The sequence below is a fragment of the Struthio camelus genome, chromosome 2, assembly GCF_040807025.1.
Source record: "Struthio camelus isolate bStrCam1 chromosome 2, bStrCam1.hap1, whole genome shotgun sequence".
Taxonomy (NCBI): domain Eukaryota; kingdom Metazoa; phylum Chordata; class Aves; order Struthioniformes; family Struthionidae; genus Struthio; species Struthio camelus.
In genome coordinates this window covers 29904028-30023516 of record NC_090943.1, presented here as the reverse complement: position 1 = coordinate 30023516, position 119489 = coordinate 29904028, and the positions used below count along the sequence as shown (strand labels likewise).

General features: G+C 37.5%; 3 protein-coding genes across 8 annotated transcripts in view; 1 reads left to right on the top strand and 2 right to left on the bottom strand.

Annotated features, from left to right (window-relative positions):
• Positions 1 to 18645: 18645 nt before the first annotated feature.
• UMAD1 (UBAP1-MVB12-associated (UMA) domain containing 1) lies at positions 18646 to 102303 on the bottom strand. 2 transcript variants are annotated; one of them, XM_068934938.1, is made up of 4 exons: positions 102140 to 102303; positions 94910 to 95018; positions 38253 to 38338; positions 18646 to 20288 (listed from the first exon to the last, which is right to left on the bottom strand). In XM_068934938.1, exons 2-4 carry the CDS (start codon positions 94989 to 94991, stop codon positions 20031 to 20033), a joined length of 426 nt encoding a protein of 141 aa, XP_068791039.1. In that variant the 5' UTR covers positions 94992 to 95018; positions 102140 to 102303; the 3' UTR covers positions 18646 to 20030. The 2 variants fall into 2 exon arrangements, with proteins under 2 accessions (XP_068791039.1, XP_068791040.1); XM_068934939.1 differs by lacking the exons at positions 94910 to 95018; positions 102140 to 102303 and adding an exon at positions 43826 to 43945.
• On the top strand, positions 102227 to 106544 carry RPA3 (replication protein A3). Its single transcript, XM_068934940.1, has 4 exons — positions 102227 to 102544; positions 102857 to 102931; positions 104893 to 105001; positions 105505 to 106544. The coding sequence occupies exons 1-4, from the start codon at positions 102446 to 102448 to the stop codon at positions 105585 to 105587; spliced, it is 366 nt and encodes a 121-aa protein (XP_068791041.1). The 5' UTR covers positions 102227 to 102445; the 3' UTR covers positions 105588 to 106544.
• Positions 106545 to 108628: 2084 nt separating this feature from the next.
• Positions 108629 to 119489, bottom strand: part of MIOS (meiosis regulator for oocyte development) — a 14811-nt gene continuing 3950 nt past the window's right edge. For all 5 annotated transcript variants that reach the window (XM_068934929.1, XM_068934932.1, XM_068934930.1 and 2 more), the window contains 8 exons: positions 119288 to 119489; positions 117817 to 117986; positions 116109 to 116174; positions 115012 to 115170; positions 114252 to 114404; positions 112389 to 112593; positions 111143 to 111272; positions 108629 to 110900 (listed from right to left, as the gene is read on the bottom strand). The exon at positions 119288 to 119489 is cut by the window's right edge and continues 56 nt beyond it. In XM_068934929.1, the coding sequence (XP_068791030.1) occupies positions 110804 to 110900; positions 111143 to 111272; positions 112389 to 112593; positions 114252 to 114404; positions 115012 to 115170; positions 116109 to 116174; positions 117817 to 117986; positions 119288 to 119489 (1182 nt within the window). In that variant the 3' untranslated portion in view covers positions 108629 to 110803. The remainder of the gene's footprint in view (positions 110901 to 111142; positions 111273 to 112388; positions 112594 to 114251; positions 114405 to 115011; positions 115171 to 116108; positions 116175 to 117816; positions 117987 to 119287) is intronic.

Here is a 119489-nt window from a genome sequence, read left to right as displayed (position 1 = left end):
CCTATATTTCAAGCAGTTTCCACCTGTCCGTAATTATAGCTTGTAGTGCATCATTTCCCTGAGCAATTTCACACACGAGATACAAAAGTACTCAGCTGAGACTACATATAAAATTTAACATGTTCAGAAAAGAAGCATAGATTAAAAGTACAGGATAAGTTGTTATAAGACATTTATATTTGTCTTGAAACCACCATTTCCTTTCAGGAATTGCAGTGCACTCCTGTACATTACAATGGTAACCCAGCATCCTCCAACATGACAGCTTTTCTAAGCATGCTTTAATTAAAGGGATTCAGCAGTACAAGGAAATCTGAATCTTCAGAAGTAAAATATTTATTATAAAAATACACTGTTATGAATCCATATATATTCAGAGAGAGAAAAGGGAACGCTTATAGTAATGCTGGTAGTCAACATGAATTTACAAAGGGCAAATCATACTTAACCAACCTGCCAGACTTCTATGATGAGATAACTGGCTTGGTCAATGAGGAGAGAGCAGTAGATGTTTATCTCAACTTTAGGAGGTCTTTCGACACTGTCTCTTGTAACATCCTCATAGATAAGCTGATGAAGTGCAGGCTAGATAAGGTGAGGTGGGTTGAGAACCAGCTGAACTGCTGGGCTCAGAGGGTTGTGATCAGTGGCATGAAGCCCAGCTGGAGGCTAGTAACTAGTGGTGTACCCTCGGGATCAATACTGGGGCCAAGGCTGTTTAACATCTTTATTGATGACCTGCATGATGGAACTAAATGCACCCTTAGCAAGTTTGCTGATGATACAAAACTGGAAAGAGTAGCTGATACACCAGAGAGTTGTGCTGCCATTCAGAGGGACCTTGACAGGCTGGAGAGGATCACTGGTCTTTTTAAGATCGCAAAAGGTCCATCTTCCTGGCTCATTCCTGTGCCACATTTCCTGGAATGCTGTCTCAGTCTAGGCGTACAACACTTAACAAGTACTTTTAGTGATGTTAATGTTTATCTTTTGAAAGGGTAAATTGATGCACAAAAAAAATAGCAAAAGGCTAACATGATTTTGGGCAGCCTCTTCTGTTTTCACTAAAACATACCCACTGTTTTTAAAGTAGATTCCATGCCGAAAATTGTTTTATCAGCCCAGTGAATATATAATGCCATAGAATTTTAGTCTCTTAACTATTCCAGTTGACATGGAAGGTAAATGACATCATTACGCATTTATTTATTTACTTAAAACATACAAGGCATACGTGGGTTGACACATGTGGATGCACAGTTGCGAGCTGTGAACAACACTCACTCCATAGAAACTATCAAGGTTGTGTTCAAAGAACTATTTTAAGAGGCAAAAGCTTGCTTTCCTAATTTAGGAAAGTAAAAACAGAACTCATCTTGTCTAGTTTGTTAAGATCAAGATGGCAATTCTCTAATCACTATCTTATGAAGTCGTATCTCCCTTTTTTCCCTCATATAGATTGGATAGATTGTAAATATAGAATATATAAATTGTAGAATATAAACATAATCTATGAAATTACCTGCTGCCAGTGAAAAGAAGGGAATTCATTCTGATTTGGACTACGTCAGAGCAATTTAATTAGTTTTTGTGAAATAACACAGTGGAACTAAAAGACTAACCTGATCCATGTTTTTAGGAAATATGTCAGTGGCATTAGACATGCTGTGTACTTTTTGCACAGCACATGCACACGTACTGAGCCATGGTACTGTTCACTACACAACTGTGCAGAGGACTAAAAGGGAGAGCAAGTGCTTGGGCCTGAGATCTTCTCAGTGTGGGAAGTGGTTCCTCCCTCACCAGACAAGGAACTGTCTGGGACAACATACTGCAACTGAAAGGCAATGTGGCAAAGTACGCGTTTGCAGAAAGAGTAGGGAGCCAGAAAGGATTTGTCACAGTGGCACAGTTCATCCAGCACTTCTTTCTGAAGTAATGCAGACCTGCCACCTTTTGCAATGGGAGTGAACCCCCCCAAATTCTTTTCTACCCATCTGATAGTAGCTTGTATGTCGATAAGAACAGCTGCATGTCACCTGTTATCAAGAGCGTGGTTGCTGGCCAAGGGACCTGTATTACTCCCTTCTGTTTTTAAGTTTTAATTTTCACCTGCTGTGGAAAGATAAAATGAATTCCAGTTTAGCCTGAAGTTCCTGCCTGCACAGGTGTGCTGAGAGAATGCCATTGTGGTGTTCAATTTAAAGCTGGGTGAATGTTTTAGGTGACTACAGTAATTATCAAAACTATTGGTTTCAGTCCCCACCCCACCCCCCCACACACACACTTTAATTTGGATCAGATTTGCCAGATAGTTTCAGCTGACTTGTTTCCCAGATAAATAAAGCTAGAGGAGGAAAAGGAAATGATCTTGCCTTTTTTGATGCAATACCTGGCACTCGAACTAGGCAGAACATGGGAGATGTATATTTAAGACATGTCCTCTTCATGAGCTTATTTGAATTCAAAATTTTAATTTCCTACCTAAATGAAACCTCTAATTACCATGTTATTAGTTTTTCCTGGGTGGGGTCCTCAGTCCCTCCTCTTGATACTGTTCTACTTTGTATATGTAATTAAATACTGCCCAGAGCAGGGAATCCGGCTGTCCCCCTCCCTAGATGCACACTCCAAACAGCAGGGTGGAGCAGCACCTCTGGAAGTCAGGCAGGGAAAGGCTAGGAGAACCTCAAAGTCATCCTAAACGCACCCAGCTGCAGGCTCTTCTGCCCTCCTCGGCTGGAGAAAGGAGGCAGGAGCCAGTGCCCCTTCTTCTCTGCCTCCGTTCTTTCCATCCCTTTGTTCCTTCTACAGAGAAAAAAATTGTGAGGGCCAGAAGTAGTAAGTTTGTGATGTATGGGGGCGGGAGGGCATTGTTTCCTACTGACCTAATATCTATTGTGCACCTTATGTAAAAGTGGGATGGAACAGTTACAACAGGAGAGACTGAGGGAGATTCACCTCCAAACATGCTGTCTCCTGAGGTTAAAGGATTCCTCCAAATTCCCCTGCTTTCTCCTTGGGCTGGGTGGCAAACTTAATGCAGGTTCCTGCATCTTACTGAATGGAACAGCCTGACCCCGCAGGTGTTAGAGGGAGAGCCCTCTACTCCAAAGTTTTGTGAATTCAGCCCTTTGATTCCTTTTCTTTTATTACAAGTACGCCTAAATAAAACATCTAGTTTCCTGTCAAATGGAATGACTTACTCAAACTGAGAATTTCTCAGTTTTTCTTTTCATCAAGAAAAAAAAATATTTTGGGTCAGTCTAAACGACTTTTATTTGTTCCTAATTTTGTCAGTTTGTCAACGGATCAAAAAAGTTACTTGCACAGCTCTAGTTCCACTGTTGTCACTCAGTGATTTCTATAAATATAGCAAGTAATTTGCATGATACATAAGTACACCTGGATTCTTTCTCTGTGTGTTAGTACTAGCTGTGGTAGTCAAATTAGGCCATCAGTAACATCTTTGTAATCTACAATTTTCAAATTCCCGTCCCAGTTACACCTATGCCACTCCTTTGTTTTCAACGGCATTGTACAGCATTAACTGAAGAAGGAACTGTGTCTTCAAAGTTAATTAAAATGTTGTCGATGAAAATCAGGAAGGAATACTTAGAAGTTACAGGTGAAGAGATTTCGATACTCAATATGGGGCAGTAGTGCTTAGGCGTCCAGGCTCCTTATCTAAGAAAGAAAAATGCTTCTGGGTTCTTGCAGTTGTGAAACTACAGGCTAAAGTCAACATGAGGTATAGCTACTTAGGCTTCCCTCAGAGGCTCCTATTTTCTCCTGTCTCTGAAGGCCCTATCTCCTCAGTCTGATGCTGTTACATCTTTAATAAGATCAATAATCTTCCTCTGGCTTAGCAGCTTCATGAATTCTGATTAAGCCTTATGACAATGGCTGCATATTAAGAATAATAGGCAAGAAGAAGACGTTAGTATCTCAATCTATGAGGCATTATAGTTTTTTCTTTAGGCAAACTGCTATTGATTTGATTTTTTTTTCCGAGTGTGGCCTCTGTAAATGAAGTGGTAGTACACAGTACACTTAACTGTAGCACTCCTCATACCTACAGACCAATCGTTCCTGGTGAAGACCTACTTTAATTGTTCTATGACTATTAATGTGTTTAATTAAAGGCTCATATGCTAAGCCTTTGGTGAGAAAACTTCATGTGCCTATAAGAATTAATATAATAAGAAATCGCAATGGTATCATTAGAAGTGAAAAAGCAGAATGAGCTCTAGCCCTGCATTTCAACAAACCATCAGCATGGAAGGTTCTGCACAACATTAAAATTCAATTAAATATTTTGGAGAAAAAGACTAGCACTGAAAGAATAAGTGTCTGACTACAGGAAGTTATGTTGACAAAAATTCATGAAGTGGAGATTGGAAACCCATACTCTAAAGCTCTGTTCTATTAACAGTTTGATGCCCGAATATGTAATGTGCAATTTATGAGAATTCTCTAAAGTGATCCAGCCTTCGATACTGTTCTACTTGCCTAAGAATTTGTTATTCTTATTTAGAAAGCAGTGATTTGAAGACCAAACTTACTCACCTGATTTCTTAAGCCTTTTTAAAATCAATTTTAATATATATTGCTCATGGTAACTTTCTATGGGCTCCACTTTGCAGATCCCTATTTTCAGTTCTCTCTAATGGGCTCATTTCTTTGCCACTGTTTTTTTTTTTTTTGGAGACAGGGAAGAATTTAGGAGAACTAGACGTTTGTGTGGGGGGATGACGTTAGCAATGCCATTGTGCAGAAGCATAGATAGACTTATAATTATTGCTTCACTCTTTTCTATGAAGTGTCATGTACATGCAGTTCTAGAATAACTTCTATTTTCATCTTTTGGGATTTGATTTTCCAAATACATACATAAATCCTCCTTTCATATGTTGAATGTTTTGTTTTCTACAGTCTTGTATATACTTTTGTTTTAGTAAGTTTCTATGTTGCTTATGGTCCTCTTGTGACCACAACAGCAGCTAAGCATCTTTGTTTAACAGCTTTTTTTTTTTTTCCTATATTGAAACCCTTTTATTTCTGGCATTTTTTCTGAAATGAGTTGTGTGGAAAAACATTCCATAAAACTTCTTCGTATAGCTCACTTTTATTTTTTAATGTCTCCTATTTGTTACAAGTATCTATTCCTTGGAAGCCCTCAAGAGATACTATAGAAGCCAAAAGTAGCATATTTGGAAGTCAGCCTACAGTGAAACAGGAAAAAATTATCAACGTGCTTTCTTTTATGAAGGAATCTATGGCACAGGAAGGACTTGAATAAATAGAAAGGGAGAAGAGAGGCAGCAGAGTATGAAAATATTGACAAGGCTAATGAGCAGATTACATTTTGAAAATATGCGGAAATCCAGGGAGGAGGAGCAGTAGGTGAGCTCTTTGGTAGCTGCCATGGTAAAGGTGACCCTGCCCTTCAGAGCAGTTACCTCTGCAGTGAGATTGGTAAGCAGATATCCAGAACCTCGGGGAATATCTTGCAGCAGGATAAATATTCCACAAAGATGAAGCTCGGGGAAATTGAATCCAGAAACAGGGAAACTAAAATTAAATGGTCTGAAAGTAAATGAATAATCATAGAGACTAAGAGAGAGATCGTTTCTAAAGTTATTTCAAGATGCAAATGTTTTTGAGGGACCTTCCTCCACTATTACTGATTTGCATTTTAAAGCAGTTAGATATCTTGGACTCAAGATCTAGGCACGGGCTAACCAGCTTCAGGTTAGTTCAAAGGTGACATAGAAGAGTATTCAAAATATGTTTTGTAAAAAAGTAAACTTCCCTGTAGTTTACTTTAAGCTTTTTCTTTAGCATAATGTTGTTCCAAGAACTATTTGAGACTACTATAACTGAAAGAAGAGGGGGGGAAGGAGAACCCTGTTTTTTGGGGGCTTAATATTATATGCGTAGGTATTCTTTTTTACTTGTTTTTAATAAAAACACTCCGAATTGATTGTCTGGGTCTTTTATACAGCAACAAGGAAGAAAAAAATGTTTACAAAATTAACTGTACAGGCCTGAGTACCTACCACTACTTTAAAATCAATTTAGAATGCAGTGAATTTCAAGCTGACAGTATTCTTAAAGATCCCGAAATGACAACAGGCAACTATTGCCAAAAATATCTGTAACAGTACTATGGACTAAAATCAGGACTTAAATCTGATTACCATACCAGTACCTTCAGTGTCCTGTTACTGGGAAATTGTTAGGATCTGGGGTTAAAGCATCACATTGCTTTTTCTTCACCAGTTCTATACATACAGAGAAAACAGCTTTGCCAATTATGCAATGCTGTAAAATAAAGACAATTTCCTTCTTTGTTTGGAATGATTTATATATTCCCAGCCTAATCTAACTTGCACTGCATTATATGTGCCACAAGGTTTAATTACATAGGAGCCAAGATGAAACTAGAGGAGCCCAGTAACCATGGAGATTAGTGATCAATAATATAATACTACTTGTTTATAAATTATCCATAGCCCATATATCCTTCTGTAAAAGGCAAATAGGCAAGTGAGATCCAGGCAGCATGTTCAATTTATTATTATTATTATTGACTATATTCCCATTAATAATGTTATTTTCAAATTGTTCAATACCATGTAGATTAGTCAAGATGATTGTGTTTTGCGTAGCAATATAAAGCTCTTCAATATAAAAGCAATATAAAGAACAGTAAAGCTGCATCTGAATGAGGTACGGTGAAAAATGCTTCTTTTTTTGATCAAAACTCATCCCAGGTACTGCTGTGATGTGCTATGTCCCACAGTGTGATTAGGAGAACATGAAAAAGCATGTGCACCATACACAAAACACAATTCACATTCCTAATTCCTTTTCCAGTAAAAAAGTCTTCATCACGAAGCTCACTAAAAGTGACAACCATAATTCGAATGCTATCTCAGATAATGACTATAAAGAATCTCGAGGAGGTTTTAAATCTTATAGTTGCTTTTCCTTTTGGATATATTAAGAAATTTTCTGACTAAACATTGTTTATCTTCCTCCATACTTTTAAAGAAACTACTAATCAGTTCTGCTGAGAATATTTTCCAGTGGAAAACTGAGTCATCGAAATGTAAACTGTTCACATGCTTTTACTATTTTGGCAACTATTTGGAAGGGAAAAATAATCTTTTCACAAATATTAATTTCAACATTTTTATGGTATTTCAACATTTTAAAGATTCCTAGTTGGTTTTCAAAATTACATTGCTAAAAATGAATATTATAATGTCAGAAAACTTTTCCATATTTTTTACAATTGTAAGTAATGCAAACCCACTAACAACTTATATTTCACTCCATGATGGATTTGTTTCCTCTTATTTGGGGATAGTAGTAATCATATAATAATTTAAAAAAATCTTCTACAGGATATGAAATCTGCTTCCCTACCATTATGCGTATAAAAGACAAAGCATATGGACTTAAAAGCCTTTTCAGAATAATTTATAGGAGTATTTTAGCATATCCAGAGAGCAAATGGAAGTAGGGAACTGGATTTTATATGTATATATATGTATAAATACAGTTATCTATTTATCTTTTTTGAGAGGATTAGAGTTAACTGATTATGACAAATCCCACTTTTGTAATAATTACATAGTAATTATGTAATTGTCCTAAAAAATCCCTCTTTCATGATTTCAAAAACATTCAGCATCTCCTGGGCTTGACTCCACGCAAGAGAAAATTTCTTGCAATGAAGTCCTGTGTGAATACAACAGCTGCCTTATAGTCAGGATAACTTTCTGCTTTGGATCAGAAGCATGTTTCTGAAGTCAATCTCCTGATCATTCTTCCACTTTCTGTGCAAACTGGATTGCTGTTGAATGAAGCTAAACCAGAACACATGTTCCAGAGTCCAGTGGACGTTCAGCCCATAGGACAAGACTAGTGGTAATCTTAAATACCCTGTACTGACCCACTCACCTAGAAATGCCGGTAAGAGTGGATGTTTTGGCCCTCAGCCTCAAATTGTTTGCTCTACAAATCCACTCCTATTAGGCTGCTGCGCTTACTACTGTAGTGCTGTGGTTATGGACAAAGGCCCATGTTAATGTTTGGGGTAGATCAGTCTAACAGAGTGAATGGGGCTCAGGATTTTCTCAGAACCTCCTACCTGTGACCACCTGTACCATTTTCAAACAGTGCTCCTCCATTATTTGTTACTTGCGCAAAATCCTGTAGAAGACTTGCTCAGCAGGTTAAGAAACTGTGATTACATCATATCTACTCTGAAATATCTTACTAGTTGCCCTAGTAAGTGGCAGATTGATTTTAAGTTGGCTCTGCCGACTTCAAAAGTGCCTAATGGAGTCCGTCCTAGCTATTTGTGGAGTTTCCTTCTCAAGCCTCCTGCTGAGGAGCAATACTTTAACACCATTCAGAGACTTCACTGTCCCGCCCGGAGGTACTAAGGGAGTTGCAGTGTGGCTATGGTGAACCCAAGCATGTAGAACTTGTTTGCCCATGACATCAGGCTTAGTTCATCTTTCACTCTAAGCAACACCTGGAAACATTTGTGTTTCGATGGTATTTTTATTTTGACTATGAACAGACTGCACTTCAACGATCTCCCTCTGATTGTTTTTCTTAAAACCTTCTGTTGGCTATACTTAGCCTCTAAAATTCAAACACACACCCTTTTACCTGAAATGGAGGAAAAAGGCATGGATTTAATTCTGAGAGTCAAGAACACTGACCCCTTATGAAAGCAGTGGGACTGCTGCTGATCATGGATATAAACTGTCTGATCATGGATATAAACTGTCTGTGTCCACTTGGGATGCAGGATGCTGAGTCCTCCAGTCCCGGATTTCTGATGGTGCAGATGGGGATCTACCGAAATGCACCACAACTCCTCCTCTGCCCACACACATTTTTTTCCAAATGAAGGTAACACAGGGAAAAAAATACCAGATGCTGAGGCCTCATCTTGACGTGCACCCAGGACACAGCTTGGGTGTGTATCTGAACCAGAAAGTTAGTGTTTCTGACCTCTGAAATAGACATATAATTACTAGAAACTGAGAGGTAGAATCACTGTCAATGAGAAGCAGAGTTTGTGTCCAGCTGGGAACCAGGAGCAACTACCAGTCACAGAAGCTAAATTTTGCCTTCGGAAGAAACAAAAACTCCTGGCTCCCAATTGATCTTCTTGCTTCTACTGAGATCAATGATCATCCTCTCTCCAGGAGCAGCAGGAGAACCAGTGAGGGGCTGGCTCAAGTCTGTATCAGTTAGACAGGAAATTAGCTGAATGCTGGTATCCTACAAAGCACAACTCCTATGTCAGCTGCCTTTTAGGAAACCTCCAGTACCAGGTACTTTGCTGAGTTTCTGGAAGTATTCCAGATCCAAACTATTTCCCTCAAAGTGCTGACATTCTCGTGCTTAGCTCTGCGACCTTAAAGTTCTTTTAGATTATAAATTACATGTCTTTAATTGTCTCAATTAAAAAAAAAACAAAACAAAACACACACACTACACACAACCCCTAGACAAAGCGAACCCATCTCCTGCCCTGATTTCCCTTACATTGGCTCAGACTGCCACCCCACCAGACTATATCAACAGCTTTGGAATTCAACTTCCCCACCAGACCGGTAGTTCAAAGCATCATTAAAAAGGCACAAAGACCTTTGCCAGTGTATTTCTTAGGTATTTGCTAAGAGCACAGAAAAGGTGAGAAACAGGTGCCTAAAAACAGACAGGAGATGCTAAGTTCTCTTCTGTAGGGTAAGTTCTGTTGAGTGGAACACACAAGACACACACAGAATCCTTGGCAGGCATTAAATACATAAATAGCACATTTCTAAAAAGCATGGAAGTCAGCCACATTTTAATACTTTCTCCCTGCCCATTTTTAATCCCACTTCAAAAAAGAGGTCACCAGAATTACTTTTCCCCAAGCCTCATTCTCAGAAATATCTAAGTCACTTGGACTGAAAAAAAAAAAACAACGTAGAGCTGAGTTGGAAGTATCCCCTACCAGGAGGGATCACTGTTCTTGACCAGATTCTGCCACCTATTTCATTCTGATTATTTTGTCCTCACTTAGCACTCAAAATCAATCACTAGGGCAGGGAAGAAGAATCACTAAGGGAGTGAAGGGAAAATGACATCAAAGTAATAAACAACTTGGTTCTGGATAGAGAATGTGTGCTTCTATAAATGATAAGATAAAAGATAATCATGTATTTTTTGTGTTTGTGAAATGAAGTATTTTCACATAAAGTCAGTATTAATATTTTTAAAAAGCTTTAAAAGCATACTACCAGGTTTTGTAATTAAAATGAGAAAACATTTTACATTGAAAATGTGAATTTAATCCCCTCAGTTAAATATAAACAAATGTAAATACTTAGAATAACTTGATTGCTTCCAACTGCAATTTTCTATACTAAGAAATTAGGAGAATAGAGTGTAATTCTCAAGGCAAATATTTCACGGGAAACCAACAAAGATTCAGATGTAGAAATGGCAACTTCATCTATGTATAGAACCATTTCACTTAAGTAACAACTGGGAAAGTTCTGAACTACGGTTTTTTTAATAGGCATTTAAAAAAACCCAAAACTTTTTATTCCTTCACACAGAATAGCAGGTAACTGTGTTATTAACAGCAGATATGGCAAAACAACACAGAATTCCAGCCAGTAGAGTCAGGTGAAGCATCTGGCATCTGAATTAAACAAAAATGTAAGAAAATTCTTCTGGGAAAACTAAAGATGAATCTTATACAGCACCTCTTTCTGTGAATAATCATTTTTATATATATACACACTCTCTCTATATATATCTGAAGTCATGACACACTTATGCTATCCAAATTCTTTTGCACTAATTTTCCTGTAAGCTTTAGAACAAATCCTGTTCTCAGTTATGACGATGTAAATTATAACAACTTTACTGAAACTCAAGTTTGTGCAAAAATAGCTTTTCCCTTTCAGAATTGCTTTTTTGTGTGTGCACAAAATATCTTTCTATGCTGCAGACAAGATGTAGGCACCCACTGGCAAGTGAGCTTCATGAACGTTATATAAACTCACAAGGCCATTTTCTCACACATTGGAAGAAAGAAGCAGGCCAAAACCCCCCGATTGATTTCTTTTGCTGACTTACAATTAAGCAGTATATTATGAATTCCAAATAAATTCATTTCAGGAAGTGGTCATTATGAATAAACTTCCTCCCCTCCTCCCCATCTCTCTATGCTGAAATGTCGCTCATAACTAAAGTGGCACATACAGAATAAAGTTTTATTTTTAGCTGACTTTTCCTTAAATGCTGCATATTCTAATTTCCCCCTCTTCCCTCCATGGCTGGCAACAGACCAGATCTTTCATTACATTTGGAGCAAAGACACAGCCTACTGAACCTTTCCCAGACCACATTTTCAGGGCTTAAACACTCTGAACAAATCAAAATACTTGTTTAAAAGTAAACGAACTCCCATTTGTAATACAGCTATCCACTATTAATGACAAGTCTGATCTCTGAAGAAATAACTCATCTGGGGAGAAGTAGGACAAAAAGGCTGTGAGAAATTCAGCCTAGCTTCAAGCACTTAGCTGGAACCATCTCAGTCAGTAACTGTCATATTTGGCTCCCTTCGCAGTCGGACAAAGGAAGAGAGGACAAGCCAGAGGGTGATTCTGATTTTAAAGTTGGCTGAAGAGCTTCTTTTTCCCTCCTCTCCTGAGAGTAGAAGGAAACTAGGACAACTGGGATTCTAATTAAGGGCAGAAGCATGAAGTAAACAGAGAAGAGATTCTTATCTGAGAATTTCCCCTCTTGGACCCTCTGGCCTGGATTGAGCCAGCATACCATGAGGCACTTAAGCAAGGCACCTAAAAGTTCAGGTTGGATGTATCTGGGACAAAAGGTTCAAGAGAGGAAATTCTCAGATAAGAATCTTCCCTCTTCTCTGTTTACTCCATATTTCATCATCTTAATAATGTAATAAACACTGTAGAAGAGGCTTTCTCTAGGTCAGAGGAGTTTAAGATCAATAGATATATACAGGGGGAAAAAGTTAACTGAGTAATTGTTGCCGAGTTACTATATGCTCAAGAACATCCCTGTTCAGATATTACAAAGTAGATATCTTTAAAAGTATGAGCAGCGCCAAGCTACCACCTCATTTTTTTTTTCCATGAAAAGTATAGGATATTCTCTTTTCTGGTATTACCAGTGCCTTATGTTAAATCCCATTGTGTCGGATACCTTCTCTAGCCTTCCAATGCTCTGGCAGTTCGTACTTTAATCCAGTTTGCTGATAGTTTTACAAGGTTTTCTGTTCTGATACCAGTTTTGGAATAATCTTAAGAGGTGGTGGACTACTCTGTTGGAGACTGACAAATTACTGGATCATGATTCCCAGAGTATAGTGATATATCAGAAGTGAATGGTATTTCAAAGGCCAACTCTTTCAGCTTTATCCTCCTAGTTTTTCTTTGGGGAAGCACACTGTTTTTGTGCACAAGTCATAGTAACATAATCTTTGTACGGCTGTACGGCTTGCTGCTGTAGCAGACACCCTACAACACCTTTTCTACAACATGCTGCAAAGAAAAGGATTTATAACTCCACCTGACACCATAAAGTAATTTTTTAGTTGCTATGTGCATATTGTTATGAATAGGCAGACTATTCCACTGCTACAAGAGATCCTCGCAGGGCAAAAGTCTTATCTGACTTTCTTTTTGGTGTCTAAGCTAAACAGATCAGTCTCGGGATGACCTCTTCTAGCACCTTGGACTAAATCTCTCATTTGGGCCAAAGCAGGGTGAAATGGCTCAGGCAGTCAGCTAAGATTGGAGGACCACCAAAAGATGATGTTGCTTAGTTTGAAGTTTTTAAAGGTATGCTGTTTTCCAAGAAGACAGAGCAGGACTTCAACACCACTTTGCTCATTTATAACAATTGTTTCAAGTATCTGTCATTACCTGGCTAGTTCTATAGGAGACAGGAATGTAAGTCAGTCAAGACGTTCTGCTTTGCTTTTACCCCCCAGGATATTGATGTGAAACGTCCTTTTCCTTAAGGACTGTCACCCTTGAGATGCCTATCTACCAGGATGTGCCCCATCGCAGAAGGAAAGTATCTGTCAGGACCCAACTGCATAGAGTAGAGTATCTCCCCAAGAGACCTTGGACTGACATTTCTCAAATAGGGCACAGCTTTCTTCTGAAGGAGGTACAGTCACCGGATGTGGTAGGGAAGAGAGTTACTTTGAGAAGGGTAAAGACTGTAACCAGACTTACAGGTCTTTAATGTGAATGCGAACAGTTCTGAATAAAAACTATCATCTGGGAAAAGGATTTTATTCCTAAAGAATCTCTCAGATTTGCACAAACCAGCAGCTAAAACAGTTTGCCATATTATGGAAATAAGTGCAATGTGAATAGAGATAATTTCACCAGAAAGTCTTTAAAAAACAAAAACACATCAGCCACCTTTGTTTATTTATTCTAGTAATTTTTACAGCTGTCCTAAAATTTTAATCTTGTCTTTAATTTAAAATATTAAGATTCAAGATACGCTTTTAACACTGATTTCTACTGTAAAACAGTTTCAAGTTCTAAAATAAAACACTGTATTTCCATTTTGCATATACAACAGCATCTTATTTGATGTAATTTAAAAATCTGATAGCAACTTTTAGCTTTGAAACAGTTATTTTGTTAACTTTATTGTTGAGTGGATGAATCCACTGCACAGTACATGTAATAAACACATAAAAAAAGGAACTATTAAATCCCTCTATCAATACAGTATTCTTTGCCAATATGCCTCCTTCCCGCCTTTTGCCTGCGCCCAAACATCAGTTAAGCTCATCAAAATGTAGAGAATTTTAACATCATATGTCAAATTTTAGCTCTAACTAAACTACTAAGTCTGATATATAATATCTGCAAATACTGTAATGCTACCTGAATTAAAATTTGGCAATCCTTTCTGAAGTAAATCTAATGCATATGATCAATTTGATCCTATCAAGCAGAGGGAGAGGTGTAAATGTTATTTATTTGGGAGACATCTGAAGGAGAATTAACCAAACGACAAAAGACATAAAAGTCAAACAAGTAGCAACAAAAAGATCCTTTGAATCAGTTATTAAGTGAAATATTAAATCTTTGACAAAATTCCTATCTACACATGTAATAGACAAAATCACATTTACAGAATCTAAAAATGCCTTGAAGAGCAGAATAAGCCAGGCAGATGCACCAGCAGTTTCTAAAAAGAGCTGAAAAAGGAAATTACAGCACAGTCCCCAAAACATCACACATTGTTTGATTTTCTTAAGGAAAACAGACAAACTGCAGATCTCTTCATAAAAAGAGTGATAGGTTGCTCAGACTAAAGTCTTTCTCAGTTCTAACAAGTATCAGTTGCTTTAAATAAGAAAGCCATCTTCTCACCATGACAGTCCTTTTTACCTGAGTCCTTGTTTTATGAGCCCATCTGCTTCACAATTCATTTCCAGTGTGATTTAGATGGATGCCCAAAGCTGACCTTTCGGAACGGCTACATGAACATTTGGATACAAGTGGCTACTCCAGCCATAATGGTGATAGCCACAAACAGTTGCATGAGGGATGTTTATAATTGAGGCTCATCTTTTTTTTGTTTGCTTGTGAGCAGTTTCTTTTATGTTCTGTTATTGAAGTGCATGTGTTGACTGACTTAAGAGGACAGCCTTGTAAATGAGATCTTTGATCTCGAGAGTTTATTTTATCTTTGCAACAAGGAAAACTGAGTTGAATTGGCTGGCAGAACTAAGCCCTCTCTCTTCTCTGTTCTACAGCTGCTACATCCTTCTGAGGTCATCACAGCTCCACTTCCACTGCTAGATACTCTGTTTTGCCACAGAATTAAAAAAGGCTTCTCCAGTGTCTCTGCATAACCTGCATTACAATGCTGAAAGCTTCACAACTTTAACCATTCAGTGTGCTCAGCTTGTTTTGTTTCTGTAGAAGGAGGAACGGCCGAGCTGTGATAGAGCAAAATCTAGATCTCTTCGAACTACCCTAGTACCTCATCAGAAAGTAAACTTTAATAGAATATTCACTGTCTTTTTTGGTAAAACAGTCTAGAAAGGCTACAGTATGGAGGGCGGCTGATGACTGAAAAGAAAAATCTGCTCTGAGATCTTGAAAGAAGTATGTGATTGATCATTACTCTCCCACTATTTACATTAATGTGCAGAGGCATTAGCATTAGAACCTTTAGGCATAATAATGACCAATTAGGCATTAACACCTTTGTGCTATCTACTCACTGAACACAAAAAGGACACTGTAAGGGACAGTACCAACTTACATCCTGATCTGGATCACCAAAACAATACTGTCATCATATCCCAACCAACTGCACTTCATTTAGCTTCTGTATTTTCATTGCAGCCAATGTTAGCTACTACAGAAATGAAAACAGTCTTACTTATTAGTATCACACAGTTCAAAGAAAAACATTATGCATCTGTATGTAGAACCTAAGATCTGCGCTCCAGAACTAGACGAACAGAGACATACTATGCCTCAAAGATCAAATTTACTTCTTACGCTATTGGCATCTGAAAATGATGAAATTCTGAACTGTAAAAAATCTAAGCCTCATTTTATGGGCAGTAATAACTGGTGGGCAACATAAAGGGAACAAGATAGTGACTGTTCTTCCCTTCCAATAAATATGATTGCTTACTTTTCTTTTAGGTGGTTTTGATTCCGACAGAAGGAAGGCTAACAAGTCTCTGTGTAAACAGATCTCTCTTGCAGAATGAAGCCAAGGTCTCTGCTGAGAACAGTCTTGTCACTGTGAAAGATGTAGAAAGGAAAAAGATACTTCTCTAGGAGAGTCAAACTAAAGATGCATATATCCAATTTGTAATCCCCAGTCCTCCCCCTTAAAAAATATAGTCTCAGTGGAAGATATAGGAAGATTGATAATTTTCCTTAGTTTAAGGAATTCAACATATTGATGGGAAAAAAATCAAACCTAATGTACCTATTTCTAGCTTTGCAAGCTCATTACAGAGTGTCAAGCTTAATGCTCATGAACAGATGCAGCACACCAGAAGGGCGGAACATACCCAACTTGGCTCATTACAGCACTAAAAGGGAATCTACCTTAGGATTTTAAGGAGTTACTCTCAGAGTTCTGCCTCTTTGTTGCTGTAACAGACGTTCTCTGGCTTTGAAATTAAATCTGGAATTGCCTTGTCATCAGTAGAACAGTTGCAGTTACCTAAGAAGGGAAGGACTTATCCCCTATTAGTTGCAGTTCTGGTTGCTCTCCATACTCACTAGACTGAGAAGAGAAAACCAAAAGCAAGATGAATTATCATGTCATAACAAAAGGGTGGCGGTGAGGAAGAAAGCAATTTCTCACATGTAAGTTTTATGCTATTGTTCCAAACAACCCACTCATCTTGCATAAAAGGCTAGTTTACTTCTGCTGTGAACATAACAGTTTCTCTGGCTAACAATGGTGTATTATTTTAAGATACTGTAATTACTGTGGTGAATATGCTGTTTGCCTTTTTCCTTTATTTGCTCTAGGGTCAAAACCTCTCATCTGTGACTGCACGAGGGTACATTTGCCAGCTGCAGTACTGCAGTATCAAGGACTGGATCATACTTTACAGAAAACATCAGCAACTGGATCTGTAATTGTCTCCTTGACTGACCTCCAATACAGTATTGTCTGGTTCCATTTTTGAATTTGTCTCTAGGGAATTGTCTGTAGGGACTAGTTCACGATCAGCCTTCTGTTGGGCTGTTCTGGATGCAATTATTCTTTGATTTACCTTTGAACATGTGGGCTTAGCTCTCCTTTTTCTACTTTTAAAATTAGACTTTTCCAGAGACCTGCATTTACAACTTTTTCAGAGGAAATAAGAAGTGTCTTGTTATGCTTGATTTATTAGGAAGTTCCATAAGGAAGCTATCACACAAAGCAGAGCACATCTCCTGCAAGTGAAATTTAGAGAATTGCAAATGAAACTCAAAATCTCCTAAAAACTAATGTAACCTTATCTAAATAAACTATTTAATAAAAGAGTGAAGGCCTAGTATTATGTCCAGTAATGGCAGTAACAAAGCTCCTATTTACAGCATTTCACTGGCACAGGTTTATGCCTCAGTTTTCCATTATTAATTCCAGAGTTGACAACCTCTCTTAATTTTGATGTTACTGATATCAGCTATGAAATATCTTTCAGTTCTCTCTAAACAACCCACACATGTATACATAACACACATAGCTAACAGTTCTATTCAAGGTCTCATTTTTATATACGGAATTTGCAGAAAGGACAGCCATGGTGTTTTGATTATATTTTAATAGCTTCTAATAGCTTCTTTTTTGAGTTATATTCCTTCATCAGTGGTCAGATGTTTGAATGACAATATATAGAACCATTCAATATTTCTTGACAGATATGCATATATTCCAGTATTCATACATCTACGCAATAATCACTTAGCATATGATGTTAAACATACATTAGACAAGTGATATGCATTTCTGTATGAATTAAGACTGTATGAAATCTTTTAATTTTCTCAAGATTTTTTGTCATCTTAATGTTAGCAGTGGGTAAATGCTAATATCCATAAATGTTATTTGTTTGTAGCAGTTTAAGTGTATTTTTTCTTATCCCAGGGGAAGAAATTCACCTCTGCTGTTTGGATAACATTAGATTTCAATCCACTTTTTATGGATGATGTCAAGCAAGGGAGGGGTTTGAGCCCCAAGGCTTGCGAAAGAGAGGGCAATGAGGAGACATATTACTGATACTCTTGCTACATGTAAATCTTACCATTTATGGAACACATTTAAGGATGCTGGCTAAATGTTTAACCTACTGTTGATATTTCTTATCATGGGTGAATACAACTCCCACACCCCTATATCTCTTCTTTCCTTGTGAAAGGACAGCATATTGGTTTGTGAATATAACTGTAGGATTCTGACAAGATGTAATTATTTAGATAAAATATCTAACATTAATCAAAAATGAATGCCAAAGATTTATATGCCAAGTCAGTTAGCAAGGAAAAAAAGTATTATGAGTTTGCTGGCTCTCCAACAGTGTTTTGCAGTTTGGTTTCTAGACCAGCTGAGCTGGAGAAACACTCCAGATTTGAAATGAGCAACAATTTGAATGGAAGTGTGCTACTTTCAAAATGGTTAAAGGTTACATATAAAACAATCATGAAGATTAAATTTAGTGCTTCAGAGAAGTGTTAACTAGAAAACTCAGCACACAAAATCAGGTTTAAATAACTTGGTAAAGTTAATTCTTCCTTCTAAGAAGTCTGAGTACTTCCTAGTTCACTACAGTATTATCCTCACAACAGTGTCATGAATACCAGCTAAACCATTGCAAGACAAACATTTTCATCTGATGTGCGCTGTGTACTATGTGATATATTTGATTAACAGGACCCCGATTTTTAAATGACACTGAAAAAATTTCCAGATAAAAATGAGTTCAAGCTCCCATGAAATCTGAATGGTCACAGCTATAATAAACAGTATCGGTGAAGCTGAGTAATAACTCGCACATAAAAAAAAATAACTCAATACTATTTTACCACTCTTTTTTTTTTTATTTGAATGCAGCACAGATACTTTCCCTGAAACAATTCATTGCAAACATTTATGAACATAATTGACAAAAATACACTAACAAATTTACTTAAATACATACATTAAAAAAAAAATCTAAAACCTGAATATTTAACAACCAAGCTAAGACGTATTCACAATGTAACTTCTCCATCATTTACAGTATTTATCTCAGATACCTTAAGAGGACACATGTCTGAAAATATATATTTTTTAAGCTATCACAGATCACAGAAAATAGAGGAAAAAATCCACTAACATTTGGCACAATATAAATATTATACCTCAAGAGAAAACAAGTGGAATCTTTTGTGTGACAGAGATCATTATTCAAACAAATCATGATGTTACATGAGTGAGCTGCTGCTCATGCAACAACAACTCAGGTTTTAGTGGAAAAAACATTACGTACTCAAAGCTTGTGAGCAGGCAACACAGTGGTCTGTGAGAATGTATGTTTAGGTACTTAGCCATTTAATTTAGCTGGATAAGAAACAATGTAATGTTTTCCTGTTGTTAAACATTGCCATCTGTATCTCTGGCACACAAATTAAAAAAAGTAGGGTGTGACCATTAAAAGTACGTGTCCTGAGATTTCCTTCTTTAGGGGGCAAAGAGGTTAAAATGGAAAAGCTGATCTGTGTATAAATCAGGAACACATGTGGTAATGAGAACAAACAGCAACCAACAGGCAGCCAGAAGGAACTTCTTAAGACAACAGGAGAGGCACAAAATGAGACAGACAAAAACACCTACTGGAAAAGGAGTGAGACAACTAATTTTCACTTTGAAATTGGTAAGTATAATCAATTATATTGAATATTCATAACCACATAAGTGTGCATAATTAAGCCTGAGTTTTAAAACTTGGTTTGACTGGAAAGTTATCTGTCCAGTAGTACAAAGCTGCTTACTTTTGCACGAATACTGTAGCTTCTATCTGTAGAAAATCAAAGATAATCTTAAATGTGCATAACCAGATCTGTGTCTTTAGTATAGAGCAAAATAACTAACAATGCAGAAATGCACAGACTTCATCCTCAAGTTATGAAATGTTTGAGTCTACAGCCTACCTACTAGAAGTGGTACCAACAGCAAATCTGGTACTCAGGCTGAAACACAGCTTTGCTTGATTTCTTTGGAGATAAACAAAATACTTAACATAGTTAGTTACATTTCACTTAAAGCTAAGAAATACAACACAGTACTGAACAACAACCCTATTGATTTAATGCATCTGATATACCAGCGGCAGGCCCTCCAAATGTTAAGATGTTAAAAATATGTCTTTATCTTCACATTAAGACTTGCCTTGACCACAGACAGAAAAATTAAAGAAAACATTACGGATCACAAAGTACTGAATTTTCAAGTGTAAAGTCGTACCAAAATCTTGATAAATTATCATTGATGTCGTAGGTGAGCAATCGGTCAGGAACGTCATTATGGGCGCCCTGTACTGCTAACACATGTGGTGATAGGGCAAAGGGTATGTCACTCAGAAGATCTGACATGAAAGGGCTGCTTTCCAAATTTTGACTCCTTTCATTTCCCTCCTCTGTACTTGATACGGTCAACTGCGATCGGTGCCCTGTATTTATCTAAAGAGAAGAGAAGAACAATAATTTAGACACTACAAATCAGGCAGCCTAGACTTTCTGCTTGAAACCATCATGACCTATTAATATATTAAAAACAAAAAATAAAATTAAAAAAAAATTCAATTTCAGCCTTTCGTTTGGGTAGATTTAAAATGGCAGTTTTTAAACACATGCCGATATAATTATTCGGGTCAGGCTGAAGTTAGTCAAGACTGAAAAGAACCATTTATTTTTTGAATGATGAGTGGAATTTCTCAACCTAATGTTACCATGCATTTCGAAGCAGAGGGCTGGTGGGACTTTGTGACACTAATTCCATCTTGTTTATGGGAAACTACTCTGCGTAATTCCTTTCAAAAACTGTTGAAGTTCCATCTTAGAGTCGTTCCCATTACTCCCTTTCTGAAGTTGTTCTATGAGTGCATGGCTCTTATAATTAAAAAAAAAAAAATCCTATCCTAGTTACTTCAAAGGATTACTAAGGTTGACTTCCAATTTGAAACAGATTGCTTAACTGGCTGGTGAGATCTGTTCTATGGTGATATATGCATTACCAAATATGCACTTTTATAGATTATCAGAAAAGCTCAGTTACCAACAACACTGCCCTCCTGCCCAAACACACCCCTGCCCCCTAAAAGAAAACAATAAAATGAAAAGAACTGCCTTGCAGAGGAAGTCAATATAAACCATGGAAAATGTCAGTAGATAGGATGCTGGACCCAACAGACTTGCGAGTTTTGAGACTGACCTACCAGTAATATCATCTTCAGAGTTTATCTAAAACTTCTACGATTTTAAAAACAAAGAAAAGACTGTTCACTCTTCCTCTAGAAAGCAAACCTAAGTTATTATACTGCATACAGCTTAAAAAAAATGCTATACAAACCAATACTTCTTACGTCATGTCTAGAAGTAACGTGATTGTTATATGAATTTCTATTTTATATAAGCACATACACAGAAACGTTCAGCCATTTGATCAAAAGCACTTAACAAATCATGGTGGAGCAAAGAACATACTACAGGAACTTTTGATGTGCAGTCTAGCCTTATTCCTTTCAACCCTACCTACTCCACATGCATCCAGATAAACCCAAAGCTTATTCTGTTATCAGGAAAGAGAAAGCACCGAAAGCTTTAAATGCTTATTTGACGTTCAGCTGATCATAAGAGTTAAATGGGTTTTGTTTCAAGGAGGTCCCTTTTATTCTATGAGTTTGAGGGGAGTTAGGTTGCTCAGATGTAGCCTTCCAGATCTGAAGTTTTTGGCTGTTTGACAAAAGGATAAGGGGTGGGGCTGGTCATGTTTGTTTTCTGCCCTGCGGGATATGGAACACAGCTAAGCATTTAGCAAGGTAAAAAAGGGCTCCCATTTCCTCCTCATGGGAAAGGTTGGATTTGATTTGAATGCAACCTGAAAACTAGAGTCATTCCTTACACCTAAATCCACCATTTCATCTCGTAAAAAAGGATAGACAAACATTAAACCTTCTATTGAGGTGTCAACAATTCAACAGGTAATCCTGCCAATTAAAGTCTGTTCAGAGTCAGCGCTTTTCGTGGCCGAATTGAGGAAGATATTGGGAGAGAGGGGGTTAGTGGTGCTGCACCACCTGACACAGACCCTCGTTTGGAAGGTTTTGTTTGTCATCATGATGACTGGAAATCTAAAGCTTATTGTAAGCTTCCCCAAATCTATGACCATGATGTAATGAGATAATAATGGCAAATTTCCTAAGGTTAAGAAGTTTTAATAAAAGGAATGGCTGCTAGATGTAACTAGTGAACTTACTAGTTATGATCCAACACAAAAGATGAGCAAACTGAGCTCCAAAGGAGGCAAACAATCAAAGCAGCTTCCTACTGAGCTGCTGGGATTCACTTCCTAGTGAAAATACTACTTGTTTTTTCCCCTCTTTCAGATCACCCTCTGGTAAATAGCTGCAAAACATTATTTTCTAAGTATCAAAAAGGAAAGAGTAGTCTCAGCTTTGCCTATTCTTCTAGGCCACCTCAGAACCTTCTGGAGACAGAAAGGGTACGTGGCTGCGTTTCTCCTGTTCAGTGGTGTTCTGTCCCCAATCTCTCAGCTACTGCAATACTGACATGTCCATACTGTCTAATTCCTCTAGCTGCAGTTTAGGTATTTCCTCTCGCTCTTCATTTCCTCTGGCTTTCCTTTTTTCAGTTCCCTATTCTTACGAGTAGCTAGAGCTCCTCACAAAGCTGTATCCAACAGCAAAGGCAAGAGCTGATAAAGAAGATTTCTTCTAGCTTTCCTCACTGATTCTAGTAACTTTAGAGGGTGGGGAACCTGGGAAAGCTAGCAGAAAAGTTACCAAGACAGCCTGCGCAGTTCTCCTACTGCGGCTTTTCAAGCTCTAAAGCAAAAAAACCCACAGGCGATTCCACTGTAAGGCCTAAGTTCGGGGGCAGGGGGGGAAACCACGCTTGTGTTTGTCAGTCCTCTGTTCAAATTGGCACAGTTATCTTCAAGTCAAAGATCAGCAACTCTTACTTTAAAAGTGATCTTAGATCCCATAGCAGCTAACTGATAACGCTTTACAAGGAAAACTTCCTTCTTCCCCTTCCTTCCTCTCAAGGGCAAACAGGCTCAAGGTGTGCATTTTAACAAACTTCAAAACCATACTTCTACTATAGACAAATTCCCTTGCTAAGAACACTGCTAAACACAAAGAAAGCCACTGAATACTTCAAATATGTACTTAAATTTGTAGCTCTCATGAATTTAAAAACTTCCCTTTAAATTCTACTCTGCACAAACTTGTTACATGCCCTCTCAAAAGAAATACCTGTGGAGCACTTTCTGAGGTGCTGGTGTTTGCTTATACTGCATCAGTCCCGTATTCTAAAGAGGATAACTGAGCCAGAAAGCCCCAAATGAAACACAGGGAAAGTTTACATCTAGGAATCCGTTAAACAAGATCTTCAAAGAACCTTCTTCCTCCCCCTACTCCCACATTCCAGGGAAAAATGATCCCTCGCTTGCTGTCCTATTCCCGTAGCTCAGATGATAATCAGAAACCCCTAGAATCTAATGTTTATTTTGTTTGGCAAATTATACTTCTAAGAACACCTGTTTATATCCTAATTGTCCCACAAGCTGAACTCCATTTACAATGCAAATTAGACTATCATATGGCAAAATTAACTTCAAACAGGAAAAAACTCTGACAGAACACATGGCATCTCGGATCTTCTTTTCTCCTCCAAAAGCCTTACATTTGTTAAAAGGGTGCCAGATGGGCAGCACTAGAAATTAAACTATTTCTGCACAATGTAGACGCTGTATGTTAGCAATAACAGAGCAAGAACCAGCTCCCCTTACTCTAGTCCCACTCCATCTTTCAAAGCAAGACTGCAGTAAGGAAGGGTGAATTAAATTAGAAATCTTTTTAAACTTCATTTTACCATCCTCAGTCTTCAGTTTCCACTCCCTACATACTCTTTGCGAGGTTCTTCGATATTCTGTAGATGCCGATACCATTTAAATAATCAAAACAATATCATAAACTCCGAAATAGCTGGGAGCAATATGGTATAAATAACTCGGGGAAAAAGAAAAAATTTCAGGTCAACATAAAAAATGCCATAATCTAATCTCTGAGCCAATAGTCAGTGGGTCTCAGTTTACCCATCTCCTCATGAGGAGGAGACCTTGGTTCCAGTATCACAAGATGAGTTTATGGCAGAAATGAGAAAAGGAAATCAAGGTTTTCTATTTCAATTATGCACATAAACCACTACTGCCTCTCCCATGAAAATGGGTCTTTTCCCCTGTCTTAAAATTATCGCATTCACTTTGTTATTTTTAGCAAGTCACACCTTATGTTACTTTATTGGAGTGACTTCCTAACAAATTATACAATATGAAAATACATAACTTGGGGAGGAACATTCTTCAATGCACTATGCTAAACCCAAGCGTGGCAGAAAGAAGACTAGCCACAATCAGCCTGGTTGTACCTCCTTGATTCGATGCTGCTCGTATAAGCACTGCTTAAAAATGCAAGGGGCAGTGTTAAGGTATGCTGCAGAGAAGAAACAGGCAAAGCTGACTCTTCTGACATTTACTCGCCTTTTAAAACCAAGCAGAACAACTCCAGTGTGCAGTAGATGGTGGTAGCAACGGACAGCGTATGCAACATCTAGTGAGGATGGGTCACTGGAAAATTCTGTCACAGCCTGAATATTGTGGAGCTCATCCTTGATTTCCAAGCACTCTTATAAAGATGTTTAGAATAACGGCCTTATGTGCAAGACCTTATCAAGCTAGATATATTTTTGTGCTTCAATAAAGGCATCCTTTAAACAGGTTTAGACATATTTCATTCATATGCTGGTGAATCCACACCAGTGGAAGGAATCTGATGAAGCCACCCTGACCAGCAGGCTTTTTTTAAAAAAAAAAAAAAAAAAAAACCTGTGTGTAGCAATGTAACTAAGAACTGGACACTCTACTAGAGATCATCAATAGCCCATCAATGCTAAAATCACCCAAACTGGTTACACTGCAAATACCAGTGGAAAGCTACGTTATGCAAAGTCAAGGTTATGAAATGGCTTATGTTTTCATTCATGCATTCTTCAAGCATATATAGAACTGCAAGTACTAGACAATTTGATATGCCACATTAGTCACACTGGTTTCTATTTAAATGTCTAACTTATTTATCCAGAATACAATCTATCTGGAGCATATTCTCTGGACATTAGCTAAATAAAGCAGTGCCAAATGCTATGACACACAATCCTGCTATAAGAAATATTAATTAAATGCATTTAGAATATCATCAAACAATTTACATTTCATCAAACACCAGGGAATCCAAAATCTGTTAGAATTACAAAAGGTAAGGTACTCAGAATGAATTCAGATAAGAAAGGCGTTTGCTTCATTGTTGGTTTGGAATCCCAATGAACAGGGATAAACGAAACAGTGCCTAAATATATATGATAGCTGGCCACCAGATAATAATTGTGCTCTGATGGCAAGGGTGAATTATGTGTTATTTCAAAATTAACAAAACACAAGTTATCCTTTAAAGTAAATTCATTCTTTTGCTCTTATACCTTTATTTTTTATGTTCCTCAGCTGCCTTTAAAAAACATCCATTCACTGCATCTATGTGTGCTTACCTCAAAGTCTGCCAAGTCTTGTAAGAAAGAAAAAATGCATAGTTTACAGCGTACTAAGACAGAAGCTGTATTTACAGTGATCTGAAGAAGAATCAAAGACCAATGCTAGCATTGTTATTATCATCGTCTGAATTATTGAACAAAGTTTTCTAACAAAAAGTATTTCATTTTATGAAATAGGTACTCTTTGTAAAGAGGATTTTTTTTCCCTGAAGCAGACCCATCTTCCTTGAAAAGTCAGCCTTAAGAAACAAACAGCATGTACAATATTGCAGAATATTCAGTAGATACCCAGCAGCATCATAATTATGACAGAGAGCTACAACACTACTGGTGATACAGAAATATTATCTTGAATTTAGGCAATTTTGTGGTATTACAGCAAATAGTGTATCATAATCTATCTTAGAATTTATGTAGCATTATGCAGATATTTCTGAAGTACCTAGAGATAAAAACTATCTTAGGGGATTATTCTTCCACTTGTGGTTGAATTGACGCTTTTAAGGTATTCACCAGCTTGTTTTAGCAAACCTGTAGGAATTCCAAAGCGTGCATCACCATTGGTGATAATGAATCGCTTTTCAAACAAGAAGAGTAATGGCAAAGAGGAGCAGAGGGGAAAAGAAAAATTACTTGCAAGACTCTCTAAATGTTTAGCACTTTATATTCAGAAGTTTAAGCTAGGAGAAAATGATCAGTAAAGCTTTGCTGTATATGATATGATACTTCCTAAACGTCATCAAAAAACCTCACCCAAACCAACCCCCGCACCCCCCCCGAAAAAACCACTCACACCCAAAAAGCCAATAAGTATGTAACCTATAATTTTACAGAATTGTAAGAAGGGAAGAAACCCACACGGACAAGCGAAAGACAGATGCCCTTGAGATGGTTCAAAAACAAATTCACATGAGTCATTAAGAGCTGCTACTCTTTCGAGGCTCACTTAAAAGTTTAGTCGGCAACCCCTCCAGGGATTCAAGAAAATAAAAGTTGTTTCTACTGGAGAACAGAGCTAGGCGGAAGAAAAAGTGCAGGAGACCTTGCAGGAGCTAGCTGTAGTACAAGAATGGCTTCTGGTCAGTTTCTTTCTTTCTTAATGCAGTGAATGTAATTGCAATACTAGCCTAAGATCCGATCGGTTTTGTCAGTGGTTGCAAGGGGAAAGACTTCCACCCTGAAAGCTTCAGACTAAGATTGAGTCCTTGGAGAGGCTTTTACAAGCAACAATGACTTTCCATGGAAATCAGCTTTCCCATTTCTTCCAGGCTCTTGTTTCTCAACTTTTTATGACTCATGTTTTATAATACAGCAGTAGTTTGTCCTTCCTAAAGAACTACTGGTACATGTACAAATTTCATATGATTAGTATACAGTATGCTTTTTCTCCATTTATCAATATTGTTATTCAGAGTATAATGGAACCAGTTTTTAAAATAAGCATTTATTATATTTTTACTGATCTGTGACACACATTTTTTGTATTCTTCATTTTCCTATGAAAGCTCCTTAAAATACCCTTTTCAGCTGTTTTTTCGGCTCCACCAGAATCAAGGTCAGGTTAATGTTGCTGAAATCTTAAAGAATAAAATTCTAAAGAAACAGTTAAAAGTACACGTGACATGCTACAGTTTTTCTTTATTATTACAAAGCTCCCCATTGAGTATCCTGACATGCAAAGAACACACTAGGGTAATCTTTGCTAAACAGACTTTCAGTAAAATGATACACATTTGAACACCTTTATTGGTATTAAAGTAATTAGAAAAATATAGTTTTTCAGAACATTTTCTCTAATGTAGGAAAAATTTTGTATTTTAAATGCAAAATGAACTTTCTGGATTCAATACATGCTCCTTGCCCTCTCAAACTGCTAAAACTGTTAATCTATGCGGAGGAGAATTGCAAGGTTGCCATTTGAACTCTGGATAGTCTCAGTGTTCCACGGTTAAAGTGTGTTAGTTTAATTATCCTAGTAAATAGTAAAGATGCCTGTTAGTTTTATTTACTAAACACCTCTAAAACGCAGTTCTACTCTGAAAAGTATTTTTAAGTAACAAAAAAAAGACTGCATATCCGGTGCCTAAACAGACTAATTTGTTCATCCCAGCTAAAAAAAAAAAAATTTTTTTCTTCCAACAACTTTTCAAACAAACTGGACTGAACTGCAAATCCTTCGGTTTTTACTCAATCCCTTATAATACAGATTGGGCACAGTAAAAATTTGGAGGGGGTTTGGTAATAAATTTAAAAGTACATATTGCTGATATAACTGAAAATATGTTTCAGGTAATATAACTGAAATTCTATACTGATATTTTTATTCATAACATTGGATAATTGTTCAAAGAGAGAGAACCATAACACCTCAAACTTGAGTATCTATAATAAGAAATTACCTAGCTGTGAACAAACAGGGATGAGATGCAACACAAAGGACTGTAGTACTATGAGAAAGTAGCAATAAGAAAGCTGAAAAAGGATTCTAAAACTATATCCTATTATAATATACTATATATATACACTATATATCCTATTATAATAAAAATAACATTTCTGTTACTGGATTTAAACTACATAAACTTCTAAGTTGAATATATGCAGATTTTCAGTACAATGGAAAAAACACCAAATTGTACAAACCCATAATGCAGAAGCTCAAAGATGTAAAAACAGTAATTTAGTAAAAAAATTTTTGCTCTTAGCGCTGTCATAGATTTGGAGCTCTATCACTCAAAGTAGATAAATACTAAACAAAAAAGATGACTGACTGTTGTGTTGATCATGATGAAGAATTTGAAACAACAATATACAAACATAAAATCCCAGTCTCGACATTAAGCCCTATGCAAGTGAAGGGCCCTAACTTCTTCCTAATAGAAAAGATTTGCCTGTTCCCCTTCCCTAGAGCCAGCAATATTCCAGTACACAAATGGTTTTGCCACCAATTTAAAACACCCTTTCAGGAGAATTGCAACTCACTTCTGTCTGGGAGCTGCACAATATTGTATCATGGGACCCTTCTGTAGTAAGACACTTTCAGGAGAAAATAATTTTTTGAAGAATTACATTTGCTCTGGAACTCAAATTTGCTTCTCTTATCTTTCCTTCTATGCCAACCCAATCTAGCACTTTTGAATCTGATAATTTTGGATCTGTATCAGCATTCATGCACCCTCAGTAGCAGGGTTCCTGCATTTTCTCCATCCTTGTGCCTCTCTGGAAGCCCCTGGGCTTAGGGCACTAAGCTAACGGGTGAATTCTGGACAACTCTCTCCCTCTATGACATGAACACTATGGTAAGAAATCTCTTAGAAAAAAAGAGATGCGAGTTCAGCAAAGAACACTTTATCTAGTTTCCCTGTTCCTTTGAACAGGGAGGTACTATGCAACCTATTCATAGCAAAAAAAATTTATACTGCAACATGAATAGTATTCAATAAGCTGCGCCTGTGGCAATGCCAGCGAGTGTTACTAACCAGGTCAGACCATTCCCTTATTTTTATTTTGCTGTAGCAGCTATGTTGAAAGAGTAAAAAGTTAAGACAATTACTATGCTAATTACTATGCCAGAAGAACACTAAATGAAAATATATGCAACTTTAGTCATCCAGCAGTGCATTCAAAAGCCCAAAATCACAAGCAAAGGACAAGTCAATATATTACAAAACGAATACAGAAGCCTGATGAATGCTGCTAATAGATTTGTTCTGCAACTTCAGTGTCAACCAAGAGCACAAAATACTCATTTTTGTTGTGCTACTATCTTCATACCTGATGTAAATACAAAGCTTCAGATGTTAACAATTAAAATTCAGTTATCTATTGAAGCATGAGTGAATGAGTTATCCGTATGCAGTTCAGATAACGGTAATGCAAATGTTACATATTCTTCTATAAAATATTCTTTTACAGGGCTAGAATCAGGGAAGAAAGGTTATACTTAACTTTTCAGGATAGCCAGAGAACATACTAAGAAATGAATTTTCTATAAAAAGCTGATTGTGTATTTAAATAAACAGCATTTAAATTATACACTGAGCAGCCACATTTGGTCAATGCAGTCACTGTCCGATACGATTTGAGTTTCTCCAAGTGTACTGCTCCAGGCAAAGAAATATCCTGAAGACTTTTAGGGAAGGCTGAAGTCCTCCTCCTCCTCAAGGGGAAGAGTTTAGACAGACTGAATGTCTGGCTCCAAGTCTCTACTTTTTGCTCCTAACCCCTGCAATGGTAGAGGCTGCTATGGCAAGAAAAAGAGGACAGCTTCTCTGAGATGCATTTTCTACTGCATATTCTACTAAGTGTTTGAAAATCCTAGAACCTGAATGGGAAAGGAAGCTGTTTTTCCCAAGGAAGTCAATAAATTTTTCAGCATTTGGACCACGAGGGAAAAGCAGCCAAAATCAAGTTAAAATGATTTTATTGTTTCAAGAAGAAAACAAATCTCGCCTTGAGTAATCCACGTAGTCAGCAACATCCATGAAATCTCTCCCTAGAATGTGAATATCAAACAGTCAGAGGAAAAAGACATATGGATAGTTGTTTCCATCTAGAGCAAAGGGGGGGGGGAAAAAGGAATTATCTTGGATTTGATCCTCTGAAAATGCTCATAAAATAGAGCGATTATAAAAAAGAATTACTACTCTAAACAAAGTGAAGCTTCCTCCAACGATATCTGCGAACAGCGCTCTCTGTTTGTAAGCTACCACTAAAATAAGTCTCCAAGGAGAGAGTTGCCATGCTGGCTCGCAAAGAAGGGAGGAGAGAAGCAGCGGCTCGGCTCTCTGCCCTAGGCCGGGTGTCCTCCCTGGGCTGCCGCCGTGGCTCTGTCGGGCGAACCCTTTGCTAGCACGAGTCCGTAGGGCGGACGCAGGCACCGTGTCAAAACCGCGCCTCTGCAGGTCCCTCTCGTTTCGCTCGTGGGAGTGTTTTTCAAAGTAAAGCGCACCACCGCCTCTAAAGTGGCATCCTCGTGAGAGGCTAACGCCAACCACAGCGCGCTCGACAACTGCCCGCCAAAGAGCGCGCTGACAGTTAGGGCAACATTAGCTGATCGCTGCCTTCAGGAGGTTTGTGAGGCGACCAAACCAACCTCCCGGATCTTCCTAACAGTATTTCTCATCAGCCTTAAAGACTAGAAACGGATTCTCAGGCAGATAAGTGAGGAAAGTTGCCAGGCTAAGTGCTTTATTCTGAGCTTTTTACTCTGCTGTTTAAAACCCTAGCACGTGGTAAGAGTAGCGGTATATCCTATTTAGAAGTTTAAAATATTGTAGGGCTGACAAAGTGAATTAAGAGAGTATCTCCCAAGGCAGCCTTGTACCTGCTCGCCCCATACAGATTCAACTCAATAAGATGAAAAATATTTACAATAAGATGGAAATTTAAGTTCCTCCATACACATTGTGCGACCCGAGCACTTACCAACAGCACAGCAAACAGCCACCAGAAGCCAGAGTAAATAAATAAATAACAAGAAACAAATATTGGTTGTCTCTTTCAATTATGGTTGTTTCTCATGGCCTACTGGTCCTCTATGGAAGGCAGATAAGTGGACCACAGTAAAAAGGAACAGCAGCAAGTTAAAGTATTTATGTTTATTTTTATCAGTCAGGTCTACTAATACCATTAACAATGCTGAAAAGGGTGTTCTTAAAATTTGAAATAATGTGGAGATAAAAGAAATCTGAAAACACAAAGAACTTCCATTTTATCGTGATGTATTTAAAAAAAGTGCTTTAGAACAAAATATGACAATGTGCTATCCAACACACAGACTTTGAGTCTGATAAAGTTGAGTAGTGGTGAAGGTGGGGGTTTTACGGCAGAAATTACAGCAGCACATTATGGTGAAAGGATCAAACCACACTGAAGGAAAGCACAGAAAAAAAACATATTTTTCAGTTTATCAATACTAGCATTTTGGACTGAAAAGAGGCAATTTTCACATACTTTTTCCTTTCTGTTAAAATGGACTGATCTTTGCTGGGGTTTCCCCCCCCCCCCCCCCTTCCCTTTACTGTGGCTGTAAAACTAACTTAAAGACATGGTTACTTTCCTTAGTTGGTGTTTAGAGTAATTATTAATAAGCTGCACTGTACTACAGTCTTTTAGCCACCATTTTACACTAATGCATCACACTGTAAAAATATACCATCAGGCTATATTAGCAAACAGTTTGATCAGGTGATGTATGATCTACATTGTGTTTTAGATCAATTTTAATATTTTGAAAGCCCAGAAAGGTTATTCCCAGAGGCAGGATGACCAATCAATTTGTTGACAGCAGGAACGTGAACTGACATTACTGGCTTTTAGTCTAACTGCATGTGTTTGGGCAAGAGACGCAGGATAATCAGTAGTTTTTCTGGGGATTAAGTTAATCAGAAGATTCCAAAATTAGAGAAAGGCTAAAAAATGCGAGTGGGAAGATCTGGGCACCTAATCTGAATGTCTCTTACTACAAATATCCATGCAATGTAACTGAATGAGCACACAAGTAAGCTGTGCATATAGTAAGCGTCTGCCTAAAATAAGTAGCGAGTTATGCAAATCGTCCTTCTGGATACAAGTGCCTTGGTCGTTATTTGCAGTATATTTGTTCCTTCACTAAAGCCTAGCCTTCAAAATGAAGAGGCTACCCATCAGGTCAATTTTACTATTTTATGAACTTTTTACATGCACATATATACATATAGTAAACAATGAAAATTTATCATGTTTGTGCGCTATTTTTCTCTAAAAAGTGGTTGTGCTGTCTTCTGTTGCTCAAACCTGGCCATTCGTGCGAACACATCGCAGAACCGACTCAGAACTCCACAAGCATAGCTACTGGAGGGAGGGACACTCACGTGCCTTCACTTGTGCGTTGCTCCTGCTTACAAATATTTTCTCACCAGACAGAACGTTCGTGTCCCTTCCTAAAAGGCTGTTAAGCTTCCTCAGTTCTTGTCACAATGAAATCACAAGAGAAGTTAAATAACGGAACTAAGTTACAACCAGCAGTAGTTCACATTTGCAAACAGCTATGGGAAAATGATTTATAAAATGGCTGCATTATAAAAAGGGCTGCATTACTTTTTTGACAATGAGCTGTTTTCCAAGTTCAGGGAGGAAGCTGGTGATAACCATATAAATCAAGATTTCTCAATTTCCACTGTATCTATTGATATCTATGCTATTTACATAGCATTCTTGACATTACCTAGCATTCTTGATTGCTAAGTATCTGAAGCAAGCCCAACTGCATATCATGTTACACAGATAAGGACTCTACTTGTATTAGAATGAAATAACCCTACAAGGTGGTACTCTTACAAGACATCGCCAGGTCTTACTGGTTGACCCTAGGTCAACAGCTTGCACAAATCGGAGTTTATAAAATCTTGTTTTGGAGGCTATAGTAACTTATCCTTTGTGACTTGCAGAATCGTACTTTCTTATGGATGATCACGTTGTTTAAATTTTATATATATGCATGTGTCTGTGTATATACATACACGTATACATTGTATATAAAATATTTATATATAATGTGTAGACACACACCAGGTTGTGCAGCTGTTGAGGGCAGACAGAAGTCCATTGGTCCATAGGTTTTGGAGGTCTTACTAGTATAAAGATACCTCTTAAATAATTTGACCAATTATTAACATTGCAATGTAATTAAGCTTTATAAAGTAAATATGCTATTGCAATGGGATGGTTGATTCTTTAGCTGACTGATCTATTTACTTTCTTTCTCAGTAAGGTCACAGCCATATACTGTGATCTCCTTATCATATGGCAGTCCTGCTTTGTAGGCACTCTTGATCTAGAGCTGCACAGTAAATGCAGCAGTTTCCCCCAATGAACTGCCACCTATTTACTGCACATGCAGAGGATGGAGGGAGCTCAGAAAGATATTGCCTATTGCAGCTGCTAACACTGAAAACTGTTCATCTTCCTTTAAGGGTAACGTTAAAACTTCACTTCCTATAGCACAATAGTTCAGTAAAACATTAGATTTTTCTTCTGATGGTACCAGCAGTCACAGAATAGCACATGCCTGATGACCTGCTGCAGACAGTCTTATTCCAGTCTCTTCTAAGAGTGGATAATTTCATTAAGTGATTATTGCTTACATGCCCAAGTAAGCAGAAAGAAAATGTGGATCCATTCTTTATGGGCTTTATAGGTGAAAAAAAGTACTCAGAGTTAATATGACATATGACAAGCAATTAATCTAACCAGGCTATAACTAGAATTCTAGTTTGCGATAGCTTAGTTTTAACCCATCTAAGCACCAATGTACTCTGTAAACACTAGAATTTGTCAAAATGAAATGAATCAATCACAAACATTCTCCAATAATTTTGAAATATCAGTCACCTTCTCTAAAGCAGATGTATGGAATTTGCAATGATGCTGTACCTCTAGCTCAGAACATCCTTCTCATGTTATTAAATACAGAATCTTCTGAATGATAAACTAAGAGTTGGGTGACCGAACAGTAATATCTCCTTTTCCAGAAGCTTGTAAAAATATCTTAGACCGTCAACTGCAGCCAGAACTGGGCAATAATAGGTCTGGAAGTTAATAATAATAATTTTTTTAAAAAAGGAAAAAAACAGAAAAGAAAGATAACTTTAGCATTGTTCATGCTCTGTAATTATATCAGGTGATTACAAGATGATCTGCTCAAAAGGGTATCTTAGGAGTCTATCTACTTCAGCAATATGTGTTAATTCCTCTGAAAGAGTAAAAAGTACATTATTAAAATCATTTTTTTCACTTTTCAGCTTTACAAATACAGCTTGCATTACCTTCTCCTTAATGTTTTCTCTCTCAGGATATTTCTCTCTTCCCAGTTGACTGATATGGTCCCAAACCTGATGCCTAAGAAACTCTTATTTACCTTTATTCAGAATCATGAAATAGCAGAGCTTTAAAAAGGATCGATTTAATGAGGATATTATATACATATATTTTTATATCAAAATATATTTTCCTAATTTAATTGGATACTGGACCAAAATGGTGCACAATACTATCCATGCGCAGAAAATTATAGATAGTTTTACATTTACTTCATGAAGCACAGGCTTTCTACTTGCTATAGTCTCATCCTGCAGTATCAACTTAGCCAAGGAAAGTTCACAAGAACTATAGCAAACCTTTGCAATTCAAGAAGAAAACTATGTCCTATGATGATAAGTATCACAGTAAGGTATATACAATTAAGATTGACTGTAACAACAACATATAAATTAGGTAATTATGGATTAAGCGATTCCTTTGGGGATTCCATCTTGCCCTAGAAAACATATAACAAGCTCCAGGGATAAAAGGCAGTAGCGATTAAGTATTTGAGGGAGAAAGAGGACTATGAAGGAAAAAAAACAGAACGAACAGTAAGAGAGAAATATTAATTTATAGTCTCAATATAGGTCTCTCTTTTTGTAGCTTTTTTTTTAAATACACTTACTGGTATTGTAGTTTCTGCCCAAATCTGTTGACATCTGTTGGCTAAAGAGTGCATGTCAGATTATCAAGAAGGGCAATATCAAAAGAAACACAAGCTGCTTCATAAGGCGACAGTGGGGAGATACTAAACCTTGCAGTTATCACAAATGCAATTTTTTTGTTTCCTGAATCAATTTAATAATTCCAAGTGTCCTGAACACCAGACATACAATAATCTTTATAAATCCTAATTCACAGCCCTACCATCTGTCAAAAAAATTTTGTTATGTCTCCTAGTATATGTTCTTCATAATTCCTCTCACAGTAGGACAACAATGTATGGTTGCACTAATTTGCTTTACCGATGGGATAATTCATTATCAAGAAAAAAAATCCCCAGCAGCAAAAAACCCCACCAACCTACCACCACCATATTACTGGTTTTCTAGCACTTTTTATATGTCAAACTAACCTTCCCGTTCTGTTACTTTCTATAGCCTTAGATTCCCAGTGAAATTAGATACAGATTGAATTATCTGGAAATGGTACTATAACAATGGAAAACCCAAAAGGATGAAAAAAATAGAACTATAATATCTCTTTCTATGAGAATGGTGTTAGAGTTAAAATTAGAAGCTTTGTATTTCACAGTCACAAAAAGACTAATTTAAGTTCTCAGACCTGCAGAGCACTAAGCATTTTGGCCCCAATCCAGAGAAGCACTTAAACATATGTACAACTTCTAGTTCATCAGCCTGAAGCGACTTCAGTGGGATTGTACATGCTTGATTAGGTCCACAGCAGGGTAATGACTGACCAGACAACATGGCATCTTCCTCGAACTAACTTATCACAGGGAGACGATCCTCCCAAGGCGATGTCTATACTCATTGGAAACAGAGCAATTAATCCACATGGGATTATTCAAAGGAGCTTCTTTTCCACTCTGCAGAAGAAGCCCAAACATTTAGACTAAAGATGGCCTTTCAGAACAGCCTTCTTCCAGCAAATTCTCAATATCTGAGTTTTCTTTAACAGCATCACACAGAATATCAGAACTTCTTAAAGTAATGAAGGCTGTAGGTATTGTAATTGTTATGAGAGAAGCTGTTAAATGTTGCTAGTTACAGCAAGATGATTTTGTTTAAACTTTTATTTGTGCATTAGCTTGTATAAATTACGCAAGACTACACAGAAATATGCACATGAGAGTTTAATGATTACACTCAAACCAAATCCAATAGTACCTAAGTAAATGGGAAACTCCAAAGAGGACTGAAGTTACTAAAAATACTTCAGAAGATACTTTATTAAAAAACAAACAAACAAAAAACCCTCAACCACATTTCCTTTCTGAAGAAGGAAAAGACTTATGAACAAAGTATTAACAACTTTATTGCTCTTTATACCACATTCCAAAAAATCACTTTCCACATCTTCCAAAGTCTCCATCTATTAAGTTGTAAAACAGATCATATTTAAAAATTAAAGCAGGTTTTTGGCAAGTGACAAGATGTAGTTAAATAACTAGCCACTCTTCTGTTCAACTATGCACGACAAACAGCTGATACTACTTGTAGTCTAGCAAAAATCTTTTGACATACTCTAATATTTTTATGAAGTATTCTCAGATTAATGGTAACAAATCTATTATTTCAAATAGTGTTCTCTGTCCGAATGATATATTCGATATGTAACACAATGCTTTTCCAGTTTTACAAAATTGGGTTTTCTCCCATAAACTTACAAAAACAAATATACTCACTACTGAAATCTATTTCATTTCTATCATCCTCACTCTATTTACTTTGAGAAATTGAGAACCCTTTCTGAGCAAATGTCAAGTCCAAACAGCCAAAACCAGACATTGCAATTTATAACTTAGATACTACCAAATGCTGTATCTGCTGCATCTTAATTTAGTTGATATTGCCACAAACAGCTTCATATAAGTACTTCTGTGATATCTAAGTCTCTCAATATAAAGATTAAAGATTTACTTTCTCTGTCACGTCTACTGTTTTATTTGAAAAAATTTGTTTAATTCCTCTAACTTATAAAGCACTTTAAATCTGTAAGATTACACAAGTTCCTGTTTTACTGAAACTTCACAGAACTGAATGTACCACTGACACTACAGTAACTAACAGTTCACAATACCTAGAGAGAACAGTGCATTAAGGGGAACTTTATGTCTCTGCAGGAGGTCACGACAACACCAATGCCTTACGTACAGTCTCAGAATTGCAGGACTTCAGTTGCAAAGAACCCTGCTCAGATTTGTATGGATCCAAAAGTCAGAATACGGTTTTGCTATTAACTGCAACCAATTCATAGTTCCACATTATCATAAGGTAAACCATTCATTAGCTATGATGAATTATGAATTTCTGTACCAGATAAAATTTTTAATTTAAAATTAAAAAAAAAAAAAAAGACTATAGAGCACCTCCCCACATGTTGACCATGCTTAAATGAGCAACATTATCATAAACACGTCTGATATACCAAGGGACTTTGCAGTAACAAATACGAAAGTGGCACAAAAAAGGAAGAGAGAGAGAGGGAGTTCCAAGGACAGATACGAGACGGAGTGGGAAGAAAAAAAAGGCTAAGTAAGAAAAACCCCAAACACTCCTCCTCTCCCTAGCCCCCCTGCCCAAGAACACAAAAATCCAAGCAAAATGTTTCACAGTTATCTTGCAAATATCTAAAACTAAGTGGCAATGGAAAGCAGGCTCATACACATTGCAAAAATTTTCACAGGAGGCAGAGAAGATAGTACGTGTACACCATATGCATAAATATTCTAGAAAGCCCCTTTTGGTATGCATGGATTAAATATTAAATAAACTAGATGAAGAAAAAGGAATCCAGATACTGAAACAGAAACAAAAGTAAACACACAATAAAGATATTCTATTACACTCACACATTTACAATGTTATTTATAATGATAGCTGTGGAAATAAATTACTTATGTAAAGGTTTGACGTTTTCCGTCACTACTCATCACACTAATGCTGGTATGCAATTCATTAACATTCTGGCTACAGTTTCGTGCCTCCACATCTCAAGTATAAAAATAAGATACTCAGCAATACTACACAGCCCAGCCTTCTTATAATTTCTTTTTCAAATCTAATACTGGTGGCCTTCGTAGTATTCAGTATTGCCATATAATTACTAGTAATGTTTCTTTTATGATGGATTTTAAGGAAGGATGAGAAGGCACCTAGTCTATGCAAGGTGTGAATTTGCCAAAACCTCCTCCTGCAGAACTTTCATGCTTCTCAAACCAGCTGCTATGAATTTTCATCTTGCACGCATAAGGAAATAATCTCCTCCTACCTGTGGAGGTTGACTGTACCTTGGTCTGGTCTCTGGAAACAATGTTTTATCCTTTGACTCTCTACTTTGATCCTCAGCTGTGTCACCTAGCAAAAAAGGGGAAAAAAAAGCTTTTAAAACACTGAAATATTTGATAAGAAATAGGAAAAAACTTGAGTCTTCCTAAAATCAAATTATACAGTTCTCCACGAAAGGGAGAATTCTGTTCTGAATCCATTTATGTTTTACAGCTCTGAACACAAGGAAATAGACAAGAAAAGCGGTCTGCAAAACCAGAACGTAAATCTGACTCCAATAGTTAAAGGAAAAGCAAAGCAAGACCCCTATTTTTGTAGCTTTAGGACCATCAAATTCTAATAATGGCAAAGTGTCAGAACATGAAGGAGAAATAGCAGCATGAGTGTCTGGTGTGAAGGTTATACCTGGTGCACACATCAGTCATGTCCCAACCCCATGTCAAGCTAAGAGCAAACGCGCACCATTACTCTATCCTCACTTGCAACCTAGTTTCCATACAGAGGATATCTGTGCAGGAGGTCTGAAAGAGAAGGGGAGGACACTCAAGAAATTCCCTGGTTTTGACCATTCAGGCACAATGCCTACTATGTAGTAAACTCACCCCATTGCACAGACTTAGGTACCTCTACCCAGGATCTTACTGATGAGACATGATTCAGTTCATCCCAAAAGTTGCAACTCGTACCTGTCTGAGAAGTGCAGACCGCAGTAATAAACCAGAGACAGAGTATTTCATCTGATTTTAGAGACAGAAAGTACCTTAACAGTTTTAACAAAGATAAAAGGTAAAACAAAAGGTAGTATTCGTTTCTCAGATATTTTAAAACAAATATCCACCTAGCCTATCCTCTCCAAGCTCTGTGGAAGGGTGTACAAGGGACTGTAAAGATTTGGCAGATTATGTCATGCTTCAGTGCTACTCAACAAGTAGTCTGTACGAGAAGACATCTTAGAAAGAGGAAAAAGATTTAGTCACATAATTGTGGTTTCATTTTGATTTGAACTGATATTCTTCTCTGAAATGGATTTTTTTTTTTTTTAAGACTTATAAAAGTCCTACAGCAACAATTCTAAATGAAAGGTTCCAGTTAGTACAGTTTAATTCCTTTGCTAAGCCTATGTTTTTGACTTTCTTGTTCCATTTTCTCCAGAACGTTTAGTGAGAATCAGTGTACCTGGCAGACTCGTTCAGAAACTGCCCATACCTAGTTAGGAAGCCCGTAACACTCTGTTCCAAGGAAAGCATCTTTCCAGAAGGACTAGTGTGTCAGGCCCTCTTGATACAATGCAGTATTTGGTAAAGTTTCTTATGAAAATAAGCAGTAATATTTAGTCATCAGTTATGCTTTTTATATACTCTGGTAGTCCTAACACAATATTTGGAACATCATCGGTAAATTAGCTTTGTTATAGGTCATTAATGCCTATTAATGCCATTAATGCCTAAGCCTGTCAAGATCTTTTTTTGATGTTGAAAAATGCTTCTCAGTAAACTATTAATTGTCTACATAAATTACTCCAAAGTACTTGTATTCATATCTCCTCTTAAAAAAAAAAAAAAAAAGTGTGGGGGAGGAAGAGAACAAAGGAGACAGAGAGTCAGTTTGCCTTCAATTCCTCCCCACAAAACCGTGCAAAACAAAATTTGTAAGCACCTAGAAGATAATGATATAGAAGATAAGATTGATTAGTATCAGCCATGAAAATAAATTATGTGAAACCATGAATTTATCTTTGTAATGATGTAAGGAGATCTGCAAAGAAAAATGACTGGAAGTCTTGAAAACAACCTACAATGAAAGATTGCAAACATTTTGAAAGGCATGAAAACGTTTAGCAGCTATATGAAGAAGACAGTATTAAAATCTCTTTTTTGGGTACATATTTACTGTGAATGAGATGGAGTGCATGAGTTTTAATTGTAGCAAATTTAAGCTAGGCTAGGATCAGTTTATCCAGAAGTAAGCCTGATTCAAGTTAAGCACTTGAAGCAACTACATAAGGAAGAAGTGGAATCTCCACCTCTAAATGATTTTAGAGGTGGGTTGAGTCATGAATGGTTTAGTTAATCCTGTCAAGACAAGGAGGATGAATGATCTCTTGTGTTCCCTCCTAGTCCTATTTTCTTTGAAAGATGCAGGAGGGAAAAACTCCATAGGATAGCCCTCCCCAATATTAGTATTTGACAAAGTATCTTACGCTAGCTTCAAGGAGACTTGCGAAGATGCAAGCAGCCTGCAGCTATCTGGACAAAGACTAAGCAAGTGTCTAAGGGAAGAGGCAGGTAGCCAGCAAACAGATAGCTAATTGAAATCAGTGAGATGACTCATATTGAGTAGAACTGGGTGTATGCATAAACATACTGAAAGAGTTACACTGGAGATTTAAGAAATGTTAACACATATGAACCAACTTTTTTCTCAACTTCTTTACATACCCCTTCTGAGCAAACACTTGGAAATTTGTGTATGCATCAGACTAAAGACCTAATTCATATGTGTTACTGCCATCCAGAATATACTTTTTTCCTATGATTAGTTTTTCTTAAGATGAAAAGAAGTCTTTGTTTGAAATTAGGACAAAAAAAAAAGGTCAAAAATGTAAAAGCATTCACAGGAAAAGAATAATAAGAACAGCTCATTTGGAGAGAAATGAAACATTTTTTGACTTAGAACTTTGACATCCAACTCCCAAACGTCCTAAGTTCTTAAGGAAACCAAAATGTGGTTATATCTATAGCGTTTCACAATTCTAATGGATTTTGCAAGCTTAGTTTTTAACGTGGATCTCTTCTTTCCTCAAAAAAAAAGGGGGAAAATCCCTATTACCCCCCCAGCCCCCCGCGCAAATTTCAGTTCTATGGTACTACAATGATAAGCCACAAATCTTTTTAGAAACTTACTATATAAGTTAGTGAAGTTACAGCAGCTACAGCCAGATCCACATTTCTCTGAAACATCCACTAGGATAGAATAGCTTAAGAGAAATCAGCATTTTCCGCGTACTTCTTTAGTTCCTATCTCAAATATCCAAACAAATTAATCTGCCTTATTTCTAGAAATCCAAGTAATCAATCTTTCATATCATCTCCCCAGTCCCAGCCTCTCCCATCTCCACCAGCTGCCAGCCTTACCAAACTTGCCATAACCAGCCTATCTTGTTCCACCGCCCCCAATTTTTTTGCCCAGCTGGCCTTGCTTTCCCATTAATCTCAGTTCTAATCTCTTCCTTCCACAGCAGGTCATAGTTTCTCTTCCCAATTCAGTCGCAGCCCCTCAGGCTCTTCTCTCTGATCTGGCATTTCCCCTTCTCCACTGGAACCCTGCAACCTCCCCTTCCCATCTCCCTCACTGGTAGGAAGGCAGATGAAGTGAAACAGCGCATAGACAGGTCCCATCAGAGCACAGAGCTCTGGGAGCAGGAATGGCATGGGGTCTTTGGAGCACCCTATATGTTCTGACTTGTAGATCAGTTATTCCCTCAGAATTTTTCAATTTAAGTCCCTATTGATTTACCTTTTAAAAAAATGGCAACCTTTTCTTTGAATATAGGCAAAAATATTTCTGCCTTGATCAGAAAAAACTGATCTCTTTTGATTGGAAAAAAAAAAAAAAAAACCCTATACAATCCTGATACAGATAGGTATATAATGATAATTTTGCCAAACAAAACAACTGAAATCTGGCTCTGAAAAACCATGAACTCATGACCTTAGTAGGCAGTACCCTCCTCTTCCTCCCCCCTCACCCCACCAAAAAGCCTTTCATAAGAACTCAACTGCAAGTAAGTTCACAGATAAGGCCAGAAGGGACCACTGTAATAATCTACTGTAACTTCCTGTATAAATATAGGCCATAACATTTCCTGAATTAATTTGTTTGAACTAAAGCAAGTTTAAAGCTGTATTTTAATTAAGAGATAACAGGCAAAATGATCCATTTTACAAGACAATTAGATTCTGGCTCATATATCCGTTGGTTTAAGAGCATTATGCAAAGTTTTAGTCATGAAGCTCCTATTAAAAATATGGAAGGATTAGAAAGGAAGGGATACATGAGACAAATTCTATGCAATATGACTTAAACATTAGCAGCATAACCTGTGATATGCAGGATATCACCAAGATAATTTTTCAGGAAAAAAAAAAAAGTCACGCTTATTCCTGTAAAATATTCCCTTACTTATCAACAGAATTATATTTTCATGTTTGAAAAGAGAGCAGTAGACATATTTGTCCTATTTTCCAGCAGCACCTGCATTTCAAATCCTCAATTTGGGAAGGCTGATTTTAAGTTATATTCAGCCTCTTCCAGGTCCAAATGAGTGATGTCAAATTCAAAGGTCAAACATACATTTTTCCTTTCACTGAGCTGCTGCTGGATTTGCAGCAACATTCTCGGAGTTCCACTGATATCTTCTTTTTCCAAGAACTCCAGATAGTTGTTGCTCAGGAAAAAAATATCCTTTACAGTCTTCAACATGTACTTCTCTCCTTGGATCTCAGAAAGGCGGTTTTTGTTTTCTCCAAGAATCAGTATGTAGCTGCCTATCTAGATCTCAGCAAACTCTTGTACAGAAAAATTCAACCACAAGTTTGGCTTCTACTCAACAAGGAAGTGGGGTTTCTATTTATACTCTTTCCTCTTCCAGCATTTTGTTATCCTCAAGCTTATAGTCTCTTGTTAAATAGGCAGCATTTCAGTACCTACATTACTCATAAAAGTCCATCCAACCCTCAGATGAAAAATACTGTAAATATATTTTAGAGTATTTTTTAACTTAAGAACTATAATTTGTCCTAGTCTGTGCAAGCATCCTGTGAGAAAGTAAAGCCTGTACAACACACCTAGCAGTAACTAGCTACCAAATACATAAATTTCCAAATGTCACCTAAAATGTCCAAAGAGGGACAGTTATTTTGCATTATGCTTTAGGTAGCTGCCTAACTTTGTTGCCCGTAATACCTATGACAACCTACCGTTGCTGTAATACTACCTTTAATACTATGTCCTACATAGAGATGGTACTAACAAATTTTACTCTGGCTTCTACCTGGAAGCAAAAAGACAAGCACTTTTCAGAGAGGGTTAGTAGGATCTGAAAACAAGAGAAGTTGGCTCTGTGGAAGCATAATTTTCTTACCCCTCTTCTCTCTTACTTATAAATCTTCCCTTGTCTCCCTGTGATGAGGAAGGAAGATAGGCCAGACACACCAATATTAGGTCATCCTGCTCCAAAAAGAAACTAACAGAACTTCAAACTTCAGTTCATTAATAGTAGCAACGCTTTCAATCTAGAGAAATATTTTAAAAATACTATAATTCCCTCTCCCCTCTGAATATCGAATGTGTAAGATTCCCTACAATCTCACTTTTCTGAGTCCTGCTCTCCTCTCAGCCTCATTTAATAGCTTTCAGCTCCTTCAGCAGGGAGGAAATGTGTTTCTGCTCAGGCTCCCCCAGCCCTGCTGGTTTCTCCAGCACCAATTGCCAGGGCCTCATAGCTTCCATTTGCTTCCAGTCCCACTAGAAACCTTTTATTAAGAAGTTCTTTACCTTTCTTCCTTTTCTTCATTCTTCTTCCTTAGCACATCACTCACTGATCCACCTAAATCAATTAAGTCACTGGCCAGGCACTGTCCTCTTCAATGGGAGAGACAGGACCTTGACAGATGGTTCCCCTCTCTTCTTAAAGTGGGACTACCATTTTTGTAGTATTAGTACTGTGCTAGCTACACATTAATCCTCATTAGCTTCTATGTGCACGTGGCCAAGATATAATAGTCTTATAAGAATATATACAGTTGGCAAAACAATGAAGTCATCCTAGTTTCAGGTCACCCCATCCTGGTTTCATATTAAAGCTTTTCATATCAACAGCAGTTTCATTTCAACAAGCTAATAATACCTCCTAAAAATCCAATATATCAGCAAAAAGGATCCCCACAGCTGCAACTTTCAGCAAAACAAGAGTTTAAGAGTTTATGCTGCATAAGGGTGAATGAGAAGGAAGTCTTTGTCAGCCCAGGCTAAGGCATAGGTCTGTGTTAGTCTAAGCAGGCCTATGGCAAGGGTTTGGCAGCATTACATTAAGTTTCAATAGTGTTTTTATAGCTGGGTATAAAGAGGTCCTACAAACATACTCTTGATCAGGAGTAAAATTTAACAGGCATCTTCTCTCATTATCCTGATGAGCCATGAGAAAATCTGTATGAACCTTGTAGTTGCAAATGAAAACCCTGAATGACTGACTTCCAACTTGTTAAAAGGGAGGGGGAAAACTGCAACAAGGTAAACATTATCCTGAATGTTGTTGCATTTACAGACATGAAGCAACCTGTACACTGCCCGATCCTTTCATTTTTTTGTCAAGCATGACTGTTTAAGAGGAATAGCAAGTCCAAGCACTGCACACACCGCTGAAGATTATCAGAGTGGTACTTCAAATTGCCAATCAGTATCATACTGGTAACAAATACATCCTTCCCTAGTTGACCTTAATATAGAGTCTCCAGCTTCCTAAATAACTCTGTTGGATGACATGTATGCCTGTCAGGATAGGCTATCAAGATCATAGCAAGACTCTATATTCATTAAATTCCCCTACGCTTTTTTTTTTCACGCTAAAACTCTTGGGAAGATAGCCATAGAAAAATTACAAAAGTAGAAAAAAAAAAATTACAAGAGACTTCTGTAGAGTTTTAGCACCTCAGACTAGATACTTTTAATTTTGCAAAAAGCTTTTTATTTCTGTCAATCTGGAAGCTGAGGTTTTTAATTCTATGTTTTTTGTATTTCTAGGATTTGACTTATTTTAAAGCTTTCCTGTCTCCTCAAATAATAAGATGCTTAGAATTCAAATTCAGCCTCATCTTCAACCACTTTACTGAGGCTAAATCATCCCCACTCCGCCCACTTACATGGCTTTCTCTTAAGATTTGGCCGACTCTTTCAGAAAACTGTTACAGATTAAAAGCCAAAAGATTCATAACAAAATTTTGTTTGGAAGGAATCCTTAGAGGTCACCTAGTCCAACCTCTGGTTCAGTACCGGGCTAACTTCAAAGTTAAATTATGTTGCTCAGGTCCTTGTCCAGCTGAATTTTAAAAGTCTCCAAATATGGAGATTCCACATCCTCTCTCAGCTCTCAACTAAATCTGTCCCTCTGTTCAAATGTAATAGAGTTTCTTCTAGGCCTACACTCTCAGCCAAAGCTCAAGAATTCATTCAGTTGCCAGTATGTCAGTTTCCCCTAAGACAAAGTTCTGTTTTGCTTTGTTTTTACATCATGACGCTTCCATGTAAAGCAAAATGAAATGCTGAGGATCAGTCCCGTTCTGTTTTACGGATGTGATGCTTCCATGCAAGCACATTTCACTCCACGATATACTCATATCAGCCTTTCTAGGTAGCTCACAAAAACGTTGCATCTCCTCATCATTGCATATCTTTCAGCAAATTTCAGTTTTCCATTTTGCTGTTTGGAATCCCATTCCACAGTTCATTATCCTAGATGCTGCCACACCTTTTTTATCCTGCTTTAGTACTAGAATAAGCAGGTGATATGATTTATTGAGCTACTCAATACATCTTCAGCGCTAAAGCAACCAACATACTATAGATCCAAGCACGGGCTTATGACACGTTCAATCATTTTATAAGACAGAAGCCAGAAACATCAGCCACACAACAGAAGTATGTATTCTCTGACACAACAGTCATGTGTTTTTCTGGGCATGTGTGCCAATGCCTCAGGGAGAACCTCAAAATTATTCACTACTCTTCCTTTGTTAAACTTATATTGTTCTACAGATAAGCTCCCAGCATATCTATTATTTGTTAACATTTTTCACTTAGGTTGTCCCCCAAAAAATCTGCAAAACTTCCTGAAAGGCACATATTAGATGCCATAGGCCAGTCTCTACACGCATTCCTAGAGAACCTTTAATTCTTAGGCAACCTAATCTTCCTTTTAAAGTGAAACTTTTTATAAATTAATTACTTCTTTGTTTATTGTTTACATAGTCACTGAGTGCTAGCTTATTGTCATGGTCATCTAAACCAGCTCAATCATAGAATAACTACACTAGTTTGATGTTAAGACTGAAACAAAAAGTCCTTTAAATTTTTAGATGATTGGAGAAGTTTAGTATTAAATTACATCATCTCCTCCCTTTCCACCTCACCCTCAGATCTGCTTCCTGGGTACTGAAAGACATCTACACTTAGCATAAACCAACTTTGTTATAAGGATGGTCTGGTATGCAGCAAGTGCAAAAGCAGCAGGTTTTGTACAAAAGCAAGGTTTTCCTCCATGGTCACAGCCTGTATGGGGTCCTTATTGCTTTTCCAAGGGAGGAGAAGGTGGCAACAACAATATTATTTGCCTTCATTGGTTATACTGCTGTTGCTTAACTCCACCTTCTTTACCTTTGATGGGGATATGACCATCTTGAAATTCATAATCCCTCCTGCATTTTCTTTCTTTCTTTGTAAGGATGATAAGAAGTTCAATCTCAAAATAATAAAAGTCTTTACCTCTTTAGTTCCTGATGAGTGACAAAAGGTTATGAGGCAGTATTAGTAAAAACAACAAACTAAAAAAAATTTAGTTGAAAATAATACCATACACCATATACAGCACTGCTGGTGAACAACCTGCTGTTAACCATCTACATTTTAGTAATTTCTTCTCACTAGTTCAACTAACCTACAAAATCTGCCTAAGATTACAGGCTGAAGTGTTGTTCAAAAGGTAAATATTTATTGTAACACTCAACTTTGCACTATGAGGTTAAGATTCCTGAGGGACAGGGAGAAGAAATCTTTCATCCCTGTCCCTCTTGTTTTTCCATGGTGTGGTTTCTAAAGGCAATCCTAGCCAGAAGGAAACAGCACATCACATGCTCTGATGAGGACAGAAGAGCATTTTTCTAGCATTTAAAAATGTGCGGTCTGTTCGGATTGCTATTAGTCTTCTGGTTACACCATTTTACCTGCATGTCAGTAGGTCTAGCATGCATTAGAATGATTTGCCTGTCCAAAATGGAGGTGTTGATAGCTTGAAGTTTGCATAGGAAAGTTGCTACATAAATGCAAATTATGTTAGACAACGAATAAAGCAAACTTAAGCTGGTTTCCTTAAGGAATTAGATTTGCATGACCAATCTTCTATCCCTGATAACACAGGAAAACACTCTCAAATATGGGTGAAACTGGCACAAAGATAGAGCAGGTGATTTTTATAGAAACTGTGGCTAGATAGTGAAAAGAGACCAAAAGTCATGCCCTTACTGAAAGAAAAACCCATTGCTCCTTGTTCTTTTTGGCCTGCAGGCAAGAAAATCAGCAAATGTTGCTGTGGTCGGCCACTGGGAATGATGGTGAAGAAGGGATGAGAAGCAAAAGTTGCTAGAAAAACACAGGGAAATCTAGTTTTACCATAGAGAGGTAGAAGGAATAGAATATACCTCCTTAAGAAATTGAGCTTCATCATTTTTTCCATTACAGAGAATGCTATGTTTTACTCTATCTTGATAGCATTTCAGATATGTTTAAACAAAAAGTAATTTTTACATAATGAAGAAGAGGGGAGAAACCCACAGAAGAATTAGTAGATCAATTAGTCAGTCTACCCATATTAGGACCACTTACATTTTTGTCCCACCAACTGCTGTGGGAGCTTTGCACTGTGGTAAGCAGGTGATCATAAACAGCCTCATTCCATTAGCTAGCCTTCATGTATGAGCAGCTACATACAACGTTCATGTAAGTTCATTCATAGGATTTTTTTTTGTCGTATCTTCTAAAAACTTTGAAAGCACCAGAAAATCAAATTAATACTTTGTGGGAGAAGGAAAAATACATAGAACAGAACACTCATTTAAAATAACTTTTTATGCTACATAATTGCAACAAATCTTCTTCAGCGTAATCACCACCTGCTGCTTAAAAGAGCTAGCATTCTCTCAGAGGCATAGCAGTCCCCATTCACTTTTACAACGGATCTAGGTGGAATTAATTTAAAGCACAAATACATACACACAAAGTTATATACATATACCAATCGATATACAGTTTTTGTGTGTCTATGTGACATACAGGGATCGATACACCCGGTGCAGAAACTTAAGTCAGAATACCTAAGCTTCCATCAGACACACTTTGGCAAGGTTTACAATATTCTGGCTCCAAAAATTCATCTCCCCTCATTTTTCTAAAGGATTCTCCAGAAGGCAGCCTGACTGCTGCAATCCTATATCACTGTGGCAATTTATATAATGTCAGTTCTGAGTGGAAGCCTTATGTTATATCCACTGCAGCTTTTGCATTTCAGACACACGCTTGTAGAATATTTTTAAACACTGCATATTTTGTTTTCCTTAAAAAAAGCAAACTTCCATTTTGTTTGTGTGTACAAACTTGCACAAACAAGTAGAAGCTGGTAAATGAACCTAAAATTGTTACACAAAAGCTCTGAAGATAAAAAAAAAAAAAAGAGGAGAATGGAAAACATCTACATCCAAAATCAATTTCAACAAATCATTCAAGAAAACAAACAACGAATCTCTGCCTCCAAGACCCCTTTGAATATCAGTTTTGGTTTACACTGTTAACTTCATTCTATTACTACCACTTTCTGATATGCCTCAAACCGGGGAAGAGGAAGTAAAAACAAACAAACAAAAACCAAAATGTTTTAAGAAACAGCCAGTCTCCTCACAGAATAAAACATAAATCCATTTAACCTGTCCTCAGAAATGGCAAAAAACAGCACAGTAGCTAATCTTAGGATCAGAGTTCTCTCATGAATAACCAGCTCTACACAGATGATTAAAGGACTACATAATTATATTTATTTATTTATTTTTTAGAGCACATAGGTCAATAATGTGGATTAACTAGGATTAAAGTGTTATTTTCTGATTACTTTTGTGCTTTAAGCTGGTTTAGTATTTCTAGGAACTTTATTTTAAAGCCAGCTTTGTAAAAGAAACTACATCATGGAACTTCTTATTTACTTTTGACTTGTATATAAACAATACGGAAATGTTCATTTTAAAGTATTCTCAGTAGATTGCCTGATTTTAAAGACAATGAGATACTAGAATAAAATAGTAACAGGTTTTTAGTATTTCTGATTTCAATATATTAAAACCTTTCTAACCACTGTTTGGATCTTCAGTTCCGTTTTCTCATTACACAGACACAGTAGTATAGTTTTCTTAGGAAAAAATTTAAAGTATCAGCACTAAAAGTATTAGCAGATCTTTAAAACCATACAAAGAAGAAGGCAGAAATTATTGGGGGGTGGGGGGAAGAGAAGGGACAAATAAGGGCAAATACGAATTCATGAACAGAGAGAGAAGTTTAATTTATAAAGGATAAAAAAAAGTATTAAAAATATCCATTTACAAGAATACAAGGATAATGGATCAAAAATTCTCATTTTTATAATGAACATGGTTATGTTTTTAGTTGCATCTTCCAATGAAATGTCAAAACATTTGCATGCACACAAAAAGGCCATATTGACCCTGTCTACAAAGCAAAGAGAAATGTTCAAGAATGAAGGACCACCGGAGATTCTCTGTCTCAGGCTTTGGAGCTTCCAAGATTGAGCATGCCAGAAGTACAAAGGCTTCCAAATTCCCCCAAATCCAGCGGACAGATTGTCAGAGAGTGCAGGGTATACAATTTTCCAGGTTCTGTGGCTTCTCACCTACTTGCTCAATGTCAAGTTTCCAGGCATGTGTAATTCTTCTGCAGAATGATTTCATGCAGTAACATGATTAGAGTAGAGTAGGTATCTATTTCAAAACACAACACACTGAAAACAGTCAAGGCCACCCTATAAAAACAAGCTACATACATCTGATAATTTCCTTCTGGCTATTACTTGAAGAACTGTCATTCAGTCTGCAGTGTGAACACTATTACCTAAGGGTGAGTTTTCACAACAGGGCTGAGTCAATCTAAAAGTTTGGTGCTGCCAAAAGGAGCAGTCCTGCTTCTCCCCACAAAGCCCTGCAGCCCCAGTGTTCCTGTTGTTAAAACAAAACAAAACAAAAAAACCCACACAAACAAACAAAAAACAGCATTCACTTTTTGCTGTGTTAGTTTTCTGCTGGTTTAGAGAGCTAAGTCAGAGATGTCAAATAAGAACTGGAGCTGGCCGAAGGGGGAAAGTAGTCATGCTTTCAGAAGGAAGGAGAAGCAGGATCACCTTTGTTGAAGGCAAAGGGGCTCAGTTGTCTTGTGAAACTATATCCTGTCACAGCAGTCTTACTTTCCATTGTGAAAAATCAGAAAATAATATTTCAGAACTAAAAATAGGCTCCACTCTCCAATGGACATTATACAAACCAATATGGAAAATGTCAAAGCTATGTTAACACTCACTTCAAAATAACACAATAAAATTCTTAAACACACCAAAAAACCTAAACACTTTATCATAATGTTAGGAAACACTCCTTTTTGCAGAACAAACTGCTGCTATCAGTGGGCTGTAGAAAACTTGAAATTAATACATATTTTTAGTATTCCTCCTTTTCATCAGTAAGTGGTCAACAGAACAGCTAGTTTTCTGTCCTTTGCTTTCTCTTAGCTTTTACTTTGGCAGCTCCAGGGAATCAGACAAGCGAACACCCACCACACAAAGCTGAATTGCTGTGCTCAGAGCCATCTATGAAAGCAACCATTACTCTGGATGACAGCTCTCTCAGGACTTCCACAGATTGGCTTCACAAATCACGATGGGCAAAGTGTTTTTACAAAAAATCTGAAGTTTTCCTTGATCAATGCAAAGAATCCATCCAAGTATTTAATTTCTTGCAAATATGAATATCAGTATCACTAATGTGAATATCAGTTAATACCAGAAAAAAGGTAGGTAAGATTACACAATTTCCTAAGTTCTATTTAGGATACACTCAAATAGACCCTGAAGATCACATATTTTGCTAAGATGAGACCCAAAACGGTCATATTCACATTCTCTCCCATTTCTTGCCATATTCCTCACCATCTCCATTTTGAACTCATTACCCAGTTGGACAAAGAAAAGTCAAAACACAGACCAATAATATCACTCCACTGTCTTCCTAGAAAACAAACCAACCATGCACAAAGGTCTGTGTTACCAGGTATCTATTTAACTGCTTGAATATTGGCAGCTGAAATTCTAGGTCACAAACACCCAAACTCTTGTGTCTGATAGGGAGCCATTACGATAGATTAATAGAATAAAGACAGAAATTCAGTTTCTATGATGCAGTTTCTACTTTTTGTGTGCTCAACTCAGGAACATGTCCTATACTTGCAACCTGAAATTTTCATGTTGTAACCTGCCCCCAATCCATTGTGCAACCTGACGTGCAGTGAACACTAGACGGAAGAAAATGCAGGGCCATGACACTCCTTTCTTCTCCAAGGGACACAGCCTCTATCCAGAAGGCTACTGATTTCCTATTCCCTTCTAAGAAGAATGCAGACTTGGTGCCTGGAGGTCTACAAACACAAGCACAGCAGAAGGACAGATATCATTCATGACTGCGGTTCGATCAGCTCCATGCTGGCAAAATGGATGGTCCTGTCTTCCCTCCCCACTTTGCGCTCTTTGCTTGTGCCACTTCCCTTGTCCAGTTCCTTGTCTGAGGCTAGTCCAATTCCTCAGGACATCAGTTCTGCTCTCTAACCCAGAAGAAAAACTTATTTTGCTGGCTGAATTTTCTGCCAGCTTAGTAAGTAGACCTGGCTCACTATCAGGTACCTTAACAGTACTGTCTGATGAGACATTAAAAGGCAACATAGCATCTCACTGATGCCTGAATGTGTCTCCATTCACTCCTCCCATTTCCTCAGCTCTCTGTCTTCACTTTCACCTTACCTGGCTCCATCACTCAACTTCCTTGTGCCAATTCACCTTACTGGAACAGCACAAGACTAATCCATAAGAAAAAGATAGTTCACAAAATTGCAGAAAATTAAACAGCAAGACTAGAGTCTGCAGCTGGATAAGGAAACCGGACCTCCCACAGGGGGCCAAAAGATCAGCTCAGCTACATATGGAGCTAACCTAAAGAGGGGTGATTTTCTAAACAGAGCAACTATTTCTATGTGCAATATGATCAGTCGTCTTTATTTTTTGCCTGGACTAAAGGTGACATTCCGTGAGACCAAGTGAGCTGATCTAATCACTCACTGCCACTAAGAAGGGGAATTCTTGTTCTCCCTCCCTCTTATGACCCTGCCATCGCAGGGACTCTGATGAACATCAGACTTTCTGCTTATTAACCCAGTAGAAAATTGCTTGCTTTTTTTCTGGGAGTTGAACTGATTCACTAAGAAGTCCAACAAACACTGGAGCTGAGGCAAAGTAAGATCACTGAAGTGGAAGGCAGTAGCACCTTTGCCTTTGGGTGGTAGCAAGCTGATAAAAATCAGATTATCCTCTCCCAAAACCACCAATGGCTGAACAAATCTCAGATGAATGAAATCAGACATGGGAGAAGACAACATATAGCATTTTATCTTTCAGATATCCCACACCAGTTAACTTTAAAGCTTCTGTGGTTAAAAAAATTCCTTTGCTAAGACTATGTGCTTTGCTGTCTTGCCCCAAAGGGATTAATTAGGAACGAAGGCCTCAAAACCAGCTGATCTCAAACTTTCTAAGCAATTGGGAAGTTAGAAGACTGTGTCTGTTTTGAGTTTGTTAAAATGTAGTAAATTATCCCCCAAGTAATACGGGGGAGTATGAGAGCACAGAAAACTTGGGGGATAGTTTACTGGGAAACAGGTACAACACAGAAATCTAAGTTAGGAGACTAGGTTCCCCACCTAGCTGGCATTAACAGGCTTCTCCAAAAGGGAGATCTGGAAGCACCTAAGTTAAACACCGGCAAGAGAGAAGCGTCTTTCCCTCCAGTGTCGAAACGGAAGCACTGCTCTGAGACGAAGGCAACTGTAGTCAAACACTCCTACAAGCGATCTAGTTTATGGTCTCTGTACGATTCTGCAACATAAAGCATAGACCTCACCTAACCAGCCATTCTAAAAGGCTGCAACGAGAAGAAAGGTTCTGCCATAGTGAGAACAGTGTCAGCTGAGGGAAGTGAATGTGTGAACTTACTTCTAGAGAGTCACAGCTACAAACAGCTCCCAGCCACTAAAGAGATCTGGGAGGAAGGAAATGCTTCAGAGTCCAAAAGACTCCCACCTCCTCCCAGGTACCTGAGATCCACCCCAAAATGCAGCCACCCTGCCTGTGTCGCCTAACTTTTAGGCATCACTGCAGGCAAAACAACCCTGACAGTAAAGGAATGAGCTAGAAGCAGGGATCTCTGTCTTAATCCAGGACAGAAGCAACAGGGGACAGGAGTATAAGCCTTAGCTGGACTTAAGTGCGTATCTTGAAAAAAGGTGCAAGAGAGGGACTGTGAGTTTGCCTTGCTTGAATTTGCTTCTAAATTAAAAAAAAAAAAGGCTGGTAAAAAGTAACAGCCCTGCAAAAGCGTCCTGAACCATCATTTCCTTCTCCCCATCTGCTGGTTTAATCAGCTTATAGTTGTAGTTGCAATCAAAAGTAACGAAAATACAATGCGTCTTAAAATTAGCGCCTCTTTATTACTGTCCCAGAATCATAAATTAAAAGGTCAGGACAGACCAAAGAAACATTACCCTCATATTAATACCTGATCAATTTTTTTCAGAACTTTGTCACAGGAGATCTAGGATCTAAGAAAGGTGCTCTCAGTTGCACAGACCCTGGAAATATTTGCACAGATACGCAAATAATGACTTTCTTTTACCATCTCACTTCTAATGCATGGGTGTCAAACAAGTATATCCAACGCCAGAATCCCCAGCAGCACGTCGGAGAACGGAGTTCAGAAAACAACCTGTCCACCTTTCAATCTACCACGTGTGAGCTGAAAATATCTCAGCGCTACCAACACTCTCAGTGTTCCCAGGGGTCCAGCAGGAAAACAAGATTATTTTCTTATCTCAGCCCACATGGCATGGATATATTTACCTGCATTAACCTGAGACCAAGCTGTTCTCCTCTGAAGTCTGTATTACCTACCATCCTCCCAGCTTGCTCCCCACAAAACTAAGTGTCATTCGTAATAATTGACAATCAGTGCTAAGTGAACCAGAAATGAGAGAATGGCAGGGATCCAGCTGACTCATTAATACCAGTGTAACGGATTAACCCTTTTACATTGTCTCCCCCCCAATTAGTCAGCATCAAAGAGGTTTAGGACTGCACACATCGGAAACGTAAAATGGGACAACGTGTTTGAAAACAAAGGAAAACATCTAGGAGCAACATAATATTCTGCCACAAGGACTGTTATCTTCAGGGGCCCCTTTATATGGTTGGGAACAGCGTTTTAAGAAGTTAGGCAAAATGTTGTGTACAAGACAGCAAGAGAATAGAACGGCTGGTCGGGCAAGAGCGAAACATTCTGATCTGCATAATGAACCGGGGCTGCCCAGCAGACCTGTCAGACCTACGAAGAACGTACAGTTCAGCACGAAACACACAACTAGCAGCTCCAAGTTCAAAATAGTTATTAACTGTGACTGCAAAATTGCTACAAAATGTTAAAGCTCGGCCTTTTGTTTCTTTAAACACAGGGGCAGCACTTTCTGATTTGTGATGCGAAACAAGATATTTTTGGTTTAGTCAAACACCGCTATTTAGAAAAATCCCTTCTAAAACAAACTGTCAGTCTGAGGTTTTACATTATACAAGATGGAACACTTATTTCCCCATATTTACTAACTTTAAAAAGTTATTATAAATGTGTAACTGTCATAACTGCCACTAAAGATTAACGATTGCGCTCTGAGCCTCTGGGAGCGTTTTTGATAAAATATGACGATCTTTATTTGTTAAAACAAGCATTTGTATAAAAGCGTGACGTATACCCTGCCATTCAGACAAACAACATATCCCAGACAATTTAAGAAAGGAAAGAGACCTCAACTGTATTTGTAATAATATTTCTGGAAGATTGGAGCATTTCTCATTATGAAGTTACGTACACACACGTTTCCACCTAAACCTGGATTACTGCCTGGTGTATAACTTGTATGCTAATATTGAAGACTTAAACCCTGTTTCAGGCAATACATGCAAAACACCTCTATAAACAGAATGTTTCATCACGTACATGGCAGTAGTACATTCTTGTTCATATATTACTTCATAAAGACTTCTCATCTTTTTAAAAATTCAGCTACAGTTTAGTGAATATTCTGCTTTTGAAGATGTCCATTCGGCATTTATATTTGCTTCACATAGTCTGTCTCAATTATACTACAGCTGTCTCACAGGGCATAGCTGGCCATCTCCATCATGAACAACCACCGCAGAGAATCGCAAATTCTTGATTAAAAAGCAAATGGTTTTGTGAGCCAAGCTAAAACTCCCGCAGCTGCTCCATTTCACAAACCAAGCACCATTCAGCCGGGAAGAATGGCACCGACTCTGAATTGTTCTTCCTGAAAGTTTTCACAATAAAAACAAACCACACTACTTCCAAATTTTCAAAGACTTAAAAAAAAAAAAAAAAGTCTCCACTATTCTGGAAACAAGTGTTTTCTTTTTACTCCGAGCTTCAGATTTTTACGTCAGTGTTCCTCTTTGAATAAAAAAACAAAACCCAAAACAACTCCTCTCCCAAGTGTACACACACCACGCAGGTTCCTGTAGATACTTTTAGAGAGTATTTACAGCAAGTGTGAAGATGAATTAAACAGGAACTACAATGCCTAACGTTCAAAATCAAGTTACTGGTCATCAGCTGATCACTACTGAAGCTGTCAAGTATCATATTCAGTCACAGGATAACTCATGGAAGATGCCACAATGATTGTTACTGACAGGCAGTCACACAATAACACAAAAAACCTGTGATCTCCTTCATCAAGACCAACGCCTGCTCTCCAAGCAAATAATTGCCTACTCTAAAATATATGAAATAAAACAATCTCACTATAGTCCAAGTGCAGCAAATCAAGTCTTAACATGTAATTTGGATGAAAACCACGCCTGTTACCACTTGCAATGCAACACTTTTTTTTTTTTTTAGTGCCCCACTTTTTTTTAGGTAAATGGCAACAAAATACAAGTGTTTGTAATACTAAAAAGCATGAGACACCCCAAAAACACTCACAAAAATGCTGAAATAGATTTTTTTCTCTTCTGTTGAAACGGTGTTCACTAATATATCAGAACTAATACTGTTATGTAGGTTTGCTACAAAATCCTAACATCACTTTCTTGATGGTCAGGCTAGAATGTGTCCAGGAAACACTTTACACCTAAGTTTACTTTTATACTCCAGAAATATTGAATGGTTAGTCAGATTTTTCTTTTTTAGTTATTTGGCTGCACACGATATATTTGTGGTGTTAGCCAGCAATACGTTGTACACACCTGAAAATACTCTCCATTTTATTCAAATGAAAAAATTCAGGAACTCTCCTTAAGCTAATGTTGACTGATGCAAAAATGAGAACCAATTCCTTCAAGGTGTTTCACTCAGTTCTCAGTCATGAGGAAGAAAGCTGACTTCTGTTAGGGAACTTTCTTTAAAATATTGTCTGTATCTTCCCTGGCACCATTTCATTTATTTTACCTTCATCTCTATTCTACTTGAGCTCGATTAGAAACACCAGGTTACGTATACAATAAAGATTATACAATGCTTCAGAATATTACCTTCCTAGCATATAAAAAGAGGAAAAAATGCCACCAAACTTAGCCTATCTTACTTTTCATTTTGCCTTTAGAGTTGGAAAAGGTGTGATTTTGCGTTCCCAATCAGTGAAGAATGTTCTTAGGCTATATACACCGCTGCTGTGTTTTAAAATCATTGCAAGCAAATTTTACATTCTTGTTGCTAGTTCAGGATAACACACTAACAACCATTTGATATTTTCTGTGTAGTTCTAAAAAATCTCTGTATTGTAAGAACACAATGGTAGATGGATTTGGCTTCGCATGTTAATACAGTCCGTATGAAAAGGTTAACTGACTTTTTACATTGTTTTTAAATTTTTTTTAAATCTCTGTTGTATACAGAAAAGACACTGTGAAAGATATAAAGTGAAGTTCATCTGCAAACAACTTGTAATTTTAGATTTCAATGGAAAGATAGCTTTCATTCTGAAAACTTTTTTGACAAGTTCTGAGCCCAGAAGAAGTAAGTCTTTGCAACGGTCTTATCACAGCTCCTGTCACAAAGTTATTGTGCTACTTACAGTTAAAAAAAAAAAAAAAAGAAAAAGAAAGAAAAAAGTCCCTTGAGGCACTTCAATTCAGGACAAATTTTGAACTTCTTGAAGGAAAACTACTAGTTTTGTTTTAGAAAGTTATGCTTTACTAACTACCAAACAGTATTTTCACTTTAATAAGATGATATACAAAATGCAGTACATAGCTTAGAGTATGCTGTTCATACTTCTAACAGCAAAGGTTAATAGTTTGAATATACTCTTGATTTTTACTCTAGTATACATATTTATCCAAATATGGAAAGCGCAGGCTCAACGGAGGCCATGAGAACAGGCAAGGAAAGGACTTTGAATTCTGAATTCACCGTCAGAATCCAGGCCTATGGCATCGATGTGGTGTTTCCCAGCCTTCACTGATCCAAAGGTAACTGGATTAGCAAAAAACACATTGCAGCCACATCATATTTTCCTTTTGCTTGCTGTTCCGGAGTATCAGGGCCAAAGGCCTTATTTCTACCTTTTGGATATCTTGGCACATTTAACTGAATGCTGGGGACTGCTGCAATGCTTTTAATTTTCAGTGTAACTCTTTCCAGGCAATAGAGTACAAATCCATTTCCAACAAAAGCTATCCCTCCAAGAATTTTTATTTTGCTTTGAGTTGAAAAACCCTATTGGAAAACTAAAATATGAATAATCAGATGGGACGGATATTTATCCATAATATTTTCTCAATACAGGACCCCCCACCTGATTTCAGAGTTTCCCTCATATGTAGCAAATAGGCAGGATTATAAATAATTTCTCTGTACTACCAGCATTCAAGTTGTCAGCACTTGCTGTTACACTGGCTTCAAAGACAAGCACTGTGCCTGGTATTACACTGACATGGACTATTTCCATCCATTAGTGTCATGAGGGTAAATGGAAAGGCACAAGTGACAAAAAAAGGAAAAGAAAAAAAGAAAAAAGACTATAAATTTAATCACAAGCTAGTCTGCTCCTGGACAACATAAAGGCATGATGTCAGTAAAATTTGGGACTTTTCATCACAGCGCAATTTAGCCTTACACTTGTTGCTAGACATTTATGTAAATAATAGCCCCTTACTGTATTTAAATACAATACTATCACTCTCTAACTGGCTTAGTCTGGTTAGCAAGACAGGAACATTTTAAAAAATGACAGCACTAGATGATAAATGATAATAAATTATTACCATTTTTCTACAGGGAAATCAGAGATGAAGAAAAGTGTAATTCCTCAGAAACTACTCCATAAAGACACTCTATTTAGGAAGAAGAACTAGAAGGTCCTTTCAACTATTCACATTTTTCAGTCAGAATTCATTAAAACTCCATACTATGATTTCTAAGGACCTTCATGTAAATCACAGACTTCTTCCACCAAAACCTTTGAATTTAATGTTGTATGAACTTCTCACCTAAAATGGAAGGCCTGGGTTTTCTGTTTTTATAAGAAAAAGAGTGTTTATTTTAAATTGGTAGTGCTGTATCACTTATTTTTACTACTTTTTCTTTACAAGAAGTATATATCCATTGTTCTTCCTCTAAATTTTCTATCACCGATTTGGTTTTGTACTCGCATCAAACCACTCTTGCTAGCCACTTTCCTTCAGACAACCTGCCTCGCCATAGCCCTTCCTCATTGCCTTTCTCTTCGATTTATACGCAGCTGCAGCCCTACACACTCATCTTGTTTCACTGTTTTGACGCTTCCTGTAATGAACATTCTTGTTTGTTAGACAGCACTGCAAGAAGATAGGAAGAAAAAAGAGAACGTATCATCTTCCTGATGTGCTGTTCTAGGAGTCTCTTGCAGAATCCTGGCAATGGCAAGTTCTCCTGCGCTTTCTCTGCATCTCCTCATTCTTAGGACAAAAAGATTGAGAATTCCCTCGTTTAAGTTTCTACACCCCCTAATATGAAAGCGGTTTTGAAATTCTAGTATTTAGAGAATTATATGCATTTTTCTTTACATCATCATCTGTCAAGCGATAACAGTGTTTAAAATTTTCCCCAAGATTAAAATTAAGAAAACCAACCCAACCCTTGTTCACCACAATGCAGACAACCCTCCTCCTTTCAGCCCTGTCTTCTAAGACAAACAAGCAACTCATTTCAACTGCATTGAACCTGTATTTTTCGGTTCTTCAGAAAATCATCACTCATTCTTCTAGATCTCCGAATGGCTACTTGAAAAAACTTTTCTACATTTTTCAAAGAACCCTCACCTCCTCCCACCCCTTCCAGTGTTTTTACAGAGACCAAGTTCCTTCTTTGCTAGCTGTTCCCCTGTTTCAGAGCTTGCCTTTCAATCACTGATGGGCCTAAGCCTTGTATAAGCAGGAAAATGTCTCACTTTGAACACTATTGTAAGTTTTTAATTAAGAACCCTTTTGGTATCTATCGTATGTCACCATTTTTACACACTAGGAATTATTCTTACGGCAACTGAATACTTCTAAATAGGGAGAATGAAAAACATAAGAGAAGAGTCTAATCTTTAATAACCTAAAAAACATTTTATCAAGAACATTATCCACTCTGGAGATTCTGAATTAAAATAAACGTAGAATCATCAGTAGGATGCAAATTAAAGAAACTTGTTTCAACCATAACAGAGTATTATGAAACCACTTTTGTAGTTTTACTTTTGATAATACTTTCCAATTCACTCAGATATAAGACCTGCTACTACAGCAATGTGAGTCACAGAAATCAGGTGACATTCCTTAAAGGCTCAAAAGAAAGCTAGTAAGGAGCATTTAAACTAAGGTCAAAAATCAAAGTAAGCCTCAAAAAAAGTCTCGAGGTCAACATTCATGAACATATATTCTTCACAAAAAGCTGCTTCAAAGGGAAGCTAAACTTGCTCAGACATTTAGAAAAGTAAAATAAAAACTAAGCAGGATCAACACACTTTCAAGAACACCAAAACGCACTATGCAAATACAGCAGTCATTGTGCTAGTCATTTGGCAGATCTGAAAGTTTGTACTGGGTATCACAAGGCTATAAAGTACCTCTTCTGAAATCTCAGCTATTTAAGTTTGACAAGGATTTGGTGACAAAGTACAAGGCACAATCTGCAAAGACCAGATGTTAAATCAGAAATAAGCAGGCCTAACAGTATTACAAGTGGCAAGGGGGAGTGTTTGGATTCAATCCCCACTTTGATAAAATACCCTGGCAGTAACGGAATAAAGTGGATACTATTATGACCTTTGTTAGGAAGTTAATCTTAATAAATGTTTTAGAGAAGCTAGATACATCTCCATTTACCAAGAAAAGCAGAAAATTTTCAAGCACCTTCCTCCCATGTACTATTATTATATTTTAATGTTGAGTTTTGAATGAAATAATCCAGGATTAAGACCATTCAGATCACATGAACCCTTTGTTCTCAGTCACCTGCACTTCCGTTCATTTAAAAATTACGGTACTGAAATTTGGAAGAGTATAATAACATCAGATTCAAAAGCCAAAACATTTTCCATTACAAACAAACCTTATAAGCGTCTTTTCTATGTGGATACCCGAAAGAAAGGAGTAATTTCAAGGGACAATAAATTAGCTTCAGTACTACTACATTTTAGTACAGACTAAAGTTATCAATAAATGGGTATATACAGCAAAACAACAGCAGTTGCTTTTTACTGCAATGAAACATTTTCCATCTTGCATAATTCATATCCTCTCACTCCCTTACTATTTTTTACCTACTACCAGTGACAGCAACATTCAAGACAGGGGAGAGCCATCCAGAGCAACAGCTGGGTAAAGAGTCAGAGAAGGATGCGTTTTATAGCTTGCTTTTTTAATTATTAATGATAAGGTGAATACAGTTTTTGTTTTTCACACATCATTTGCTGACTTACTGGCAAAAGTTTGTTCTGAGAAGGTAGGCAAGTTTAGAAAGAGGCAGTGTGAGTAGCAAGCTAAAGAGTTGGAAGACAAGACTGAGAGGCACAACTCTGACGTAGAGAAGCAGAACAAAACAAACACACAGCCCCTGCCCAATATAACTTGCCAGTGAAGACATCAGTCTGTGTTATGAGAGGCACCGCCTTGCACAAGTTTCTACTTTCAAAATTGACAAAGATACTTATCACCTAGTTTGTACAGTGATCTGCTTTCTCCTGTGTTAGACTGGAGGCCAAGTGGCTTCTGCATACTCTCATTCATTCTTCTCACTAAATTTGCACTTTTTCAAAGAACTGGCAAGGGCTGATTTTACCATTCAAACATTTCAGAGAGAACAGAAGTGAAATAACTAGCATGCAGAAGCAGGAAATTACTGGCTGTAAGCTTCCATTTAACTAATAAAACCTTTGTGATCAGTCCATGTTTTAAATATCCTAAGTCTAACGAAGCATTGGAAAGATGAAACTACTGGTTATGAGAGGGTTAAATTTTTTAAAAAATTATTTATTTGTGATACAGCAGAATAATTTACCATATATGTTGCTGCTGGTGCCCATTTAGAAGTTAAAAAAAAAAAAAATGGGAATCAACATTTGGGAAGGTCACATTCCTTGGGACTATCAGACGTTCCCCATCACATCAATTGGCTTCTCTTCAAGGCAATATTTGTCTTTGAGGGATATTGTTAGTAGAACAAAAACATTATTCCTTTGTCCAATATTTTCTGTCTCATTTTGCTCTCTAATGAAGTGAATATCTATGCTTTTTTATCTCCCAGTTATACCACTTCCTTTCCACAGTCTCATTACTACTCTCCATATCTGTTCAAGTATTTGTTCAACAGCAGCAGAGCATCTTTGCATTTTGCATCTGCAACTCTAAATATATGACCTCTGAGTGGTATTTCAAGCTGATTTTACAAAATATTTACCTGAAATAACATGGTTTTGCTTCTTATAAACTATGTAGCATGCAGTCATTCGCAGTTTGTAACTTGAAGAGAACCAATCTAAGTGCTCACTGCCACTTAAAAGACTTGGTCCTTCACACTGTCTTTGCTGTTCATCTGACACCTTGGTGAGATGGTTCAGTTTATCAAGCAGGCAGGAGAACCCAAAGCATGTGGGTTTTTCACCAGCTTAGTGAACTGAATCAAATCACTGAGAAATCAGGCAAGTGCCTGGACTGACTCAAGGAGCAGGGGAGAACAGGCCAGGCCCTTTTGGTGACAGCGATCTGTTAAATTAACTCATCAGTCCTGTCTGTCTGCACCTTAAGTGGAAGCCTCTTGGACAAAACCCCACAAAATTGCTCTCCATTATTCACAAATTATCCTTCCTCTTTTTTTATATAGGACAGTTTAAGGATGGTGCTTGAAGCTAGTAGGCTGTGCCTCAGAAAATGGGGTATAAGCGAATACTCATGGATAGCTATTGCACATCAACTGAAAAACAGCAATTCATTAAGCTCCAAAATTTCATCACTAATCACATACATAATGCAACACTGTTTATGACACAAGGTTTTAATATGCAAATATACGAATCAAAAAGCACCCTGTCTTTGGTACTAGAAGTCAGCTATTTTATATTAAATATTTGTGATAAGATTTTCAGAGGCATATATGAAGAGTTCTTTTGGAAGTCTTTCTCTCGATTTGAAATTATCCAAAAGTAGAACGTTTCTTGAAACTTCCGTACAACAGAAGCAGCTGGCATTTTAAAGTTGCTAAGGCACAGTAGTATCCTTATAGAGAAATAATTATTAGAGCTCTGCTGAAAATGAGCTAGGGGAATCAAAAAAAAAAAACAAAACACTTTATGCATGTCCAATAGAATCTAAATAACTGTTTAAATTGAAATCTGAGATTTAATACAAGATGTCATATTGTGCATACCCTACATTTCGTTTGCATTACAGTCCATAGTTCCTCAAGATAACAGAACATGCTCAACCTCTTACTGCCAAGTGTTTGGGAACGTTCACAATTTCCGCAATGCTCCCACTGCTCACAAGCACTCAGAGCGCTTCTAAAGTGTACAAATATCCTCAACACTGCAGACGAAAAAAGCAGTTTTAAGTACGCAAGGCATATGCAAGAGAAGAAAGTTACATTAACTGTTAGACAAAGGTTTGTATGTACATATCTGACTGTAGCACCACTAGACCAAGAATATCACACTCTACGCATGATTAATTCGTTAGTCACCAGAACCTAGCCCAACAATCATTTGCACGGCTGCGTTGGCCCAGAAGCAGATACAAGCAGTATTAAAAAAAAAAAACTGCAATTCAAAGACATACTTATTTTACTTTTTTGTGTCCAGAGAAGGATCATTTCACTTAATTTCCAACAAGAGCATATTCTTGTTGGTGACACTGCTTTGTGGGTAAAAGACGCAGACTCAAGTCCTTCACCCCTCCCTATCCCCTTCCCTCCCTATCCACTGTTTCTGGAAACAATTTGGATTAGCCTTCGTCTCTCTATTTGAAATGTGGCTCAGTATTTTTTTCTGGTGGGTGGAGGCAGAGAACAGGGAAGGATTTGTTTTTATTATTTTGAAATAATCTGAGGAGTAATACCAAGTTACATATGCTGTATAACAGGATTTCTGAAGCAGTAACTGAATAGAGTAAAAAGCATCACCATCAAAACCCATGGTATCGTTAACAAACTTAGCACATCTATTAAAACTTTGCTGAACGTCTATACAGCATCAATCTTCCTCAAAATGACCCCAATACAAAGAATCCCCAAGAAGATCCCTACATGCTCCAGGGAACTAAATCTAAAGTAGTATCTTTCCCAATAGCCTTTACATGTGATCTTGTGAAAAGCTGCAGAGAAGTACACCAGAAATTCTAGATAACAGAATGTTTCCAGATAAGGTTATTTCTTCCCTTAATTGCGTTACCCTTAAAATGGCTCTTCGATCCTTCTCATGCGATTTGATCCTGGACCCATGAAGAATACTTAATTTTAATGATGCAAGATCATACCAGCCATAGGAATAGCAAGGTTCTATTACCGATGCACCCAAAAGAAGCTCGACACAAATACACATCCACGTGATCCAATACAACAAATTCAATGAAGGTACCTGTAATAGAAGCCTACACTCTTTCCATGGTCACTGGAGCTTTCTGGGGGCAAGTCAAAGTATTTCAGTAAAAACGCTAAATGCATTACACTAAGATTAGACATTATTACAAGCGCCTGGGCTCTTGATTTGTTTACGCCTGCCTTCTCTCTGCATCTAACACAATGCTTCTTTGCCTCCCTGTTTATACAGCTTAGATCACTGCCATTATTCTGGTACTGAGGAAAAGGAAGGGAAGAAACATTAATCATATCCTTACTAGTTAACTTTGAACGGATAATCTGAATTTTTTGCAGTTAGTTTGAATAATAACAGCTCTACTTAGATGATCAGATCGATAATTATATCATCCGTGTTATTTACCACAACATAAACACATAGTTGTGTTTTACGTGCAAAAGATTGCTTGATACAAAACCAGCATCATTCATATTCTTTTTAAACAAAAATAAAGATCTGTGAATTATTAGAACATATGAAGACAGGTTCCTTTGCAAAGAAACGTGAGCTCAGTCACTTCTGCTTATTTTTTTATACTTCACGACTTGTATCTATTAATTTTCTCAGTTTTGTGATTTTTTTCTATAGTCTTTACGCTGTGGAGACAGATGATGTTTCTTTGTTAAATGCTTTGCTGTTTCCCGTTGTGAGAAGTTAATTGACTGTTACTATGCAAGTCCTAACAAACAGCATTTCTACTGTCCTTTGCTAATTATGCTGTGCCTGCGTTTTACATAACATTTCACACTACATTTGTTTTTCTACTTTATATTTTAGGGTAGCTTATTTGTAAGAATGTGCATTTATGTTCATATTATCTTGACCTAACAGACCAGATCTGATTGCTTTTTAAACGTATGCAAATAATTGGCTTGGAAACAACATACACATACAAGTGCTGCATATTAGCATGAAGCAAGAAAAGTTAAACTGGCTGGCACTTTAAATAAGCACAACTTGCCATTTTAAGTGCCTGTTTTGCTTTGGGCCCAGTAATAACACAATTGATCTGTTTGGGGATAAGAACTGAAAAGTCTGCTTATCTCACTGAAAAACAAGCCTAACCTGCAGAAGAGTGCAAATACTAGATTGTCAAATGTAAAATAGCTGGTCACGAAAAAGTAAAGGGGGAAAATATCAATGATGATCTCTCAGTATTACCATATACACTCTAACAACTAACTTTACTTTGCTAAAAAAGGATCTTTCTACTTCTTTTGCTACCATTAAAGCAAATTAATTTAAAAGAAAGGTGTTAGTATACATAACTGCTACAAGGTTAAGAAATAAAACTAGAATTATTTTATTTTTTAATCAAAAAATGTTATTTAAGATTAATTTCTTAACAAAATGCTAGAACAAAGAGAGAAAGATTAAAAAGTATAGATGGGCCATATAGGGGAGGAAAGAAAACACACACATCCTTTCCTTTTCTTAAGGATAGACTAAGAACCAACAACGATTTTGACTAGACGAAAAAATTGCTTGAATGATGTAACAAGGGTCTAGAATTGCATATAGCCTGCTCACAGTTAAGATATATTTTTGATTGTTACTGTGTACCTTTCATTCTGGGATATTTGATTACGTTTTACCTGATTGGCATGGGGAAAAAAGCTGGACATGAAGACCAAGAATCTCAGCATCCCAAGCAAAGTTTACAAAAGAATTTGGTAGATACCAGAATAAAATAAATCTCTGCCATTTAGAAGATCAGATAAATAACAAGGGACTTTCCAAAATAATCACAGAGGTGGTTTGTTGTAGTTATGAAGGTCTAAGAACTCAGGCAGGACAAAGTTTCTGGGCAAAGGCATCTTTTATTAGACCAACTAGGCTAGACAGAAAAATTAGGCTTTGGCTTACAGAACATTTCAAGCCTAAAACCAGAGGCAATAGCTTTGAAAATGAGAAATGAATGCAAAATTACTGTTCAGATTTGACTACAGCTTTTTATGTAGACGTCATACATTTTATTTTAAATGATGGATATCAAAAACTATGGCCTCAGAAAAGATCGTGGTTTTACAGCAATTCTAAACCCTCTACTAACCTCTCTTTCCCCTAAGAAAGTGAGGTTCTATCACCTATCCTGTGACCCCCACTAACACTTTCTTTGCTTTCCAAAGCAACAGCCATCTTCTCCTCTGAGGATGCTTTACTTTACCTAAATCTTGAGCGGCTGCCTTGAATTCAGTCTAGCTCAGATGCAGCAGCAACTTTCACTTTCAGACCTGAAGAAGGGCTTCTGTCTCCAAAAGCCAGTCTATTTTTTCTAGCTATATTACATGGTTAATAAGAGATACTGCTTCTGCCTATGAAACTTATCCTTGCTAAAGGCATTTTACCAATCAAACATACAAAATACATACAACAAAGCCAAAATGAATCAAAAACTAATTTTGAAGGACAAACTCTATGCTAGTTAGAGAGATCAGGTTACCTCAGTTTTGACTGTTCAACACTTCCTTTGAAAAGGAGAGGAGAAATACAGAAGCTTTCAATATAACACACAAGTATGCTTTCATATACTGTGGTTTAGTGAGAGAAAATTTGAACTAAAAATTCAAAGATTAATCTGCTTTTGAAACAGAAGGCAAATTCAATTAAATTTCTGCAATTTTAAGTTCAAAGACATTAGAGCAAATAATCCATAACATAAGGGCAAGACCATTTTTAAGCACAGAGAGTGAAGTACAGTCACATCTTTTATATGTTAAAACAAGCTGTTGGTATTAATTAGAGCCATTAATATGATGTATATGGACAAACAGTTAACATAGTGCAATCATGCCTTAACTTCTGCATTGCCTGAGTTTGGTTCTCAGCTCCGTAAGTGACACCATGTGGCCAAACCTCAAGTACACTCTCGTATATTACCACAATAAGGATATCTGACAACAGTTGGAGTAGTTGAAGCAGTTCCTATCACCAGCTGTTGGTCACCAACCCCACATAAAAGCCAGCAGGAGAGACTATACTGATGCTCTTTATCTCTTTTCAAAGCAAAAATCTTAGGCCTAGTTGCCCTAGAACATCCTGTGATGTCCTTAAATTCTGACTTTGAGAAAATTAGTTACAATTAATGTAATTAGTAGAGTTTTCTGTACTCTAAAAAGGTAAGAATAGACTTGATGTAATGACTGATTAGAAAAAACCTTAACAGGTAACAATTCAATCCTAAAAGCCAGTGCACTAATTTCAAGCACCTGCTAGTCTGAAGCATGAGAATCCAAAGCCAGTGCACAAGTCTCTCAAACTGCACAACTTCTGCTGAGAAGACAGTTTGGTTGACAAATCATTTTAATTCTGATGACTGTCAACTCACTGCATCAGCTAATACAGTAACTCTATAATAAAAGTCTCTACGTAAAGCACAAAAAAGGGGGGCGGGGGGGACGGGGAGAAAAATGTAGTCACGACTAGACTCGACCCATTGTCTATATTCATGGTCCAGGCATCATTTTACTTATGATCATGAAGATTTGCTCCAGAAAACTCAATTAACCATCTTATTTGGCCTGTATGTGGGTGAGTTACATGACCTCAAAATGCTGACGCGAAAACCATTCTGAGCTTCTGTTCTGACTACATCACACTAACACCCTTTTTACATAAGCTCCTCAGTGTGAATAAGCCTTCACTGTTTAGCCTCATACTGTTGCTAATTTTCATTTCCAATTTACTCATGAAGATAACATCAACTGGTTTCTCTGATGAACTCCCTGAACAGCCAAGTGTGGGAAAAATTACAAGAAAAAAAATTCATAAGAATTTTCATGAGAGTTTTCCGATCCCTGGAACATGTACAGCAGATTGCCACTTAGTAACAACAACCCTGGCTTTATGTCTAAAAAGAAGAAAAAAAAGTCACAGCCTCTCATATCTTTCCTGATTTGTGCAACTGTTTTATCTTTCAGATATTAACTCTTGGTACTGGGACTTTTTTTCATATGCATACACACCTTCCACAACACTGAATCATAAAGTACTAGACACAACTTAGAAAATTATTACCAAACAGGAATTACTACTATGCAACAATTTTGTTTGAATCAGAGGTGAAATACAGCATTTATTACAAAGAGTTGAAGGAAGGGATGGAAAAGAAAATAAGTAACTGCAGCCATAACTTTCTGAAACCCATGTACAACCTTTTTTATTCCATCCCTAAAGTGAAAAATGTCTGTCTTTGGGCTTTAACATATCGATTTCTAATGAAGAAATTAAGACAGTTTATTACCTTGTATTTCTCTCAACTGGAACGTTTCCTTTTTTCAAACTATAGACGCTGTATTAATACAGGAAAATTCAAAAAAAAAAAAAATTTGCAATCCAGCATAGATTCCTCTAATGACCAGCCAGCAGGAGTGTTCAGGCACAGCATAATCACTCCTCCAATAAACCCATCACTATTGCATTAAACTGTAATTTAGTTGGTCTACTTCTAGGAGTCATTTATTACATTCTGAGTTCTATGGAAAGTGATAGTGCCATAAACGAGGCTATAAAAACCAAACTCTTATCAACTGGACATATATTTTTATTACATAAAAGTTTGGTAAATATGAAGATTTACTACTTGAGCAATGCTCTACGAGGACATTGTTTATACAGTAAAGTGGAGGTGATTTTTCTTTTTCAGTCTGTAGTTTCTTTCACTTGCTTCTTGCACAGGGTTTAGAAGCTGAACTGCTTACAGATTTTTAATACAGATGCACTTCTCAAAGTGAGATTTCATTCTTGACAAACTAAGATATTGAGTCTTTTGAAAATATGTCTGGTCAAGATTGAAACATATTGCAGTGTTCGTATATGCAGTGATAACACACGAGGAAGGTCTATGAACTGCCACACACCTAATCCCCTTGCAGAAGCTTGTGAACAGAACTTTGAGAATGCTGCAATTTGAATATAAGAAGCCCAAAGCTTTATACTGGTCAATTAAAGCTGTATATTCTGTAGGTGTGAAAGAGAGGTCATAAAAATCTGCTTTTCAGTTTTAAGAAACAAGCTATCTGTGCTCTGTACTTAACAGAACTTTCTGGCAAAAACAGATTTCTTAATGATCTGTCACTTAATGAGAAGTTGCATTCAACTAACTTGACTACTGAGATAAACTTTTTCTTATTAAATACTCCCTGACGCAAAATGCTGATTTTATCTTCTTCAAAACATCCCTAGTATCACTGTAAATAGAGCTATAAGAAGAAAATTAAATGCCTAAGGAAAGCATGTACATCAAACTGTTAAGTGTAGCCCCCTTAGTGTAGTATTACACACTATAACGTAAACCAGACCAGAAGAAAAAGCTTTGAAGACTAAGGATGCGCTAATCTTTACGCAGGTTGACGGTACTCCATTGCACCTTTAAAAAGAAAAAAAAACAATTAAAAAGGCAGCATGAAAAACATTGTTACTTAGTCATATACAAATTGAAAAATTGTTACTGTAAATGAATGACTCAAGACTTTTCAGTCTATATGATTGTGATGGCAGAAAAGAATTCTCATTTCATGCCAAGAATCTACCAGTTGCTTGAAATGTATTCCTTACTAAGAAACCAAGATTCATATTTGCCTTAAACTGTGCCAGGAGAGAATTTTGCAGCTACAGAAAACCCTGTGTCCTTAAAACCCTCAGATGAACATACAGCCCCATCAGAGATCTGCATACAGATGCATCATGAGCTCTACCTTCTCTCTTGACCTGCTCCGTCTACCTGTGTAATATGAAAACAGTGAAATTCAGTAAGTCCAGCAAGCTAAATCATTAAGAGAACTGACTCGACCGAACTCCTACGTCAGTGAAATCAATTCAGTCTTGATACAATAAATCAAACCAATTTTCCACTTATGTTAAATGTATTCTCCACTTAAATGTAAGATAACTTTTATGTCTAATTACTCCTATTTCAAGTCTTAGCAGTTTTCAAAGTGACTGGTTTTCAGAAAAAGAACTGCTTTTGAAAACCAGACGCCTCCCTCACACTGCCTACACGTTTCTTCTGATCCTACCATCTTAGAATTCACACTGCTGAAAAACACTAACATTTACTACGAAAATTCAGTCAATTGTAACAATCTTTTTATAAGCACTACATTTTCCTCATTGGGTTTTTCTTTACGACAATTTCATAAGTATGCGTATGGGCTGCAGGTTTACTTTGAAGACTAATTTCATAACCAATTTCAAATAAGAAGTACAAGCTGCAGCTGACCTAGGTTGTGCTGTCATCCCCTCTCCCCCCACCCTGCGTCGCCATCCGGGCCAGCCTTCATCACCTTCCTCAGGCCAGACTAGCCACCCGTAGCTGATTTTGATCAGCTCTCTGACTCAAGTCGTGTGCAGCCACACCAGCAAGGCTGGCACCAGGAAGGTACGCAGCTGCCGCTTCTCAGCGGCCACGCGTACAGCTTTGCATAAAGCCATCGTGAAACCACCGTTTAACACAACTAACTGCCAGCCTATCCCAGAACAGCACGCAAGGCGGCATAGGTCATGGATAAGAGCAAATGCTTGTATAAACCTAAACAAATAGTCTTATATGCTATTAAGCAAATTATACCTTAATTTTCTTTGTACATGTTCTGTATCAGCCTTTTACAGAAAACTTAACGTTGCATGTACAAAAATCTACTTAAAAACACAGGTTAATGGCAGAGGGTTTTTTTTTAATTATTATTTCCTGTGGCAACAGTGAATCATGGAATTCTTTCAACCGCGATTAATAGAGCAGGTTACTCCCTGCTCCTAGGATGTTGTTTGCTTCATTTGAAATGAGTTACATTAAGTGGATTCTAGATACCCTCTTCTCGGAAAGCACCTACATGTGCTTAACTGACACACTTCATGAAGATTCCTGTATAATACTACAGCGCAGAGATGTTCTCATTTTGTATTGGATCAATAAAACTACCCACGTTATTCCACACATAAGCCTTGAGCCCTTAGAGCACAAAAGGAACGCTGCAGAATAGCTGAGTTCTGATATATTCAGAAAACAGACAGCCACCAAGTTTAATATTATACAGAGATCAGACTTCAATAAACTGGTAAAACAGAAATTAGGATTTTCAACGTTCAACTGTTTTCAAGAGTACATCACATGGCTGTATGATTAAAAACCAAATTAGATCTTGATCATATAGCAGTACACTACAATGACTCATTGAATACAAATATCAGTATGAGATTTCAGTGAAGTTAGTTTATTTTTAATACATTATTTAGGAGCAGCTGAATGCAAAAGTGAAAGAAAAAGATCAAGAAAGAGGTTCTTCGCTAACTAAACATGCTTATCACAGGATGTAGTGGCAAACTGACGTTGTTCACCATACAAATTTGCAATAAAAAAAACAAAACATGAAACCCTGCACCCTCACTAATCAGCAAAACAATCTAAGAGGGAAACAATTAGTAGTAAAAGTCTGGATTTCCCTTCACCTTCCATGTTGGTAAATGTGGTCCTTAATAACAAACAAACAGTAAAGAATCAAACAAGTTATTTAGTAAACACAGTTGGATTGAGCTATTACAGATAAACTGTACAACCTTTCACTACAACAGATTTATGCCATCTGTCAAAGAACATATTTCTTGAGTAAACAAATAAAAAAAAAAATCAAAACCAAAACAGTCTTTCAAAATATTCCACATCCGCAATTTTAGTGGCTCTCCTAAATTCAGCAGCTGGCCAGAAATAACATGGCAAAAATCAAATGTAAATATATTTGACAACTACTTACAACATGTTGTATACAACTTCTAACTATTTTACCTTTTAAGTTGACATCTACAGGATTCTCCAGTTAATGGAAAAATTCTTATAAGACTTCTACATCAAGCCCTACCAACTCAGCTAATTTTGCTATCTTAAACACCATGGAAGAGAGGAAAAAAAAAAATACAGCCCTTACTCCAAAACTCACCTTATCTTTTTTTTTTTTTGGTCAACCACCAATATGAAACATTTTTATACCATGATAAAATGGAAATGACTAAAGTGTTAACGCTAACAGCATTAAAAACAAATCTTTACAGAACACAACATAATACAGCTAAATAAATATTCCTAGACATCCACATTCAGCTCTGTTTGTCCATATTTTGAACAATCCTTTGAACAATTTTGAACACTGATCTGTTGAAACTTAACACTGTTGGAGCCTGGTGGCAGAACCAGACAGCAGAAGCAGCCAAGTCTTCTACACTTCTTTCAATCAGGAAAGTTTCCGTATCCAGTATACTCAGATATAAAACCTGTAACTTTTTTTTAAGGAACTCTTAAGTATACCCTTTAGGAGAAGTCAACAATTTATTTCACTAGCTAACCCCCAAATCCTAAGATGTTCATTTCCATTCTGTTCCGGACAACTTACTTATCTGAAAAGGAGGCCAGAACTTTAGATATGTTTCCTATAAAATCAGAAGATTTCAGATAAGCACAATACAAAGAATGGGAAAATACATCCAGATACACTACTGTGAAAGATATCACAATTTGCCTGGATAATGTGCAGGATCTTCCTTCAAAAATGGACATCTAAAATAAGGTAGAATCTACATATAAATACTTTTTTCTAATTCTTCTTTTACTAATGCCTCAGCAAGGAAATTTTAGGTGCCAAAAATCAGATGGTCTGGTTCCAATCACTTGATCAATTGTAAGTTGCAATATAATGCCCTCAAAAAGCTCTTAAAAAGCACAGCTCTGCTTTCAGTTTCTGAAGATGGGGCATGGACATATAATGGAAGCAAGAATGTTTAACATGGTATATACTTTTTAAGAATGACAAAGTGTTAAATATGTTTGAATTACATACCAAGCTGTAATGAAAGCTCCCAACTCTGAGTTAAATTGCTTGATTGAAAATAACCACTACTGAGAGAATGATACCAGTTGACAAGACATTTAAGTGAGCTTATTACTAAACTAACGGGTTTGGAACAAGACTGATGCCCAAAAAAGGCATTTAACAGGACTTCCTTTTCTTGAACACGCTCAGAAGATTATATTACAAGACATGTGACCTTTTAGTTCAAATATAGCTTCCCTATGTTACATTTTTCTGGACTGACATCGTAAAATAAGTCACGGTATAAACTTTTGTAGCAGCCACTAGCCATATATTAATTTTTTTAAAGCTCTATTGCTTTCATAAACCTAAAGAACCACCTCATCCTGATACTCTGGTAAGCCTCCCTCGTACCATCCCCTGGATAAGGACTGAGTAACAGCCTTGCCCTTGAGCCAGAGGATGTGCCTATAGAGGCATATGCTGACAAGCAAGCTCCCTTGCTGACCTTTCCACGCTCACAGAAGTTAAGGCAGCTTCAACCAAGACAATGTAGCTCCATTACTCCATCACTAGCCTCAAGATAATCAAAACCTTGCCCTCAGCAGGTCATTAGCTCAGGCACCGTTCAACAGTGCTGCGTTCTAAAAAGTATGGAAGTCCTATGTCCATTCAACCCGCCCAGTTCATTCAAAATGAACCAGTCAGTCTGTACTCATCCATACAGGCAAACCCCGGGGCACAGAAGATACAACCTTTGGTTAAATCAGTCCCCCAAACCATAGGCCATCCAGTCAGACTGGCTTAGAAAAAAATCCATAACAGCGTCACTACTATTCTCATTCTTACAAGGTTTTAGAAGGACAAAAGTACAGCAGGAAGAAATTAAATGGGCCTTGCTCATTTTTCAAGAGTATAAACCAAGCCACCACTTTACATCTTGATTCTGATCCACAGGAGTGTCAATAAGGCATTGTATTTGCAGTTACCAGATGCAAAGAGACTGATTGATTGTTCAAACCGACAACCCTGAACAAAATCTCTGCTACAAATTTTGGTGTTCATCTCCCCCTGGTGGACTATGCATAGACGGGGAAAGTTTGATCCACCTAGAACAGGAAAGTTCCCCTCTAGAATCAAGCAAATTTCATTCTTCTTCCAGTTATTAGGAAATCCTCATCCTAGATGCACCAAAACCAGCAAGAGTATCTAGAATAAGGGGTTCTGAGACATCAGGATGGCCAGCATGTGGCCAAGTGAGCAGATGTTGCACTCCTGTTCTGGAACCCACTGTTCTGGACACTTAGAAAAAACAATTACTATTAATACGCACATGCAGATTTCTCTGGACTTACCTGCTGACCAGCAGCAGAAGGCAGAGCTAGAGTTCTGTTTGTACAAAACAATGGAATGGAATAAAGTATAAAAGAATAGCCGTAATTATTTACAAGCACATCATGAGACATAGACATCTGCATCAAATGATGAATTGTTCCTTCACTTTTATACTGAAAATTTCTTCGAATTGCTCTGCCTCCATATTCTGACAATATCCTCAGGGCTTCAGGCAAAGATGCAGAAAGACAATGTTTCAGTCTTCTCTACGGAAAGCCAGTATAATTCATAGATGAAGCACAGCATATCTGACCCACTCAAAACATATGAAGCTCTCCATCTTAATTACAGCTTTATCAAGCTAGTCAGATTTAACCATTCACTGCAGTATTTGGACTATACTGGACAAGGAACGCAACAAGAGAACATGTGGATAAACATCAGAATTCAAATCTGTGGAAAATACCAAAATGAGAACATCTTACTATTTTTTTTTAATAGAAAATGGAATTTTAACATCTTAAAAAACATGAGATTAATCTTGTATCTTCCTGCATAATAGAACCAACAGAACTTTGGCCAAGCTTCTCTTGCACTGAACGTACCAAAGATCTGAAGATTTACTCACTCAGACATTTCCAAAACTCTTTTTTCAAACTGTGGCTGGCACAGTAAGTCTCAGCTACAGGTACATTTTAATTTATAGCAACAGTGTCTACATGCTTCCACTTCGTATTTTCTAGGCCCCAAAAATTTAGCTAGGTCCACATTCTAGGACACATAGCACAATCTGAATAGCCTTACAGGGTTATATAATTTTTTTTTGGTTTTTTCAGACATTTCTCAATGCATACTAAAGTAGAACAGAGGTTAAAATAAATGCACATGGATGAACTCCTTCAACATCAAATAAGATCTACCAATTAGTGTTTTATTCTCGCAAGTCACCACAGTGAACAGATAAACTAAAAGATATGTTTCCTCCTCAGGTTGAGTCAGTACAAGCTGAAAACTGCCACTATAAGCTTTTTCTGGGTGATAACTGCCCTATTCAACACCTGAGGATTCTTAAGTACTTTTATTTCATACTAAAAATAAGCTTGAAGGTACTTTCTATAGGCAGTATTAAACACCTCGTCTCTATACATAACACATACAACAATATTTAAACTTTCTGAAGACTTAACTGTACTAAGACTTCGCAAATCTTAACAACAGCTAACTTCCGTCAACATGGAGGAAGGAGAAAGAAGAAAAGTCTGTATGTAGAGCAGAAATACAGATACTTTTCTTGGAGATTTACAGATTTTCTTGCAGCCTTACAAAATTTCTGATTTGATCTAGGTCTCCTGATAATCATCCACCTTTCACACTAGCGCTGGAGTAAGTTTTTCTGCCTTCCTCAACCTGAATTCACTGCCAGATGTGCAGACTTGTACTTAATTAACTGTGAAAAGGCCTGCTTTAACTTCTTTTGTGAAAAAAATCTGATTCAAAGAACATATTTTCCTTTATGTACCAAGGTACTTATTAAGTCCCTTAAAAATACCAGTAAAATTACATTTCAGTTGGAAACACCCTGGAATCTATCAGGTTAAACCACAAATTTGCAGTAGCTATGTGGATGCATCTGTATACATACAGGCATTATGTCAGTATTTCTTCCAACAATGTCAGTCGATTCAGGGAGCTGCTTTCTTTAGATGATGCTTGGCTTTAACAGTTAGGTGGCTCTGAAACTATCAACCAGTACCTCTATGGACTCTTATGTTTTCTTCCACTATGTATCAAGCTTTATCCATCTATTCTCAGTCATCTTCACTACAATTCCATGTGGCAACTTGTGTTCTCAGGAACGTAGCAGTGGTATCCTGTTCCCATTTTGTGGGACCTCTAAAACCCCATGCATTTTTTGACAGGTTTCTCTCGTATTACCCTTCCTCCCTTTGAAAGAACTGAAATATCAAACCATCCAGGTATCTAGCCAGCAGAGTGATTTGAAAAAGTAAGTAACCTCCTTTTGGAGAAAGATGCATCTGTGAAACATCACTGGCTTATCATACTCTTAAGTCAGCTTCTGGCATATGGTTGCTCTCAGACAGGTTGTCTTGTTGTTTCTACTCAAATCAGTGAGCTCACCAGTGACAGGCTTTGAACTCACCTAATAAGATGTTTTTAGTGACAGCAAAGTTCATAGCTTTATTTCTGCAGAGTCACCCCTGATTTACATTCCAGCACATTTATTTCATTGCAGGTTCCCTTAGCGCATTCTTCTTGACCTCCAGCATATTCTCATCTACTTTGACGCTGGGGGTTGCAGCAAGTTTCCTTGCAGCAAGGCTCACCTCTTAACATTCGGCTTGTATCTGGCTAGATACCTTGCCACCTTCCCCTGGCATGAGCAGAAATAATGGAGAACTTTCTTGCTAGATGCAACGGGGAGAATCAAGTCCCTGGGAGCCATGGATATCAGCATTTTTCCAGATTTAAACATATCACCTTTTTGTAGCTTTCCTGAAAGTTTTTTTCTTAGTAAGGTAAGTCAGGCATAGACTTTACTACTTTTTTTTTAAATCTAAATTTGAGGTAAAGCCCACCAGAGATGAGGCAGTTATCTGCACAGAATTTTATTCTTCCTGATACAGATATTGGGAATAGGCAGGCAAGTGTTCTGCATACGGACAGACCTTGCTAAGAGGTGCGCACTCCAATACATTTCCCTTCAAGGCATCTCTCACCTGTTTCCCATTCTGGCATGTGGCAATAATCACCAAATTATTCCATTTATAGCAAATGCAGACCAAAACAAAAGAAGGACTATAAATCCAGTGTCACAATACTTCAAATAATGCTCATAATACAAGGCGTTTGTGAAGGCACTGAGCTATGGTTACTTGAGTTTTTGTCAATGTAAAACTAACCTTGTACACATAAACAAAACTGTTACACCAATAAATGAACACATTCCTGAACCGCCCAATTTTAATATTTAAAAGAGAAAGCAACAGGAAGGTGACATGAAAATCCAATTTTTGTCTACTTTAATAAAATTTTAATGTAATGCTTACAAACAATAAAAAATAAAAAAAAAGTTTAAAAATATTTCTAAAAGAAAAAGCTTCGAAAAACAATACAGACACTGGGAATGAAAAATCCTAGAGTTTTTAAATGTTCAAGCCATAGACAGCTAAAATTTCCCAAAAAAGGAGGCTTTTGCAGTTTCAAGGCCTGCGTGTTTTCCTTTGTTATTCATTAATAACTTTTGTGATCATCGGTCGACGTCAATTAAGCTTCACGAGAGTCTCTAAAATAGAGCTGCTGAACTAGATCACCACAACAAAAGGTTATATGACTGCAAACAGCCTCTCAAGTCCCTCGTTATCCACCAGCAGCTGAAAGCCAAGCATTTTGCTGTGCTCAACAGAGAGGGGCTACTGCTCTGCGTGCTAGCTGCGTGACGTTGGACTAGCATGCTAGCTGGTCACAGAATGTGCTGTTTCTTGCCAAGCTGGCAGGCTAGAGTTAAAGGAGAAATTTGAAGGGGGAGGGGAGAGGACCAAAGGAGAAAAAAGAAGGGAGCAATAAAGCCATAGGAGAGCAGGCTGTATTGGTTTCACTCCTCATGGAACTGCCAGTTCTTTTGAAATGCGCTTCCCTTTCAGATGCATTATGTATTGCATATTATTGCATCCTGCTCTTACCTGACTCACAAGACAAACAGCTTTCATACTTAACAAGAAGCATGCAAGTCACACTAGCTTGGTAGAGGATGAGAAACACAATGGATATGCTAAGTGTTAAATTTCAACTTTTTCACCTAGAAGTGCCTATTAAGTGAGCTAGAAACACTGTAAAATCATTTCACTTTTTATCTAATTAGCTTCCGCTAGAAAAAAAAAAGGAGCTGAAATCTATAATTTTGCATATTAAAGTAGAAATGTAGTATTTAGTTCCCAAAATACCTTTCCTGTTTTTAGTGCAAGAATACACTGCAGTCTTATTTTCATCATTATTATCCAAGATACTTACATTCTTTACCTCTCTAAAAGTCAAGGAGCAAAACAAGCCCAAATTCTTTTGGACAAGATGGACTTTATTTGTTTTTTTATCGTCAAGCATGGGCACCACTCTGCGCCATAACTTCAAGTTTTTAAATAAAAACATAACATTCAACTTTCATTACATCATACAGATTTTTTTTAAGAGTCAAAAAGACATATGACAAAAATAAATATGGAGAGGAAATGAAGGGATTTTCTAGAACTATTTATAGTAATCCAGTCATGCTGAACTGATTGTATTTCCTCCTATATTGAAAATGCACAGACAGCCGCATACAAAATAGATGGCATCCACTTTCAACTTATATTGAACGCAAAAAAGAACAGGTAACTATATTAGCATTGCCTTCAGTTTACACAGGGAAGGAAAACTTTACTATGACCAAATCTTGAAACTAAAAATTTGTCAAGACAACCGTACGCATCTGCAGAATACATTCACATATAAGAGCCCCCAAAGATTAAACTGGAATAAAATTTTCCCATCGTAACAATATCTATTCTAATCAGCTAGACACAAAGTAAATTGTTGTCAGCATGAAGTTGTTTTGGATTTCTTAATTAAAAGAAGCTGTAATGTGTAGTTATAACCTAAAGTTTCCCCCAAGTGTCTGGAAACTGGCCAAGATCTATTGGTTACTTTCAGATTTAAGATATAGTCTTACAAACAACAGAAGCTGAATTCTGAACAGGGATACCTAATACTTCGCATCATGTCTTTGGTAAGTTATGCTTTTTCTACCTGACTACCTATTCATTTTAAAATTTGCTAGCTTTGGGGTCAAAAGGACACTCTAATTTACGTGGACAGACTAACTCAGTGGACAGGCCACCTGAAATCAGTTAGCTTAAAAGTAAATTAAAGACATATTTGGCCCCTCTCCCATTTCTTCCCATGTTCCGAGGCAGTAACAGAGAATTTAGTTGCAGTGGTTTTACCATACACCAAGTTTAACGCTCTGGAGTTCCCCGTGTCAAGAGAAGAGGTCATAATCATGGAAAATACTAATACATCTGACTATATCTTGGTATTCTTCTCTGTGCAATATCTCCTCCAGCGAACAGAATAATGAAATGGTTTAACTGGAGACTGGACCAGATATTTAACCTCTTCCTGTCTTTTGCAACTCTGACTAACTATTATCTGACTGAGTAGCTCCACTGAAGTGAAAGGAATTACTGTTTCTAACAGTAAACAACAAGCTTTCGCAGCAACAAGCCGAAAATTGTGGAACACTGCTTCATTTGATTAATTCTGCATTTAGCTTTGATTCTTTTCAACTTAAATTCTATATCTAATCTACCTCCAATGTACATACTTATTTTAATTCAGGCTATTACTTCATTTGACTGCTAGAAAAAGAATTCATTATGCTCAGACTGGCAATAGAAAAGCATATACATATGGCTTGCTAGAAATATTTTGTTCAGAAGCAGGTGGTGCACATGCAGCAAAGTTTAGTAGAGTTCCATAAGGATCCATTCAGTATATTACTCTGTACTGTGTAAGGGAGGGGGGGGAAAAAAGCAACAATTAACACTCCCATGTTAAAATAGGTGAAGAATTTATGGGGAGAAAGGGTGATAAGACGCTCCATTTACAATAAACTAAATACAACAAAGCCTCCTCCATCCATAATGTTGTTTATTCCAACTATATTTATTCCATCCATTTACACTAAAGTTACCAATTTATAGAGAATCTGTGGATTTCCCCATCATCAAACATTTTAAGCTTCTGTTGCCCTAGATCATTAATTGCTAGCACCAGCTTCCTCAGCATATATTGAGATTTAAACATCCAAACACTTCTGCCATGACTGTAGCACAGATTATTCTCACTGGTGAGAGAATCTCAAGAGTTTTACTGACAAAAATAATAGTAGATAAACCCACGATAGGAGAGTAGGTAGGCCACAGATATTATCCCAAACAAACACTTCCATTAGGTGTCAAGGAAATCTATGAACTGTGCCTGAGCTTCTTCACCAGTCTGTGGTCTCCCAAGTCTGTGAACAAGAGTCTCTCCACCATGATTAGCTTCAGGGTGCATAGTAAGCACAAATAAGATGTCAAGATATGTTGCCATTTAAGAAGTAAAATTCTTACGTGTTAGTATACCATTAGCATGTCAAGAGTATAAAAATACAGAAAGTTCTTCCTTTGGATGTTGTATGATTTTCGTTTGTCAGGTGTAGGAACCAAGATTTTTTTGGCTATCTTTGGATTATAAAAACCCAATAAGCTAGCAATATCTAAAAGTAGACAGGATATGAATAACTGGCAGGATAAAATGCACTTCAGAATACTTGCTATCTCTGCTTGGTTGAATTTCAGCGTGTTTCTACAGCAGTGCAGGTCTTGTTAGTTATCCTGATTACATGCATGCTGTACTCTCTAACTGGGTTTCATACAGATCATTCAATTTATAATTCAGAATATGACTTTTCAGTTAGCAGGATTGGGTTTTTTGGAAGGAAGGAAGAAGGATGAGGACCACATTACATTCTTTCCGTCTCCCAAATGATTTCTGGAGGCCACATACATGGCATCTATCTTAAACAACACACTCAAAATCCTGACCTCTCAAAAACTATTTGGTTTTACTGCTTTAACAACAGTCCTGCTCTTTTGGGTGGCTTGACAGTAATGAAAATCTTCCCAGCCATATTCATAGAGCAAAATTAAAGCAAAAGCCATGCTGTACAGATAGCTATCACATTCTGCTTGCAGCATCTCAGTGTTGCACATGGTTCAAAACTTTCGAAGGGGCACAACACCCTGGACTCCTGAAATATGAGACCAATAAACTTGCCCTTAACGCTCCAGATACCACATCAGAGCACTCTTACGCTACTTTAAGTCACACAGACAGACAAAAAAAATTAACTGTTGATTGTTCTCTGGATGGCAAAGGTAATGGTACACTTGAGGAAAGTCACAAGAACTAGAAAGGACAGAGAAGTTTTGAAGAGCCTCTGAGAACATACTCTTGCATCCCATGTTAAGACTTATCTTCAGAGTCAAGATCAAAAGCACCTAGACATGTTCTCACCAGAAAGACCTTGACTTTGTAATTCATTCCCCGTACAAAAACTCATTCATTTTTAGGTATAGAATGCAAGCAAACATGTCTTATACTGCCAAGAATGTGCTGAAGTCTTAAGAGAAATATAAATCTGGGGAGTGCCCAAGTCACAGGTTGGAGGGGAGGGCTAGGGTGGGAGCGAGAAAGAAGAGAAGGGAAGGACATAGACAGAAACGCTTACACATACCACACCTTCTGAAATGAGAATGCTGAAGGAAAAAAAAAGTTACATAGACTTCCTTAGCTTTTTTTTTGGTTCATCAAATAGAGGTTAGAAAAGAAAGGATTTCTTACTCAAGAGTAGGTGGTGAGAAGGTAAGTGCATAAGATGTGCAGCTGAAAGATATCTGCTTACATTATGCGAGTATGAGTCTGTAGCACTTAGCCTGTAAAAGGTATCATGAGAATAATTTGGTGGGGGGGATGATTCTTTTAAAAAAAAGGAGAGGGCAAATTAGTTTGCTCTTTTGTTTTAAAACAGAACACTGCAAAAAAACCCAAATACTGCAAGATAAATTACCTCAGGAATATAAGGATAATGTGGGGACTAACAATCTTGCAGAGTTTATTGCCCTACATTATTTTAAAACAACTACCACGGCAGTATTTAAATGCTTCACATTTAAAATAGCCTCATATAGGTGAACAATATTTATTAAATATTATCTTATACTCTGAAGTTCTCAATAACTTATAATAATTAGACATCCTTCAGAATGTACCAAACAGTTTTTATTATTTCAACACAAAATAAAATCCTATTTCTTTTACAAGTAAGCATTGTCAACTATAGTCCTTCCTAGGGGGTGGTGAAAGGGGGAAAGTCAGTCCATGCTAGTTAGTTAGATCACTAAGCCAACAGAGGGAATAAAAACAAACCAAAAACATAATCTACAAAACAACTGGGCCTGCAACACACATCTCTGCAACAAAGCAGGCCTTTTTTTTAATTAAATTTCAATGGATAATAGACGTCTAAGCAGCTGTGACTTGTTGAGGACCATATTTTCAGGTGATATTTAATTATTTTTCTTGAAGTCCCCCTCCTTTTTTCTTTTACTATTTTCTTAATACTCTTTAAAAGGTAATGGAACGTAATAGCAAAGATTCAAAAGTACTGAACTTGACTGCTAATACTATTTAAAATGAAAAGCATATTATAATAAAGGATAACTCATTATCTTCACGCAGTACATGTATTTTGCTACCAATAAGATGATTAGAATGGGTATGATGTCTGGAAAGGCATATCAAAACAACAATCTAAAAAAGCAGCTGTCTGCAAAGCCACAAAACACATTAGGGATCTAAATTCATTAGCTGCAGCTTCTGCACATAAACAGAAACATCCTGGATCTGACCAGGAAGCTGCTTCATTCCCACCTCCCCAGCCACGGGCCGTGCTCCAAGCACAGCCGGCACCTTTACCCTGGAAAGGAAAACGGGGGAAACAGGAGCAGAACAGCAGCTTTTCCCCTAACCTGCCACCTGGAACACTCAAGAAGCACAAACCTGAGAGCTGGGCCCCATCGTCTCAAGGCATTCAAGCTCCTGCCTCCCATGGAGAGCCCTCACAGGCAGGCTATAGCCTAATTTGCTTGGGGCACCTTTCTCCCATTTCAAAGTTGGACCTGAGTCATCTAAAAAGGAAAGGTTGCAGAGAGAGAGGTAAAGCAAATCAGAAAAAGTCTGAGCCTGATGTTTAAGAGCTGGGAATGGGCGTGTTCTTTCACACCAGATTGTATATTTTTTTACCTTTAGCCATGTTAAAAATAAACAAATTAAAAAAGACTCCAAAACCCCCCACAGCCTACACAGGCTAGGGAGTACAGACCGGCATCCAACTTTTCTTCCTCCCAGGTCACTGAAGTTTAATGATTAATGCAATATCAGGGAAGCTCCTAAATCTTGAACTGTTGAAGCTGAACCACTGTGCAGCCAATATAAACAGTGGAGGTCCTCCCAACTAGACTATTTCAGTCTTTGATGCTAGAAGACGTGCAACTGACTGTGCTAAGGCTGTGCAGACCTGGATTTGAGGTCTTCCACTTCTCGAATGAATGCCTGAATGAGCAAGAGTACATGCCAAACATATTTCAAGAAGAACATTCTGTCACTTCAACTTTTGGTTTTGAATCAAGTGGACAGACGTGCCTGACGTACAGAGCCTTGTTTCAGACACTTTGGTTCCAGAGCACAGCAAGCATTCAGGCATACTCATGGTCTCTGCTTTTGCTATTGGCTCAGTTTAGACAAATCTGCTCAAAACTCATTTTTGTAAATTGATTTTCAGAGATGTTTAATTCAATTTCTTGGATCACTCCTTCCTATTTTTGCATAGTACAATGAACAAGTTGGAAAGTGCATCTGGTTCTTTCCTGGGTCTCACCTCAGGTTGACAGAACAGTGAAGTAGGCGTAAATTTTTATGAGCTAAGAGTATTTTCAACTGAAGGCCTATCTTGTTTAAATTTAAGCAAAGTCCTTTGCGCCTCTCCTCAAAACAGTGTTGACATAACTTGTGGGTTAGTAAAAGAAAACAGTTCTAGCCAAAGGAAAAAAAAAATCTCCGTTCCAATTCTTTTTCCTAATGAAGAGTGCACTGGTATGTGCGTCTAATGTCCATGTTTTAAAGATAATATTGGCTGCTTTCTGCTACAGTATCTATGCTAACGCTTTTGTAAATCAAATCTTCCTTAGTCCTAGCCTTCCCCCTTAGCAAGATCTTAAGGTGGAATCATTCAGAAGCAATTATTTAGGCAGGTCTCATTAAAAAGAATTAAATGGCAAAAAGCGAGCCATAAAGTCCCATCCTCTCTCTCAAAAACAAGTCAAGTTTCAAAAAAGACAAAAAAAGATAAAAAGCACGGGATTAGTTTTAAGTTGCTCCTCTCCCTTACTCATCCCCAAATAGGAAAACTACGAACTTGAACTGCTGAACAACTGCAGCGGACTGCTGCTCTAGAAGGATCCAGCAGAAAGGAGATTTAGAACGATATGCCATAACAATAAATATATATATACACGTATACATATATATATATACCTCTTTGATTTTTTTTTTGCAAGAAAGGTCTGGAAATTCGGATCATTTTAAGGTAGTTTATCCGTTTTATGTTAAAAAATTAGTATATTGTTTAATGCTGGACACATGCTTAAAGACCTGAGCAATAATAGGGGGACAGTGGGGGGAGAGGAAACCTCACCAAACTAAACAACTGACATATCTCATCAATGACAATTTACTACTACTGACAGCGAGAGCACTCTCTACAAGTTGTACTTGTGTTCTTAAAGACAAAATAAAAATACATTTACACCTAACTCGAGGAGGGTTAGATCTGGCCAAAAGGTTTCAAAAGTCTGTATGTAAATGGAGAGTTCAGTTAATTAAGCATCTGACAGTTCTACCCTGCAGATCACTGCGTAATAAATTTCTGTTTCAACACACCTCTGAAACTAAACAAAAAAAACCTAGGGGAAACGAAGAGGCTGTATGCGTCTGCTGAGCGTGTTCCAACTCCTACATTTATCATAACTGCTGGGAGGGGGTTCAGAAGGAGAAATATTCCTATTGCAACAATATTCCTGACTTAAAACTCACCTAAGCTTTCGAACGATAGTCTGTTAACATTTCTGCCCCGTACTTAATTTGTATACCAAATAACCAAGCACAAACTGAGGAAAAAATATGCAGCAGTAAGGCTGTGATGTACCTCCTGTGACACAGGCCAACTGCAGTCACAGCAAGGTGCGAGCTCATGGTTAAAGGAACGCGAAAACTGCACTGCCCAGGGACAAACTTTTCAAATTGCTTGGGTTGTTATGAGGCAGCCCACTATTTTTAAGAAGGTTTTGCATTCCCCTTTAATTTTTTACTACTGTCTATAAGGACATCTCTTTGACAACGGGAAAAGCAGTAGAAGGATTCACTAAAAGATATAAAAACCGTAAACTGAAGTGACCATGGTCGCAATGGCTACTGTGTAATTTCCTCAGCAAGCCACGGTCAACGTAAGTAATCATTTTTTGCTTTTGATTGACTGAAGAGAAAATATTTTCAGAACTCACTCTACATAGCCCTCATTCGTGGGAGGGAAAAGCAGCATTAAGATCCTGAACATTATTCAGCTCTGTGAGCAGAAATCAGAAAGTACGTTATATTTTTGGCAATCACCAAAGGCATGTTATGGCTGAAGTAGATGAAACAGCACCAAAGTGCAAAACAATTGACTGGATGCATCATCTACATCCTCTACGTTCTCTAGCCCTTACTGAAAGGTTTTAACTAGTATAACAAGAAAGAGCAGCTAAAGCACAAACACCTTCACGTGCAAGGCAACAAGCCATCTTCAATTTTACAAAGAAAAGCCTCACAATTATACTACTATCACATGCGGAGGCTTATGACACAACTGACTCGAAACACTTGTGAAACGCAGAACACAACTTTTGAGTTTCATTATACTACCTCACTAAAAATGAACAAGACCATATCTTTTACACAGAGAAAGTGGTGAAAAAGTGGTGAAGTGGTCTGCAATTTGGCAAAGCATTTTTATTTCTTCCACTGAAAAAAGTACCAAAACATCTATTTGCCAGGGATGGGGAGGGGTGTGTGTAGCAGCTCCACATTGCATTTCATTTGGAGAAAATTAACACTGATTAACATCTGTGTAAGGTTGAATAACTTCAGCCAGACAGACAGTGACTGCATGGGCTCTGATTGGAAAGAATGATGTTCATACTATACTGCAAATTGGTGAAAGAGGGACTTCAACCTAAATTTATCACCTGCCAGGATAGCAACTCAGACTCCTGGAACATATTTTCCATCTCTTGTTTTCCAGTTATTCCTGGCTGTAAGTTCACCTTACACTGGAAAATTAGACTTGGGCTAAAAATATACTATCATATTTTGAACAATTTTCTCTGCATCATAAAACAAAGAGGTTTTTCATTCCTAAAGATTTAATGACCAGCATATTCTGGGAAAAAGTTTACAAGCAACATTTCAAAATCTCTGCTTTTCCACTATGTTCTGCTTTTCTTACTCTGTTTTCCAATAAGCAACCAGTATTTTCCTTTCTTTTTTTTTTAAACAATCCAATTCCAAATTGCTTTAAGAATGCTATGCAGACTAAGGCATTAATAGAGAGTAAGGTAGTACTATATATGGGAGTAAAACTGTGAGAACCCAGGTGTCAAAAGTGATTAGAATACTATAAGCAAAGGTTAAAGAATAAGGTAACAACTACATAGATACACTGTTGCAGAACCATCATCATGTCAAATGAATGCCTTGAATTTTCTTGAGGATAAGTTTTTGGCCAAAAAAAAAAAAAAAAGGATTTTCTTACTTCAACATATTCTACTTCCATCACTTCATTTGCAAGAGTTTTAAAACCAGCAGGATGAAACCTTTCAAGAGCATTTGGAAGATGTGGACATTTAGACAGTGACTACTATGACTTAAGTCAGAAGGGAGTTAACATGAAAAACAGGGATAGAGCTCTAACCAATATTTTCTTAGAGGGCTGGCAGCAAACTGTCAGATGCATATGTGACCTCAAAACAACCTTTTGCCAGATGCCTGTTTAACCTCTTAAAATTACATTAATTTCTAAAAGGACTGGTACGTTTTACCATTTTCCTGTTATGCAACTTAAGAATATGTGCTTAAAAGACAGGTTGAAAAGGGTTGATTTTGCACATAGAAAGTGTATTTTCCCCCATCTTAAAACCTCAAAATAATAACCTCTAATACACCAACACATACTTGAACTTTTTTTTTTTCTCCCCAGAAATATAACTGCTGTAGGATTTAAACACAAAACCTTTAGCCGCTTTCCTTTCTCCTCCTTTGACTTTTAAGTCAGTGTTCAAAACCTGGTAGCTTTCTGAAACAGCTGTGAAGAAAGGGCCAAGATAGTATTTAGCCTAACCAGCAATGTAAATACTACTTCTATCATTAAAAAATACATTATATATCTATATATGTTGCAATCAATAGAAGCCAACACAATGACTCACACTATTCATATCCAGCCATTGCCTGTATGCTAGCATTTCAAGAAGGGTATGTTTGAAAACTTAAAAATAACCAAATACATAGCAGGGAAGCTTCACGAATGTGTTTCAGGGGCTCAAACTTCAGAAGTGAAAAAGAGAAAGAAATGAAAAGTAAGTAGGTCATGTATACTAAAGTGCTAAATATACTGAGATCTGATTTGTGGCTGAGATAACCATTTTTAAAAAAATCAAGAGATATACAAGTAAATGACTGATTGAGCCTTTGTCAACAAAAAATATGCTTTGATAAGGCATTAAAAAGAAAGACAGATCTCCTGTGCTGTGCAGAATCTAGGAAAAAAATTATATCCTTTAAGAAATATACCTACTTATGCAGCAAAACAATGAAGTTCAGTTGTTCTGTAACCCAGTTCCTTTAATCTGCATAAGAGATGCTGACTGAGTTCACTCAACCAAATCACTACTGGCTTTCAGAATACAATCAACACATGCTTTTCAACAGTATTAATATAGCATGAAGCTTGTGCTCCTAATTATTCATGTTTTTGCATTCTGTTTTTTCCCCCTGCTGTAAAATATGCAAATTTACTTCTTTGTGTTATTTAGGTCCCACATGGGCCTCAACAGATCTGTTTGGAAGGAATTACAAGCCAATATCTAGACACATGCTGTCAACATTTCAAGCTTCATTATTTTTATTAGTTTGGAATGCCATTATAGATTTGATATTAGGCTTTAAAATGTTTTTTTATAAATCTGATGAAAACCTACAGTCTAATAAAATGGTGTACCGATAATTACTACTACCCAACTCTGTGTGTGCATGGGTGTGTGTGTGTTTGCATGCGTGAGACTGAGTGAGAGAAAGACAGAGAAAAAGCACTACAGCTACAGAATACAAGAGAAATCACCATCTAGTGGTACTATTGAAAAATGCAGTTTGTTTTTGTGTAAAAACGAGCACCCAGGAGGATTACTTTGACTTCATTACTGAATGAAGGGTAGCCATTACGTCCTGACAACTTAAAAAAAAAAAAAAAAGAAAAGGAAAAAAAAAAGAAAAATCAGTGACGGAGAGGATCGTTTCTTCTGATCTCTTCCTCCTTCCTGTGCAGTCAACTCTGACCGGAAAACTCAATGCCCAAATGAGCTATTAACTCTACTTAAAATATATTAAAAAAAAAAAAAAAAATCAGAAAGCTGCACTTCGAGAAACAGGTCATTTAATACAGTAACTTTTTAGTGTGCATCAGAAGGGTTCACCTACATTGGCATAAGCTGACATTTAAAGTATTCTTTATAAAAACATTATTAAAAGATTCCCTAAATTTTAGATTATTGTAAAGTTAGCATCAAATATTTTTAAACTTAAACAAGAAAATGAAATAGCAGTTTGGTTATTGGAAAACTGGAATGCTGGAAATAAGCACATGAACACTTACTGCTGTATTACAAACATATGTAAAATAAGCCCATTGAGGCAGAAAGTGAAAGGACATTTTAAGACACTATTTTTTCCCCCAGCTGGCACAAAGCCCTAGGCATTTCTTTAATGTAACAGTGTATTTTAAAACACTGTAGCATCCTAGCCTTCCATACTAGTACCACTACAGCTCCTTAAATATTAACGAAAAACTGTGTAGAGATTCACAGGATTCTACTACATATTACTAAAAACTCCTAGAAAACAAACAGCAGCAGCAACACTAAGAGCTGACAAACTTCTTGATGCATTTAATCTTTGAGGTGTGTACATACGGGGGAGAAACCAAAAAGCTATTAAAACCGCACTAATAAACTAGTATAGGCATCACCCTTTGATTTGTAAGGATCAGCATATTCAATTTACTTTTCATAACATACTCTCTCTTGGAGATTTTAAAACTGCAGATTTCTCTCACAAACAGCATTTAAGAAGTTCTTTAAAACATCTGTAGAGACTTTATTAAGATCAATATTACATGTACACTAAAGATCTTACTGTAAAACCAGTTTAGATGAAGGGTGACAATGTGGGTGTCCCTTAATTCAGATAGGCAATTTATCCAACTCCTCTTTCACAGTTTAAAAAAAAAAAAAAAAAAAAAAGATAGTCTATGTAGGGAAAAAAAAAGCATGGGAAAACAGAAATGGGGGGAAAGAGGGCAACAATATACATAATATTGCTCTTTAGAAAAACGGAGTCAAGATTTCCAGGACTGAAGACTGACTTTTGTTGATTAGTTTCTTCTTTACCTCTTCAGTATAGGTGACTCCTGATTTTTTAAGGATGTTATTTTGCAATATAGCTGCAGTTAACAAAGGGAAAAATTCAGTTGGCTGTAAATCCTACTTTTCTCAGCCCCACAATTGGGTGAGGATGCTCCTGCCTACAAATCAGGATGATCCTGTATGAAGGAATTATAATGCTAAATTAACTCGGTAACACATATACTGAACATATGCATATACAGAATATACGAAATATCTCACCGTAGATAAAACCAAAGTTTGCATGCCTTGCAGAGATTAGCTTAAAATAGGAAGTCATACCTGTCCACCAAAATTTGGACATAACAAGAATATCTGCTATTATCATAATTTATCAAACTAGTTGGGTAATCTTTTTGTATCCTCTTAGGTTCCTGACTTTGGCAACATGCAGCAGCAACGAATTCTACAATACACTCTCAAAAAAAAAAAATCTGAATTTTCCACCTTTCATCTAGTACCAGTTCTCTTCTACTTTCTAAACAAAAAAGAAATATTTGCTTTATACTGTATTTCATCTCATTGGATGAAAAATGGCTGTTCCTCCCTCCTTTTCTGGGAAGTTTTATATATTGGTCCAAGTCTGTCCATATTTGTTTTGTAAAACTCCTTCTCTTCAGAGAGCAGCATTAAACATAAGGTACACTTTGGTTAATTCCACAGATCCGGCACTTACTTAGCTACCACAAGTTCTTCTCCTTAATGAGAAGATTTCCAAATATTTCATTTCTTATGTCTATGACTGTTTATATTCTCTTGAGAGGAAACATAATAGGCAAAAATAATGTTTGCTCCAAGAGAGAGAAGCATAACAAATAGCGTCAATTTAAATTTTGTTTACTAGTTTTTATGTCCTTCAAGTAGGGCATAGTAGGGAAAACATAGTAGGGAAAAAGGAGGCTTAGGGAGCAGAAGTATAATTTTATTATAAATTTGGATTATTAAATTCCTACCGACCCTTCTCACCATGGTCACAGCCTCTCTGCTTCACTGAGGCATTCCACTCAGTCATTCCACTCTGAGGGGAATCCTGTGGGTGTCCATTTTTCCTTGGATACTACTTTTGAATCTCCTAAAAATTCCTCATCAAGACTTCCCAAGCCTAGAAAAAACCCTTCAGGTGACAATCAAGTGCTTCCTGTAAGTCAGTAATAATACTCCTTATCATGCGTTGACATGGCTTGCCATCATGGTTTAAAGACAGCTTGGCCTTTAAACACAATTAAAAAATAAACAAAACAGACTGGAACTCAGGCATGGTCAAAGGCGCAGATGAAGAATTACTCAAAGAACAGCACTATCTGTAGATACTAGTGATGGAGAATGTAGCCATCCTGGCACTCCGGGTCCTGAGTGCACCAGGCTCTGCAACCTCCTCTCCCCACTCCAAAGGTTTGACTGCCTGTGCCCAAGGCCAGCGTGATGCGATGTAGCCCTGAGCACTTGGACCATTTGGTGGGCACAGAGCTGCGGGAAGCCTTGTTGGGGACCTCTGCCCCTTGGCTTGGGCCCTTGCTCGTGGTCCCTGTACGGGCTTCGTTGAAGAGATGCCTACGTCTGCTCTTGTACTTCGGTGACTCTGACCTGCTGACTTGACTTTCTGGCCTGATCTTGGACCTGCCCCTTCACTTCGGACTTGTCGGCGATCACTAGACTCTTGAGATCTGATAGGACAGTTGTGTTTCAAATCAAAGTGCTTAGCACTAACCTGTCTTCTACGTGGCTAGCAATAGTAAGAATGGATGGCAGACCGGCATTTATTTCACATGGTAAAAGCCTCAAAATATGATACTTTCCTCAAAAATAGCTACTCCTCAAGATCCCCAACCTAACTGAAAACAAACAATGGCATTCAGAACGTTAACTTTAAAAACAATTTGTAATGATAAGACAAACCTCTGAAACAAATTCACTGCAACTCATTCACCCTTTAAAACCTACTGCACATGTTGAGTATATCCCGTAAGCCTCTCTTCCCTTTCCAGAATAATAATTTTGCCTGTTGCAGAACAAGTACTACTTTTACAACTTCACAAAGAGATGAGACAACAAGCATCTGGAAAACTGGTGAACTCAGTTAGGCATAGAACTCTTTTAAACATTTTTATATCTATTTTATACAGAGGGAATTACTAATTCTCTTTTCTTGCCTCCCACACATGCAGTATTTCCCCCAAACGGGAGGAAATGGTGCAAAATTGTTTTTGTTGCTTCACAAGTTGTCTTTCCAGTTGAAGAACTTCATTCAGAGATTGAAATTACAACTGTATTGATATTCTGCAAACAAAAAAAGATTTTGAATATCACAATATACAACACAGCTTGGAGGGTCACAAAAAAAAAGAATAGCAAATGTAAAAAACTAATCCTCAAGATTTGACATGGTCATAGTTCCAATGGAACTTTCTCCAGAAAGTGCTGAACCTTCTTCCGCACTTTTTCAAAAATCAGATGATACAGAAAGAGATAAAATAATTAAACACTGTTAGGAAAATCACAATTACCTACATGTAATTGGGATACCAAGTACTGACATTACATTACTGTGCAGACTGCTTTGATATCGGTAATGGACATAGGCACTTGATTCTTTCTTGATAAGTCTCTTTAAGACTTCCAGTAAGAGTTACGGCTTGCACTATCAGTGGTGGATGGTGTGAACAAAGCCTTCCAAGGGATTTCTGACAGACAAGCTCTCCTGATCAGTGCAGTGGAAATCAGGAGCAAGTGTCCCATAAGGACACTTTTTTTCTCCTTTCTCCAAGCCAGGGAAGCAACGCACTTCCTCCCTTGTCTGTGGAATATTAGCAAACTAGGCTTTCTATTCTTCTATGCTTTGGATGAAAGACTGGGTTTAGGAACCAACTTAAAACATAAGAAATTAAATTCTCACTCTTTCGAAGACTTTTCACTGCTTAAAGCTGTATTCACACTAATAACCTGGAGATGAAGTTGTAAGGGTGGCTGTCCTATAACTCCTAGGAAGATTTGTTGAAGACAGTTAGTGTTGGTATTCTAGGCTACTTAACAACCAAGTTTAAAAGTTTCAATAGCTGCTATTTGAGTAATAAGAAACAAACTCACAGAATAGTTACATTTTTTGGACTGCCCTTACTCCTAGATAAACAGAGACAAAACTTCTAGGTAAGTATCTACCTGAGTGCTGACTTAGAACTGCCTCTATCTAGCAAGATGGTGATATGCTCCACTGGCAAGGCTGATGGCAATTCTTTTGCCAAGTAACAGTAAGGCAAGATGAAATCACAGTCCATTTTGCAGCAGTCTGCAAAATTTACTGTTTTACTAGCAAAAAAATAAAAACAAATAAGAGAAGGCTTAAGCATAGTTGATATTTCTAAAGTTTACATTTCATAGATTGGTTTAATACACGTTAATATGAACAAAGTTTAAATAATCACTGAGAGCATTTCAAGAAAAAAGAATGAAGCAAAACTGAATTCAGAATTGGGACCACCAAGATTATTTTTGCAGCACATAAGAGACATTTGGTGCAGAACTCTCTGCCCACTGCAGAATTCGAAACTCACAGAATAGTTCTAAAACAGTGACCATATCTTTCTGAGATCAAAGTGTGTGTCCTTTAACTTTTCTACAATGCAAGTGCTGGAGTGATTTAATGTCGTCATCAAAATAAGGGTGAGTAGGCAAAGTGGAGAGGAAGAAAATCTAGTGGAAGACTGTGAAACATGTTAAGACTGTTAGACTTGATAAACGTGACACCACAAAAAATCATGGATGTGAAACTAGTTCTATTTTAACAACTGGTAGATGGTCTGGATGTTTGTTTTAATGCAGAAAAATTGCAATGACGTTAGGCGCTCCTAATAAAGAGTTCCAACAGTCTTTCGTATTATTAGATTTTGATAATCATGACTTAAACATTGAGAACTCTCAAGAAGAACCAATGCTTAAATGGAACAGCACAATAAGATTCCTGATAATAAAAAGGCAATAAATCAACCAGCAGAGGCTGAATGATGCCAGGTTTAAAACCTGATGATGACAGGTTTACAAGGAGGATAACATGAATTTTCAAATGGGGAAAAAGAAAAGGATCAGTTACAGCACGAGAGCAGTAAATCCTTTTGTCTTCTGCATGCTTGAGACTTCTTACAAGACTGTGAAATAGCTTACTTACAGCTGAAAATTTACCCAGTTCTCAGGTTAAGGACACTACAGTTTCATTTTTGAATAACCAAAAGACCTCAAAAAAATCTAAACTACTCAGTTTTCATCAAACTAATCAAGGGTCAAATTCTGAGACAGAACATCTACATTCACTATATGCCTAGCTATACACCGCTGCTTTGTGGCTTTTAGTATAAAAAGATTTTAGGGGCCACACTGGAAGGAGGGAACCTGAGAAAACAGTCCTCTAACAGCTGCAATAAGATATTCTCTTCTCCCAGTTCTCATCATAAAGCTAGAATCCTCAACACTGAGCTCACTTGTTCTGTAAGGAGATAACTTTTCCTTGCACAGAATATGAGAGGAAAACTAGAAACAACATCTTCAACCATCTTGAATGAGAGCTTGTGCCCATTCAGAAAATGGAATATGAGGAGAAAAAATCTTTAGGTATTTAGTCTGGATGGTGAGATTAGGAATACAAACTCCTTTAGGAATAGAAGTGAGAATTCTGAATAATTTTTATCACAGCCTCTGTTACCTCTTTCCTTTTTGTCTAAGCACCTCAAAGAAATCTCTACATTTCAAAGATGACAAGAACCATGTTATACAGCTGCATCACTTACCCACAATAACAAATCCATCTGCTTCTCTCTCTGGCACTGTAACCTTCTTTGAATCTTGGCTTTTTCGGAAGAAGCTGAACATAGCCTCTTTCTTTTTTAAAGTTGTTATCTAAAATGAAGACAAAATATGTTACATAATTATAAAACAATAGAATTCAGCATAAGAATTTGGCACCATTCCAAAAGCCAAATACTTTTAATATTACAGTTAAATGCTTATCACCAGATTTGAAATCTGTACGTCAGACAGAGTACCTCATTGATGTAGCAAGTAACCTTCAATAAACACACAAAAAAGACTAAACTATAAAAGCTTTTTCTATGAAGTTATGAATGGAGGCAGAACCATTAAAAACCTTCAATCTTTCTAAAGAAAAGTGAAAGGAAACTCGCTTCAGCATTTGTCAAGCACATTTCGGTATTCTCATATAGCTTCCGCTACTTTAAATTGTCATATGCAAACTTTCTTACTTTCTTCCAAACTTTCTTAGTTAGTTCTAAAGCATCTCAACTTTGACGCCCAAAACACAATCCTATAGGAAATGTATCTTCATAGTGAGGTTGTACTTGAATGGATCAAATTACTCGAGAGATTTTCAGTCGTAATTGTCATGCACTGGTTTAAAAATGAAAAAATAAAAACAAAACCAAAATCCTATATAATATTAGCACAGTCTGTAATTTCATTCTTCCAGTTCATGGAGACAGCTTAACTCGTAGGTGTATTCGATTACGAGTTACTACTGATTCCCTTAAAAGACACTGCAACATAATCAAGCAAATTTTGTGTAATAGTACTTCACTGAAAGAATCTCCCAAAGTGGCTAAGAACTCAATTCACATCGAATGAAACAAAACAATAAGGCATAATTTTAATAGGATCAAAATGTTAACTGCAAGATATTATGCTCAGGATCAGTTGTCTCTTAAGACTGGAAGATAATACTGAGGCAGTTTTGAACAGCTTAAAAAAAGGACAAATTCACATTAACAAAAACCCTATGAGCATTAGCCAAAGATAGCCAGCTCTGCCAGCTTTGACAAAATTAAGTGCAATAGCTATGAAGCACACCATAAATTTGCATACAAGAAAAACTTCTAAGCAAATTCCCTAACTATTCTAAGCTTTAAGATACGGACTCTAAGATAAAACATAGAGAGGTTTCATCTCTCCAAAAAGTTATGGAAAACTTCATAAGCTCTGTTCCTGTGAAGAACAAACAGCAGGACCTCAGTAAGCTGAACCTGTAAACGTGCGCTTATTTAGAGCACACATAAAACACCTACTTTCTATTTGCTACTAAATTGCACTAGTTTCTACTGAACGCAGCAACATGTAATTCTTCGCTGCCTCCTCCAGCAATAACAGCCCGAGTCCATAGATCTGAGATGATCCAAAAAAGGAAGGAGGCTCTGGGCAGCAGCAGCTGCTTGAACATTCGCTCTCCTCCAGCTCTCTGGAAGAGGTGCGGACAAGCACCCTGAGCGCTGAACTCAGACAGCTGGACAACAACCTGTGGAGCAGTGTGTGAAGTGCTTTGGATGAAAGATGCTGTGTAAGTGTCAAATGCAGAGGTAAAGGTTTAAAGGAAGGTACATAACTCTTCTCTACTAAAATACCAACATAAAATAGGGAAAGTTGAAAAGTGTCATTTCAAGTGTGAAACAGAGGAAGAGAATTTACTTTGTAATTTACTTTGTAGACACCAGCCTTGAAAGGAACAGGGAAGGACAAAGCAACAATGTTTAAAATAAACCTCCAGAAGAGGAAACAAGTAAAACCTAAAGAAAATAGGAGTACCGTGCAAAGTTGTGATAACATTATTTCAGACTAAATTTAAAGAGGAATCTTTAGGAGGAGTGAAACAGAGAAGAGTCCTACCACTTAGTTTTTGTGAAAAAAAGGAAAAGATCCTGGATTATTTTCCAGAATTCCTCACTTCCCACCCAAATTTTAATGGCACTATAAGCAAGATTTTTTTGTCCTAGTCGGTTGCCTGTAGCAATTTACTTCACAGTCTACACTGATTATTCACCATCTATGAACTGCCACACAGTCTGCTGTTAAAAGTGACATCAAATACTTCCATAAACCAAATCACAGAAAGTCCTATGAACTACGAGCATTGGCTTTCAAGAACAATACATTAATAGGACGCAGCAAAATCAGCTACGATTCAAATTGCGGACTGATATCTGAGAATTCAATGCAGAGTACTTCAGAAGCTGGCCAGGCTGGCTACTGCTGGCTCGTGCGGAGGCAGCGGAATTGTCAGGAACCAAATAAACTACACTGAGGCACACAAGAACCAAACTATCCAGTCTCAGGATAAAGCATAAAGCATTACAAAAAAAAGGAAAAAAAAAAAACCACACACACACACACACACACAAAGCCTAAAACAATAAATGTTACTTATTCTCACCTTAATCCTTTTTGCTGGTTTTCTTACCTTAACACTTGAAATACTAATATGTCCAGTTCCATGGAGATTACACCGCAGAAACTCCTAATTACCTCATTTATTCCTTACCTTCCCCCCACAGCAACCCCCACACCCAGGCTCAACACATGGCGCCAGCAGCATATTCCTTTTTCAGCCCTTAGGGAATAAGTCTTCTCCTGCTACCAATTAGGGTTGTCAGTCCCATAGTTCAAGTGGTAAAAACCTGTGCTGTAATGCTCAAGAGTCAGGTTTCTGCTCCGATGATGTATGAAGGAGAAGCAGTTGTGGAACAGTTTAAAATGCAATTTTACCTTCTTCCTCAGCATGCAATCAAAAAGAAGCATAATCAACTTGATGTGTAAAATCTTATGGGTAGCCTTTGTGAAGACTTTCAGATTCCAGTCAGCTACTTAAGAAATCAGAGCTGTGGTTGCCCCACGCAATCACATTTTTTCCTCTTTGAGATATACATTATTGTGCAGTTTTCAGTACTAACACACAGTGTTCCCCTTCCTCTCTTTCTTGCACATACAAAGGAAAGCATCTTATTTAATATACATGTAATGAAGGTACAATGGAGTTGTACAGGAATCCATACTTTTATCATCTTTTAAATCCTGCATATAATGTACATAAACTTAGGAACTTAAAAAAAAAAAAGATCACAGATGTTTCAATTCTTTGCCAAATTAATGTTACGAAAACTTTAACATAATAGATGTTTTCCTTTTGCTGACAGAAGGTAGGCCTTTCCAAATACCCCAAATGTTTTAAAAACACAAAATTCACCTGATCTGCACACGGCTTCATCTTTACTTTGTAGTTTACAGCTTCTGTAAGTAGTTTTTTTTAAACTGATTTGCACTACCTGCAGTATTTCTCAAAAACAAAACGATTCCCCCGTCCTGGCTTGAAAATGAAAAATAAACAAAGCAAAGTATCCCATAAACTCAGGCCTCAAGTTCTTACTGATGAAAGCACTGGTCCAGACGGAAGCAAACAGCACCTGTTGTCTTTTGCGGTTGTGAATGTTGGGAAGGTGGTAAGGAACCTGCATATTAAAAGACTAATATGCTTTGTGAGGCTCTTTCTTCCTCTGGTGTTCACCACTTAAGACACATAACTAAATCCTAAATCACATAGATCCACATAACTCTCATGAAGTAAGGAGTATGCCAACTACTACTTGCAGTATTTCAGTATCTTTGCTGAAAATAATTATTAAGTTTAAGCTTAACAAATATTCACTAAAAAAAATAGGAGAGGGCACACAGAAACAAAAAGTAGAGCAGTATAAAGTATGCACATATGTAAAGGAAAAGTTCTAGATAGGCAACACTATGGCTGGTATTTGTGATATTTGCTCTCTTAAGAATTTTATCAACTGTGGTACTTTGGAAGTAAACATACACCTCTCAAGCAATGTGAAATGTAACTGCTAAGTTTCCTGAATTAAATGTTAAGAAGAGAACAAAGCCCCTGCCCAACAAAGAAACACTGAGTTGAATGGAAACAGTCATGCTCTTGAAGATAAGAACACAGCTTAAGCACTTGCATAACCAGGCTGAAGTTTTACTACTTGTGGATATGATGGGGTTTCATTTAACTAACACTGAGAGTAACTGGTTTCTGCACAAGTTTAACTTCAGATTAAAAACTAAATTTGAAGTTTGTGGACTTGGATGCGTGGTCATATAGAATAGAAAGAAGAGAATTTAAGTTCTTTGGTTTTTTTTTTTTTTTTTGAAGCTGACAACACAAAATCTCAGAAAATACATCCACCATTCAGGGAAGTACCACAGTCCTGCAGCAATGTCTCCTATATAACACAGCACTTTCCCCTCCAGATGGGATTAATTTTATTTCTATAGAAGACCTGAAATTGAATTCACTGCCTAAAGATAAAAATCTCCCTTGACAGAAACAAGCAATTCCCTTTGCCTTATGTTTCACCCTCACCAAAAAGTGAACATAATTTTTTCTTCCTTCAATCTCAACTGCTGATAGTTAAGAATAATGCTTTTGGCACCACTTCAGTCATTAGCAAGCAATAAACTGTGAACTATAGCAATTCTGTGGAACTACACAAAATATTTTGTCTTTATGTGAGGCTCTGAGAACATACATATGATTGGACAAAGATGAGTTACAGAGCTGTACAAAGGGGTTAATTTGTTCCTTGTGTTTTTTGTCAGTCTCATTTGACAAGAAGCATGGGTGACCTGAGAGTCAAATCAGTATGTTGCATCCAATAAACTTTGCATACAGTGTTTATCCTGGCATATTCAGCATTACTTTTCAGCTCTTTTCCAGGATGCTTGCAAGTGACAGGAAGAGAAAGGTAATTAAACATTAAAAAAAAAAAAAAAACAATGATGCAGTAATCTGCAATGATGCAGATATACAGAGGAGGCCCAGGAATACAGCAAAGCAGAACTGCAGTGGCATTCTCAGTAATTATATGAACAATGAAATTAGATCAGAACAATGTACAAAACTTGATTTAAAAGAACCCAAACAACTTCACATCTAGCAGTTTAAGCTGTATAATCTATGGAAGCAGAAAACAGAGTGCATTGCAGAGATTCTCAAACCTTTTCCATATTAGTATGCACTATGATTCACCAATAAAAGTAGCAATATGAAAAAGAGCGAGATGTTTACAGCCCTGTACAACCCTTTCTGTAACATGAAAACAACCAATTTAGGAGTCAAGAATGTGTGTGTTAAAAAGAAGGTATCTCTGTAACACTGAAAATGCAGTTTAAAAAGGTTCTCACCTAGCATAAGTTACTATCTTAAGAAGTACAACAGATTATGTCTTTTATTCTTATTAGTCATATATCTCTTTAGCTCAGGCTTCTCGAAAGCATGAGAAAGGAAAATAAGTATCAACAAATACAAAAAAGGGAAATACTTATAAGAAACACTAATAAAGACTTTCTCACATACATAAAAATTTTCATGAAATTTTACGGAAGAAGAAACACCAAGACCTATGCAATCCAAATTAACATTGTATAAAAACACTCAATGATGCAGCAAAAAAGCATGATAAAAAAGTAATTACGATGAAGTTAGGCAATAAAAGCGTAAGTGACAAAGGCAAAGTCAGGAGTTTTCAAATAGCAGATCTCAAACTAATGTCAACATTCTCTAATTAAGAAAACTCTCTGGAAGTAATTAAGAAAACTCTCCAGAAGATAAAAGATGCTAAGACTGAAAGCCAGGTATTTATTAGATACATTACCCTTGTTAGGCTGCAAACCCATTTCTTCCCCAACAAGCAGTTCTCTTTTTGACTGCAAAGCTTCAACAGCGACTATGCATGTTACAGGCATACACGTGTAAAAATTTTTAAGATGTATTTTTCTAACAGCTGACCCTTCAAGTTTGGCAGGCACCAAAGGCCCTAAAAGGGCCACTTTGCAGCAGCGTGCTGCATCTGGGCTCCAACTGTCATGTTTACGATATGTTATTCAGGTTACGATATTCTCTGGCAAATGAACTACTGAAAAGGTGAATGGCATAGTGACAGGAGATAAGACGACATCCAACTGCAGCCCACCAAAGCCACGATCCCACCGCCCTCTCATTCCTGGCTGCGTGCTGGTTCTGCACAGGCTCTGGCAGCAGAATGATTCCTTGGTGATCTGGCTCAGCTTGCTCAGCCTTCACAAAACTATCCCAGCAGAGTAAGAGTCGCTTCCTGCTAGTTAGCACGCTGAATTAACCCACTTTGGGTCAGAAGAGACAGCCAGCGCATGGGTAGTGTTGGCCTGCGCTTTTAAAGCACAGTGTAGTGCTAGATTGTTTCAAATGTTTCCTGAAATGTGAGTCTTGGGAAGGAAAGCTGAAGGAACTTCTGTACACAATGGAAGATTTGTGAGAAAACACCGAGAAAGGGGAAATATTATGGTGAAGGCACTCATGTACAGATTTTAGCTCCGTCTTATGCCAGTTAGTTGCTGCACTTCAACAAACGGAGATAACTCACTCTAACTCCCAGGACCAATATGGCAGCAAGCCTATGTTCTTTAGTATGAAATGTTCAGATATTGCTTCTGTAACAGCCATGGGGCGTTTTCAATGTAATCACAGAAATGTCAACAGTGTACACCTCTGTAAAACAAGTAAGAATCAAGAAAGCATAGCTTTAGCAGTAATACTCTGAAGTAAGCGCAGAATGAGTTTCTAAAGGGCTAGACAAAATGGTGAAAAGTAGTCAATACAGAGCAAGGCTCTCGGGTAAGAGGAGAAAGAAGTGTACTTTAAGAGGAAGAGATATGGGGAAAAAGGGCTAAAGGGCAAAATATGTATCAGACAGAGGCCTGGAACTGGAAAAAAAAGGAACATTCATACATATTTTGATTCTGAATAACGGGGAAGATGTGGGGACGAGTAAGAGCAATACTGAGAGACGCATCCCTTTTGAAGTTGTTCCCTGTCTCAGCAGCCGGAAGAAGCGCACTGCCGGCTGAAGGGCAGAGGCAGGTCTTTTAAGCTTTTCCTTGTGGCGCAAAAGTGAGCAAAGCAGCCGATCGGGATCTTCAAGGAAATAGGAGGGGAAAAACAGAGAGCGGGGAGCACGAGCCAACCGCCCGGGCCGCAGCGGCGGGAGCCCGAACCCCGGCCCCGGAGGCCGGGAAGCGCCGCCCCGCGGCAGCTCCCCCCGCAACCGTCCCCGTCCCCGTCCCGCGCCCAACGGACGCTGCCGCCGCCGCCGCCCGGCCCGGCCCACGGGGGGCGCTGGCGCACGGCCCCGCCCCCCGCGCTCACTCACCGGCGCGCCCCCAACCAGCCCGACGCCGACGCCGACGCCGCACAGCCACCTCCGCTTCCGGGTTCCGTCACGCGCCGCCCGGACGCCGCGCGCGCGCAGTTCGTTTCACGCGCCGAACCCACCTCCGCGCACTCCGTCGGACGCAGCGCGCTTTCGATGACGTCAGGCCGCGGGAGGTAGGGCGGGGGGGGGGGCTTCTCGCTGAGGCAGGCGATTGGCAGGCGAAGGGGAAGTCCCGCCCGGACGCCTCCCGCGTTGCCAGGTAACGGCGGCGGCCCCCCGGTCAGCGCGGGAAAGCGGGCGGCGATGGGGGACGTGCACGATGTGCCGCGGCCGCGCATCGCCACCGGCCACCTGGCGCGCTACATCGGGCAGCCCGTCTGCTTCGTGGGCCGCGTGGAGAAGGTACCGCGGCCCCTGCCGCCGCCGGCTGCCCCGCCGCGAAGCGCGCGGCCTTCCCCGAGCCGCCTTCAGGCGGCCTCCCCGGCGGCGGCCGGAGGGCCCTGCTCGCCGCGGGCGCGGCCGAGGCTGAGGGGCCGCGGCCGCTGAGCCCCGAGTCGGCCCCCGCCGCGGGCGGGCGGGCGGGAGCTGGCCGCAGCGGCGCTGCTGGGTCCGGTGGAGAAACACCGGAGCTCCTCCGCTGTTCTGGCGTAGAAGAGCTACGTCTGTAACGTTTGCAGCTGCGTTTTGAGCAGGCGGACTTGGTTTCTTTTGTAGATTCACCCTACTGGGAAACTTTTTGTCCTTTCGGATGGAGAAGGAAAGCATGCAACTGTGGAGCTGAGCGAACCCGTAAGTTGAAGATCGCTTTAGAAGTAATTGGCATTGCCGTTTTTAGATACCGGCGGCTTTGTCTTTTCTGAATTTTGGGCATGCCTTGAACGTACTGCGTTTTTAGTCAGAAAAAGCAAAAGATCTCCCTTGTTTTTCACTTTTGCACCTGTTTTTTTTCTCTATGCTCCTTGCACCTTCAACTCAACTTGCGTAGTCCTGATGTTAATCAGCTCAGCAGTTTTCAGGTGGTGTAAGACACTCAGTTCATTCCCTTTTTCCAGTGACATTGCTAGTTGGCTACTTCATCTTACTCTGTTTGTTGCTTACAATGTGAAATACTTTACTATATTGCTTTAGTTTTGTTATGCTTTCTCTTCTCTCTCTCTTTTCTTTATTGTCTATCTTTGTATTCCTAACAGATTATTTTGTAAAGATAGTCCAAAAAAACCTCCAAGAAATTGGTATTCTCTTGAGCTGACATTTTACTGATCTCTTAGAACACTTCTCGTTGTATTCCAGTGAACTTCATCATCAGCTTGAGCGTTCTGTTGAAAAAAATCATTAAGCAATTATGCATTTCATATACTCATTGCATATAAATGCTGCCAGGAAGTTTTGTTTCGTGTGTTATCACGTTCCTCTCTTATCACTAAAGGAATAAGACACTCGTGTTCTCTTCTGTCTTGCAAGTTTTTCCAGTTATCAGGTAGTGTACCTATGATGGCAAATGCTCTGGCTTGTCCGAATATATCCATAGTGTTTCCATCGTTTATGTGAATGAGTTGTTAAACACTGAAAAATCTACCATTTCCTGTGAATTAGTTCTGTGTCATACTCGCTGGCTTTCAAGATAGGAATCTCACCTTACTGAATAAAAATGCAGTTGGATCTGGCAAAGAGTTCCGTTTTATAAATGTGAAACTTGCTGTCTTCAACTTCATCTTGTGGGAAAGATGTTTTCTTGCAAGTTCTACCCGTTTCTTAATTCTTACATGAGCTCGTGAGTTTTCCTGTCTTGGGTTGTTACACTTCAGATATCAGCATCTGATTAATGATCCTACAACTTTCTGTAACAGAGTAAATGAGCAAAACTTAAAAATGCATAGTTGTATTAGACATTTCACAGTCTGTGTTCCAGTTCTGCATGAATAGGTAAAGGAGGAGAAACTAGGGTGTGCGGAAATATCATGCCAGGCCCATCTCTCTAGTTTGCCTAACATAAGTAGAGAGACTTCTAGATTTCCCTGTCAGAATGCTTCTAGCTTTCTTCCTTTGAGAGTTTCCTCTGTTTCTGTGTGTGTAGTCCCTCCTTCCAACAGAGAAATATAAAATTATGCGGGGAGAGAGGAGATCTATTTCTATGTTCCAGTAAGCTTACTAGAAGGTTAAAATAAGTATAAGGTTAGTATTAGAAGGACATTATAGAAATAGTGTCACACTCTTAAAATGAGTAAAAAATAATAAAAAAGTAAGTTAAATCTACATGAGTTTGTGGTAAGATATAATTTTTATTTTTAGCTTTTTTTTTTCTTATTCAACCAAAAGCTTGTTAATGCCATTGTCCTTGTACTCTGAACGCTTCTTGACAGAGCACCTGAGAAAGCTTCTAGGAGACTTTACTGTATTATTCTTCTGCTGACTGAGTCCTAGATTACTACCTCTGCGCAGTGATTAAATGACACAGCTGTATATACCCATTACAGTGTTATCTTCCTTCTGATGGTTCTTCATACTTCTTTTCTTTCTCTGTTGAGAACTTAAATGGCTGTTACAAAAAACTGTACATCTGTAAATGACTCAAAGCTTTTGCTTTTTTTTTTTTTCCTTTTCCCCCAGTAGTATTGTATTGCATGACACAGAACAGAATCTTTTGTAATGAACAAACCTTCAGTTTGCTGAGAGTTTCTAGCTCAAGTTCTGTGCAGAGCAGACTGTACTTAACTTGGTGATGCTAATGTCATTTTTGGTATGTTCTCTAGCTAGATGAAGAGATCTCAGGAATTCTTGAAGTAGTGGGAAGAGTAACAAGTCAGGCAACCATCATGTGTATGTCATATGTCCAGTTCAGAGAAGATAAAAGTCCTTTTGGTAAGTAAGAATATACCTTATAACAAACTAATTTTGCATTCAGAACTTGATTCCTGGAAGAAGGCAGAGCCAGATAATCCTTTCTTTTGGATAATGTCATTCTTCAAGCTGTCAGATATGGAGAAGAATGTAGGAATGGGTACTACCATGGGAAAAACTATACACGGAATATACTGCCGTACTGCTGAACTGTAGGCAGGATCTCAAAGCCTGAGCTGATCTAGAGTACTGCCATGGTCCAGTCATTCCTCTGCTCCCAGCCACATGGTTCTTTATCCTACATTACCTTGCACTGGAGCTTGTTGATTTTTGCAGTTGGTTGGCCTAAAAATAATCCTCCAGGAAATAAAAATTTGTCAGGCTTACGCAGACCTAAGGAGGGTGAGGGTGGAGACAGAGAAAGCTCAGCTATACTGCTCTAAAATAAGTGTTGTTTTAATGCTGTTATTTGCTAGTGGGGAATTTACCTATGCAACACAACCATTTTCTTTGCCATCTTTCAGATCTGGAACTCTACAATGAAGCGCTAAAAATTATTCATGAATTCCCTGAATATTTCCCATTTGGTCCTACAAGAAACAATTGATTCTTCTTACTTTTTATTTGTAACTTTAGAGGGGACAACAATACCATACCTCCCTTGTCTGACAGCATGATAAGTTGCATAGATTTTCAACTAATATACTGAAAAGATGCTGTTAAATATGCCATGTGTGACCATTGAAAAATGTTTTCATTGAAAATGAGTTTATTTAGCTAGAAGCAGAACACTGTTGTGGCAATCTCACTTTGTGTCTGTTTAACCCCTTTGCATCCATGAGGAATATTCTCTTGCAAGATTTGAGTTGCTAGAAACTGAAGTTTTTGTCGGCTTTTTTGTTGTTTTTAGTGATTCTAGGATGCTTAACAGGAAGCTTTTACTGAAGATACTTGTTGGGGATTTAATGGAAAGAAGTTTTTTTTTAAAAAAAAAACTGTATTTACTTTGATACCACTTTTATCTCTACATCCAATAAACTTATATTTTGTGTTTTGATGATGGCCACTTCTCCAATTTAAAAAAAAAAAAAAAAACTGACTGCATTTAACTAGTAGTGTCAGTATGATATCTTAGACTGCAATTTTCAGTAATATATGGTGATCCTGTTTTATTTTACCTCACACAAGTTATTTAATTCTAACATAATTCAGCATACAGGCTACTTGCCTTTTGCACTGATGTTAATGATGTTGAAAATGTCTAATTAGGCGTGGTGATTTCAAGCACTGTTGAGTTCACATCACAGCCTTTATTTTTGGTGGGAGTTTAAGCAGAAGTACTAAATGTTCAACAAGCATGTCATGACTACTTTAATCATATAAACTTTCCACGGAACTCCTAACTTTGTTACTCTCCAAGCCACTTACAGCACATAACAGAACTCTTAGATCTCTTAAGGTAGCACAGTCAAAGTAAAAATCTAACTTCTGAAATGTTCTCTGTGAATTAATGAAGAACATATTTCAAAGCATTTTAAATAAACCTTTTTAGTATTCATGTGAATTAACATTTCATGCAAACAGTTTTGAGTCTTAATAGCTAGATATAGTGCCTTATTAAGAAGGCTAGTTATTTGGTTATTTACTGAGAGACGATTTGTAAGTGTTTAATATCTTCAGTTAAGGAGCATTTTACTTCTAAGACTTTTTACTCATTTATTGCAGTTTGCAGTAACTTTGATACTACCCTGCATATCTACAAGTCATTAGTGCGTTAGTTCATCCACCCATAGCTGGATGGATGACCAAGTTAACAGGTTATCCATTTTTTCCCCTTCTGTAATTAGAAGACAGCACCAAAGTTATTGTCACTGGGAAGGAGGAGGGCTTCTGAGGTATGAATAAGTCTTGTACTGCAAACTACAGCAAGGAGGTCTGTGCTGGATGCCACCATACTTTGTGCTGTATTGCTATCACTGCTATAACTTAGGGCTCAACAACGTTCAGTAAAACAAAACATGTCACTCAATAACTATATACTTGTTTTCCTAGGCATTTAGGAGTTTTTCTTTTGTATTATTCTAATTTAGAAAATTGGTATGTTGTGCATGTATATATTCTTCTACGTAACGTTACATACAAATTGTTTTCGGTTACACAAAAACTATCCAAAACCATTGAAGTAAATTCTGCCACTAGGTGGCTATAGTGCTTTACCCCCAGTATGGAGACCATTCCCGGATATGTGATCTTGCATATAAATACTGTGGTGCACCTGAGGTGTAAATGATACAGTGTCCCTTTGTCATAAAGGGTCAAGACTGCTTATTCTTCCTGTCCTGCAGTGATGACTCTTGTGTAGGCAAGTGGTATGAAAATAATATTTTCCCCTGTGTGCTTTTCCTTCATCTGCTTCCCTAGACTGTACCAACAAATGTGATTAAACGGCCTATGCTTACTTGTAGGAACAGGATAGCAGTGCTTGAAGCTACTATCATAGGAAAAATAGTGTCCAGACCATATAGTTATACTGAGAGGATCACAATGTGGGAAATTGCAAAACATTCAAAATGTTGGAGAAAGGAATATCCATGGAGATGGCTAACCCTCATTTGTGGAGAAAAGACACTGAGAAGTTAAAGGTGTGAAAGAGAAACTGCCACAGTGACTTAGCTTACTGAAGGAGAAGTATCAGGGCAACCAAATCATAAATACCAAAAAAGGATATCATTATCAGCAAAACTGGGGCCAATAGCAAAAGTAAATAAGGGCTGGAGCAGGAGAATAAACTTCTTATTTCAACTGCACTTGTGTCTGACTTCTGGGGCCTGGCATGATTTTCCATAGCATTGGTGAGGAAGTATCCAGAGAACACGTCCTAGCATTGACAAGGGAACACCATCACATCACCTCTTCCTCCTTTACCACTGGCATAGATGGCATCAGACTTGAGTAAGTATAATTGGACTACTTGCCACACATACAAAAGAAAGAAAAACAAACAGCAACAACGATGGTTTCAGTTAACACACTAAAACCCCATGATAAGTTATGTCATAATGATACTGTTGGGGGGGGGGGGGAATTCTAGTGCCTGCCTTGATATCAGAACCGGAGAGAGCAAAATTTTCTGACTTGCAGTACAGGAAATGCAGAAGCCTCAGGGAGCCCTGCCAGTGCCTGTTGGTGACAAGCTGTTATTTTACACAGTTTGCTGCATACTGAACTGCAGGAAGAGGGAGGTATGTGAACATCAATAAAAGGGACAATCTAGACATTAGCTGACAGAAACAGGGTTATGACTAAAGCATTGTGATAAACAACACTGTACAGTGATTTTAAACTACACCTACACTGAAAAACACCTCAACTCTTGCATTACAAATGGTCCGTTTTAGCACACTTCATAGGTGCTGTTTAGTCAGTGCATCTGAAAAATAATTTCATCTTGCTCCATACTCATGTGGTCACACTTTCATTTTATCTTGCTCAAATATCCTCTTTTGTATCAACTGAGACTTCTGAACCAAATTAGTCTAATTACCCCAATTTTTAAATCCAGCCGATACTAGAAAACAGTAAAATATAAACAACTTAGTTAATGAAATGGCTGTAGCTATGCTTTTGGTTAAATGACAAGAAGTCACACACAATACAATCACAGCTTTATTAGGTTAAAAGCAAAACAAGAAAAAAACTAATGATTAAAAGCACACACCTCATTTTATAATAAAGGTTTGCAAATAGTGAAAGCTTGAATACAAACTGCAATATACACACATTCATAATCCAAAATGTTTCAAGGACACACTGAGAATCAAAGCTTGCTCCTAATTTAATGAAATGATAGAATTTGACACAAACAGGTATAGTCAAATCCAAAATGCTGTAAGTGAGTTTTCTTCATTCAAGAAAAGAGACATTGTAAATTAGTTGCATTCAACTAGACATGGAATTTATCAGGAAAGTTTGCTAAGTAGAGGAATAAAAACATATGCTTGACACTTAACAAATCCTCATTCCCATCACGTGAAAGTTTTCTTGCCCATATTTACATATATAGAGTATCATCGGTTAAACACCAGTTTACATTTATTAATGGAGAACACTTTAGATAGAAGAGCTTTCTCAAACAACTGCAAAAATATTGGAAAGAGAAATAAATATTCTAATAAGGAAAAAACATTTACTGGTCTTCCATGACAGTCTGACTAAAAATATCAAGTACCTCTTAGATTTGCACTTAAAATATCTTTGTCATTTGGCAAGAATTTTAGATCAGAGTTAATATAACAGATGTATTTACAACATCAACATTAAATCAGAAAACATAACTAAAGTCCCAAATGATGCATCATCATCATGTGTATCTACAGAAAATACGTTTTCGCATTCTATCTTACTGCAACCGCACTACACACTTAGAACTACTGGTATATAACAGTATATCCTCTTAAAACACCAATTTTCACATTGGTAATATGGTAAAAGTTTATTGCTAGCATTCCATTTAGTATTTGATAGCACACAAGTTTTAAGTAACTCATTTCCTGTTTCTACTAGTAAATAAACACACACCAAAAACTGATGTTATTATCACATACCTTAAAACAGATTTTTTCCCTAATTTGTGTGAATTTTGTTGCCTACCAAAAATCAAGGACAACAATACTGATTAGCTCCTAGCACAGTATTAGCAAGTATCATTGACCTTCTCTTGAGTTAATAAATAATCTTATTTTCAGCTGGTAAGAAAGAAAAACTATTTTTAGTCAACGACCTAAAGTTGTGCAACTTTTTGGGAGCAAACTGGTGTTTACTGGTGACCTGAAGCAGGGTTACAAAAACACTGGAAAGAGAAATAAATATGCTAATGAGGAAAAAAGATTTACTGGTTCTTTTCATGCTTCCCAGCATACTTCAGAAGCACAAGTAAATCCCGATTATCCAGAAGTCTTTAGTATTCAATATGTCTTTGCTATTCATTTGTAGTCAAAACGCAGAACATAGCTTAAAACTGAGTATTTACAAGTCTCAAGTCTTTGAGATTTCAGATCTTCACAGCATTATATTAAAATAAATTAATCCAATCGAAACTCCTATAGTTTACCTGCACTTTGCCCCGAAACTGACACGTGACTTTCAGGGAACTCTTCTCCAGGATGCAGATGTCTTGTTAAGGTCAGCCTTCCCCCCCCCCCCCCCCCCCCAAATTGTTTAACATTAAAATTCACATCAGCTAGGTATGTAGGTATATTTAATATGATCTTGAATTGCAAAGATGCTTTACTATTAACAAAACTTGAGAACAGAAAGAAATGGACTTTTCTTTAAAATAAAGATATTTAGAATACAGTTAGTAGTGGCACTTTGAATGAACTTAGAAGAAAATGACTTTGCATACAAGAGTGATCAATCAGTGAAAGGACTGTGGGATCTTCAAAAGAAGACTCTTCAGATGTTTATTTTGAAGGCCCACTTTCACTAAACACAATATAAACAGTTTTTTTGGAAACACAGATAAGGGCACTACCCTGAAAGCTTTGTTAAAAGTGCTTTGAATTTTAGCAAAGCTTCTGGGAGTGCTTTTGAGCTGAACCACTTTAACCTGCTGACGAAAGCCCACATAACATACCCAAAAGCTCACTGGCTCATTTCAGGAGTATCTTGTTTCTACCAAGCAGTCATACACACATCAGTTTATTAATCTGATAGCAATTTATTTTTTCACAGTTAGTGAGTCACAAGCAGCTTTCTTCTAAAATATATGCTTGGACTGTTACAGACATCCATCAGGGTGCCTGACATTTTCAAATTTAATATTTATGCTTGGACAGTCTCCGCTGGAATGAGATTCCCTGTTGTATCCAACTGCATACACTTACATGAACAGGCAGAAACTGGGCACTCTGTATGGTCCCTAGATAGGGTAAAAAAGAAATAAAACAAAACCAATAAAATAATATTTACAAGAATTTTATTATCTGTAAATTTAAGCTGCTGCAGCAACATAATATTCTCAAAAAACTCAACAGCATAGTAAGTTGTGCATACGCTTTAGAAAAAACAAGCATAACAGCGCATATTACGAAGGAGGCATGTCCTATTTAGTGCAGCATACAAAGTTTAAGTGAAATACTAAAGGTTTTCAAATCAACTTACCTGAACCAGCTGAGCATATGGCCAGCATGTCCACCGTGTCTGCAGTTGTGGCACCAGGTAAACCAGTTGTTGAACTGGGCTAACTTCTTGTCTTTGCTAAGATCCACTTTTTCATCAGACTTGGATCCTCCTGTACAGAGTCACACCCCCAATCCCAACCAGTATGCTTGTAAGTCATCACATTTATTTACATTTCAATGCCAGTAACATTATTAGAATAAATCTGAAATTAGGAGCTTCATGTGAACAAAGTGCCATGATTTTAAAAGGAAAGTTGGTGAAATTACTAAACAGCTGAGAACTCGTGAAAAAACATCAGAATTATATTACTCGGCTATTGTTTCATATCTCACAGACACGTTAAACTTGCTTATTAAAAAGCCTTTATAGACAGAATCTCTTTCAACAGGGATTTATAATTGTGATTCAACAGTGATTGATTTCAGTTCCAGTGATTTATTGACCTGTTCTACTGCACCTGAAGTGTTCTGCTTCAGAAATATACCAAAACAACCAACAAAAATCTAAGTTATGAATTGGAACAATTACAATATAAAAGTCATAACAGATCAATGAAAAAATGAGAAGATATAGAAGGTATATGAATAGATGGCAACTGCACAGTTGTTCATGGCTCCAACAATTCTGACATATAAACACGGATAAAATGAAGATTTAGATGTTGTACAACACTGAGCCCAAGACATTTACAACCAAGAGATTCTAGTCACAGTATTTCTTAGCTGTGATAGCATGACATGTACGTTCTTTCATACTTATGGACAGCAAGTAAACCATATTAAATTTATTCTCTCTACCTCTTCCAACTAAAAATAATAATTTACATTCCAAGACTTCTGTACTCCCTACAATTCACCTTGAGAAAAACACATTTCTTACAACTTTAAGGCTCTGAATGCGGAATACCACAACACTTGAATATTTTTGTCTGTCTAAACCATGGAACTTCACTGACAATCTCATTGAAAAAAAGGGTCAAAACCAACTAATTATGCATACTGCCTGACACCAAAAAACAAAGACATAGGTTTCATCATAGAATTGGATGGGAGGTAAACAAGTTTTCCGTTATAGTCTCCCTCCTTCAAAATTAAGAGCATGAACATTTACAAAGTGACGTGGAATACAAAGAAAAAGGTGCAACGGAAGATCTTCCGACAGGAACTGCTAATTTGGCATCTAAACTAGTACTCTAGCTGAATAACTTAAAATCATTCTATCATACCTGGACAGCTCGAAACTGGTGTTCCCATATTTATCAAGCAAAGCGCACAGCGAGGAAGGGGTTTACGACAACCAGGACAGCTTGTAACCTTCGACTTGGTTGGTGAACCGCTAACTCCGTACTGGCTAAAACCTCGTCCCTGGTGAGGAATAGCTGAACAGCTGTAAGAAATTGACTTTCCACAGAAATTGCAACTCACAAACACCTGAAGAGAACAAAAGGCAATTAATGTTTTCACTTCGTTTTTGCTATTGTTCCAGTTCAAGCTAACAAAGACATTCACTCTGTTAACCACAAACTAATTTACATGAGAATTTTCTTCGTAAAGATTGAAGGTCTACGTTATTGACTCTTTCAGATACAGAGGGGCATTACCCAACAGCTTCTGCCCCCCTGCCAATAGCTGCTTGTTATTTGGGTTCTTAGCATAATAGCTTGTCTCCTGCATCCTAGAATGGCCAGTAGAATTGGCAAGCTGGAAAAATGCTACATTAGCCATGCATGCACTGAAAAGGCAAAAAACACTGCTACCGCTTCTTCTCCTCCATACTCAGTAAATCAATCCCAGCACAAACAGCATATACACAGAGCTTCTATGTCTATTGATGCAGCTTCTAGGAGGGCATAGTCCCAGAAACTATAGAGAATGTGCTGGAAAGCTAAGGTTACTTTTGAAGGTGTTCCTAACATCTCAGGTTATAGATTTGACATGCAGCTCAGGAAAGCAGGCTTTTATGATACCGTTACTTCAAAAGCACATAAAAGTTGCATAACTGCTAAGATTTGGAAAGGTATTATTTAAGATTTAAAAAGTTGTACGTGAAGTAATGAAAGAAATTAAGTTTACTCTATTTACTGTACAATTAAAATCATGTTTCTCCCTCTTTAGAGTCAGCTGACCTGCTCTAGAGTCCCCAACATGCAGATTTTCCTAACAATCTTCATCTGCATACCTTAAGCCACAAGTGGAGGCTAGATATTGAGGATCACATACTTTAAACTCTTTAGGGGGACATTTACGTTAATCACAAAAAGAACAACCAGTAAATTCAGCTCCCTCCTACTTGGAGCAGTATAGGTGGAGCTCTCCTTAAACAGCTGTGAAGGATGCATAAATTCAAAAACAGCCTTCCTTAGAGACCCTTGGGTCCCTAAGGCTTGCAATGTACATACTTGAGAGACATGAGAGTGTGATGGAGCTGGGGGGGGGGGGGGGGTCAAGCCATGGCATCTAAAAATGCTACCAAATGTTAAGCAGATAATATTTGGACAGGGCATCAGTTTCTGGTTTAGCTAATGTTCTGAACTGATGATGAGAGTATCTGTTGTTCAGTTTTAGTTTAGATTCAAAGACTTCAAAGTAACTGCTTCAGTTAAAGCAAAGCCAATCTGTACCAGCTCATGGTTTAAATCCCTGATTTCAGTATCATCCTAGGCTCAACTGGATGAAGCATCTCTGATTTTGCTTTTTGAATGGCAGAAAGAAGAGTTTCCCCAGAAAAAGTGCTAAAAAGTAAAAGTTTCTGAACGACAAATTATTGGTAAGAAAAATGTTAACAGGGGGAAGAGAACACTTGAATAAAAACGGTAGGGAACTGATTTCCTAGATTAGCTATGAAGAAAAGTAAATTTGTTTGCCGTATTCCCCTATTCTTGAACTATCAAAACATTTACTTATCGCTTTCCTCCAAATCATCCTGAATAAACATGGCTACATTTTTAGGGCAGTCTTAGTCCAAAGCTTCTTTTGTAACATGAATCCTCATGAAAGCTGAGGTGCAGCTAAAAACTTTTTCTATAGCAGTACCATGCCTCCCTCCTTTCTGGCTTGGCCACACTTCTTCATAAAAGATTCACGTTTACCTGGGCTAAAGGTTTTGAACTAGGATCCAGCTTACTCCTATGTATATCAAATTCTGCACGTTTATGCCAAAATCTCCAGGCATCTAAGAGATTCCTGTAGTTCTCGATCCAGTACTGAACCCTCTCATCCTTGAGTACATCTGATGGAGAACCCTAAAGCAGACAGTAAAAAAATGCCAGACACAGTAAACATTCACAATACAGGTTACTCACTTTTGAGAAAGGTTTTACATGGCATACTGCAAGATATAAGTGCAATGTATCTGGAAAAAGATGAGTTTTCTGCTAAACTGAATAACTTAAGTTTGCTGAAACTTAATTTTCTTAAGTCTGCCTCTCAGGTTGAAAATACTCATGCTGTCCTGTTTTCCTAAAAACTCTCATCTGTCAGATCAAAGATTATAAAATTCTATCACATATCAGAGTATACATCTCATTATTATCATTAAAGCATGTTCTGAGTTAACCAGGAAACAAACCAATAATAAACAGAAGAACTGGTGGTATTCCCAGCTCAGCTATTTTCCTCTTTTGCCTTCTTTTTCCCCTACTATCTCCTCAAGATGTTTTAACCAGAGAGAGCGAAGACGCGTATTTGCAGTTTATATCCAGTGCTTCAGATGGTTGCACAAACCAGAAATGATTACTGCCACAATATAAAATACTTCTTAGTTCACAACACAAGATTCAGTACTATAGCGCTAAGGAAAGTTTATTTAGTTCTCTTACATACAGATTTATTTTTGAGAGAAATACTAACCTGTAACATACAATAGCTTGCTGTCTGGACATCTCCAGTTCTGTCAACATAACTTTCCATCAAGTCCACTCCATCTTTTGTCAATCCTGTTAACAGTATTCCCTCCAAATTCCCAGCATCTTTCATTTCATTCGTCAGCTTTTCAATAAACCTGTTCAGCTACAAAAAAATTACTTAACTTTTGCCTTCTGTTCGCTCCCCCTAAACCATTTGTTTTGGCATATGACAAAACTTTCAATGATTTGAATAACTTTCTATTTTGCTAACAACATATTCTGTTTACTGAATGCTATGCAGAAAAATGAATACGGATTTACTGTACCGCAACCTGTATACAATGCAAATCTTTATCTACCTACTTTAAGCCTCCTGATATGAAGTGGAAAGAGGGAGATCACCTATTCTTTACACACTTCAATGAATTTACAGTAGAAATATTTTCTTTTAAATTCAAACCTTAATTCAAGAGAATGTAAACATCTAGAAATAAGTTTCACTAAATATGTTTCAAAAAAGTCAGAAGACTAAACTGTGTTCACCAATTAAATGTAAGCCACACAAGAAAGCATGATTGGGAAACAAGCTGTGACACACTGTGACCCAGTTTCAATGGCCTTATTTCCTGGCGGTGGATTCTTCACCATCATAGCGCCTCACTGAGTACAAAAGATATGACCACAGCATGATCTGTTGCAGAATCAAAACTAAATTACTACAAAATTGATAGCACCCCCTCATAAAATATTTTATACTATAAATAATATCAAATGTTTATCAAACGTATGTCAAAGTTAAGATTACTAACAACTATGTAAGTATGAATAATCTTCAGTTAGATAGACAATGCAATAAAATTTAACAAACTAGTATATCATTAAAAAACAAAAAAACCCCATTATTAATTATGACAAAAGTCAAACCCAAGGTACAAACTGAAGATCAGGTCATACCGTAGTTTACTTCCTATTGTGAGGAGAAATAGGAATCATTAACAACTCATTGCTTCCACTGTTTACCCCCACCTCTCCAGAGTTTCTTCACTCTCTGAATAAAGCCACAGTTTAACGGTTTGCTCAGATACACAGCCGCACACTTACCTGTGCATCATTGAGGAACTTACAAGCAAATGCCACTCTGTCTCGTACAGCTACATTATTTTCATACTTGGGAGAGAAAAATGAGAATACTACCATCACATGCCAAGTTTCCAATTTTTCAATACATTGTAAAAATCAGAACATTTGTGTTACTGTACAGCTAATACTATGATGATTTACAAAGAAAGCATCACATCTGAGCAAAGTTAATGCTAAGTATCAGCAGACTTGTTTATGCTCAAGAGATATAGAGAGAGTGTGCACGCAAGAGAGAGCATGTGCAAGTGCACAAGACTATGGCTACCTGGAAAAGTCTACTTAAATGGCAGGAAAGCCTGGTACAACACATCCTATATGGTTTATGTAAACTCTAGATAACAAAAACTCTGCAAGTTGTGTAGCACTGGGCTACAATGCTTCTAGGACACATAGCCAAGAGTCTCACCAAGTCATAGCGGGGATGGGAGGGGTTGACTTCCCCCCCCCCGCCCCAAACAGCTTTTCACTTACCACATTGTTGAAATAGCTAGACTAAACACAAAATTGCCTTCTAAAACCACACACATACGCAAAGAGTTTGTCAGGTATATTGGCATCTGAAGTGCAGCAATGTAATAGCATTCACTTTCTACTTTCTAATCCTATTTTACTAGACCCGATGCTGAGTGAAAAACACTGACTACATTCTCTAGGCCTACCTTAACCAGAGCAAATACTCTGATACTTAGTTGTGCCCATATTTATCCCTCCTGTCATTCTTAGGATAAGAAAACGTGATTGGCAAAATCTTTTTCATGGAAATTTCAACAAGCATCATTAAAGGAAAAATTAAAATGAAAGGACACCTTATGATCTGTCAGTTTCCAAACCGAAAAACTATGAAATGATTACCTAACATCTAGAAAGCAAGAGCATTTTCTCTTGACTGAAGGAAGAAAAAAAACAAGTTTCTCTCCCCAGGTGCTCGTATCTTGTATCTTATTCTTATTTAATACCCCTTATTTAATACAGCAGTCCTCCCTTGGACTAAAGAACTTCTACTGAACCATTGGTGATGTTCTTTAACCAAGGATCCAAGTATGTGACTTCTCTAGCATTTCAAAATATTATATAATTAAATTAAAAAAAAAAAAGTGGTTTGCTTTTCCACACAGCAATTTTATACTAATTTCAGAAGATATGAAACTATCATTTTACATATTATTTCAGCAAAGTAAAATTATTTTAACAAATAAATATGAAAGAATAAGATAAAATTCAATGACAAGATAGCTTATTAAGCTTTCTGTGATCTTCCCTGTACATTTTGTTTCATTTTTTTCCATTATCAACTTCTCTTCCTTTACCAAATAATTAAGCAGAGGAAAGAAATGTATTTCTGATGTTTTAAAAGTTCCAGGTTGAATTTTAATAGATTTACTATATATGAAGAAGTCTTTTATAGTTCCTCTAAAAATTATATGAATTATACCTATATTTTGGCTGCTTATGCATCTTTTTATTTATTTAATTCGCTAATGCAATGCTCACTAATACTTCTTCTTCTGTTTAGAAGAAAAGTATTGGCCGTTATTTAGAGAAAATATTACACTCTGATTACTTCATGGAGTTCATATATAGCACTTCCAGTATATACATACGTGTGTGTGTGTGTGTGTGTGTATACACACACATTAAAGGATTTTTAACATAACAGAAATTTACTCACCAAAACACCATCATATGAACCTGACTCACTTGTCAGAAAAGCAAACATGGCACACAAGTAGGGATTGTTCAGTTGCAGTCTTAGAGTGCTGCACATTTCTCTCCAAAGTGAGTTCTTCTCATCTGTGTAGCCCGATAGAGCCATTGCTACTACATTAAGGTTCAGATCACCTGATTTATTAAAAACAACCAATGAAATAATATTCGAGTTTAGGACATAACAATCCAATTAAAAACATAATTGAAAGCATCATTTTGAAATAAAATATTTAGTCAAAAATGCAAGAGCAAACGATGTACAATTATCACTAATAATTTAATTATCACTAAAATAAATTTGCATACACTAGCATTTTTTAGTTTCTGCTTTAAATACCTTTGTTCAGGTTAAGCTAACAAATCTCAAAAACACAAGCCCACAAACATGACTACCCGAGTTATGCTTTCAGCAACATCACACTGGTTCTGGTGTTTTTAAAATAGTTTTCAACTGCTACATGTATCCCTACTACTATCAGAAAACACTGTCATTACCATAATTCATATCTACAACAAAAGGTAGGATCGCACATATAGCCATTACTTAATAGAGCTAGCTGGAGAATGACAATTGAATTTCATAACAACTTTAAGTTAATAAATTCCATTCTGTCAGAAAGTTTGTTTGTTTGTTTGTTTGTTTTAATTTAGAGATGACCAGTTTCCAGTCTGGACCTCTGAACCTTTCCTATGTAAAATACACACAGACATACATATATAGATTCCCTCCCCCCCCATTAATTAGTATTTATCAAATATTAAAAGAACCTTAATAACTCCTTTTGTGTTCAGAATCATACCTACCCACGTTAGTGCATATAGTTATTTTTGTTTCAGTATCAAAACAGGCTTTTATAAGAGAACACAGGTGGAAATCAGAATCGCAGACGTAACACTAGCAAGAAAGCAGAACAAAAACACTTCCAACTGCTGGCTCTAAAAACTTTAACTTTTCCCTCATACATTGTAACTCTACCCACATATTACTCCAAAACAAGTGTTTTTTGCAAATCCTGAAAATTTTATTTTAATTATTCCACAGCCACAGCACTGGCAGAAAGCAGCACGCAGCCAAACAGAATCAGATATACATGACATCTAACTAACGTGCACGCCATTAAAAGAAAAAAAAATTCCACTAGTGTAACACCTTTTTGGGGTATGCACCAATAGGAAATTCTAAAACACACAATCTATTTTAATTAGAAAGTAGAGCATACAACAATGCATTTTTAAACTGAGACTAAAGAAAGGAGTGAAAGATCAGTGTTTGTCAAATTGTCGGGCTTCAGCCCAACCACTGCCAAATTCAAGCAGGTATTTAATAAGACTGAAGGTACCTTTTCATACTGCCTTACAGAATTTTGTTTACAGAAAAAAATCTACTAAGATGATAGAGGACTCCAAAATAAAAGATACTAAACAATACACACCTTTTCCTGAGGAAGCACCTTTATTTAGGATTTGTATTGCTCGCCGTATGTCCAAGTTGAAAAGTGCTACAGCAGCAGCGCGCTCCCAATCTCCTTCCTGTTCCAATGAATTTAAAAAAGGTTCCACATCCAAGTCTGTTCCCTTCTTTATCCACCCACAGAGCTGCAAAGCCAAGGATCTCTCCTCACTGAGATACTGAAT

Bases quoted from the DNA above. Each gene is read 5' to 3' on its own strand.
- RPA3 (XM_068934940.1), top strand. From the start codon at position 102,446: ATGGGGGACGTGCACGATGTGCCGCGGCCGCGCATCGCCACCGGCCAC. The intron at 102,932-104,892 runs GTAAGTTGAAGA...TATGTTCTCTAG, and splicing joins CTGTGGAGCTGAGCGAACCC to CTAGATGAAGAGATCTCAGG. The intron at 105,002-105,504 runs GTAAGTAAGAAT...GCCATCTTTCAG, and splicing joins AGAAGATAAAAGTCCTTTTG to ATCTGGAACTCTACAATGAA.
- UMAD1 (XM_068934938.1), bottom strand. From the start codon at position 94,991: ATGTTCAGCTTCTTCCGAAAAAGCCAAGATTCAAAGAAGGTTACAGTG. The intron at 38,339-94,909 runs GTAAGTGATGCA...CTTTTTTGCTAG, and splicing joins AGATGGATTTGTTATTGTGG to GTGACACAGCTGAGGATCAA. The intron at 20,289-38,252 runs GTAGGAGGAGAT...TCTTCTCTTTAG, and splicing joins GGTACAGTCAACCTCCACAG to ATAAATACAGGGCACCGATC.